Source organism: Hemitrygon akajei, chromosome 17 (assembly GCF_048418815.1).
Source record: "Hemitrygon akajei chromosome 17, sHemAka1.3, whole genome shotgun sequence".
Classification (NCBI taxonomy): domain Eukaryota; kingdom Metazoa; phylum Chordata; class Chondrichthyes; order Myliobatiformes; family Dasyatidae; genus Hemitrygon; species Hemitrygon akajei.
Window position 1 is genome coordinate 69303140 of NC_133140.1, and position 144179 is coordinate 69447318.

Below are 144179 nucleotides of genomic sequence, written 5' to 3' on the forward strand. Positions count from 1 at the left end.
CTAATACCCTCTCACAATATAGTATTCAGTGACTATATAATCTTCAGCATGATTTTTTACTCTGAGAAAATAGTTAAATGTAAAAATGATGGTTTTGAAGTTCTAGGGTAGATACTGAAAATCGAAGCACCTAAGTCAATCGGAAGTCTGGAAATCAATGTGCCTGAACTCTACTGGGGAAGGTGGAAGCCCATTGTCTGCACTGCAGGCTGGAGACCTGTCCCGGAATTGGGAGACTCAGTGAGTGACTGAGTGTATGGCTGGGTCAGATCAGAATCGGATTTGATATCACCGGCATACATTGTGAAATTTGTTGTTATGCAGCAGCAGTACAATGCAATACATAATAAAAAACTGTAAACTGCAGTGTGTGTGTGTGTGTGTGTGTGTGTGTGTGTGTGTGTGTGTGTGTGTGTGTGTGTGTGTGTGTGTGTGTGTGTGTGTGTGTGTGTGTGTGCGTGCGTGTGTGTGTGTGTGTGGTTTTATTTGTTTAAAGTTAAACTAAATAAATAGCGCAAAAAGCGAAAAAAAAGTAGAGTGGTAGTGTTCATGGGTTCAGTGTCCATTCAGAAATCTGATGGCAGAGGGGAAGAAGCTGTTCCTGAATTGTGTGTGCCTTCAGGCTCATGTACCTCCTCCCTGATGCTAGCAATGAGAAGAGGGCATGTTCTGGGTGATGGGGGTCCTTAATGATGGATACCACCTTTTTGAGGCATTGCTCCTTGAAGATGTCCTAGATGCTGTGGAGGTGGTGCCCTATGCCTGATGGAGCTGACTGAATCCTGAACAATACCCTTCCACCCTGTACTAGACAGTGATGCAGCCAGCTAAAATTCCCTCCATGGTACATCTGTAGAAATTTGTGATGTACCAAATCTCCTCAAATTTCGAATGAAGTATAGCTGCTGCCATGCCTTCTTTGTAACTGCACTGTTATGCTGGGCCCAGGATAGATCTTCAGAGCTGTGATACCCAGAGGCTTGAAATTGCTCAGTTTTTCCAATTCTGATCCCTCTATGAGGACCGGTGTGTGCTGTCTCGAATTACCCTTTCTGAAGTCCACAATCAATTCTTTGCTCTTTCTGATAAAGTTGTTGCTGTGACACCACTCAACCAGCTGATCTATCTTGCTCCTGTATCCCTTCTCATCACCATCTGAAATTCTGCCAACAATCGTCGTGTCATCCGCAAACTTATAGATGGCATGAGAGCTGTGCCTAGCCACGTAGTCCTGGCTGTAGTGAGAGTAGTGCAGTGACTAAGCATACAGCATTGAGGTAGGCCAGTGTTAACTATCAGTTATTTCTGATCCACTCAGACCATGGTCTGCTGATGAGGAAGTTGAGTATCCACTTACAGAAGGAGGTGCCAAGGCCCAGGTTTTGGAGTTTTTTAATTAGAACTCTAGGGCTAATGAGATCACAACTGCTGTAGAGCTATTGTGGTGATAGACAGGTTGCAGTGGGCCCAGATCCTTGTTAGGCAGGACTTGCTTCTCGCCATGACCAACCTCTCAAAGCACTTCATCACCATAGATGTGAGTGCTACTGGACAATAGTCATTAAAGAAGCTCACCCTTCTCTTCTTGGGCACTGATATGACAGTTGCCATTTTGAAGCAGGTGGAGACTTCTGTCTGGAGCAATGAGAAACTGAAAATGTCTTTGAACACACCCACCAGCTGGTTGCCACAAGTTTTCAGTGTCCCACCAGGTACACAATAGAGGCCTGTCATCTCGGGATGGTTAATCCTCTTGAAATGCAGACTGATGTCAGCCTCTGCGACAGAGATCACAGCATCTCTAGATGGTGCAGGGATGCTTATAGCTGTAGTTGCATTCTTCCTATCAAAGTGTGCATAAAAGGTATTGAGCTCATCTGGGAGTGAAGCATTTCTGCCATTCATGGTGTTAGTTTTCGCTTTGTATGCCTGCAAACCCTGCCAGAGTTGACATGCATCCTATTCTGCCTCTGACCTCAATTGGAATTGTTCTTTTTCTCTTGGGATAGCCCTCCATAAGTCATACCTGGCCTTCTTGTATAATCCTGGATGACCAGACTTGAAGGCCACAGATCTAACTCGCAAAACTACAAATCTCGTCGCTATGAAGCAGATGAGGAAATGGGCTTGTTTTACTGTTGTTGTTCAGTTGCTTGTTATGTTCTGCATTGCTCTGCCAAGCATTGTGGGCATGCAATGTTGGTGCTGGTATGTGTGGTGACACTTGCAGGCTGCCCCCAGCAGTTCATTAATTGTTAACACAAATTACACATTTCACTGTGCGTTTCGATGTACATGTGATAAATTAATCTGAACTATTTTCATCTGGTTCAAGTATACAATTTGCATGCTTGATTGGACAGTTCCCATGAAGACAACTCCCATCATAGCATTTCCATTTTGCCAACTTAAAAGAAACGGGAAAAAGCAAATTTGTCAAAATTTGGTTTCCATCCAAGGAAAGTGAAAGATCCAACTTGTTACGACAATTGCTCATTTTAAATTTGAGCTTGTTAGCTTCTTGTTAACCAAAGCTGTTAAGGGATATGGGACAAAGGCGTGTGTACGGAGCAAGGTCACAGGTCAACTATGATCACATTGATTGGCTGAATGGGTTCAAAGGTTAAAAGGCCTCCTCCTAACTTCAGTGTGGTTCACTTTTGGCCTTATTCCTGTTTATTCAATTACTTCAACAGTTCAGGGGACAGAAATTAGCTGAGATAATTAAAAACTCATTTAACCACACAGTGATAATTTCAAAGATAAAATTGCCTGGATTTGTAAAATCAGCAAATGCAAATAACTGGCAAACAACATGAGGACCAGGAACCCTCACCCTCAATGCTTCAAAAATCTGAAGTGAGCTTTAGAGGTGTTTGTTCAGTCAGCCGACTGGAAACAAAATCCAACCTTTTGGAAAAAAAAAGTAATGTTGAGGTTTGGATAACCGACAAAGTCAACAACTTTTTTCACTGTTTTCTTTTCTTTCGTAAATATTGCATCTGGCACATAATAGTCAAAGGGAGCTGTGCCTAAACAGGCTGCTTTTTTGACCTGGAGCTGACAACTACCCAGATTATCACAGGGACCATGCCATTATATTTCCCTTTCATCCCTTGGATACTTCCAACAGAGAATAGCTTCCATAATACAAATTGCTACTGAGGTGCTTTTATTGAGCTGTAGAATATTGGATGAAAGACAACACAACAGAATGAAGCCTAGCCCCTTTCCAGCAGGGAAGTAGAGATAAGAATATTTAAAGATTAAAGATTAGCTTTATTTGTCATGTGCACATCAAAACATATAGTTAAATGCATCGTTTACGTCAGAGTGGATTTTACTTGGGGCAGCACGCGAGTGTTGCCACACTTCCGGCGCCAACTTAGCATGCCCACAATTTATTAACCCAAACCCGTATGTCCTTTTGGATTATGTGTGGTTTGGAAAATGGATTTAGACAAACTGAAATGTTTTGCAAAACCTACTGGAAAACAAAGCATTAGCGCTGTCAGTCAGAGTGGTTCACAGATACTTTATCACTGTCATATCTTCAACTGGATTGAAAGGCAGTTTGAGTACATGTGAGAGCACTTGACTCTCTGAGAGTGAAAAGGGGTATTGAGAGGTGGTATTGGAAGGCTGCTAAATGCAAAAGAGTTTGTGGAGAACAGAGGAAGTGAGAAGGAAAATTAAGCTTCAGCATTATCATCGTCAGTATGCTGAATCACTCTTTTAGTCACGCAACACCAGAGATTCTGCAGATTTTGAAATCCAGCGCAATGCACAAAATGCTGGAGGAAACATAGAAACATAGAAAACCTACAGCACAATACAGGCCCTTTGGCCCACAATGCTGTGCTGAACATGTACTTACTTCAGAAATTACCTCGGGTTACCCATAGCCCTCTACTTTTTTAAGTTCCATGTACCAGGAGTACATGGAACTCCCAAAAGACCCTATTGTATCCGGTTCCACCACTGTCACCGGCAGCCCATTCCACACAGTCACCACCCTCTGCACAAAAAACCTGCCCCTGACATCTCCTCTGTACCTACTTCCAAGCACCTTAAAATTGTGCCCTCTCATGTTAGCCATTTCAGCCGTGGGAAAAAGCTTCTGACTATCCACACGATCAAAGCCTCTGATCATTGATATATTTCTTAGTGTAACTTACGTTATGTTTTATGCATGGTACTGCACTGCTGCCACAAAGCAACAAACTTAATGCTACATGTCAGAGATAATTAACCTGATTCCAATTCTGTACCCCATCTCTGCACCACTGGCTGTTCAACTTCAAGGAACAGCAAGCCTATCTAATTTCAATTTTACTTAACACAGTGCAAGTTTTAATAAATTTGGGTGGAATCAGACTTATCATGGCAAATAAAATTGAAATCAGAAACACTTACCATCTATTCATTGCCAGCATTGATTTAGTGGTAACAGTCTTGGTATAGCATTCCAGTTAAGATACATGAGGGTGCAATCTGAGGTGGCACTTCAGTACAATCTGAGGGCTGAAATGTTCCACACTTTCAGGAGCCCATTCTGCCAACGTCAGCTCTCTGAGCTATTCCCTCAATTCCATACCTCTATTTATATTCACTTCACTATGCCCGCTAACTCCTAGCACTTGCACACACTGACAATTTACAATGCTGCCAACGGGCATGCCCTTGGCATATCATGGGGTGGGGTGGAGGGGGGGAGCAGAGAACTAGAGCACCCAAGGGAAACCCGAGTGGTGTCAGGGAGAATATGCAAACTCCACCCAAACAACCAAACACCCACAGTCAGAATTCATCCCTATCAAGTCAGCAGGACAGGTAGCATCTATGGGAAGGAATAACGATTTGATGTTTCAGGCCAAAATCCTTTGAAATGGTGACGCTTTGTTGCTTTCCAATGATGTTGGCAGACTGCTTTCTTCCAGCAGTTTGTGTGTGCTGTCTAGTCACGTAACGCCAGCTCCAGTACTGATGAGTATTTTCTCGCTCCACCAATGTGGAGGACAAAGATTAAATTATGCATTTTTCCTGATTAGATTATGGGAGGAAAATGGAGCATCCACACAGTCATAGGAAGAATGTACAAAAATCTAACAGGCAGAAGCAGGAATCAAACCCTAATCTTACAGCTGCTGCACTAAAATGTTGTGCTAAATACCGTGCCATAAAGGTTTGACTTACCACTGAGTCACCTTATGGATATCTGTATGTACCCAGGCCCGAGCACAGGTGACGAGGAGTTCCTAGAGTCCAGGTAACATTCCAAAATTATGGAGAATGAAGCTCACATTCAGAGAGTTTGCAATTACTTCAGCCATAAAGAGAATTCGGGAAGAATTCAATGGGTCAAACAGAACCTGTGGAGAGAAAAGGTGTGAGTCAAGAGGTTGACATTTCTATTCACGATACTGCATCAGGACTGAAGGAGAACTGGAACTGGGTTCCAGGAGGAGGGTGGAAGGAGATAGGAAAGGTGAATAAAGGGCAAAGGAACCAAGGTGGACAGAAGAATGTGTGTGGGAGAAGAACATCAAGAGTGTTGATTACCAGAAATTGGATGTTATGGTGGGATTCGAACTCACATCACAGGATCAGTGATCAATACCATTCTGTTGAAAGTGATACCATAAGACCATAAGATATAGGAGCTGAATTAGGCCTTTTGGTCCATCAAATCTACTTTGTCATTTCATCATGGCTCTTCCAATTTTTCTGTCAGCTCCAATCTCCTGCCTTCTCCCCATATCCGTTCATGCCCTGACCAATCAAGAATCTGTCAACCTCTGGCTTAAATATACATAAAGACTTAGCCTCCACAACTGCCTATGACAAAGAATTCCACAGATACGTGTAAAATATGAGGTGTTGTTCACCCAATTTTCATTTGACTTCTCCCTAACAATGAAGAAAGCTGAAGTTATGTAATTTGTGGACAAAATTTCAAGCAAGTGACCTTTTATTAGAACTAATCAGCGGTGAAGAACAAGTAATGAATGATGGGACAGTAAAGGTGATGCGATAGAACTGGAATGTTTAAAGATAGTGATCAAGGTACTATCTGACCTGGTGAGTATTTCTATCAGCTTGTTTTCATATTTTCTCTTCCTACTGCTGTTGGTGTTGGGACAATGTTTACTATCAGCTAAATATATGCTTTCATTTATGTAGAGGCTTGATGAATCAGAATCAGATTTATTATCACTGGTACATCGTGAAATATGTTGTTTGATGACAGCAGCATAATGAAAGACATAAAAATTACTATAGGTAATAAAAAGCAAATATATTAATAGTGCAAAAAGAGAAATAGCGAGGTTATATTCATTGATCATTCAGAAATCTGAAGGCAGAGGGGAAGGAGCTCTTCATAAAACATTGCTTGTGGGTCTTTGAGCTCTTGTATCTCCCCTTTAATGGTAGTAATGAGAAGAGGGCATGCCCCAGCTGTTTATAGTCCTTGTTGAAGAATGCCACCTTCTTGAGGTGTCCTCATTCACAGGGAGGTTTATGTCATAATGGAGTTACAACTGTCTGCAGCCACTTTCAGTCTTGTGTGTTGGAACCTCCATACTAGGCAGCAATGCAACCAGTCAGAATTCTCTCCACAGTACATTTATAAAAACCTCTAGAGGCTTTACTAAAATACCAATTCTCCTCAAGCTCTTTATGAATTATAGTCGCTGCCATGCCCATTTTGTGTTAAACGATAAACGTTCTGTTTCCCTCCAAGTACAAAGTTTGTGAGTGGATACATGGGTACCTTCTTCGGTGAATCAGTCTACCTTCTCATGTACCATTCCACTTTATTCCACGTTAAACCTCATTGCAAATTCACACATGCGTTGCAAGAACCACAAGACGTCCAAACTGACTTGAAGTTTGTTTTGTTAGTTTATTGGATGTGGCCATTGCCTGGAATTATAACTTTTCTTTTATTCCTAAATGGCTGTGAAATGAAGAAGCAGTTGAGAAGCAACAGCGATTGTGAATCTGAAATCATAATTTGTTTGAAGGAAGGACCATAGTGGGGTTTTAAATTGCCTTCTAATAGTTTTTTTACTTACTGTGACTAAAACTACCTTTTAATTTCATTATTTTGCTGTTCAATTTAATTCTCCTTATGTTATGGTGGGATTTGAACTCCGACCTAAGTCAGATTAGTGCAAGTAGGCACTTGGCTGGCATAGATGATTTGGGCTGAAGGACCTGTTTCCATGCTCCACGGCCCAGTGATTTACGAGAACATGAAATTTGTGCAAGAAATGTGTTCACACCAGACTCAAGCTTCTGGAGTGGTACTCTTCAACCCAAACAAATCATCATATACTATTTTGGAAAAGAATAGACAGAAATATTGAAAGAAAAGTGCATCCAAATTTGTTGGCCTGCATCATTTAAAACATTTAAAAAAGATCTTTCAGACTTTGAAGGATGATTTAAACTCTTATTTTCATTTAAAGCAAATTATTACCTGATAGCTGACATCTGCTAACTGCAATTTTTGTGGTGTGTACAGTTATTATATTAAGACATTTCTCCAAAGTATATTTATAATTATACAGTGGCCATGATTCTCTGTATCTGCAGGAATGCTATTAGTAGCATTTCTGAAAAATCCTCCTAGTCCTTTAGCAGAAAGTGTGAACTAACATCAGTACACTTTCCTAGGCCGTGTATAAGTGCAAGGCTCAGATCACACTCAACCATTTCCACTGGACTGGCTGTGCTATCCACCTGCCTGAAACTGGTTTTCTGTACACGCATGAAACTCTGTAAAGGGAATAGGTTTCCAGGTGGACAGAGAAAACATTCTAACTTTTTCAATGATCATTCACAAGCTCTGAACATCTCAAGGTCTATGATGGGAAAATATGCTGTTCATAAACAAAAGAATACAACATCTTTTACTACACACGTGCCATGTTAAATACCTTCTTTTGCATATCTCACAAAGTCTGCAGAAGCCACTTTAAACACATGTCAACTGAGAACCAAAAAGGAACCAAATTATTTTTGATCCAATAGGATTTCTTTAAAAGAAGACACTGCCTGACCGTTTGCAGCTGTATGTAGGGAGCTTCACAATTACTGACACCCTTCATCCAATAAAATTACAAATTTCCAATTGGTTACCTTCAGGCAAGTCAAAACATCAGTGAGGAACAAATATCAGCATTATTTTTAAAAAGACAGCTTAGAATGCTTAAAACTGAATAACTTGTGTGCAGGATGGACACTGTCATCCAGTTTTTTTGATTTTTCCCAGAGGCTTGGATTTACACTGCTGAATGAATGCTGAATGTAAGTCTGGCTTCACTATTTCAGTGGGAGAGTTTGGCTCATTTTCCCTTTTGTCAAAGTTACAGATACTGAAATAACGTTTGGAGGTAATATTTGTTCGTGTGCAACTCTCCTGTTGATTACCTCCGAGTTTGCATTATAAGGGAAGTAGCCTCAGTCCTGTGGCAGTGCCATAAACTTCGATAGACGCCCAGCTCTGGTTCACTGCCTGGCTCTGGGCCTTTTCATCTCGAACTGCTTACAAGATATCCACCATGTCGTCTTCAGCGCTCTTCTCTCCTTTTTGAACCTTATCCCCCATGAACACTCGCTGCCCTCCACTCTTTCTGCTCCAATCCCAACTTTATCATCAGACAAAGATTTGCTGTTGTAGTGTAGCAGGCTGGCCTCTACCTTGCTGAGGCCAGGTAGACATCATCACTGACCTAATCAAATCTGGAGAACTCCCATCCACTGCCAACAAACCCATAGTTCCCTTACCCCATGCTGCTCTCTTCTACCTCCCCAAGATCCACAAACCTGACTGTCTGGATAGGCCGGCTCCTGCCTCACTAAACTCGAGTCCTCATGCCTCGACTCCTTTCTTTTCTCCATTGGATCAGTCCCTTCCCTGGCCCTGACTACCTCATTTTCATCATGGATGTCTGGTTCCAATTTCATCTCCCATTAAGAAGGTCTTAAAGATCTCCACTTCTTTCTCAATAGAAGAAGCAACCTGTTTCCCTCCACCTCCATCCTCTTCTATCTGGCAGAACTGATCCTCACCCTCAACAATTTTTCTTTTTGCTCTTCCCACTTTCTTTAGACTCTAAGGGTAGCCCATGGACCTCAGTTATATCCATCTCTTTTCTATTCTCTTGCCCATTTCTAATACCTTTCTCCTCTTTCTTGATCTCTCTGTGTCCATCTCTGGAAACAAACTGTCTACCAGCATCTTTTATAAACCTACCGATTCCCATGGTTATTTTGACTACACTTGTTCCCACCTGGTCTCCTTTACAAATGCTATTCCTTTTCTCAGTTCCTTTGTCTCTGCCATTTCTCTTCCCAGGATGTGGCTTTCCTTTCCAAGACATCGCAGATGTTCTCCTTCTTCAAAGAATTGGGCATCACTTCCTCCACCATTGATGCCGCCCTCACCTGCATCTCCTCCATTTCCCAAACATACACGCTGTCTTCATCTTCCCACCACCTTAATAGTGATAGAGTTCTTGACCTTACCTACCACCCCATGAACCTTTGCATCCAACACATCATCCTCCACAACTTCTGCCATCTCCAAAGGGATCTCTCTGCTTTCCACAGGGATCACACACTCTGTGATTCCCTTGTCCATTTGCCCCTCCCCACTAATCTCCCTCCCTGCATTTATCCCTGCAAATGGCCAAATTGGTATACCCGCCCCCTTCAAATGCCCTTCCCTTGGACAACATTGGTGGCGTGGAGAGGGGAGACTTGCAGCTTGGGCAACTGCCGGTCTTCCATAAAATAAACCTTGCCTAGGCTTGCGCCCTGAAAACTTTCCAAGGTGTAAATCCATGGTCTATCAAGACTAATGGAGGCCTACACTACTACTACATACCTGCCCATTCACCTCCTCCCTCACCTCCATTAAGGGCCCCAAACAGTCCCTCCTGGTGAGGCAACACTTCACCTACAAATCTGCTGGGGTTGTTCATTGTGTCCCATACTCCCGATGTGGCCTCATCTACATTGGTGAGATCCTACGTAAATTGGGGAGCTGCTTCATCGAGCACCCCTGCTCCATCCACCAGAAGTGGAACTTCCCAGTGGCCAAACATTTTAATGCCATTCCTATTCCCACTCTGAATGTGTGTCCATGGCCTCCTCTTGTGCCATTGTCAGGGTGGAGGAGCCACACCCTATATTCCGTCTGAATAGCTTCCAACCTGATGGTAAGAATATCGATTTCTTCTTCTGACAAAAATATTTTCCCTCCCCCTCTCCTGTTCTTCTGTTGCCCACTCTAGCCTCTTACCTCTTCTTATCTGCCTATCACTTTTCTCTGTGTCCCCTCCTTATTCCCTTTCTCCTATGGTCCACTCTCCTCTCTTATCAGAATTGTTCTTCCCTTGTCCTTTATCTTTCCTACCTACCCAGCTTCACCTTTCGTATACGAGCTATCCTCTTCCCTTCTTCACCTTTTTATTCTGGCATCTTTCCCCTTCCTTTCCGGTCCTGAAGAATGGTCCCATCCTGAAATGTCAGCTGTTTATTCCTTTCCATAGATGCTGCTTGACCTGCTGAGGTCCTCCATCATTTCATGTGTTGCTTTGGATTTCAAGCATCTTCAGACTTTCTCGCATTTAAGCATTGATCGTGCTGTGATGATATCCTGACAGCTACAGATATTCCAGTTTCAGTGGAGTTGGGTACTGACCAAGATCTTCCATGGTTAGACCAGCAGGCTGAGTTCAGTGGGAACCTGCACCAGTTCTCATAGAGGGATGAGAAGTGGAGAGAGTAAGCAGCTTTAAGTTCCTGGGTGTCAATATGTCTGAGGGCTTAACCTGAATCCAACATTTCAATGCAGCTATAACAAAAGGCATGACAGCGGTTATATTTCATTTGGAGTTTGAGGAAATTTGGTATGTCACCAAAAACACTCGTGAATTTCTACAGATGTACCATGGAGAGCATTCTAACTGGCTGCATCACCGTTTGATATGGGTGGGGGAGCTATGCACACAAGCTGCAGAGAGCTGTAAAATTTGTCAGCTCCATCATGGGTATTTTCCTCAATAGTGTGCAGGACATCTTCAAGGAGCAGTGCCTCAGAAAGGCAGCATCCATCATTCAGGACCCCCACGACCCAGGACATGCCCTCTTTTCACTGCTACCATCAGGGAGCCTGAAGGCACACACTCAATGATTCAGGAACAGCTTCTTCTCCTCTGTCATTTGATTTCTGAATGGATATTGAGCCCATGAACACTACCTCACTACTTCTTTATTTCTTTTTTTGCACTACTTATTTAATTTAACTATTTGATATACAGTATATTTTTACTGTAATTCACAGTAAATATATATCTCTCACTACTACTATATATCACATTGCACTGCTTCCTCAAAGTTAACAAATTTCATAACACATGCTGGTGATATTAAACCTGATTCTGATTCTGATTGAGCGTTACTGAGAACAGAGAATTTTGCACAGCAGCGGTTCTTAAAATGCTGTGAAAGTGATTTGATGGGGCTTGCCTCTCCTGGTTGATGATGAGAAAAAGGAGGTGCTGCTGAAAATCTACATCAGTTGTGACTGCGGAATGTCATACAATATTGTAGGTGCAATTCTGAAAATAGATTGTGTTGGGGAAAGTCACACTGGCATGCTTCCCACTGGAGCAGTTTTCATATGCAATGCTGCCTGGCCTGCTGCGTTCCACCAGCATTTTGTGTGTGATGCATGAATTTCCAGCACCTGCAGATTTCCTCGTGTTTGCAGTTTTCATATGTATTGGGAGGAAGTGTCCTACTAATTTATTCTGGTATCAGACACATGAAGGAGTAGGGTGTGGATAAGGAAAACATTTAATTTCCTCAGTAGGTCTGCCATTATAAATTTGTCAGAATATACATATCACATACACCTTCTATTCATCCCTTTACATGACTCAGGCATGATAAGTATTCTGATTAACTTGCAACTATTCAAAGAGACTAAATTTAGCTATGTAGCCCCCTTCCATCTCTAACCTGATCATCTTACTTCCGGAAGGAATAACTAAGGCAGATCATGCTAAGATTCATGGTATGATCACTCCTGATCCCTTCAGGGACATGAGCTCCTATTGACCATAGCATTCTTGCAATGCTGAAGTTAAAGTTGGCTGGAGGTTTCTCACTGTATCTTTGCTTAGTCATTTTTCATGACTATCTCAGTTCTCAGAAATATAACTGAATTTCTTGACCTATGTTCCTTTTCTTTTAATACTATCACACAAAATCTCTGTTTTTTAATGTCCAGTAAGAAAAATAAAATGAATACTTGGTTATTGTATTCCTAGCCAATGACAACAGGAACATTGGTGGGATGGAAGCCTTGTGGTTTATCAGGGTTGTACGCAGAGGTCCATGCCCAGAGTTCAGTAATAATCCCAGGATTTTGTGGGACGCTGAAATATGCACGATTTGCAGAGTTTCTTTTTCCTGCTGGTGGAGTTCCTGGTGAAAAATAAGGCAGGAGCTTGCCGAAGAGCAACACATTTGCAAAGAGTTTAATACAGATGTGCAGTATAACACTATAAGACAAAGGAGCAGATTTAGACCATTCTGCCCATCCTCTACTCTACCTTTCCATCATGGCTGATTTATCATCCCTGTCAACCCTGTTCTCCTATCTTCTCCCTGTAATTTCAGACACTCTTATTAATCAACAGCTTCTGCTTTAGATATACCCAATGACTTGGCCTCCACAGCCGTCCGTGGCAATAAGTTCCACAGATTCACTGCCCTCTGTCTAAAGAAATTACTCCTCATCTCTGTTCTAAATGAACGTCCCTCTATTCTGAGGCTGTGCCCTCTGGTCCTAGAATCACCCACTATAGGAAACATTCTCTCAACATCCACTCTATCTTGACCTTTCAGTGTTCGATAGGTTTAAGTTAGATCCCTCTTCATTATTCTAAACTCCTGTGATTGCAGGCCCAGGACCATCAAATGCTCTTTGCATGTTAATCCTTTCATTCCTGGAATCACTCTTATAAATCTCCTCTGGACCTTCCCCAACACCAGCACACCTTTTCTTAGAAAAGGGCCCAAAACTGCTCACATACTCCAACTGCTTTAACCCTGGGAAGGAGCTGATTTATGTGCAACCTCGACAGACCTCCTCAAGACTACCTGTAGAGATTGGTTTGCTCATTCACTTTCCCAGGTGTTCTTGGGTCTGGAGACATGGCTATGCCTGCAGAGTGATGTATTTTTAAATTTGTCTTGAATATTCCCTCTGAATCTCCACTCCTGACCTCTAAAGTATGCAAGAAAAGGATATTCCCAAAGGAATTCCCATATTCTGATTCTAATTACATAACAAAATATTTTGCTACCAAATATCTGTCCAAAATAATGGAAGACTCAAAAAGCTGCCGAAAAAAATAACAAACACTGTGAATTGTGCCCCTCAGATGATCATAGTTAAGTGAACTTTGGGAAATAATTATTGGACAAATACAGCTGCTCCCACTTTAAGGATTAATTTCCTATCTCATGAAATTCAATACCATCCAGGAAAGAGCATTTTGCTTGATTAGAACCCTAGCTACTGAACTAAGTCTACACTCTTTCTGCACAGTGTGCAGTCTGCAAAATATGAGCTTTCACTCAAAAGGCTTCCTTCCTCTGCAACCTGTTCTGCTGAGAAGGAGAAGCTGTGCTATCAGACAGATGCCATCAACCTAGGTTTCCCTTCTTGCTGCAAAGCAACTTGATCTGACCATCAGCTCCCACCACGAGGAATCTTACATTTGAATGAGAAAGCCCACTTGTCCTCTAAGATTCAGGAGGAAACAATAAAAACAAGATACTCAATTATTTGCACATCTCTGGAACAAACAAAATAAATTCTTCCCATCTCCCATGAATTTTCTGATATTTGTTGAAAGTGAATTGAGTGCACGACGTATTTGGCAGAAAATAAGTGACCTATGCTGGCTATTTTTTTAAATGATAGAATGAAGATGTTGATCATGTGAGACTAGACCCACTAGTCTGAAATGTCACCTGTAATCTGTGCACGTTCATACTTGCCATGGATGAAGGACCAATCTAACTGGTCTTTCATGTGCTGCAAATTATTGGCTCTGCAAAGACCTTTCTTTAAAAGTATACATGACATTTGTGATTTTAAGTGCGTCTGACATACAAACGCATTCACAAATTAAAGTTGAACAGTTTAAAAAAGTAAATCATTCTTATTTTTTAATTTTTCCCAATAATCTTAGTCATCAAGATGTATTTAAAGCACATTAAACTAAAGCAAGCAAAAAACAGGTTTCTTTTGCCAGTTAATTCATAGTTTTCCAGTCTTAATCATTCCCAATGAACTCAATGTTGTCTCATCTCTCGGCAGACCTGGCCTGAACTCTGAGGTTAAAGTTGATTATGGCTTCTTTTACACATCCTTTCCATTAATTTTATTCAGAATGCTTGTAAGATTAGAATATGTTGTCTTAACTAGACAGACTTTGTGAAAGTTATGATGATTTGACTTCTTGAACCAGTGCAATCTGTCTGGGGAAAGCACATTTAGGTGATGGTGGGCAGGGAGCTCCAGGATCTGAACCTAGCAACAATGAAGGAATTGAAATATTTCCAGTAAGGATAGTTAGGACTTGAGGAGAAACCTGTAAATAGTCATTATCATCATTACATGTTGTATTGTATGATGTAGGTGATCATGGTCTCATGACTATAATTGTTCTTGGCAAATATTTCTACATAGGTAGGCAATTGTCTTGTTCTGGGCCGTGTCTTAGAAGATGGGTGATCCCAGTCATTATCAATACTCATTAGAGATTGTTGGCCTGACATCTATCATCACATAACTAGGACCTGTAACGTACACCAGTTGCTCATACAATCCACCATCTGCTTCAGGTAACCCTGATCGGAGGGGTTAGCAGGTACTACACTTTGTCCAAGGGTGAGCTGCAGGCTAATGGATGGAAGGAGCGTCTTACATTTCCTTTGGTAGAGAAATATCTTTATCCCACCACCCAAATGCCTGTTGCTCTTCTTATGACAGAAAGCACAGATTGAGGAAATACTTTTCGAGTAGCTGAGATGTATGATTGCAGCTAGTAAGCACTCCAGCTATTGGTGGATGTATGAAATATTTTGGATGGTGGGTGAAGTGTAAATCAAATTGTCTGCTTGTTGGTCTTGAGCTTATTGTGAGTTGTTGGAGCCACGCACAACTTGCATCATTTTAGTAGTTTATTATCGTCACATGCAGTCTATCAGCATACCTTGAAAAGTTATTAGTTAACTATCTGCCTCCTCTTGTTTTGCCTATCTATAATCTCTTCGGCAGGTTTGCCAATGGGCACCTTAATTTTGGGTTCGCATGCTGATGTTCTGATATGTCCTTTGGCACTTCTCATTGGACCACCACAGCTTGTCATCTCATAACCCGTACTCCACATCCTGCACCCCTCATGAACACATAGATGCCCAGGGGAGAACACAGCTGCAAAAACCGGAAGCCAATGGACTACATTTTAACTTGCCAGTTCCCATAGCAACAACAATGAGAATTTTGAGCAGAAATAAAACTTAAGCTGGTGACTTCCAAGTTAATTTAGGCATTTTCACAATTCCGTGTATCGAACAATTAACTCAAAATTACCCACAGCTGAAGACTTTTAGAGATAATTATTTTAGAAAGAGTACTGTGAAGGCAATAAAAGATTGCAAAAGCATGATACTGTAAACAGTCATAGAATTGGAGAACACCGATGGAACAAGGTAAACTAATTAGAAGATAAGAATTGTTCTATTTGAATTAGAATTAGTTTAGTTCGAAGTACAGTACTGTGCAAAAGTCTTATAGCTAGTGTGCCTAAGACTTTTGCACAATACCGCATTTGTCAATGTGGAGTGTGTGCTGTTTGTAAATCTAGGAGGAGCAAAGGATGTTAGTGAGGGTGGAGCGCCGTAGGAAAGGTGTGGGACAGGTAGCAGAGAAGGAGTGCCGAGGCAGGGTGTGGTGTGGTATAGACACACCCAGCCCTGAGACACCAGGGAAGGTCATTTGATTCCAAACCCGTACGGCTTATTGATCAGAACAGAAAGTCTCTCTGGTGTTTTCTGCTTCCTCCCCTCTCCCTTCCCTTTTTGTTCCCAACCATGAGTTTTGAACAGAACCATATATATTTTTCAATTGTTTTCATTCATTGATGTCCTGTGTATTAGAAACCTTTCACTCTTATTTGAGAGAATACAATTGTTCTCTGATAATTTTTCTAGATATTATTTTTCAACATTTTGTTTTTTATTGATTTGTATTTGCATAATATTAGTAGTATGGAGCAGAAAATTTTCAAATGGCAGGTATCATCAAAATCTTCTATTACAATCACAAGTTGAAATAATAAAACTTGTATATCTTAACAAGTTTTTTCGGCTTCAGTTAGGTTTTCTCATATGGCAGTAACATTACATAAGGAAGAAAAACATTGCAAGATACATGAGGGGTATAGATAGGGTAAATACAACTAGGCTTTTTGCAGTGATGTTGTGTGAGACTAGAATTGGAGGTCATGGGTTAAGGGTGAAAGGTGAAATGTTTAACAGGAGCATGAGGGGGAGCTGCTTTACTCAGAGGGCGGAAAGAATGTGGAATGAACTGCCAGCAGGAGTGGTCGATGTGGGTCCGATTTCAAAATTTAAGAGAAGCTTGGATTGGTACATGGATGGGAGGGAAAATGTGAGCTGCGGTTCAGGCGCAGGTCGATGAGACTGGACAGAATAATAGTTCAGCATAGGTAGATGGGCTGAAGGGCCTGTTTTTGTGCTATAGTGTTCTATGACCATGACAACAGGAAAATTTTGTGCCTCTTTTTAAATTCACTGATGTGTAAACATTAAACATTCTGATTACGCTTAATAAGAATTATATTCTTATTGATCTCTATGAGCTGAAACTGACAGACGTTTACCAATGACAGAAATTGACTCTGCCACCTATAAAACAAAGTTATAGCAATGAAGGGATGGGATTTTTTAAATGCTCATCTCCACTAAACTTCACTTGATCAAGCCTTCAAATTGTATATATTTTTGATCCGAGCAAGGGAATGTGTGACAGGAAGGATTTGTGCTGAAGTTCAGATTTGAATGAGTGAAAGCTAATCTCTTAAACATTAGACTAAATTTGCCCAGCCCAGACTACATTCTAAACTGTGTAAATGTGATGATAGGTGTTGTGACAGATAATAGCTGAAGAATTCTGTGAAACCAATTGAACCAAAAAGGAATTCAAATCCAAACTTAGTTAAACCTTCCAAGCATGTGGTTTTCTGCACATTGCAAATTAAATGGCTCTGAATCAAGCAAAAGTTTGCTTACAATTGACTCAAATGCTTTCCCTCTGAAATGATAAACATCAGAAAAAATTGTCAGGCTTTAAACATATAGTCATATATACATGCAAATTAGGACTAGAAATAGACCACTTGGCTACTTGAGCCTACTCTACCCCTTAATAAGATCATTTCTGATAATGTTGTAAATTCCACTCTGTACTATCATAAAAACATTTCACTCAATTGCTTAACTAATATTTATCTTCCTTTCATTTAAAAATATTCAAAGAATGCTTCATCTAGTTTGTGGAAAAGATTTCAAAAGATCTGTAACGTTCTGAAAGAAGGAGAAGTTCGTCTCATCTTGAGCTTAAATGGTCTACCCAATACTTTCAAACATTGACTCCTTGTTTAAAAACTCCCCCTCAAGAGGGAACATCCTCCATACTAGAACAGAAATAAATTTTCCACAGCTTCCACCATCTTCAATGGGATCCCACCACCAAACCTACCCCCAATTCTCTGCCTTGTGCAGGGATTACTCTCTCCATGATTCCCTTGTCCATTCATTTCTCCCCACTGGATCTCTCTCCTCCACTTATTCCTGCAAGTGGAAAAAAGGTTACACCTGTCTTTTCATCTCTGCCCTCATCTCCATTCAGACATTCAGGGCCTCAGTCTTTCCTTGTGAGGAAACACTTCTCCTGCAAGTCTGTCAGTGTCACCTACTGTATTCAGTGATCCCACTCAAGCACCTTCACTCCATTTGCAACAAGCAGGATTTCTTTAATTCCAATCCGTATTCTCATTCTAGCATGCCACTGCTGTCACGATGAGACCATGGAGGAGCAACACCTCATATTCAGTATGGGCAGCCTCTATTCTTATAGCATAAACATCAATTTCTTTAACCTCCAGTAATTAATCTCCCTCCTATTCTCTCTTTCTCCATTCCCCATTCTGGCTCCCCTCATCTCTTCTCCTCATCTGTTGATGTCCTCCCTCTGGTGCCCTTCCTCCTTCCCTATCTCTCATGATCCACTCTCCTCTCCTATCAGATTCCTTCTTCTTCAGCCCTTTAACTTTCCACCTATCACCTCCCCAGCATCTCAATTCATTACCCCTCCCCCACCCATCTACCATCCCCCTTACCTGGCTTCACTTACCATTTTCAAGCTAGTACTCCTTTTCTACCCCAAACTTCCTATTTTGGCTTCTTCCCCATTCTTTTCCAGTCCTGATGAAGGGTCTCAGCCTGAAACGTCGACTCTTTATTCCTTTCCATAGATGCTGCCTGATTTGCTGAGTTCCTCCAGCATTTTGTGTATGTGTTATTCTCCATACTACAATTGCCCTATTCGCTCTACAACCACACACAGGATCAAAGTAAGTGCAGAGAATTGAAAAATTAATCAGCTCCATTGTCAGCACTAGTCTCCGTAGTATTCAAGACATCTTCAAGGAACAGTGCTGCAAAAAGTCAACTTCCATCATTAAGGACTCCCACCACACAGGACATGCAACACACACAAAATGCTGGTGGAACACAGCAGGTCAGGCAGCATCTATAAGGAGAAGCACTGTCAACGTTTCGGGCTGAGACCCTTCGTCAGGACTAACACAGGACATGCCTGTTTTCATTGCTACCATCAAGCAGGAGGTACATAAGCCTGAAGGCACACACTCAATTATTCAGGAACAGCTTTTTCCCCTCTGCTGTCTGACTTCCAAATGGGCATTGAACCCACAAAAACTACCTCACCACTTTTTAAATTCTGATTTTGCACTATTTATGGCTTTTTTTGACACTGATCAACAGAAAGACACTTTTGTGTCACAGGGAAAACAGATCTAAATTAATTACAAATATAAAACACAAAATAATTGATTGCGTATGTATTCACCCCCTTTGTGTCAGTATTTAGTAGATACACCTTTGGCAGCAATTACAGCCGTGAGTCTGTGCGGATAGGTCTCTATCATCTTTTCATATCTGGACACTATAATTTTTCCCCTTTCTTCTTTACAAAACTGCTCAAGCTCTGTCAGATTGCATAGAGATCATGAGTGAACAGCTCTTTTCAAGTCCAGCCGCAAATTCTCAACAGGATTGAGGTCTGGACTCTGACTTGGCCACTTCAGGACATTAACTTTGTTGTTGTTAAGCCATTCCTGTGTAGCTTTGGCTTTATGCTTGGTATCATTTTCTCACTGGAAAACAAATCTTCACAGTTCTCTTGCCGTCTGCATCAGGATTCCCCTGTAGTTTGCGGCATTCATTTTACCCTCTATCTTCACAATCCTTCCAGACCTGTTGCAATGAAATATCCCCAATGCCCGATGCCATCACCACCATACTCCATGGTAGAGATGGTGTGTTTTTGATGATATGCAGCATTTGGCTTACACCAAGCATAACATTTAGTCTGATGGCCAGCAAACTCAATTTTGGTTCATCAGACCATAGAACGTTCTTCCAGCTCACTTCAGCTGGCAAACTACCCGAGATTTCCTGTGAGTGCTTTTTTTTTTAACAGTAGCTTTCTCTTTGCCACTCTCCCATTAAATTGTGATTCTAGAAGCACCCGGGCAACAGTTGTATGTGCAGTCTCTCCCATCTCAATCACTGAAGTTTGTAACTCCTCCAAAGTTGTCATAGGTCTCTTGGTGGCCTCCCTCACTATTCCCCTTCTTGCACGGTCACTCAGTTTTTGAGGACGGCCTGTTCTAGGCAGATTTACAGCTGTGCCATATTCTTTCAACTTCTTGATGAATGACTTAACTGTACTCTAAGAGATATTCAGGAACTTGGACATCTTCCTGTATCCATCTCCTGACTTGTGATTTCCCCTCCCCCTATTGATGACCCCTTTTCCCATCTTCAACCCTCCTATCCTGGACACCCCCACCGGACCTTCTACCTGCACTCGATCTTTCCATCTCCAGCTGTCGCCCAGACATCAACCGTTTCAACTTCACCACTCCTCTCTCCTGTTCCAACCTCACTCCCTCTGAACGCATTGCCCTCCACTCTCTCCGCACTGATCCTAACCTCACCATCAACCTGCAGGCAAAGGTGGTGCCGTGGTAGTCTGGCAGACGGACCTCTACCACACTGAGGCCAAACGGCAGCTCTCTAACATCTCCTCTTACTTACCCCTCGAACAGGACCCCACCAAAAAACATCAAACCATTGTCCATCACTGCCCTTATCAACTCCGGAGACCTTCCATCCTCAGCCAAAAAACTTGTAATCCCCACACCCCACACCTCTCGGTTTTACCTCCTCCCCAAAATCCACAAGCCTGACTGGCCCGGTAGACCCATAGTTTCGGCCTGCTCCTGCCCCACCGAACTTGTATCTGCCTACCTGGACTCCATTTTGTCACCCGTAGTTCAGTCCCTCCCCACCTATATCTGGGATACATCCCATGCCCTCCACCTCTTCAATAACTTTCAGTTCCCTGGTCCCAACCGTTTCATTTTCACTATGGATGTCCAATTTCCCATTCCCCATCAAGAAGGCCTCAAAGCCCTCTGCTTCTTTCTCACCAGTTCCCCACTACCATCACACTCCTCCGGTTGGCGGAACTAGTACTCACACTTAATAATTTCTCTTTTGGCTGTTCCCACTTTCTTTAGACCAAGGGTGTAGCTATGGGCACTTGCATGGGCCCCAGCTATGCCTGCCTCTTCGTGGGTTATGTGGAACAGTCTATGCTCCAAATCTATACTGGTACTGCTCCCCAACTTTTCCTTTGCTACATTGACGACTACATTGGTGCTGCTTCCTGAACAAATGCTGAGCTCGTCAATTTCATTGACTTTGCCTCTAACTTTGAACCAGCCCTCAAATTTTATTACCAAAGATTATTACTTAAAGTAAAAAATCATGGGATTGGGGATAATATTCTGGCATGGGTGGAGGATTGGCTTTCTAACAGAAAACAGAGAGTTGGGATAAATGGTTTATTCTCAGACTGGCAGTTGGTGACTAGTGGTGTTCCGCAGGTCCGCAGGACCCCAATTCTTCTATATCCAAATCTATATTAATGATTTGGAGAAAGGGACTAAGTGCAACGTATCGAAGTTTGCTGATGACACAAAGATGGGAGGGAGTGTAATGAGTGCGGAGGACATTGAAACCCTGCAGGGGGACATAGATAGGCTAAGTGATTGGGCAGACATTTGGCAGATGAAATATAATACTGACAAGTGTGAGGTCTTGCACTTTGGCAGGAAAAATAATAGAGCAAGTTATTATCTAAATGGAGAGAAACTGGAAAGTGCTTCTGTGTAAAGGGATCTGGGGGTCCTGGTGCAGGAAACACAAAAAGTTGGTATGCAAGTGCAGCAGGTGGTCAAGAAGGCCAATGGAATGCTGGCTTTTATTGCTAGGGGGATGGAGTATAAGAACAGGGAGGTCTTACTGCAGTTGTACCGGGTATTGGTGAGACCACACCTGGAGTACTGCGTGCAGTTCTGGTGTCCATATTTAAGAAAGGACATACTGGCTCTCGAGGCAGTGCAGAGAAGGTTCACTAGGTTAATTCCGGGGATTGGTGGGTTGATGTATGATGAGAGTTTGAGTAGATTGGGACTCTACTCATTGGAGTTCCGAAAAATGAGAGGCCATCTTATTGTAACATATAAGATTGTGAAGGGGCTTGATCAGGTGGATGCGGGGAGAATGTTCCCAATGATGGGTGAAACTAGAACTAGGGGGCATAATCTTAAAATAAGGGGATGCCATTCCAGGACTGAGATGCGGAGAGATTTCTTCACTCAGAGGGTAGTGGGGCTGTGGAATTTACTGCCCCAGAGAGCTGTGGAAGCTACTCCACTCAATAAATTCAAAACGGAGATAGACATTTTCCGGATAAAAATGGCATTAGGGAATACGGTGAGCGAGCAGGTAAGTGGACATGAGGCTAGGTTTAGATCAGCCATGTGATCTCCTGGACCAGTTTTCGATAGCCTGGATGGGTCGGAGAGGAATTTTCCAGATTTTTTCTCCTCAATTGGCAAATCGGTTTTTTTTCCCCGGGTGATCACATGGGTTTGGGCGGGATGAATAATAAAATAAAATGGGTGGCATGGTGCCCTGTTGGTTGGCACTGTTGCCTTGTGAGATTCGGTGAAAACTAGAGAAGATTGGATCAGCCATGATCTTGTTGAATGGCGGAGCAGGCTTAAGGGGCCGATTGGCCTACTCCTGCTCCTATCTCTTATGTTCTTATGTTATTATGTAAATTCACTTGGTCCATCCCGGACACTTCTCTCCCCTTTCTCGATCTCTCGGTCTCCATCTCTGGAGTCAGACTGTCCACTGATATCTTCTATAAACCCATTGACTCTCATAACTACCTCAACTATACCTCTTCCCACCCTGCCAAATGCAAAAATGCTATTCCCTATTCCCATTTCCTCCGTCTCCACCGCATCTGTTCCCAGGATGAGGCTTTCTGTTCCAGGACATCTCAAATGTCTTCTTTCTGTAAGGATTGTGGTTTCCCTTCTGCCATCATCAATGATGCCCTCACCCACATCTCCTCCATTTCCCGCACTTCAGCCCTCACCCCGTCCTCCTGTCACCACAGCAGGGACCGTGTCCCCCTTGTCCTCACCTATCACCCCACCAGCCTCCGGATCCAGCATATTATCCTCCCCAACTTCCGCCACCTTCAACAGGACTCCACCACTAAGGACATCTTTCCCTCTCTACCCCTCTCAGCTTTTCGCAGGGATCATTCCCTCCGCGACTGCCTGGTCCACACGTCCCTCCCCACAGATCTCCCACCTGGCACTTATCCCTGCAAGTGTAAGTGCTACACCTGTCCCTACACCTCCTCTCTTACCACCATTCAGGACCCCAAACAGTCCTTCCAGGTAAGGCAACACTTCCCTTGTGAGTCTGTTGGGGTAATCTATTGCATCCGGTGCTCCCGGTGCGGCCTCCTCTACATCGGCGAGACCCAACGCAGATTGGGGGACCGCTTCATCAAGCACCTCCGCTCCGTTCGCCACAACAGACAAAATCTCCCGGTTGCCACCCACTTCAACTCTGCTTCACATTCCCATTCGGAAATGTCCATACATGGCCTCCTCTACTGCCATGATGAGGCCAAACTCAGGTTGGAGGAGCAACACCTCATATACCGTCTGGGTAGTCTCCAGCCCCTTGGCATGAACATCGAATTCTCCAACTTCCGGTAATTCCCTCCCTCTCCCTTCACCCATCCCAGTTTCACTCTGCCTCCTCCTCCAGCTGCCTATCACCTCTCTCATGATTCTGCCTTCTTCTACTACACAGTGCTTTTCCCTTACATTCCTTCTTCACCTTTCCGGCCTATCCCCTCCCCCACCCCTTGATCTTTCCTCTGATTGGTTTTTCACCTGGCACCTACCAGCCTTCTCCTTCCCACCCTCCCCCCACCTTCTTTATAGAGCCCCTGCTCCCTCCCCCTTCAGTCCTGACGAAGGGTCTCGGCCCGAAATGTTGACTGCTCGTTTCCACGGATGCTGCCCGACCTGCTGAGTTCCTCCAGCGTGTTTGTACGTGTTGTTGTGATTTTCAATAACCTTTTCATGGAATTGCTTGGAGTGTTCTTTTGTGTTCATGGGGTAGTTTTTGCCAGGATACTGACTCATCAGCATTTGGACCTCCAAAGTCAGATGTATTTTTATGACAACCAATTGAACCACCTTGACTGCACACAGGTCTCCAAAAACAGATCTCCATTTAACTAATGATGTGACTTCTAAAACCAATTGGCTGCACCAGAGATGATTTGGTCTGTCATATTGAAGTGGGGTGAATACTTATACAATCAATTATTTTGTGCTTTATATTTGTAATTAATTTAGATCACTTCATAGTGGTTCATTTTCACTTTGACATGAAAGAGCTTTTTTCTGTTGATCAGTGTAAGAAAAGCCAAAATAGTAAAAACAAAGCCTAACAGCCACTGTGATTCAATGTTGTAAATGTTCAAATTTACAGTATGTAATTTATATATTACATACTGTAATTCAGTTTTTTTTTCTCTGTTATCTTGTATTGCACCGCACTGCTGTTGCAAATTTAAATTTCCTGACATATGCCGATGTTATTAAACGTGATTCTGATTCTGATATAATGTGTTTCGTTCAGAACGCCTCTCAGGCTTCTAAAACCCAGTGGTTGCAATCCGAAGCTGTCCAACCTTGTCTGAGTAAAAAAAAACACCCATTCCAAGCGTCAGTTCAGTATAATCTTCATTCAGTTGTGCCCAATGCTTTAAGTCCTTCATTAAGTAAGGACGTAGTCTGTACACCAGATAAGCCATATATAAATGAGCCTTACCTCTTTATCTTTTATTCAGTTCCTTAGCATGTTGTATGGCACTTTCACCCTCTTGAGCATTATAGCTTGTACGTACTTTGGATCGTGCACCTAGAATCTTTTAATACAATTAAGCAGGACACTGCAATAAAGCATCCCCAGCTGTGCTGAGAATAATGCACATCTGCAAAGCAGGTCAACACCAAGCTGGGGCTCAGTAATTCATTTCTTCGAACAAGAGCGCAGCATTTTTTTCGCTCCCTCTGCCTAATCAAAACAAACTGCAGCCACCCTTTTGAGGCACTTTAAAAATGCTTGAGGCTTTTATTTCCATCAAAGCACAGAGCCAGCTCCAGTGATCATATCGGAGCAGGTAATGAAACAGTTGAACAGTAACAAAGGGAACTTTCATTCTGACCTGGGAAATTTTGCCAGCTGTATCAGACATTCATATTGAAGATACTAATCTATGGCAGAGAGCTGTCAGAGAGCTGAAACCACACACTGTTCATTGTTGCAGGCAAATCCAGGGGAAGTGTGTGCATTTTTTTACTGTATAGGACAGATGGGTTGTTAAGTCTAGCTTCAGTTTGATTTCCTTTGCATTATATTGTTTACATTCCATAAATGAAGAAGTCTTAGATTTCCAACATTAAGGGCAAGACAAGAATCATTTTCATTTCTTCGCAGCATGTGAAATATTTTTTATATTATCCTCAAACCCTTCCCCCTCCTCTAGTGCTATCTTCTGTTCTTTCCTGGAGGCATTGCCTCATGAAGTTCCACCACATGCCCACTGCCCTTCAGAATCTATCTCGCAAAGGTGATGCTTCAGCTATGGGTCAGGTAGGGGATGATGACAGGTATTTGGCCAAAGAAGGTGGTGCAGACGAGCCGGATGCTATCCTTGTCAGAAGTACATCTCTTCCCATTTCTCAGCAATGGAAAGTGAAAAGAATTGCCTAGCAATGTAAAATTGAAGCTACCTCAGCCAAATACAAGAAAGTCAGTGGAGGTGACAGGAAACAGACTAGTCTGAATGTTTGAGTTTCCAATAGTGTAGCATACTTCAATCACAAGCTTGAAGTTCAGGTATGCGTGCCTTAAATGAAGATCAACACTGGGGAATACTCTTTTAGTGAATACACCCAGTGGCAACATTATCAAGTACCTCCTGTACTTAATAAGGTGGCCACTGAGTGTATGTTCATGATCTTCTGCTGCTGTAGCCCGTCCACTTCAAGGTTTGACATGTTGTGCATTCAGAGCTGCTCCTGCGCACCACTGTTGTAATGTGATGTTATTTGTTATTTTACTGTTGCCTTCCCGTCAGATGAAACCATTCTGGCCATTCACCTCTCATTAATAAGGTTTTATTCACCTACAGAACTGCTGCTTATTCGATTGTTTTTGTTTTTAGCACCCTTCGTTGTGAAACCTAAAACACTTGTGCATGAAAATCCTAGGAGATCAGCAGGTTCTGAGATACTCAAACCACCCTATCTGGCACCAACAATCTTTCCATGATCAAAGTCACTTAGAACACATACCTTCCCCATTCTGATGTTTGCTCTGAACAACAACTAAACTCCTGACCACCTCTGCATGCTTTTAGCATTGACCTGCTGCCAAAATTGGCTGATTAGACATATGCATTAACAAACAGGTGTATAGGTATACCTAATAAAGTGGCCACTGAGTTATTTTATATACTGTAAATTCAATGCAATAAACTAAGTAATCATAATCAATCAAAATGTGCTGGTGTCAGCAATGCTGTTGATCCCAGCCAAACCACATGTTGCTTCAAGTACTTGTGCTGCAAGTTCTGATAAATAACTTGAGTGCATTTCCTTCATGTTTACAAATACACAGTCAAACTAGAATCAAAGCTATTGACACAGTGAGAAATGATTTGGTGGCACATGAAAAATTAACACATTCATGCTGAAGATAGAAAAAACACTCATCAGTTATTCAGTTGCATTCCTGTCCTATCATTGAATTAACCAAGGTCTTCAAATAGTAGAAGGCATACATTAATCAGAATCAGATTTATTATAGAACATAGAACATAGAATAGCACAGCACAGTACAGACCCTTCGGCCCACAATGATGCGCCGACACTTAAACCCTGCCTCCCATATATCCCCCCACCTTAAATTCCTCCATATACCTGTCTGGTAGTCTCTTAAATTACACATTACAGTGGTGTATCTGCCTCCACCACTGACTCAGGCAGTGCATTCCACACACTAACCACTCTCTGAGTAAAAAACCTTCCTCTAATATCCCCCTTGAACTTCCCACCCCTTACCTTAAAGCCATGTCCTCTTGTATTGAGCAGTGGTGCCCTGGGGAAGAGGCGCTGACTGTCCACTCTATCTATTCCTCTTAATATCTTGTACACCTCTATCATGTCTCCTCTCATCCTCCTTCTCTCCAGAGAGTAAAGACCTGGCTCCCTTAATCTCTGATCTTAATGCATTCTCTCTAAACCAGGCAGCATCCTGGTAAATCTCCTCTGTACCCTTTCCAATGCTTCCAAATCCTTACTATAGTGAGGCGACCAAACTGGACACAGTACTCCAAGTGTGGCCTAACTAGAGTTTTATAGAGCTGCATCATTACCTCGCGACTCTTAAACTCTTTCCCTCGACTTATGAAAGCTAACACCCCATAAGCTTTCTTAACTACCCTATCTACCTGTGAGGCAACTTTCAGGGATCTGTGGACATATAGCCCCAGATCCCTCTGCTCTTCCACACTCCCAAGTATCCTGCCATTTTGACTGGCATGTGTTGTGAAATTTGTTACCTTAGCAGTAGCAGTTTAATGCGATACTGTACATAATATAGAAGAAAAATAGCAAAAATAAGTAAGCAAATCAATTACAGTATATGTACATTTGCGGGAACTTGGCTATAACCGGTGCACCAATCGTGGGTTAGAGAGCTACAACAGAGGAGGCGGCACCCAGGTCTGGGAGCAAAGTTTAAAAGGGAGAGCTTCGCGGGAACTCGGCTCTCACTGGCGCACCGGTCGTGTGTTAGAGAGCTGGGAAGGTTCTGGCATAAAAGGGAGACGCTGCCTAGTGGAGCGGTCATCAGAGGAGCGGTCTGAGTCAGAGTGGTAAGGCTTTGACTCATTTGGGCTTCGGTGCAGTAAGAGGGTATGTGGACTTGGTTTTTCCTTTCATTTTTTGAGGAATAGAGAGCATGTCTGTAGGGTTAGTACTTTGCTCTGGGTGTCAGATGTGGGAATCCCGGGAATCTTCCAGTCTCCCAGATGGCCAGGTGCACCGAGATGCCACTCCTGAGAGACCGTATTAGGGATCTGGAGCTGCGGCTTGATGACCTACAGCTTATTAGGGAAAGTGAACAGGAGGTGGAGAGGAGCTACAGGGAGTTAGTCACCCCGAGGTAGCAGGAGTTAGACAAGTGGGTGACGGTTAGGGAAGGGAAGGGAAGAGCTCAGATAGTAGAGAGCATCCTGTAGCCACCCCCCCTCAATAACTGTTATCTCATTTTGGATGCTGTTGAGGGGGATGACCTGACAGAGGAGGACTACAGCGATCGGATCTCTGGCAATGAGCCTGGTTCTGTGGTGCAGAAGGGAAAGGTAAAGATTAGGAATGCAGTAGCCATAGGGGATTCCATAGTGAGGGGAACAGACAGGAGGTTCTGTCAGCCTGACAGAGATACCCGCATGGTGAGTTGCCTCCCAGGTGCCAGGGTACGGGATGTCTTGGATCGGGTGCACAGTATTCTGAAGGGAGAGGGTGAACAGCCAGAAGTCTTGGTACACGCTGGCACCCATGGAATAGGTAGAAAAAAGGAAGGGTCCTGAAGAGAGAAGTTGAAAGGCAGGACCTCCAGGGTCGTAATCTCAGGATTGCTGCCTGTGCCATGTGCTAACGAGCACAAGAATAGCATGATCAGGCATGATAATGCTTGGCTGAGTGACTGATGTAGGGGGCAGGGCTTCAGATTCCTGGATCACTGGGGCCTCTTCTGGGGGAGGTACGACCTGTACAAAAAGGATGGGTCACAACTGAACCCAAAGGGGTCCAATATCCTAGCAGGGAGGTTTAATAGAGCTGCTGGCAGGGTTTAAACTAATTTGGCAGGAGGATGGGAACTGGAGTGATAGGGCTGAGGAAGAGGACAACAGAAATAAATCAAAGATAGCGTGCAACATAAATGATAGAAAGGACAGGCAGGAGATGAGGCATAACCACAGCCAGCGGGATGAGTTACAGGGCAATAGAGGTGTGGTGCATTTAAAACAGAAAACAACAAATACTGGACTGAAAGTGTTATATTTGAATGAACACAGCATAAGGAATAAAATGGACGATCTTGAAATTCAGCTACAGATTGGCAAATATGATGTTGTGGCCATCTCTGAAACTTGGCTAAAGGATGGCTGCCATTGGGAGCTGAACATCCAAGGATATACGGTATAGTGGAAGGATAGGTTAGTAGGCAGAGGGGTTGGTGTGGCCCTGTGTATAAGAAATAATGTTAAGTCATTAGAAAGGGATGACATAGGACTGGAAGGTGTAGAGTCTCCATGGGTTGAGTTAAGAAATAGCGAGGGTAAGAGGACCCTAATGGCAGTTGTATACAGGCCTCCAAACAGCAGCTGAGATGTGGATTACAAATTACAGCAGGAGATAGAAAAGGCGTGTCAGAAGGACAATGTCATGATAACCGTTGGAGATTTTAACATGAAACTGGATTGGGAAAACCAGGCCAGTACTGGACCTCAAGAGAGAGAATTTGTAGAATGTCTAAGGAATGGCTTTTTAGAACAGCTTGTTGTTGAGCCCACTAGAGAATCAGCAGTACTGGATTGGGGGTTGTGCAATGATTCAGAGATGATAAGACAGCTTAAGGTTAAGGAACCCTTTGGGAACAGTGAGCACAATATGATTGAGTTCACTTTGAAATTTGAGAAGGAGAAGCTATAATCCAACGTGTCAGTATGTTATTGGAATAAAGGAAATTACAATAGCATGAGAGGGGAACTGGTCAAAGTTGACTGGAAAGGGACACTAGCAGGAAGGACAGCAGAGCAGCAATGGCTGGAATTTCTGCGAAAAATAAGGGAAGTGCAAGAAGATATATTCCAAATAAGAAGAAATTTTTGAATGAAAGATGGACACTACTGTGGCTGACCAGTGATGTCAGAGCCGAAGTAAAAGAAAGAGAGAGGCTATAGAAGGAAGCCAAAGCTAGTGGGAAGATAAACGATCGGGAAGCTTTTAAAAACTTGCAGAAGGAAACTAAGAAGGTCATTAGGAAAAAAAGATGAATTATGAAAGGAAGCAGACAACTAATATCAAAGAAGATACTAAAAGCTTTTTTAAGTATATAAAGGGTAAAAGAGAGTCAAGGGTAGATATAGGACCAATAGAAAATAACGCTAGAGATATTATAATGAGAGATGCAGAGATGGCAGAGGAACTGAATGCGTATTTTGCATTAGTCTTCACAATGGAAGACATCTGCAGTATACCAGACATTCAAGAGTGTCAGGGAAGTGAAGCATCTGCAGTGAAAATTATGACGGAGAAGGTGCTTAGGAAGCTTAATGGTCTGAGGGTAGATAAATCTCCCGGACCTGATGAAATGCACCCTCGGGTTCTGAAGGAAGTAGCTGGAGAGATTGCGGAAGCATTAACAATGACCTTTCAGGAATTGATAGATTCGGGCATCGTACTAGATGACTGGAAAATTGCAAATGTTACTCTGATATTTAAGAAGGGTGGGAGACAGCAGAAAGGAAACTATAGACCTGTTAGCCTGACAACAGTGGTTGGGAAGTTGTTGGAATCAATTGTTAGAAATGAGATTATGGAGCACCCGGATGCACATGACAAGATAGGCCAAAGCCAGTATGGTTTCCTGAAAGGAAAATCCTGCCTGACAAACCTACTGCAATTTTTGAGGAAATTACAAGCAGGATAGACAAAGGAGATGTAGTAGATGTGGTGTACTTGGATTTTCAGAAGGCCTTTGATAAGGTAGCGCACATGAGACTGTGAAACAAGTTAAGAGCCCATGGAATTATAGGGAAGATACTAGCACGTGTTGAGCATTGGCTGATCAGCAGAAAACAGAGAGTGGGAATAAAGGAATCCTATTCTGGCTGGCTGCTGGTCACCAGTGGAATTCTACAGGGGATGGTGTTGGGACCGCTGCTTTCTACGATGTATGTCAATGATTTAGACTCTAGGATTAATGGACTTGTGGCTAAATTTGCCGATGATACAAAGATAGGTGGAGGTGCGGGTAGTGCTGAGGAAACAGAGAGCCTGCAGAGAAGCTTTAAAAGTTTAGGGGAATGGACAAAGAAATGACAAATGAAATACAACTTTGGAAAGTGTATGGCCATGCACTTTGGTTGAAGCAATAAATGGACAGACTATTATTTAGATGGGGAGAGAATTCAAAATGCAGAGATGCAAAAGGTATAAAGGTTAATCTTCAGGTTGAGTCAGTGATGAAGAAGGTAAATGCAATGTTGGCACTCATTTCTAGAGGTATGGAATACAAGAACAGGCCTGTGATGTTGAGGCTCTGTAAGGCACTCCCGAGACCACACTTGGAGTATTGTGTGCAGTTTTGGGCTCCTTATTTTATAAAGGATATACTGACGATGGAGAGGTTTCAGAGAAGAATCATGAGAATGATTCCAGGAATGAAAGGGTTATTGTATGAGGAATGTCTGGCAGCTCTTGCGCTGTATTCTCTGGAGTTCAGAAGAATGAGGAGGGATCTCCTAGAAACATTACAAATTTTAAAAGGCCTGAACAGATAAGACATGTCAAAGTTTTTCCCATGGTTGGGAAATCCAGGACAAGCAGGCACAAATTCAAGATCGAAGGACGTCCATTTAGAACAGAGATGCAGAGAAATTTCTTTATTCAGAGGGTGGTAAATCTGTAGAATTTGTTGCCATGATTGGCTGTGGATGCCAAGTCACTGGGTGCATTTAAAGCAGAGATAGATAGGTTCTTGATTAGCCAGGGCATCAAAGGGTATGCGGAGAAAGCAGGGGAGTGGGGATGGCTGGAAGAATTGGATCAGCCCATGATTGAATGGCTGAGCAGACTCGATGGGCTGAATGGCCTACTTCTGCTCCTATATCTTATGGTCTTATGGTCATATTGAAACGATTAAAATTGTGCAAGAACAGAAATAATATATATTTAAAAAGTGAGGTAGTGTTCACAAGTTTGATGTTCATTTAGGAATCGGATGGCAGAGCAGAAGAAGCTGTTCCTGAATTGTTGAGTGTGTGCCTTTAAGCTTTTGTACCTCCTACCTGACGGTAACAATGAGAAAAGGGCATGCCCTGGGTGCTGGGGGTCTTTAATAATGGACACTGCCTTTCTGAGACACGGCTCCCTGAAGATGTCCTGGGTAGTTTGTAGGCTAGTGCCCAAGATAGAGCCAACTAAGTTGACAATCCTCTGAAGCTTCTTTTGGTCCTGTGCAGTAACAACCCCTCCTTGCCCCCCACCCTCTGCCCCAAGACCAGACAGTGATGCAGCCATCAGAATGCTCTCCACGGTACATCTATAGAAGCTTTTGAGTGTTTTTGTTGACACATCAAATGCCTTCAAACTCCTAATGAAGTAAGTATGGGAAAAATTTTAAAGGGATGTGTGGGGATTTCTTTTTACAGAGTGAAGATAAGGTGCCTGGAGGAGACTGCTGAGGTAGGTTGATGGATGCAGAATCAACAGTGGTGCTCAACAATCTTTTAATGTAGATGGGCACATGAATATGCAGGGGATGGAGGGAAATTTTGTTTGCTTCGGCATCATGTTCAACACAGACATCATGTACTGAGGCTCTTGTTCTTGTGCTGCACTCTTCTGTGTTCTGTCTCTATTTCATTTGCATTGACTGTGTGCACTTCACAATCCACATCTTTTATTCGAGTTGACTATCAATCTGATAATTCACTCATGGCATGTGTGATGTACTGATGTACCATTATATCACACACGGAAAGCAATGTTCATTGTCCAACTTGCTTTGACTGAGAATGCTAGAACATCAAGAGTACTGTAATAAAATAAGGTTATTACATACTTCAAATATTATATAATAATAATGATAATATAACTGACATTAAACCAATTTAGAAGCATTTAATATATTAGTGGATTTTCAATATCTTGGGTATAACTATGGGGAAAATAATGTGATGCTATGACAGAACAGTGTGACGAATAAACTCCTCTCGGGCTTCCACCCAGGTACAGATTTCGATTTTAACTGTTGTTTCAATGACAAACTTCACCATCTTCATCAGAGATGAACCCTTGGCACGTCTACTCCAGTGGTATATATTCCCCTGTCATCTGTCCCCAACCAATCAGGTTTCCACTGACCAACCTTGTTTCTAACTGAATTCCGGTTCTTACTTAGAGCGGGACCTTCGTTTTTGTTAAAGTTCTTATTCTCCAGTCTTATTTCAAAGGCTTCCTTCTCTAGGCGGTCCCAAAAGCCTTTGGCGCGGCACGGTAGAGCTGTGTGCTTCCAGTGTGTGTGTGGGGGGGGGGGGGTGAATGCTTTTTTACGGAGGGGCAGGGGATGCATCTGAAGGAAATTGTTGAATAATGTTAGGGTGGGAGAAATACCATTGAAAAAAAGTGAGGTGGCTGTTCATTGATGAGACCTCAGAAATGCAGTGCATGAAGTGGTTCCTTGTTGTGATGAGAGATGAAAAGAGAACAGGTCAACAAATTCCTTTGACCAGTTCCCTGCACAGCTACAGAGATCACAGTTCCATTTAAATTGATTGGGTCTGTTGCAGAAATACTTCGGAACTTCATGAGTAATTTCCTTTGCGATGCTCTGCTCATGAGTTATACAAGGGATGTTGTTGTTTTGTTTCTGTTCAACGTTGAGAAGGAGGCAAAATCAGGACAAGTGAGATTTGCAATCAGAAATGGCCAGTGCAATTTCTGTTTAATCAGTGGTAAACTAAGAGCTTCCCTTTCTGTGTAGTTTTGAAAGCAGCTGGAGATTGGACACTCAAAGCATTTATTTATGCTAAGTGACAGCTTTATAACCATATGCATCTTTGAAATATGAGCGCCTCAAGTGTATACAGCAGCTCTGTACCATGAACAGCCTTCAGAGTAGCGAAAGCCGTTTGTGGATTTTATTTTATTTCAATAATTATTAATAAGAAAAAAAGTCTGGATGATTTTCCATCCTTACTCCAAGTGTGTTTGATTTCTCATCATCTAGCTCAGAACTTGTGTGGGCAGAAGGTTGTCTGACTGGCAGAAGACAAAGAGTGGGAATAAAGGGTGTGTTTTCTGGTTGGCTACCAGTGACTGCCATTGCGTCTGCATTTTCACATTATATGGTAATGATCTAGATGATAGAAATGATGGTTTTGTGGCCAGGTTTGCAGATGATACAAAGATAGGTGGAGGAGCAGGCAGTGTTGACGAAGTAGTGAGGCTGCAGAAGAACACGGACATATTGGGGAAATGGGCAACAAAATGGCTGATGGAATACAGTGCAGGGAAGTTGATGCACCATCAATAACTCACTCTGAGATGTAAGAAGCGAGATATCGGCTTTTATTGACTGGAAGAATGAACAACACTACATCCTGGAGAATGAGGCTGGGCATCAGGCCTCAATCGCTTTTATACAGGGGTCTGTGGGAGGAGCCACAGGAGCAGCCCAGACAGGTATATGTAGTTCACCACAGAAGTGCATGGTCACTTTGCTTGAAAGAATCCTAGTGCATAAAACCCTAGGGAGTCCTAGTACATGATTCCCTAAAGGTTGACTTGCTGGTTGAGTCAGTAGTAAGGAAGGCAAGTACAATGTATGCATTGATTTCAAGAGGACTGGAACACAAAAGCAAATATGTGATTTTCAGTCTTAGTAAAGCATTGGTCAGACCATATTTGGAGTATTGTGAGCAGTTTTGGGTCCTGTATTTAACAAAGATTGTGCTGACATTGGAGAAGGTCCAGAGGAGGTTTATGAGAATGATCTCAGGAATAAATGGGTTGATGCATGAGTAGTGTTTCATGGCTTTGGGCCTGTAGCTGAGAATTTAGAAGAATAAGGAGGTATGTCATTGAAACCTACCAGGTATTGAAAGGTCGAGATAGAGTGAGGATAGAGATTATGTTTTCAATAGTGAAAATGTCTAGGACTCGAGGGAACATCCTCAGAATAGAAGAATGTCCCTTTGGAACAGAGATGTGGAGGAATGTCTTCAGCCATAGGGTGGTGAATCTGTGATATTCATTGCCACAGATGATTGTGAAGGCCAACTCATTGGTTATATTTAAAGTTGAGATTGATAGGTTCTTGAATAGTAAGAGGTTAAAGGCTATGGGGGGAAGGCAGGAGAATAGGGCTGAGAAGTAAATAAATCAGCCGTGATCGAATGGTGGAGCAGTCTCGATGGGCTAAATGGCCCAAAACTGTTTCTATGTCCTTTGATCATATGGTCCAACACTATTTGGCTTCTGAACATAGTATGGTTTAGCAATTCATTGGCTAAGTTTCTCATATATTTGCCATGTTATTTTCATATATAAATATTTTGCAAGATCTTGTTTCTTAGAACCAAGGGCTTCTAAGCAGATTAGTGTTTTTTATGTGCTACCCTTTGCAGAGATAACTCATGTTCTGGATACTACATTGCATGTGAAAGCTTTGGTAAGACCATTTATTGCAGCAATATTACATTAGGGGCTCCCTACACAGCTGAATGTAGGAGAAAAATAAGCCTCTCATTATATTGTAGGGAGAAATATTACCTGTATAACTTGACGGGTCAGCAAAAAACACAAAGTTCAGCTTTAGAAATGATAGATTACATAGATCAGAAACATTAGCACATTGAACACTAAATTTGCAAACGCCTGTATTTGAAAATAAAGAACTGTTATGATGTGTGACAGCGAACATTCATTTCCTTCTCAATGTGTTTTACCAGAGGCAGTCTGGTTCTGAGAACTGGCCGATTACAAGTGAAGTGGAGATGAGCGAGTGTGGTCCCTGTGGTGTAAATGGATTAGCGACAAGTTATGACATAGTCTATCATTGACAAAGTACAGCTCCAGTTGTCCTCACTCTGCTGAACCAAGTGTCCTTTGGCAAAGTAAAAGCAGTGCTGGAAACCTGAAAAGGGAAAATTCTGGAGAGACTCAGCAGGAATCAATACATGGGGAAATCAATGTATAAGTCTCGAGGAAGCATACATCCTTGCTTTAGAAAAGAGGAGGATCACATTGAAAGGTGGCCCAAAAACATGACAAAAAAGAGATCCCAGGGGTGCTGACTGCTCCTCAATCAGTACGTGAAGGGAAAAGTAGTCAGTGCTGCTGGGATCCCTTTTTGGTCATGTTTCTAGGCTATATTTGAATGAAACCCTCCTCTTTCCTAATGCAAGATTTTATGCTGCCTCTGCACCCATATACCTTATCTTCATATTTCCTGTATACCACCTCCAGAAAATTGCCCCGTCACTGGGATTTCATACTCTGACATTATTAAATTCAGGTCTTTTTGTTAACCTTGCAACTCTCCATATCTTCGTTTGTCTCTGTCTTTCTTTCCCCATCTCCACAGCAAATCTGCTTGTCTTCCGATTGTAATTGTAACACGCTGGGAGAGGATTCGCTGCTAACGTAATGGTCTTTCTGTAGAAACAGTGTTTGGGTTACAGGAGAGATAATGGCTGTTTTGGAATGTGGGCTGGGTCTTTTGTCTGGTGGGAGATGAAGAGAGAAGAGGCTGAAGAGAACCAGTCGTAGGATACGACCCTGTGGGCGACCATGATTCGATGGAGCCAGGTGCTGAGATTGACTGAGGATCGGTGAATGTGAATTTTGGAAGAGTTGAACTCCAACTTGTGCACATTTGACTGCTTAAATACAACAGGCTCTTTTTGTTTCTTTCTTTCTTTTCTTTACTAACCCGTTAGTTAAGATCCACAAGTATAATTCCTTTAATTGTACGCAATGTGCTGTCTGTTGTTTCTTGGCACTGAGTTGTAACAGGGTAGCATCTGCAATAAACCATTGTTTGGGATGGGAAACCCATCTCAATCTCACAGGTTTGGTGGGACCGGAGTGTGTATTGCTGAGATTTACGCAGCCAAACAAAACAGCGAGGTTTCATTGTAAACTGACAGTTAATTTGCACTCCCCAGATGCTGACTGGCTTGATGACTATTTCCAGTATGGTCAGTCAATTGGATTCCTTCTGGCATGGTTCTGCGCTGTGCACTACATGCACTTTGAATTATCTTTTGTTAATTTATTTGTGGTAATGTGTTGCTTTATGTGCTGTGTGAGATATATGTTTTGTGGGTGCACCGTGGTCTGGAGGAATGCCGTTCAGAAGGTGTGTTCTGGAGGGGTGTGTCAGGAATGGACAGGAGGAGGAGTATAGGAAACTGATACAGGACTTTGTGATATGGTGCAACTCAAACTACCTGCGTCTCAATATCACCAAGACCAAGGAGATGGTGGTGGACTTTAGGAGATCTAGGCCTCATATGGAGCCAGTGATCATTAATGGAGAATGTGTGGAGCAGGTTAAGACCTACAAGTATCTGGGAGTACAGTTAGATGAGAAGCTAGACTGGACTGCCAACACAGATGCCTTGTGCAGGAAGGCACAGAGTCGACTGTACTTCCTTAGAAGGTTGGCGTCATTCAATGTCTGTAGTGAGATGCTGAAGACGTTCTATAGGTCAGTTGTGGAGAGCGCCCTCTTCTTTGTGGTGGCGTGTTGGGGAGGAAGCATTAAGAAGAGGGACGCCTCACGTCTTAATAAGCTGGTAAGGAAGGCGGGCTCTGTCGTGGGCAAAGTACTGGAGAGTTTAACATCGGTAGCTGAGCGAAGGGCGCTGAGTAGGCTACGGTCAATTATGGAAAACTCTGAACATCCTCTACATAGCACCATCCAGAGACAGAGAAGCAGTTTCAGCGACAGGTTACTATTGATGCAATGCTCCTCAGACAGGATGAAGAGGTCAATACTCCCCAATGCATTAGGCTTTACAATTCAACCGCCAGGACTTAAGAACTTTTTAAAAGCTATTATTAATGCTTTTTGAGATAGTGATTTAGATGCATATCATATTTTTTACTGAGTTAAGTATTGTATGTAATTAGTTTTGCTACAACAAGTGTATGGGACATTGGAAAAAAAAGTTGAATTTCCCCATGGGGATGAATAAAGTATCTATCTATCTATCTATCTATCTATCTATCTATCTATCTATCTATCATTTGGTTATACATACATACAATAGGGTGAAAATTAACTTGAACTTAAATGGTTAAAATGGGACGAAGTTATGAGAGGTCAGGGATACAGAAAGATCAGTGAATGAGGAGGAAATCAGAAGCTGAAGGAGTAGTGGTATTGAATTTAGGGACAAGGAGAGTGGAAAGGCACGGATTAGGGTGTGGAGAAGGGATGATCGGGAGTAGCGGAGATCTGGTGATCACAGAGCTGGCGGGAACAGCTGGAGGTCAGAGGGTGGGGAGCGTCAGATCAAGATGAATGTGAGGGCCAGTGATCATAGCAGGGGGGAGTCTGAGAATGTCAAGTTAACTAATAACAGAGGTTTTGAAGATGATGGGGCATGTGTATAGGGAGCTTGTTTAGCCAAGGGAATACCTTCCTGCTGCTGCCAATCCACAGTGCTGTGAAGGCTCACATCTTGTACATATCACCCTACTCACCTCCTTTCATTTAGCAGCACAACCAGTTCCTAGGAAATCTATCCTCTGGCATTCAACAGTAAGAACCTTGTTACATGGAGATAAGAACTGACCAGATATTAGGAGTAACTCTGGGTAACTGGGGCTGAGAGACAGCAGCTCTACAAAAGTTAGTTAAATCAATTAACAAACTAACTAACTAGAGTTAATCAGCTTCAGTTAAACCAAAGCTGGGTGTCTGGTTTTAAGTGTAAAATGTTTTCTCCTCCTACATATTCACGGTCCATTCTTGGTTTGGGATCAAAACTCACTGCATTAATGGGTGAGAGATATTCATGAAATTATTCTATTTAATTTGGAACCATGATCATTTTAAAGTAGTAAAGTAGGATTATGTTTCACTTAATTGATTTTCCTTTAATTTATATTTTTAAATTCTGATGCATATGCATTAAGTCTGCCCACTCTGGTTAAGGCAAAATGAGGATTGAACTTATAACAAGATATAACTGAAGAGAACATTGCAAAGCTGGGCTGCTTGCCTTTTCTACCATTGAACATTTCTTTTACCACCAATTCTCCCTCTACTGATGCACTTTATTCGATTCACTAATAAGCAACCCAGTGACTTTCTCTGCAAGCTTCACTCTGCAACAATGAACGATCCTGGACAACAGAACGGGACAACAAATGTATACTTTTCACTATATCTGTTCCACTCTATTGCAGGTGATGGATGAGCATTAAACTCTCCATATTACTCACAGCTCAGCTTCAAGTCCTCTTTAAACTTCATGAGTCTCATTGGAGCTAATAAACCTTGTAGAAGAGTCACTAATTTACCCAAAGATTGATTACTTTAAACACAAGATATTTTGCAGATTGATTAACTTAAACACAGGAGATTCTGCAGATGCTGAAAATCTTGAGCAACACATACAAAATGCTGTAGGAATTCAGCAAGTCAGGTAGCATCCATGGAGGGGAATAAACAGTTAATGTTTCATCAGGACCTTGCATCTTGATGAAGTGGCTGGATCTGAAACACCGATTGGTTACGTTAGCCTAGTTACAGTTAACAGCTTCAAATATCCAAGAGGGATTGATGCATGGTCAGCCTTGCATGCGGGATCCATTAAGGACTAAAAAAAAGGTGGAATTTATCAGGCAACTTTTGTAGCAGCAAATCATAAGCTCAAGAGGTTCTGCAGTTGCAGGAAATCCCGAGCAACATGCCACAAAATACTGAAGGAACTCAGCAAAGCAGGCAGGATCTATAGAGGGGAGTAAGCAGATGAGGTTTCAGGCTAGGTCATCTGGAAGGAGAAGCGACAGAAAAAGCAGTCGATTGAACACAATGCAGAGAGAGGGATGTGCCATATTCCTGTTCTGTCTTCTGTACTCTTCCTTTGCAGTCCCGATGAAGAGCCTCAGCCCAAAACATTGACTGTTTACTCCCTCAATAGATGCTGCCTACCTTGCTGAGTTCTTTTAGCAGATGTGTGATGCTGAAATTTTGTGGCAGAGCAGGATTAATGCTAGATAAATGTGAATCTTTTTTTTAGCATTTGGAACACAGTTATTGGAGAGGAAACATACTATAAGTCTATGGAGACAGAGCAAGGGACTACAATTAATTGGAAAATTTTATCAAAGGCAGTTTTCTGATTATTCTGTGATTTGACAGTTAGGTCTGGTCTGGCTGCTGTAGAACTCAAGCATGGGATTTCTCCAGCAGGAGAGCTGAAGTCAAGCTGTCTGTCAGAATGCAAATCCTCTATTGCTAATCATTGCTAAACACAATGCTTATCGTTGCTCTTTTCACAGGTTGAAAGCCTTTTCATGTTAAAACTCAAAAAGTGCTCCATTATCTCTCTTGTATCTTTGGAAACCAAGTTACAAAGGCAGGCCGTGAGCCATTGTGAGCAAGTGTGCCTCAACCACACAGTAAATGCTCTTATAGTTGTCGTTAATGATAAGGGAGTTCTCTCAATTACTTTTGAATAGGACACATAATCTTCCTCCTCAGTTCATTAGGTGAAGAGGTGCAGATGCCTCTCTGTGTTTGCTATAGCTCCTAAGTGCATTTAGAGGAGGAGGTTGCTTTCCACAGCAGCAAAAGGCATGGAACAATATGTGAAAGGCCTGGGGAGATTCTGAATGAAGGATGTGCAGGCCACCGGTGGCGACCTCTCTGGAATGCTGTCTTTGCGTCAGAAATCACAGTGTTAGTCACTGCTGTTGTTTTCATTGCTTGGTGAGTTTTGACACCAATCAGCTGGGTGCTGGGACCAAATTGGCGATAATCGGGCTGCTGAAGCATCCCCTTTAATGTGAGAGGAAGCTTCAGCCAACAGACACGCAGCTCTCTCCTGTGCACCTTATGAGCTGCCATTTCATTGACCAGCTCCCATTCTGTCTGGCATCTGGATATGGAGAAGTGGAACTGGAATCGATTTTAGATGCACATTCGGTGCTAAACTACTTTTGCAGCTGTCTGAAAGCAGTCGGATTTGTTTCTACACTGTTTCTCACATTAACACATTGGAATGAGTGCTGCAGTACTTGAGCACTTAGCTTCCATTTACATGGGATCTATAAAGTAATAAGACATTCCAAAGCCTGTACAATTCACAGGAGCATTAACACATAAAATCTGGCACTGAGCCGGTTCTGAGGGTACAAAAGCATGATCCACGATCGAGGTATGAAGGCTGAAAGGCAGAGGTGTGAAGAGGGAACACCAGAGCAATAAGCTGTCAGACAAAGCTGCACATTTCCTAAGCAATCATGTGATGTGTGTCACTTTGGGAATTACCTTGCGGAAACTCTTAAATCAGCAGTTGGCAACTGGAGGTGCTACTTCAATTGTTTATCTGACCAGGGGTGTTTATTAGGGCACGGTCCACATCTCTGATAGTTCATCAGGTCCACTGATGGTGGAGATCCTGATCTTGAGAAGAATGCTAAAAAGGTCTGCATGGGAGATCTGATTCATCTTCTTCCTAGGTTACTTTCAAGGACAGTTCCATCTCAATTCCTCGATTTTTATTGCTAATTTATTTATTATTATTATTTATTTTTGTTGTTGTCTTTTGCACACTCCCAACTACTGTGGTCTTTCATTGATTGTATTATGGTTATTATTCTATTATGTATTTACTGAGTATGCTTGTAAGAAAATGAATCTCAGCGTTGTATATGGTGACATATATGTTCTTAAATTTACTTTGAACTTTGAATCTTGAGCTCAAAGATTCCATGGTCAGCTGCCAACAGCAACCCAGGCAAGGGCAAGCCCTTCATACTTGTTCAGAGATTTTTCTCCTGGTTAAGGCCTGCTTCTCTAGTTGAGCCCCATGCATTTCTTCAGCACATGTCACTGTACTTCCTTGACCTCAATGGTGGAGCGTTGATGAACTCTGGCTTTGATGAGCGAGATGATGACACATCACGACAGCACTGAAGGTGGAGGAAGGCTGCAGTAATGAATGATCCACAGTCTTCTTGCATTCCATGCCACTGGATCCAAACCCTGATCTGCCAAGGACCGAGTGGTGGCTGCCTGTGCATCAGCCTCACCAACTTAAACAAAGTCATACACTGCAAACATGAGGAAATCTGCAGATGCTGGAAATTCAAGCAACACACACAAAATGCTGGTGGAACACAGCAGGCCAGGCAGCATCTATAAGGAGAAGCACTGTCGACGTTTCGGGCGGAGACCCTTCGTCAGGCTGTAGAGTCTCGGCCCGAAACATCGACAGTGCTTCTCCTTATAGATGCTGCCTGGCCTGCTGTGGTCCACCAGCATTTTGTGAAAGTCATACACTGGCTTTCTCCATCAAGGGAATCCACCCTAACATCATGGATTAAGTCTCGTGGTGATCAGTAAGTGGCAAAGGGGACAGGATTGTGAGGTCTGACAGTCCTTAATACGTAGATCCTAGATCAGCTGCTATGGTCAACTGAAGAACTACCAAGAGACAACCTCTAAGGAAAAGGGATCCCAAATTGAGGTCCATGGACCCCTTGCTGAATGGCATTGGACCAGGGCATAGAAAAGGTTGGGAACCCCTGCCTTAGGAGAACAATCATACTTGACTGGAGCGACTGCATTACTTACACCACTGTATTTCAATGTAGAGCAGTAACATCAATTGTGCATCATTTGCCACTTTTTTTCACGGCCATACATGCAAAAGGCAGCAATTTAAATGCAGAATCAGAATCAGGTTTAATATCACCGGCATATGTTGTGAAATTAGTTAACTTTGCAGCAGCACTCCAATGCAATATATAATAGTAGAGAAAAAAAGTGAATTATAGTATGAATATATATGTCAGTAATATCAATAGATAATATAAGTAAGTAGCTAAAAAAATTTTCACATTGTTTCATACAAATTTATGATGCCAATCTTGTCATATGATCAGTTTTGCACCTTAATCAGATGAGTAACCCATTAAAAATATGCTCCATGTGACTAAATTTCATCTTCAGTGTTTTGGCCATCCCAGTTTTTAACTTTCAACTTGCACTAATGTCATTTTGTTTCTTTTGCTGAGTAATTTTGATAATTTATATTAATTAAAATTAATGTTAATGTATGCTTGTCATATTTGTAATGAACTCTGCAACTGCTGCTAGAAGCTAATTTTCATGGTGAAAGATCCTGTGAATATATGCCCATGACATAAAAACTAGAACTTGAATTTTGCTATCTACGAGAAATGCTTGGTTTGTCTGCTAACAAACACTCATGTCCCTTGACAAGCAGAGTAGGCAACCACTCATGCAAATATCTCCTTGTGACCCCGGTAGGTTCCCATTTCCCATCTCCAAGCTGAAAACTCAGCAACAACATCGGAAAATGCAGTGACAATTTCCACCTGTGCTCTGACTCCCAGCTCCGTCTAGTCACCCTCGCTCTTGACCACTGTCCAATTGCTTGTCCAATATCCGGTATGAGATCAGTAGTAGTTGAAAGAAATGTAGTCTGAAGTAGAATAGAGGATTTTTAGATTGGATCAAGATGACAGCGGGAAAGAAGCTGTTGCTGAACCTTGAGGTTCTGGTCTTCAGAAGTCTGAAGAGGAAATGGCCCAGATGGTGGGGATTTCTAGTGATGAATTTTGTCTTCCTGGAACATCATCTCTTGGCCCTAAAATTACCTTTCATTTCAAGCAGATTCCACTGAATTCGTTGTAGTGACCTGGCAGCAGAATTAAAAGCCATTAAAATTTACAGGATCTGTTTCTGGAAAACCAAAGTACAGTGGAATGGGAAAGAGGCAGAACCTGGTCTGAATCTATACTAACCTAACGAATGCTGATGTTCAGGTATAATTTTACTTAGAAAAATTATCAAGCATTCTAAGTGACCACTTTAACCAGGAGTCATACCTTGTTCGGAGGTTAACAAAGGGGCTTAATATGCATTACACTTCATCCCCAAGGTACTGGGTTGTTTGCACCTGAACTTGCTCAAGTTTTCAAGGATGTAAAACGGATTAGTAAAATACCTTTGTAAGTTGGTATGGAGTTGGGTGTTATGCTTTATCAGATCCGAAAACTTCCAAATATCTGTGACTTGTCACTGGCCTCCTCTCCCCTACAGATTCGCTGCTCTCTGTATTTCCTGGGATTTACCGAAGTGACACTGCAATTGAGGCAAACAATTTCAAAATCATCCGCTTTGGGAGGACAGGTTGGATCCAAAGGTAAAACAAGGCTTGACAAGAAATTATGGCAGTAAGATCTAAATCTGGTTTGGGATTTCCTCATTGTATGAACATGGGCCAGAATTGTTTTCCAGGCCATGAGCTTAACGTAGCTTGTTTAAGTTCATGAATGCACAGCAAGTTCATTAGAATGTAATTGCATATTTTTAAATGATAGACTGTAGAATAAAGATTTGCTGTACTTTGACGTAATCTCACAAAAATGAGATAGCACACGAACCTGGCTTATGTTTATCTGATTATTTTGCCTGCATTGGTCCAGTTTTGCATACTTCCTGGAAATTGCTTAAAGGATAAACTGACATTTACTTTCTCCGGAAATGTTTGTGTTATAATAGTTTAATGGTCATGGTATTTTTTAGTAACTTCCCAAGTTGGCAAAGCAAGTTTCAAAAACAGAATCATGAATTAACCTTCTTCTTCTAATTCCACGTTTGCTGTTCAGCACAGGAGCTGTAATAAAATACAAACCACACAAAAAAAAATCAGATAAATGATATGATATTTAAGCATACAGTTTATTTATTTATTGAGATACAGTGCAGAACAGGCCCTTCCAGAACTTCAAGTCATGCCACCCAGCAACCCCTGATTTAACCCTAGCTTAATCACGGGACAATTTACAATAACCAACTAACCTACCAAATTGTACATATTTGGACTGTGGGAGGAAACTGGAGCTCCCTGAAGAAACCCACATGGTTATAGGGAGAATGGACAAACTCCTTATAGGCAACGGCAGGAAATGTATTCAGATTGCCTGTACTGTAAAGTGCTGTGCGAACTACTACAATACCATGTCCCACCCATGTACATACCATTATTGATATGCATGTCATTTAGGCATTGATGAATTTGGCATTATGTAACTTATGATGTACATGACATAAATTATTTAAAATAATTCATATCATATCGGACACCAACTAGTTGCAAGAAGGGTGGTTTAATAAGAACATATTTACTCATGTGTTGTCTTACTGCATAGTTTCAGAAAAGCAGGTATGATATATTGTCTCGGAGGTACCAAACTACAATTTCCTGTGCTGACACAGAATTTTATTTCTTGATCATCAGTTCCTGCTGTTTTTCTTGGCTTGAAGAATATGTTGTAATGTAATGGGGGGTACGTTAACTCTTGTGAAATCCTGTTTTTCAGTCGAGTGTTCACTGTATTTCATCTGTCTCCATTCCAGGGGTTTATGCCATAATCCAGTATAAAAAGTGGACTTTGTATGTCTAATGCCAATTTTCTAACAAGAACTGTTTAATTTAAATGAGATCTTAATACATGCATTGTAAGCTTTATGAAATTGAATGTAGCTCCACTGATCCTCCTCCATATCAAAACATATTGCTCCAAAAATAACCAACCTGAGGATAATTTACATATTACACAACAGAAAGAGGCTATTCAGCCCATCTGCTCTGTGCTAGCTCCCAGGAGAACAATCCCTTCAGTGTCGTATGTCCTCTGCACTTCTGTTTATTCATTCATCTTACATTCTGATACACACCAGCAACTCTTTTCAGATTCTTTTCCCATTTACCTACGGTGATAAGAAATTTTTACACTATAACAGGCAACTGAGCTGCATTTTTCTTCCTACATTAATCAGTTTAGCTGGGCAGCTTATCGTCTTACTCACAAACATGGAAATCGAAAGCAACCCACACAAAATAGTGGAGGAAATCCTGTGTGCAAAACGTGGATTGGTTATTCATTTCCATAGATGCTGCCTGACCTGCTGAGTTCCTCCAGCATTTTATGTGTATTTTTGTTGTACTGTTTTGGATCCATACCTTTCCTCACTAGTTCTGATTAGTTGGGTTACGATGCACTGGGGTTAACTTCTGGAGGAACAGATTTCTAAACCAGAGACAGTGGTTTTGATATAAATTCTCGTCACCTCTCTGATGGTGGGTTTGAGAGGACTGAGGTTGTGGAGTGCATTTTCTATCCTATTGCATTCATATCCATTATTGTTAAGGTGTTATGTCATGTGGGGCACTTTCTTCACAAGCTGAAATCAGGCACTCGCGTATAACTGATTTCAATTCAGCAGTGGCAACAGTTTCGGCATGACTTGGGAAACTTAATATAAGCCATTGTATTTTAGTGGAAAGGCAATTTTGAATACTTCATCAGAGACAAGAGGAGCTGGAGTACTGCTCTCCACCAGACTCCTGTAGGGAGCATTTGACATCTGCCACTTGCCTTTTGCACTCTTTTCTACCTTGCGTCCTGTTCTCTCAATCTCACAATGGTTCTCATGCCCATTGACCTCGTAGTTGTCCAAGGCTAAGTTTGCCCGGAGGCACCTCCTGTGAAAGGTCTTCCCACAACACATCTGGTCAGCCAGGTGGGAAACAAAAGCAAAAGGAGTATTAGTGAGGTTAAATTCCACAGGTCCTCCACGTCTCCATCATATTACAATAGAACCTTGCGCCCCTTCCTTCTAGATGTAAGTAACAGAATTAGCTTTGACACTTAATTAAACCAGACTTTCACAGTGATACATTTATACTTTCTAGATTACTCAAGGAATAAAATAAAAAAATATAATTTTGAACTGAGAAGATGCAAGCATCAGGTGAGCAGCCTGGGCTCCTTATTAAAGGGAAGATCAAAAGGTGACCAAGTGCTTCAGGGTAAATGATTTAAGAGGGTGAATGTGGGGAAGAAGTTTCCCTGTGCTGAATTCCTAATATATTCAAGAATGGAAGCCGGAGTGACTGTGATGGGAATGCAGCAGAAATAACTACAATGAGCGATCAAAGAAACTGCACCTGTGTATTTCAGAGTATGGTCGATGTGTAAATGAGAGAGAAATTCCTCAATGGTATAGTGGCTGCTATCACTGCCTGTCATGTGGGAGATTGGGATTCAACTCCCCAGATAGTTGTTTAGGGTGGCATGGTAATGTACCAGAAAGCCTAACATTTTACAACAACAATGACCTGGGTTCAATTCCCACTGCTGTCTAAAAGGAGTTTGCATGTTCTCTCCATGACTGTGTAGGATTCCGACATTCCAAAGACATATGGGTTAGTAGGATAGCTTGTCACGTGGGTGTGACTGGGTGGCGTGAGCTCGTTGGGCCGGAAGGGCTCCGCTGGTATCTCTAAGGCATGCAAAGTCATCTCTGGTAAACTGGGTGGATGCGATCCACTGGCCAGGAAGGTGATACTGCTACGCTCCGTGGAGAACAAAGGGCAGAACAAGGCACAGAACATATCGTGCTCATCCACTGCAACCAAGGAAGACCCCAGTTTGTGATGTTTGTTCACACCATTGGGCCTGGACTTCTGAGGTCGAGAGAGTGGAACTGCCCCAGTGCAGTTGCTTTTCCACTTTAAGGACTCTCCCGGACAGGTTTCCTGTTATCGTCGGACAGGATGGACAACCACCGTCTCTAAGTAAATAAATAGAAAGGTGTGTTGTTAAGGTGAGGTGAAATAAGATGGCAAGAGACCTGTGTAACAGGTAAACACAGGTACGTCACTGTTGCTATCAATGGCCTCTTCTGTATAATTTTGCATTTACTTTCATAAGCCTCTAACTTGCAAAGACAGGATCTCTTTAGGAGTTCTGAATGAGCTGTGTCATTAAAGTGAAAAGAGGAATTTGCATGGGTCTTAGAACACAAGAATGTAAAACTTTGAGAGATAGTTTGTACTGCCTTCTCTCCGCTGTATTTCAAGTGGAGAAAGTCCCATGAGACCCTACTTATGTGTTGGTTTTATGAACTAAAAACGATTTGCCCTCTATCAATGTTCACATGGAATTCGGCATCAATAAAATCATTGCATATGTCACAAATATTGTCTGCGGTATCTTGCCGATGTGAAGGTTCATGCTGTGCAACCTTCAGGTCAAAGTGCCAAGGGTGACAGAATCCTGGGTATTCCTGTGACAGCAAATGCAGACTGTGATTTCTGATAGTATGTCATCTGTAAAGATTGTGTGGAGCAGTGAGAGGAGTACTCAGAAGTCAAGTATCATTGCAGTTACCTGATTTAATTATTTTTGTTTAAATGATACAATTTTAACTTGGAAGTTATTCTTGCCTCAGTGGATACGGTGCTGGCTAAATGCAAAGTGCCATGGAGCAATAAGAGTATCAGGTATCTCAGAACTATTTCCTAGACACCAACACGTTGTTTCAGCAACATAACAATAGTGGTTGTAATTCACAAGTGATTCCTTTGATATGAGCTCTCTCCCAACAGGCCCAGACTTAATAAACATGAGAAATTCTTCAGATGCTGGAAGTGCAAAGCAGCACCCACAAAATGCTGGAAGAACTCAGCAGGTCAGGCAGCATCTACGCAAATGAAAAAGCAGTTGATGTTTCAGGTCAAGAGAGAAAGGGAGGAGACACCAGAATAAACAGGTTGGGGGGGAGGAGAGAGGAAGGAGGACAGTAAAAAGTGAATAGGTAAAGTCAGGTGGGTGGGAATGGTAAAGGGCTGGAGAGGATGGAATCTGATAGGAGAACTGTGGTGGCAAGTCTGGGTGAGTACATAGTCGAAGAGTCAGAGGGCAGTAGAGATCACAGATGAAGAGCCGTGAGAGAGGACCGTTCAAGAGAAGATTTAATTCATTTTGCCTCTCCTGAAGAAGAAAATATGGGACAGTTGAGAATCTGGTCACGTGGTAATAAGCGTTCTCCAGTATGGTTGGAGAATAGGAACTTTTTCTTGCCTATAAAGTACTTTGGGAAATCCTGAAGTCTGAAAGGTAGAGTATTAATGCACGTTTCTTTTGACTGTACGAGAGACTTGTTTTACACCACCAGGTTTAAGGACAGCTACTTCCGGCACAACTCTCGTTACTAAAGTTTAGCAGCCTTATGATCACTTTGATTTACTTTGCACAAAAATGAAGTAAGTTTTTCCTTATAATTATGTTGATAATGTAGTGATATTACATTATCACTATGATGAACTAAGACTGAGACTATGGGCCTACTCTGGCTGTTCTGGGATTCGGGACTAGGGATTCATATTGGTTCAGAATACCATTGTTTGCTTTCATTGTTTGCATGATTTGTGTTTTTATTTACTCTTTCTCTGTGCATTGGGTGTTGGTATTCTTTCTTAAATTAGGTTCTTTCAGGTTTCTTGCTTTGTGGCTGCCTGTAAGGAGGCGAATCTCAAGATGGCGTAATTTATACACACCGTAAATGTACTCTGAATCGTTTGAAATAGCCTCTTCCTCAAAGTTGACCAGACAAAGGAGATAATTATTGACTTCAGGAGAACTCGCACCATTCACATCCCTCTTTCCATCAGCGGCACAGCAGTGGAAAAGCGAAGCAGTTTCAAACTCCTGGGAGTGCACATCTCACATAACCTCTCATGGCCCTTGAACACATTCCAGACAATCAGGAAAGTTCACCAATGCCTCTGCTTTGAGGAGGCTGAGGAGAGCTGGACTATGCACATCTACGCTCACGCCATTCTACAGATGCACAGTGGAGAGCATCCTAACAATCTGCATCACTGCATGGTATGGAAACTACACTGTGGTGCACAGGAAGTCAAAACTGCCCAATCCATCACTTGCAACAGCCTCCCTACCATCAGGGACATACAGTCGGCCCTCCTTATCCGTGAGTTCCGCATGCGCGAATTCAACCAACCGCGAATCGAGAAAACCCGGAAGGGCTCTTCCAGCACTTGTTGTTCGAGCATTATTCGAAGCCTGGAACGAAGCCTCCGTGTTACCCGAGGGCCAACAACATGCCTACAACCACTGCAAAATCTGTTTGATGATGCAAGGAAAAAGAAGAGACAGCTTCCTATAACAATGTTTCTAACTAAAGTATCTGCAATTCTGAAGTCTCGACATTCAACGCTTGACGATCTTCAGCCCTCAACCTCCACAGTTCCTGACTTTAGTATTATTGAGCCTTCTCCAAAGCATCCTTATTCCCTGAACAAGACAGTGCAACAACTACCGTACAGGTATTACAAGTTTTACTCATTGTTTGATCATTGTTCTCCTCACATCTCGTTCGTTCGCTGCTTTTGTTGTGAGCGAGATGAACATGTACAGTTTTTTTCTCGTCAATATTCCCTAAACATTACAGTATAACAACTATTTACATAACATTTACATTAGGTATTAGGTATTATAAGTAATCTAGAGATGATTTCAAGTATACAGGAGGATGTGGGTAGGTTATATGCAAATACTACGCCATTTTATATAAGGGACTCGAGCATCCGTGTTATTTGGTATCTGCGGGGGCTCCCGGAACCAATCCCTCGCGGATAAAGAGGGCCGGCTGTATATACATAAAGGGGTCAGAAAAGGGCCTGTAACGTCATAAGGGATCCCACCCACCCTGCTCATGGACTGTTTGTCCCACTCCTATCAGGAAGAAGACTACATAGTGTCTATACTAGAACTACCACACTAAAAACCAGTTGCTTTCTCCAAGCAGTAAGGCTGATCAATACCTCCATCCACTAAAGCACCTCTCCACAACCCCTAACACAACTACTTTATCATTTCACTTGGCCTGTACCTAACGTCATTTTATGGACTTACAATCAATCTATGTATATAAGCTATCTTAGAGAGATATATATATATATATATATACAATAGACAATAGGTGCAGAAGTAGACCATTCAGCCCTTCGAGCCTGCACCGCCATTCTGAGATCATGGCTAATCATCTACTATCAATACCCAGTTCCTGCCTTGTCCCCATATCCCTTGATTCCCCTATCCATAAGAGACCTATCTAGCTCCTTCTTGAAAGCATCCAGAGAATTGGCCTCCACTGCCTTCCGAGGCAGTGCATTCCAGACCCCCACATCTCTCTGGGAGAAGAAGTTTTTCCTTAACTCTGTCCTAAATGACCTACCCCTTATTCTCAAACCATGCCCTATGGTACTGGACTTTCCCAGCAGCTGGAACATATTTCCTGCCTCTATCTTGTCCAATCCCTTAATAATCTTATATGTTGCAGTCAGATCCCCTCTCAATCTCCTTAATTCCAGCGTGTACAAGCCCAGTCTCTCTAACCTCTCTGCGTAAGACAGTCCGGACATCCCAGGAATTAACCTCGTGAATCTACGCTGCACTTCCTCTATAGCCAGGATGTCCTTCCTTAACCCTGGAGACCAAAACTGTACACAATACTCCAGGTGTGGTCTCACCAGGGCCCTGTACAAATGCAAGAGGATTTCCTTGCTCTTGTACTCAATTCCCTTTGTAATAAAGGCCAACATTCCATTAGCCTTCTTCACTGCCTGCTGCACTTGCTCATTCACCTTCAGTGACTGATGAACAAGGACTCCTAGATCTCTTTGTATTTCTCCCTTACCCAACTCTACACCATTCAGATAATAACCTGCCTTCCTGTTTTTACTCCCAAAGTGGATAACTTCACACTTATTCACATTAAACGTCATCTGCCAAGTATCTGCCCACTCACTCAGCCTATCCAAGTCACCCTGAATTCTCCTAACATCCTTATCACATGTCACACTGCCACCCAGCTTAGTATCATCAGCAAACTTGCTGATGTTATTCTGAATGCCTTCATCTAAATCGTTGATGTAAATCGTAAACAGCTGTGGTCCCAATACCGAGCCCTGTGGCACCCCACTAGTCACCACCTGCCATTCCGAGAAACACCCATTCACCATTACCCTTTGCTTTCTATCTGCCAACCAGTTTTCTATCCATGTCAATATCTTCCCCCCAATGCCATGAGCTCTGATTTTATCCACCAATCTCCTATGTGGGACCTTATCAAATGCCTTCTGAAAATCGAGGTACACTACATCCACTGGATCTCCCTTGTCTAACTTCCTGGTTACATCCTCAAAAAACTCCAATAGATTAGTCAAGCATGATTTGCCGTTGGTAAATCCATGCTGGCTCGGCCCAATCCTATCACTGCTATCTAGATATGCCACTATTTCATCTTTAATAATGGACTCTAGCATCTTCCCCATTACTGATGTTAGGCTGACAGGACGATAGTTCTCTGTTTTCTCCCTCCCTCCTTTCTTAAAAAGTGGGATAACATTAGCCATTCTCCAATCCTCAGGAACTGATCCTGAATCTAAGGAACATTGGAAAATGATTACCAATGCATCCGCAATTTCCAGGGCCACCTCCTTTAGTACCCTAGGATGCAGACCATCTGGACCTGGGGATTTGTCAGCCTTCAGTCCCATCAGTCTACTCATCACTGTTTCCTTTCTAATGTCAGTCTGTTTCATTTTCTCTGTTACCTATGTCCTTGGCCCATCTATACATCTGGGAGATTGCTTGTGTCTTCCCTAGTGAAGACAGATCTAAAGTACTTATTAAATTCTTCTGCCATTTCTCTGTTTCCCATAAAAATTTCACCCAATTCATTCTTCAAGGGCCCAACATTGTTCTTAACTATCTTCTTTCTCTTCACATACCTAAAAAAGCTTTTGCTATCCTTCTTTATATTCCTGGCTAGCTTGCGTTCGTACCTCATTTTTTCTGCCCGTATTGCCTTTTTAGTTAAGTTCTGTTGTTCCTTAAAAATTTCCCAATCATCTGTCCTCCCACTCACCTTAGCTCTGTCATATTTCCTTTTTTTTAATGCTATGCAATCTCTGACTTCCCTTGTCAGCCACTGTGGCCCCTTTACCCCCTTTGAATCCTTCCTTCTCCAGGGGATGAACTGATTTTGCACCTTGTGCATTATTCCCAAGAATACCTGCCATTGCTGTTCCACTGTCTTTTCTGCTAGGATATCCGTCCAGTTAACTTTGGCCAGCTCCTCCCTCATGGCTCCATAGTTTCCCCTGTTCAACTGCAACACTGACACCTCCGATCTGCCCTTATCTTTCTCAAATTGCAGATAAAAACTTATCATATTATGGTCACTACCTCCTAATGGCTCCTTTACTTCAAGATCGCTTATCAAATCCTGTTCATTACACAAGAGTAAATCCAGAATAGCCTTGTCCCTGGTCGGCTCTCGTACAAGCTGTTCCAAGAATGCATCCCGTAGGCACTCTACAAACTCCCTATCATGGGGTCCAGCACCAACCTAATTCTCCCAGTTCACCTGCATGTTGAAATCCCCCATAACTACTGTGACATTACCTTTGCCACATGCCAATGTTAACTCCCTATTCAACTTGCACCCAATATCCATGCTACTGTTTGGTGGCCTGTAGACAACACCCATTAGGGTCTTTTTGCCCTTACTGTTCCTCAGTTCTATCCACACAGACTATACTTCTCCTGATCCTATGTCCCCCCTTGCAAAGGACTGAATCTCATTCCTCACCAACAGGAATCTCATTCCTCACCACCACCCCCTCTGCCCACATTTCTGTCCCTATGATAGCACGTATACCTTTGTACATTCATTTCCCAGGTCTGATCTCCCTGCAGCCATGTCTCCGTTATCCCAACAACATCATAGTTACCCATTCGCACCTGAGCTTCAAGCTCATCCACCTTATTTCTGACACTTCATGCATTCAGATATAGAATTTTTAGCCCATTTCTCCTCTCTCTGTTTAAATCGCTGCCTATTGTGCTTAACCCAGCTCCCCAAACTCCCATCGGGCTATACGCCCCTTGAATTTTGTTGTCCTTCCTAAATTTACTTATTCTTTCTGCACATTTAACTCCATGTTCCGTCAGACCATCCGTCTGTACATGTGTCCTCCTTATCACTTGTTCCGCCTCACCTTTCTCTACTACACACTTAATATTCCAGAACCGTGTAGTCCCCACCTGTCCTTTATTCTTCATCTCGCTATCCTCTCTCACATTCTGGATCTCTGCCCCCTGCAAATTTAGATTAAACCCCCCTCGAGAAGCACTAGCAAACTTCCCTGCAAGAATGTTAGTACTGCTCCAGTTCAGGTGTAAACCGTCCTGTTGGAACAGATCCCACCTTCCCTGGAACAATGCCCAATTATCTAAAAACCTGAAGCCCTCCCTCCTGCACCATCCTCTCAGCCACGTATTAATCTGTATAATCCTTCTGTTCCTTGCCTCACTCGCACGTGGCACAGGTAGCAATCCTGAGATTGTTACCCTGGAGGTCCTGCCATTCAGCTTCGCACCTAACTCCCTGAACTCACTACACAGGACCCCCTCACTCATCCTACCCACGTCGTTGGTCCCTACATGGACCACAACATCTGGGTTCTTGCCCTCCCTCTCGAGAATAACCTGCACCCGATCTGAGATGTCCCGGACCCCGGCACCAGGGAGGCAACATACCATCCGAGACTCCCGATCTTCCCTACAAAATCTCCTGTCCGCCCCCCTGACTATAGAATCCCCTATCACTACCGCTCTCTTGTCATCCCTCCTCCCCTTCCTAGTCGAGGGTCCAACCTCAGTGCCAGAGACAGGACCACTGCAGCTTGTTCCTGGTAGGTCATCCCCACCAACAGTATCCAAAACGGTATACTTATTGTTGATGGGAATGGCCACAGGGGTGCTCTGCTCTCTCTATCTGCTCCCCCTGCCTCTCCTGACTGTCACCCATTTGTCTACCTCCTGTCTTTTTAGTGTGCCTACCTCTCGATAACTCTTATCTATCTCTGCCTCTGCCTCCCGAATGATCTGTAGTACATCCAGCTCCTGCTCCAATTCCCTAACTCGGTCTGATAGGAGCTGCAGCTGGATGCACCTTTTGCAGGTGTGGTCATCAGGGACAACTGCGTTGACCCTGACCTCCCACATCCTGCATACGGAGCACACCACTGCTCTAACTGTCTCCCCCATTACCTGATCTCAGATTAGTCAGAATAAATGAAAAAAGAACCTACTGACCTTACCTTTTTACCTCAGCAAGCACATTTCCTCGCTGATTTCCTCTCACCAAAGTCCCCTTGCGCCGAAGCCTGCTGAGCCAAAGCCCAGCACTCTGCTCCTGCGCACTCCGCTGCCTGCACCAACAATATAATTATTGTGTTCTTTATCTTATTACAATGTTTTTATTTCTGCTGCATCGGAGTAACAATTATTTCAGTCTCTTTTATATGTGTGTACTTGAAATTATATTAAACAACCTTGAATCATGATAGTGCAGACAGGTAAACTGGAATCCTGATCCAGCCTCCCAGAAATAAGGATGAGAAGGCAGTCTGGGAGACGACCTCTTCTGGAAGAGAATGTAAGGGGACTTGATTAGTAAGTGTGCAGATGGCATCAAAATTGGTGGTGTGGTGAACAGTGAAGTGGGCCGTCTAAAATTACAACAGGACCTAGAACAACTTGGGAAGAGGGCTCAGTAAAGCACAAAACAGATGTAATTTGGGAAATTAAAGCATGGCAGGACTGTGCAGTAAAATCTAAGGTGCTTGGAGAGTGTTGTAGGAGAGACAGACCTAGGGAGATAAGTATGTAGTTCTCTGAAAGCAGTGATACATGAAGACAAGATGGTGAAGAACTCATATGGTATACTTCCCTATAATGGCAGATCAATTCCACCCACAGTCCCAAGGGCACTATCCATAACTGTGCCGACATAATTCATGTCACTGGTAAAACCACAGGTACCATGAATGTGGAGACTGCAAGCATGTGAAGTGTTGTGTTTGAGGTGTACATATCATAGCCAGGAGAAATTAATAGATACGTGGTTAGAATTGGTTGACATAGAATGGAGAAGTATTCAACTGGAGTACAATCATCAACAACAGAAAATGCATCAAACTGTTGGAGTACCTCAGCAGGTCAGGCTGCTTCTGTGAAGAGAAATTGACAGTCGAACTTTGGGTCAGGAATGTCAACAGTCCATTTTCCTCCCCAAAGCCAGTCTGACCCTAGGGAGGATGTGCTGTAGATCTCTATGCTCTATGGCCCACTGATTTCCCCTGGCAGTTTGCTTATTTGCTCTATATTCCAGGACTTCCAGTCTCTTGTATCTCCCTCAATTGATTTGGTAGAATGCTCCTGTGTTGCCAGAGAACTAGAGATTCAGGCCCCTCTCAAATTCTATTCTTTATTATTCAAATGATGTCCATGCTGGACAAAGTACATGCATCACAGTGAGATCTTGACAATGGAAAATTTCAAGGCAAAGGACCTCAGCATGGTCTTCATTTTACAAGTTACTTTAACATCTCTCCCAAGCATGTAATAGAGATGGTTATTGACTCTGTCAAATCAAAGGACTGATCTTGGACTTCAAGAAGTGGAATACAGGCTCTCACTGGCATTAATGTTGCTGCGGTGGAGATGGTTGAGACAAAAGGTTAGAAGACACATTTTGGGGCCCAGATTTGTTGAGAACAGGACTGCAGCCAGACAATGGAGAGAGCACTCCATCATGTCAAAATAAATGGATAATGCAGTGCTGGAACGCAGTTTTTCTTCTTTATATCAGCCCTGCCTTCCTCCTTCCACTCTCCCTCTCAGCAAATGATACATGTTCAGGAATGGCTGCACAGGGACACAGCAAATTCTGGAGCCTCATCTGAGCTTAGGCACGGTATGATAACAACAGGTGTTGTGCACCTGAACCCACACACACAAACACATCATGTTCAATAGTTCAATAATTCCATTTAATATCAGAGAAATGTATACAATATACATCCTGAAATTCCTTTTATCGCAGACATCAATGAAAACAAGAGTGCCAGAAAGAATGAGTGACTGTTAAAACATTAGAACTCCAAAGCCCCTTCTATTCCCCCCTCCCACACATAAGCAGCAGCAAAACAACAACCCTCCCCCACCCCTACCCACTTCCATAAAAGAACATCAGCACCCTCTGCCCACCAAGCATGAAATAGGAAAGTTCCCAATAAAGACCGTGGTCTACAGTACAATAAAACCAGTCATTCACCCAACAATTTGAAGTACCACAGGCTCGCTCTCTCTCTCTCCTTAATAAAGGGAAAAAGAGGTGTCCTCTTTCACAGCGAGAGGGGAGACATAACAAAACAACTTACTGGTTTATGGTGTTAAAAGTCTGTTGCGCCTCTTGATTTTCCCAGTTCTGTGTCCCGAAAATTGGCAACAATCTTTCACTCACCAATGAGAGAGAGAGAGAGCTCAACTCACCAAATACACAGTCTGCCTGCAACAGCTGACCCATTGTTCCTGATGTTCCGTTCTCTCCCGTGATGCTTCAATCAGCAGCACCGGTTTAGAATTAGCAGGTCCACAGGCCTACGAAACTTCAGAGCCTCGAAGATGTACTCATCTTCTAGGCCACATTCTTGGGATATCAAAAAGCGGCCAGCTGTGAGCCCTCAGGAGTTGGTCCCACCATCGCAAAGAACTGAAGTCTCAGTATAACTCCAGGTCAGAGTCTTCAACAGAATCCCATTCATCCTGAAAGGGAAAAGGAGAGACATCAAAGGTAGAAATTAAGCTGTTTTCGTAGGTGAACATGAAAGAGTTACAATTTATCGCCATCATGTCTCAGTCTCCGCCTACGTCTCCACGAGGTACACCCATCAGCAACTGTGGTTGATTTTTTCCTCTCTTAAACACTAGATACGGAAGCTACTTACTGCATTTTCCATGTGACTATTACATCTCTCATTCATTTATTTTAATGGGATATGAATGTGTACTCTATTTTCCCATGATGTGTACCCTATATTCAAATTCTGAAATGCCAACATTTATCGTCCAAACACATTGGCCTTCTGCTGAGATGGTAGCGAGGGAACAAATGCATTAGTGGGCCTGGAGTCACTCATAGGCCAAACAGGGTGTGGGTGGCAGTTTCCGTTGGCTGAAGGACATTAATAAAGTTGACAATAACTTAATCCAAACCAACTGACATTCAGAATGAATTAGACAATGGTTCTGTGGGAGAAGCCAGAGTTGTAGTAGATAGTTTCCTCTCTGATTGGAGGCTGTGACTCATGGTGTGCTGCAAGGATTGGTGCAGGGTCTGTTATTGTTCGTCAACCATACCAATGACCTCAATGATAATGTAGTAAACCGGATCATCAAATTTGTGGGTGACACCAGGATTGGGACAGTGAGGATCTGGGCCAGCTGGAAAAATGGTTTGAAAAACAGCAGGTGGAATTTAATGCAGACAAATGTGAGGTGCTGCTCTTTGGAACACAAACTAGGGTAGGATTTATACGGTGAGTGGTAGGGCACGGAACAGTGTGTGCTGAAACTGTCGTCACAGGTAGATAGGATTGTAAAGAAAGCTTCTGGCATATTGGCTTTCATAAATCAATGTATTGAGTACAGGAGTGGGGATATTATACTGAATTTGTTGAAGACACTGGTGATGCCTAATTTGGAGTATTGTGCGCAGCTTTGTTCACATTGCTATAGGAAAGTTGTCAATAAGTTTGAAAGAGTACAGTGAGAATTTACAAGGATATTGCCAGGACTTGAGGGCCTGAGTTATAGGGAAAAGTTGAATAGTTTAGGACTTTATTCCCCAGAATGTAGGAGAATAAGGGGAGATTTGATAGAGGTATACAAAATTATGAGTGGTATAGATAGGGTAAATATATGCAGGCTTTTTCCAGTGATATTGGGTGAGACGAGAAGCAGAGGTCATGGGTTAAGAATGAAAGGTGAAATGCTTAAGGGGAACATGAGGAGGAAATTCTTCACTCAGAGGATGGCGAGAGTGTGGACAAGCTATCGGGGAAGTGGTGGATGAGGGTTTGATTTCAGCAGTTGAGAAAAATTTGGATGGGTACATGGATGGGAGGGGTGTGGAGGTCTATAGTCCAGATGCAGGTCAATGGGACTAGGCAGATGAATATTTCAGCATGGACTAGATGGGCTGAAGGGCCTATTTCTGTGCTGTAGTGTTCCATGACTCTACGACTCTAACTGGCATTCTGCGCCACGCCATAGAATATTTATCAAAATGGCTTTCTTGGCAAAGCAGTCCTGAAGTAATATCATTCTCTTGAGATGTTAGTTGTGTTTTTCTCTCCACAGATATTTCTTAATCTGCCGAATATTTCCAGCGATTTATGTTTAAATAACCTTCAGTTGAAATGCTGCAATTGCAACAAAGCACTTCTACTTTCGACAGGCTTTAAGATGCAGAGGTTTTGAAAGCTACAGATAAACCAATAAATCAGCACATAAGTGGTGAGGCAGAAATTCAATTCCAGGAAAAGTGAGCAGTTAAACAGGGTCAAGTATGTCTTATAGTGCTTCAGGCGCATAGGCACAATGCCAGGCATGGAGAAGGCAGGTGCAATCCATATGGTTGTCCAAACCCTAAGGCTGAAGGAACCTTATGTAATCCTGAGCTAAAGCTTTTTCAGTTTGGAAGATGAGAGCTTCGCGAAAAAAAAAGCAACTTGCATTTATGTGGTACAACTCATTAACATCCGAAAATTATATGAAACCAGTGATGTGACCTTTAATTGTGGTGACTGTCGCAAAGTTCAAGTTTATTGTCATTTGACTGTACACATATACAACCAAACAAAACAACGTTCCTCTGCTATCACGGGGTGCAGACGCAAAACACATATCTTACACGGCACATAAAATGAAGTACTACTGCAAGTAAGTTAAGAAAATATAATTCAAAATACACTTGAAATGCGCAGAACAGGGAAACAGTAAATAATACAGTCAACAGTAAACAGACGAGAAGGAAGTCTATCAGACACTTCTGTGACCCTCAATGCTGGCAGAAGACCCAACGCAAAATTTCAACCAATTTAAATCTGTCAGCCCTTCTGCTTAACACTCATAACTGTACAGAAACAAGAAGATAAATTTTACACTGAAGTACTGTACATTGTTTGATAATCTGTAAATCACCATGAGGTAATTCCTGAGGAAGTGGGCCTCCATCGAGAGCTGTAAAGAGTGCTGACTGGGATTTCATGTGATCTTCTTTTGCTCATTAAAAAAAAATTACAGATGTTCTCTGTTCTCTGGGATTATTAAGTACTGTCTCCCAGTGCTTTGCAGACAGAGTTGTCTTCAGTAATTTCTGCAAACTGAAATAAACCTGCATTCTTCTAATTTTTAATTATCTCAATAGAACCTAGAACAAGAGGAGAGGGAAACATAGGAAGGGTGGAAAAAGGAAAAGAAATCTAACAAGAAAGAGGGTGAGAGAGAAAAAGGCAAATCTAGAGAGGAGAGTGAGGCAAAAGAAGAAACAGGGACATAAAGAAAAGAGAAAGAAACAGATGGAGTGAAAAAGAAGAAAAATACATATTAGGAGGTTGAAGTGAAAAGAGAAAGAAAAGACAGATGAAATGAGATAAATAGAAAAAGAAAGGGAAAATAAGGGAGAGAAAGAAATAGAGTCAGAGAGAGAGAGAGAGAGAGAGAGAGAGAGAGAGAGAGAGAGAGAGAGAGAGAGAGAGAGAGAGAGAGAGAGAGAGAGAGAGAGAGAGAGAGAGAGGGAAAAGTCCAAAACAGTACAGCACTAAATTTGTTTCAGCTTGTTTTTATTTTTGGAATTGTTAATAACTGGGATTTTGAGCAATTTTACAGACTGTGCTTTAAGTGGAGCAAAGTAAGAAAGCTTTTTCAAAGAAGTATGATTATAGACAGCAGTTCCCAGGGTTCCTGAGTGTAATCGGTGCAGCTCAGAGCCTCTGTTATTTCAAAGCAAATGTTAAGGAAAACTTTTTGGAAACATTACCTCATTCCATCAGCTCCTGCAGCACCACAGCACTGAGCAATCGTGTGTCTCCAGCAGAGGGGAGAGCAGTACAACTTTGGCTTTCTGTGCATTTTCTTTGAACGTTGCATTCAGCCAGCAGGGGATGCTGAAGTGTGATAGGAGCCAAAACTCCTGCCACTTGATTTCCCATCACGGTGTAACTATAATTCCCTTTCTTGTGTGTGTGACAGCACAAGGGCAACTAACATTTGGCGTTTTGTTCAGAAAGCTGTCAAGCTGATGCTGGGTTAACTCAATGTCAGTGGACAGGAGCAGAAACATGAAGGCAAGACTACAGAGCATCATGGCAATGAAATGTACAATAAATAACCACAGGCAACATAGGAAGAATACAAATAACTTTGAAAAGTTAATGCAATACTTAATGTTATTTCTTTATCCTGCATAACGAACCAATCACAGAATTCAAAGTAAATGGGTGGCTATCTCCCATTCTCTGTTCCGTACTGCCTGAATGTAAACAATAATGCAAGGAGAGGCATTCAGTCAAAGTTCAAAGTATATTTTATTATCAAAGTAGGTATAAATTATACAGCCTTCAGATTCGTCTGCTTACAGGCAGCCACAAAACAAGAAACCTGAAAGAACCTAGTTTTTAAAAAAAGTTTAACACCTAATGTGCAGAGAGAGAGAAAAAAAATCAAATCAAATCATGCCAACAATAAAGCTAGTATCTGCATTCAGAATGAAATTGAGGCCATAAACCCAAAGCTGGGAGTAGCCGGAATAGGCCCATGGACTCATTCTCAGTCCATCATACAGAGAGGCAAATCGCCACGAAGCCTGCAGACACCAAGCCCGCAGCAGCCAGGGCACGGCACAGCTTATGCCTCAGCGCCGAGGAGAGCGAAGTAAAACGTCACGGAGCAGAACTGTTCCACCCTCGCCTCTGGTCCCAACACCCTTCCTTTGCAGTCCACCTGGCCCGGTGTTTAAACTGTCCAAGGACCAGGACGTCCCCCACACTCGGATTTGGGCCCCGCCGCAGTGATACGCTCTAGACGCTTCCGCTCCATATTTGGCCTTTCCAAATCGGCGTGGCTCTTAGCGGATCAAACCTCGTCCTGGTTTAGGTAGACAGGCTCAGAAATGGCTCCACTTCAGCATTTATCAGTCTAAGAGTGCTATGCCAATGAGATGCCCCTTAAAATTCTAAACTAAAAGAAGGAATAGGGATCTGTACAATTTGCAGAATACTATGAGAGTCTGCACAGTACTACATGGCAGAAAATATCCTGTACTAAACCAAATGATTATTTGCCAGACTACAAATATTTTTCCCTAAATCTTTTCCTTTTTGTGCATTTATTTCCCACCTTTGGGACTTGAACGTCCACTTTAAGATCTCCCTTCCTTTTCAATGGAGCTTAAATAAAAATCACAGTGGGGGCTGGGGGTGGGGGGGGGGGGGAACATAGGCCACCCTGGCAGAGGTCAGTCAGGCAGAGCAAATTTATTATCAAATTTTACTGGGATTATGCTGCGGAATACATTTCCATTGGAAATTCTGCATCGGTGTAAAATTTATGGCAGCATTAATGCCGATTTTGTGAACTATTATCCATGGAATCAGATTAGTTTACAGCAGTCTTTAGCTGGCTGTTCTGACTAGTCATTATTGGATCTGTGCATGCACTGATGTGACAGCAACCTTATACTTTAAGCATGTTGGCAGGCTTACATTAGTAACTAAATCTACGTAAGTGATGTCTGATGAGGATGATTAATAAAATATCTGTGGTTGTATATGAGCCTCATGCTTGGAAAGATAGTTACAAGAGGCAGCAGTAAATATTAGAGTTTGGCCATAAAACCTGCAGAGCCATCGAGGGTAATTTTGTTTTCAGTTGTTTATTGTGTCACAGGCATACCCGCATTTATTGCCCATCCCTGATCGGCTCTTCACTGTGTGGCTTTTAAAGCCAGTTCAGAAGGTAGTTCCTTGTTCAGATTGTTTTAGGCCTAGGGTCAAATACATGTCAGGCCAGGTAAGAAAGATTGATCTCCTTCTCCAAAGAGCATTACTAAGTTTTTTAATGACAGTCCAGTAATTTCTTGGTTGTCTTTTCTGAAACTTTCATTAATTATCTAATGTAAAATCTAATTTGACTGCAAATCAGATCTCCAGATTCATAGTTCAGGTCTGTGAATAATGAATACTAATTTATGAATTGAGTCACAATAATTGACTGCATCATAATTTCTTGTTAGAGACTATCTGGATTAATTCCTTAACTCTGTAAGTCCAATGTGTAAAAAGAAAGAAAAGGCAGAAAAAAAAAGGAAAACAGAAGTATTTAGAATCACAATGTCCGGTGAGGGGACCCTAATGAGCAAATAGCGGTCAAGGAAATCTACATCCTGCATCCGTGTTGCGCTGTGCCCATATCTGTTACACCCCGATTAAAGTTCATCGAGTCAAGGGTCAAGCCTGGGTGAATCAGGCCTGCAGCCTGTGAAGAGTACAGTTCATGTACCAATCTGCCAACTAGTCGAAGCTGAGGATTTGTAAGGCATTGGTCAGACTACACTTGGAGTATTATGTGCAATTTTGGGCCCCTTATCTAAGAAAGAACGTGCTGGCACTGGAGAGGGTCCAGAGGAGGTTAATGACATTTAATTAATTAAAGGGTTAACGTACAAGCAGAGTTTGATGGTTCAAGGCTGCACTCGCTGGAGATCAGAAGAATGAGGGGGTGGGGGATCTTATTGAAACCTATCAAATATTGAAAGGTTGAGATAAAGTGGACGTGGAAAGGATGTTTCTTCTAATGGGGGAGTCTAGGGCCGGGGGCACAGCCTCAGAAAACAAGGATGTCCTTTTAGAACAGAGATGAAGAGAAATTTCTATAGTTGGAGGGTGGTGAATCTGTGGAATTCATTGCCACAGATGGCTGTGCAGGCCATATGATTAACGATACTTAAAGTGGATGTTGATTGTTTCTTGATCAGTAAGGGCATCAAAGATAATGGAGAGAAGGCAAGAGAATGGAGTTGAGAGAGATAATAAATCAGCCATGATGGAATAGGGAGCAGACTTAATGGGCTAAATGGCCTAATTCTGCTCCTATGCCTATGGTCTTACTCTGATTTTCAATTGGCAGGACAACAAGTGAAGAATATACAAAAGGAGATGTGTAGAAGGTGCAGTGATTTGTGCGACGGGAGGACATTACAGAATAGCAGGCCGCTAGGGTGGGATAACTGTCCAGACTATATAAGAATTGGAATACATGGTTGAGAACTTTAAAACAAAATGAAACAGGATGTTAATGTAGATCAGCGAAGGCAAGCAATAGGGGAACAGGAATTTGAAGGAATTATGACACAATGTTAACAATGAGCTGAGGAACCTAGAAGGTTTGGGTAGGGGTCAGTCAGGCGAACAGTGGGATGGCTGGATTTAGATGCAACTAGGGTTTGGATCAGAGTCAGCTGGCACAGCAGAACTGTGACAAATGATGCTGTGTGCAATATACAGGAGAAGGCAAAAGCTGATGAATTAGAAACTGAGCTCTGAGAAAGCAGTCCCCAGATAAAAGAAACTGCAGACACTGTAATCTGAAACAACAAACAGAACACTGCAAGAACTGATCTTGTGTTCAATTCTGCTCACCTCTTTATAAGGATGTGGAAGCTTTAGAGAACATGCAGGGGAGGTTTACCATAATTCGGCTTGGATTAGTAAGAATGTCTTATGAGGAGAGGGTGAGCAAGCTAGGTCTTTTTGCTTTGGAGTGAAGAAGGATGAGAGGTGATTTGATAGTCAATCTGATCATCCCACCAACCTGACAGGGGTGTACAAAATGATAAGAGGAATAGATAGAGTGGACAACCAGCACCTGCGTAAAATGACTAATATGAGAGGGCATACTTTTAGATTGAGTGGAGGAAAACAAAAGGGTATGTCAGAGGTTGGTTTGTAAGATTTTTTACAGAGAGGGTCATAAGTTCCTAAAATACACTGCCAGGGGTGGTGGCAGAAATGGTTACACTAAAGACATTTAAGAAACTCTCAGATAGGCACATGGATGAAAGAAAAATGGATGTGGAAATGAAGTGTTAGATTGATCTTGGACTAGGTTAAAAGGCTGGCACAAAGCTGATGTCCCTGTACTGTGCTGCACGGATCTATGTTGCATCTTAACACAATGGGTCCAGCAGCATCTCTTGAGGTGAGAAGTGTATGTTGGCATTTTGGGACAACTAAGATATCTGCGTTGTCAATTCAGCACAAAACTCTGCAGTGCTAAGGGATAAAATAAATGTCTGAAACTCATTAAAAAGAAAATCACCAGCTGTTTTCTCCCAGACAAATTGAAAGCACAAGAACATTTTTTTGTTGTTGTAAGAACACTTGTACTTAAAGCATTATAATATGGCCTTGCCACTTCTTAATAGCATTGTAAATGTCTACATTCAGATTTTTGCCTTAATTGATGCTTCTGAAAAGCAAGGATATGTCTACCATTGATTAACTTGTCCTGTCTACGTCCACATTTATGGTCTTGAGATACATGTCCATCTTTACTGGGGATAGAAGATATTCTTGTACAAATTACAGCAATGCTATGGTGCATATTAATAACTTTAGGCTCTAGACCTTTAATTAGGATTGAGGCAGATTTATAGCAAGATTCCAAGCCAACCTGAATGTTTTTTGAACAGGCAGCACAAAGGTATCTACTCCCAGGGAAATACTTCTGAAATCACTGTAATAATGTAAGAGGCACAGTAACTGATTTGTGCACAGAAAGCTCCCATTCACAGTTGTATGATAATAAGCAGATAATCCATTTTGTGATGGTTATTGAATGATATGATTAAATAAAGAGATTATTTTTATTTGTCACAAGTACATTGAAAATTTGAAACATGAAGAGAAATGCATCGTTTCTGTTGAGGATGTGCTGGAGGCAGCCCACTGGCGTCACCATTCTTCCAGCCCCAATATAGTATGCCCACAACTTAGTAACCATAATGCATACCTCTTTGGAATGTATGAAGAAACTAAAGCACTCAAAGGAAACCCACACGGTCATGGGGAGACCGTACAAAGAGCAACGGGAATTGAACCCTGATCTTACAGCTGATGCTGCAAAGCATTACATTAAGCACTATGCTACCAGGACACTGAGGGAAGCTTCACTTCTATGTGCTTAGAAAGTGCCAGGCGATCATTCTTGCCCACTAGGAGGATATGTGTGTGCGTGAGAGTCATATTGCGGACAAAATAAATACAATCGGTACCACACTGTCACCAAGGACACATTCACTGCACCAGATGTCAAGAGGATCAAGTCGTATACAGTTCCCACAGAAACTAATGCTGATCAGGCACAATCTTACTGGATAGTGAATAAGCATAGGAAACCACGTGATCTATTCCTGCTTCTTTCTTTTCATATACTTATTCATTATCCACCACAGCCTCATATCTAATGGACATAAGTGTTACTGAGAGCAAAAGGAATGTCTGAAAAGATAAACAATGCAGAAATTTGTCAGACTGTACTTAGCCCTAAAGAGCAGTTATGTTATTGGTCATCATTTGTACCCCATCTTCACAGTGAATCAAATATTGGCAAGGGAACACAACAGATTCTTGATCGGCAGAGGGGGTAGTGTGGCTCTGCTGGTAAAAAATGGCATCTAACCATTAGAAAGACGTGACATAGATCTGGAAGATGCTGATTCCTTGTGTGTTGAGTTCAGAAACTGCAAGGGTAAAAGGACCCTGATGGTAGTTATATACAGGCCTCCAAACAGTAGCTGGGAAGTGGACTACAGATTACAATGGGAAATAGAAAAGGCATATCAAAGGGCAATGTTATGATAGTCATGGGAGATTTTAACATGCAGATATTCTAGATCAGGAAAATCAGGTTAGTAATGGATCTCAAGAGAGTGAATTTGTTAGATGCCTATAAGATGGCTTTTTAGAGCAGTTTGTCATTGAGCCTACTAGGAGATCAGCTATACTGGTTTTGGTGTTATATAATGAACCAGAGACAATTAGGGAACTTAAGGTAAGGGAACCCTTAGGAGACAGTGATCATAATATGATTGAGTTCAACTTGAAATTTGATAGTGAGAAAGTAAAGTCTGACTTAGCCGTATTTCAGTCAAGTCAAATAAATTACGGTGGTATGAAAGAGGAGTTGGCCAAAGTCAATTGGAAGGAGATGGTGGCAGGGATGACAGAAGACAGCGATGGCTTGAGTTTCTGGGAAAAATGAGGAAGGTGCAGGAAAGACATATTCCAAAAAACAAAGAAATACTCAAACGGCAAAATAGTACAACTGTGGCTGACAGGAGAAATCAAAGCTAAAGTAAGAGCAAAAGGGAGGGCATACAACAAAACAAAAATCAGTGGGAAGATAGAGGATTGGGAAGCTTTTAAAAACCTGCAGAGAGCAACTAAAAGAATCATTAGGAGGGAACAGATGAAATATGAAAGCAAACTAGCAAACAATATCAAGGTGAATAGAAAAAGCTTTTTCAAGTGTATAAAAAACAAAAGTGAGATCAGAGTGGATCTAGGACCAATAGAAAATGAGGCTGGAGAAATAATAACAGGGGACAAGGAGATGGAAGATGAACTAAATGAGTATTTTGCATCAGTCTTCACAATGGAATACACTAGCAGTGTGCCAGATGTTGAAGGGTGTGAGGGAAGTGAAGTGAGTGCAGTTACTATTACAAGGGAGAAGGTGCTCAAAAAGCTGAAAGTCCTAATTGGACATAAGTCACCTGGACCAGATGAACTGCACCCTAGGGTTCTGAAAGAGGTAATGATAAAGATTGTGGAGGCATTAGTAATGACCGTTCAAGAATCATTGGACTCTGGCATGGTCCTGGAGGACTGGAAAATTGCAAATGTCATTCCACCCTTTAAGAAAGGAGGTTATAGACCAGTTAGCCTGACCTCAATGGTTGGGAAGATGTTGGAATCAATTGTTAATGATGAGGTTATGAAGTACTTGGAGACACAAAACAAGGTAGGACAAAGTGAGCAGGATTTTCTTAAGGAAAAATCTTGCCTAACGAACCTGTTGGAGTACTTTGAGGAGATTACATGTAGGATAGATAAAGAAGATGTCATATATTTGGATTTTCAGAAGACCTGTGACAAGGTGCCACACACGAGGCTTCTTACCAAATTAGGAGCCCATGGTATTACAGGAAAGTTACAAGCATGGTTATAACATTGGCTGATTGCTAGGAGGCAACAAGTGGGAATACGAGGATCCTTTTCTGATTGGCTGCCAGTGAGTAGTGGAGTCTGCAGAGGTTGGTGTTGGAAGCTCTTCTTTTTATGCTGTATGTCAACGATTATGAGGATGAAATAGATGGCTTTTTGCCAAGTATGCAGATGATATGAAGACAGGTGGATTGGCAGGTAGTGTTGAGGAAAAAGAAAGTCTGCAGAAGGACATAGACAGATCAGGAGAATGTGCAGGAGAATGTGCAAGAAAATGGCAAGTGAAATACAATGCTGGAAAATGCATAGTCATGCACTTTGGTAGAAGAAATAAATGTGTAGACTATTTTCTAAACAGGAATAAAATCCAAAGGTGCAAAGGGACTTGGGAATCCTTGTGCAGAACACCCTAAAGGTTAACTTGCAGATTGAGTTGGTGGTGAAGAAGGCAAATGTAATGTTGGCATTCATTTCAAGAGGTCTAGAATACAATAGGGATGTGATGCGGAGGCTTCTCTAAGTCTCACCTGGAGAATTGTAAACAGCTTTGGGCTCCTCATTTAAGAAAAGATGTGCTGGCCTTGGAGAGAGTTCAGAGGAGGTTCACAAGGATGATTCTGGAAATGAAAGGGTTATCTTACAAGGAATGCTTGATGGCTCTGGACCTGTAATCACTGGAATTTAGAGGGATGAGCGAGGGATCTCATTGAAACTTTTCAAATGTTGAAAGGCCTAGACAGAGTGGATGTGTAAAGGATGTTTCCCATGATGGGGGAGTCTAGGACAAGAGGGCACGGCCTCAGGATAGAGGGGCGTCCATTTAAAACAGAAATGCCGAGGAATTTCTTTAGCCAGGAGGTGGTGAATTTGTTACCACAGGCAGTTGTGAAGGACAGGTCATTGCTGTATTAAAGGCAGAGATTGATTGGTTCTTGATTGGCCACAGCATCAAAGGTTATGTGGAGAGGGCCAGTGAATGGGGCTGAGGAGGGGAAAATAAAAGGATCAGCCATGATTCAATGTAGAGCAGACTTGATGGGCCAAATGGCCTAATTCTGCTCCTATGTCTCATGGTCTTATACTAGTGGCAGCATCCAAAGTTGAACTTGTTCCCCAGCATCTCCAAATAAAGGGCAAGGCCCCTTTAAGCAGAGAGAAGTTAAATCCACACTGAAGCAGCATGAATTGGACTCAAGTGATTCCACTTACTTCCCTTATCTAAACAATAACACATCTGGTCTTCTGCACTCTCTGTCCATGGTACCAGCAGCAGTTTGTCTCATAAACTTCTTCTTGGGGGCCACAACATTTGTTTACTCCCAAGGTAGCAATTATCACACAGGGCATTAATTCCCCTACTGGGGCAGAATGGTGAGAATAAGTTTCAGCTTTATTGCTTCTGTGCATACCTGCCCCCCTGCTGAGGGTAAGCCAGGCAGAACCATGTGGTGTTCTGGTCTGCACTTGATAACCCCCTCACTGTGCTTCCTGCTGAGCTAGAGAGAGAGAGGTGATGCGTGAACTTAGCTGCCACCCTTTGTGAGCCTTCCCACTGGTCCCTGGCTGCTGGAGTCCAGTCAGTCTGCCTTAATGGTGCATTTGGTTTCAATCAGGTCCCATCCATTGTGAAGCATCCTGTTTGCCTGCACTTATTAACCAGCAGTCACATCTGACAAATTACGTGGCTGCTAAAATCTTTCCTTGCTAGTCCTTGATGCGTTTTATGCTTTGGTTTGAAGCAACTGGTAGTACAAGACTTAATCAGGCCCAGCATGGGGAAAGCACATAAAGTGCACACTGTTTCCTTTATCACTAAGCACAGCATTCAATAGAAGTGCAATTCCCATATGGCCTCTGCCTTTTGTTTTCCTTGCACCAGTAACATTGACATGCCTGAGAAAAATCCAAATGGAATGTTCTAACTGATTTGAATACTTCAATTTCTTGTTGTGTGTAAGGTGCGTTATTTTACTCTCAAAGATGTTAAATATTTAGCAGTCTGGTTTAGAGTTTTGAGCTCGCTTTGCGTCAGCATCAAGGATAGATTGTTTATTTGCTTTAGATTGAGATTATCGCCAGTGTTAACATAATGACAATTGGAAACTCCTGGCTTCTGTTTTCTATTGCTGGATATTGGGGTGTATTTGAACTTTCGTTATGCTGACAATCAGAACAATCTGTTCATTGGTGCATGTCAACTATCAACACATTCGTTCTTGACCCCTCTGCTGTCCCTAGATAACTCACTCTAGAGAAACCAAATCTTTTGTCTTCTTTCTCTGCCAAAAGTTCCATTTACTCAGCTTTAGATGAATTTCAAATTACATCTGAGCTATTATATTGAACATCCATTTTGTGCCAGTTGGAACAAGCTGCAATGGATGTAGACTTAGCCAGCTCTGTCATGGGCACAAGCCTTTATATCACCAGGGACATCTTCAAAAGGCAATGCCTCAGGAAGGCGACATCCATCATCAAGGACCCTCACCACCCAGGACGTGACCTCTTCTCATTACTACCATTGGGTATAGGAGCCTGAAGACATGTGCTCAACACTTCTCCCCTCCATCATCATATTTATGAACAGTCTATGAATGTATGACAACAACCTCATTATTTTTGCTCTCATTTTGCAACACTTATTGTTTTATACTCATTATAATATAGTAATTTTTCTGTATTGCACTGTACTGCTGTTGCAAAACAACTAACTTTAGAAGATATGTCAGTGATAATGAACCTGATTCTGATGCTGACTGATTACAAATTGATTGATTATGACCCATGTTTTCAAAATCTTCTAAAGTTTACCTTTACCTATCTTTGTAGTCTTTTCCAAGCTTTCAACTCACCAAGACATCTGTACTCCTGTAACTGAATGTAATCATTTAAATATTATTACCCCTGAAGTTAATCATGCAATCATTTTCAACCATTTTGAGCTTCCAAGAAGCTCAGTTTAGAAACTCCTTCAGTAAACTTATTCTCTTCTCTACTTCTCATTCTTCCATTAAAACACACTTCAAAATCTTTGAAACTGTATGATTATTATATTTATTATCTGGTCAAGTTGATCAGGAAGCATGATGAACGCATTCTTCTGAAGTGTGTTTTGGGACACTTGGAAGTACCAAAGGTGATATTACAGATTAACAAACAACCTGCTGGAAGAATTCAATGGGTCAACGGTTTGGGAGTGGAGGGAGATTGATTGTCATTGAAACCCTGCATCAGTACTGAAAGGTTAACAATTCCTTGTCCCCATGCCACAAATGTTGCTTGACCCACTGTGTTCCTCCAGCAGATGTTTGTTGCTCTGGATTCCAGCATCTGCAGTTATCTTATGTTTTTGTGATATTATATTGTTGTGGTTTGTTGTTGGTAGCGTTGTTGCAGCATTCAACCATTGGAGAATACTTTCTACCCAACCTTGTAAGGGTCAAAGAAAGAGGCCAAAGCCTGCCTGAAGTACAGACCTCTTTTAAATTGGCCGACAATTGTTGTGTTGGTAAACTGGTATAGTGACAACCCAGATATTTGTTGTGTAGTAACATTGCTTTCCATATACACAACAAAAAATGGAAAACAAACTCAATTAGACGCCCTTTAGAAGTAACATCTAAAAAATTGAAAAGTGCACTCATCATCCTTTTCTGTCCTACAGTGCAGAACCAGAGACAAATCTGTGGCAAGTGGAAGACTCTGGTTTCCTTGGCTGTGTAAGTCTAGAGGAGGCTATCTCCGGCCCCACTAAACATGTGAGACTGAGTCACGAGCCCACCCCAAAACCCTCTGTTTGTGTGGATGCAGTGTCATTTGCTACCCCGTTACAAATTAATGTCACAAAATAACAACCAGCACTCCGCATACGATTAAAGGAATTATATTTATGAATCTTAACAGAAGGATTAGTAAAGAATAACAAATAGAGAAGGGCCCATTCTAATTAAACAGTCAAATGTGCACAAGTTGGAGCTCATCTTGAACTTCTCTGTCACTCACCCGCTGGCCCCTCAGTCCACATGAAAGCACACACCACCTTCCGAATGTCGCTCACAATCCATCTTGAACAAACGGGTCTCCCACCGGATCGTATGCTACGACCGGTTCTCCCCAGCATCTGCTCTCTTCATCTCCTCTTGAACAAAAGCTCAAGATAAACCCTATTGTCCCTCACCAAGAAATACCTCCCACTAATTGGATGGCACATATTCCACACCATCCCCTATCTTCAACAATACCCCAAACAGGCTGAAAGCTGAACAAACAGCTCTGACAGAGCTGCTAAATGAAATACCCACAGCATAATAGTAAAGATGTGAACCAGGGCATTACGTGAGAAATTATGCACACATTGCTATTAAAGATATTATTTGTGAAATTAAGATAACACTAGGAAAGACATCCTGAATACCATATCCAACAATACTAAACAGATTATAGCAATGCTATGACCAAACCATTGCTTATGGGAGATTCTTGTCTACAAATTGACAACCAAATGTGCATTGGTTACACAAGAGTAGTTTTTGGATGTATGTTTTATAAGTTGCAAAACAAATACAATCCTTTCACTTAAACTGAGAATAGAAAAATTGGTGGCACTTTTTGTTGGTCCGTAGCTTTACCTTATGCTTGAGATACCAGCTTCTTACAAAAATATATGCTAATGCAAGTTTGAAAGACAATTTGAGGATAGAGTGTGGAATTTTCTTTAATCTGGCCAAAGGAAGGAAGCACTGTTTGTTCCTTAACAGAAAAATCTCAGAGCAGTGGTGTGCCTCAAGGACCAAGACATACTGTTTGTAATTTATATCAATGACTTCATGTTGTACATCTAATATAGTTTGGCAAAGCTCATAGATGATATCAAACAACAGGAAATTGAGTTTAATAGAAGTACCCCAGGCCTGTAAAAAATCTGTGAGTGCTAAATGGTTGAATGTGAGATATAATAGAGCTAGGTGTAAGATAATCTGCTATTGAAGAAAATGTACAGGATGTAGCAGGAACTTTATATATTGGTCTAGACAATGGGTTGACTGTAGCTGCTCACAAGACTGGATTAGGTCAAGTGTTGGGTCCGGATTACTCCCAGCCAGTTGCTACAGGGTGAGAAGCAGCCTCTGCCCGTCAATAAAAAGCACTGGCCCTATCACTACCTGGACTCTGATGAGGAATAATGGCTGAGGAAGGTCAGCAGTCACAAGACAGGGCTGAAATGTGCATTGATCCCAGGATAGATGATCTTGATCCCCTTATATTATCTGGGATACAGGTAATATAAAAGATAAAGAAGGGAAGAATTCTTCAATCACATTCAGGAAAAGTCTTAAGGTGGTATGTAGCAAGCACAACAATAGATTTATGGAAGGTAGGGAGTTAGTGGGCGGGTACTTGTGATAATGATTGTAATTCATTTAGATTAAGTAGTTATAGAGAAATACAAAGGTAAAATAGGAGTAAAGGTATTATCTGTTTTACTGGTCACAGGAATTATTTCATGAATGTGGATTGCAAATAGCTACTTGAAGGTATTGTATATCTGAGGAATGGGGGGGGGGGGGGGGAATTCTTCAAGGGAATCGGGTTAAATATATTTGCATAACATGGAGGCGGCCCTGCCAAGTCTAAGGGCTTCTGGAGGACGAACTGAATATTACACAAAAGGATAAATAAGGGATGTTATTGTAAAGTACTCAGTTTAATATGACAGAATGCTAGAGGAATGTAAGAATTGAAATTGTGGGGAAATTGAAAGTGAAATTAGGAAAGGAGAGAATGGCTATGTAAATACACAACCGATTTAAACCAATGACAAGCACAGGTTTTGTAGGTCCGTAAAGAGCTAGAAAATGACTAATTGAAGAGAAGGGCCTAACAGGAGCTACAAATGTAATTCATTTATGGAGTCAGTGTTCTAAGTTTTAATCGGTATTTTGCAAATTGTTTCCCCAAAAAAGGGGAAAGACACTAATGATATACTTACGAAGTATACGCTTGAAGTACTGAATTAAAGAGTTTAACATACTCGAACATGGATAAATTGCCCGACTTGAATAAAACATACCCCAGGATGCTAGAAGAAGCAAGGGGGAACATTGTGCAGGTACTCTGTTTTTCAAACATTCCTGAATACAGGACTGGTGTCAGAAGACTGAAGGGTTGAATTAATTAGAGGAAGGATAAGTAAAGAGTTGCAAGCCAACCTGATATAAAGTAATAGAGTAACAGAATAACACAGCATGGAAATTAAACCATGGCCCAATGCCTATGTTGACCAATGTACTAAGCTAGTCCCATTTGCCTGTGTTTGGCCCATATCCTTTCTAAACTTTTCCATTTTAATTTCAGATTTCCAGTATTTGAGGGTTTTGTTGGCACTTTATAACTGTTGCCTAGCTTTAAGTTTCCATTCATTCTGATGCTTGAGGGCTTTCAACTAAGGTGGCTGAAATCCTGCTGCTTATGTGAGGAGGCATCACTAATGAATGTTACTGAGATGAGATGAAGTAAAAAAAATGGCTGATAAAGTATTACTCCCACCCAGTATACTGTATATGGGAAACATTCCAAATGTAAACTAATGTGATCCTCAGCTAAAGCTGGTTTGCCAGTTGTTTCTTGTTATTTGCTGGTGGTGACTTGGCTGCAGCCAGGCCAACTGTCTTGTAAATTTTTTCAAAATAGTGTTAGATGTTTGAAGGGTAAAATGCTGATAAAGTTAAATATTCTTCTGAATCTAGTCTAAGGAAGGAAATACAGTTTGTTCATGAACAAATATTCTCAGAATAATGGAGTGCCCCAAGGACCAATTCTTATATTTGCAATTTGACCAGGAATTTTATTCCAACTTTTGACTTTTGATCACTTTTTACTTGGAAAAGTATTTCCTGTGATCTGTTCCAAATTTACCTTTCATAAGCTTGAACCTATAGTTTTTTGTTGTACTATGGCTGAACTTGAAGATCTGATATATATCATAATAATTTTTCTACTTAACCATTTACATTCTCTCAAATTTTCTGAAGTCCTATCACACTTATTTTCATAGATATTAACATAGAGGCCAATAGGCCCATTTGCTCCTACACCAATCAAAAATTGAACCACTTTGGTCATACCTAGCCATGATGAGTCTCTTGAAGTGATTTGATATGATGGTGGTTCTATCTCTGAAATCTTGTCAAATAACCAGTCCCAAAAAAACTACTGTACTTCTTTTCCTCCTTAACTTCCTTCCAGTCATTCCTCTGATTAACATCTCTGGGCCTTCTGTTTATTTATCTCCTTGTCAAGGAAAATAGTATCTTCCTAGTACCATTGTTTAGCTCTCTTTTAATTCAATACATCTCAATTTAATTTCTCCTCAGTCTCATTTGACCTTATTCTTGCAATTTTCTACTCTTGAGATGTTACTATATTTTGGAAATACCTGAGAGACAGTTGGCCTGATTGCAGACAAGTCAAACACCATTAAATTAAATAAATAACAGCAATACCTTATCTCCCGCCTAGGTAGCCTCCTTCCTGCCGGCGTGAACCTCCAACTCACTGACGTCCGTTGATACCCCTGCCCCCCACCCTTACCCCCATCCCTATCTATTATTTTAGTCTGGTTCTCTTTCTCTCTCTTTTCCCCCCCTCACTATAATCTCCCCCCAGCCCTACCTTTCTTTCTCTTTTATTTCCCATAATTCTCCACCTTCCCCTAGCCCATTTCCCTCCAGCCTATCACTTCCCAGCTCTCTACTTCATCCCTCCCCCCACTTCTTATCCCCCCCCAACCATCCCATGTTACTTCACTCCTGATGAAGGGTTTCGGCCCAAAACGTCATCACTACCTCCTCCCGTAGATGCTGTTTGGTCTGCTGAGTTCTACCAGCATTTTGTGTTTTTATTTATTTATTTCCAGCATCTGCAGATTCACTCGTGTTGCGTTTAAATTACATGAAACAACCCTTTGTTAATCTTCTCTGTACTTTACGTTATACCTGCAAAAGAGAAGCCAAACAGTGCTTTTGTGTGAAGCATGCTTCTGAATGTTTTATTTTGTAATCCACCAACATAGATCCATAATGTTAGACAAAACCTAAACAGGCCCTTTGGCCTAGCGTGTCCATACCGGTCATTAAATATTAATTTAATTTACCAACATTTGGTCTACAATTGGTCCATGACATGGTGATTTAAGTGCTCATCCAGATACTTCTTAAATGTTATGTGAGATTATATTCCTCTACCATCTTCCCATGTGGTGCATTCAAAATGGAAATGACCTCTAGATGAAAACATTTTGACTCCTCACATGCAAACTACGTCTTATTAATTTAAATACCTTGTCCTTGGGGAAAATCTTCCTACTGCCTGCCTGACCACTTCCTCTTATTACATTAATGCATTGCGTGTTTTATAGAGGCTAAGGAAGGGAGAGAAATCCTGGTTATTTTTATGTGTCATGTGAAGAAAGGCAGATTGGAATAAAGAGCAGTGTAGAGTGAAATTAAAATTACTGAATATCAGCCTTGCATCTTTGGATGAGTGCTATATTAAGTATCACCAACATTATATTCAAGCATCTGGACTTAATTTGGAAAAATTATTAAGTTCAACCTATATTAAAAATTGTACTAAATAATTTCCATTTGATATACTGTATTATATTATTCATTTATTTACGATTTTGTAGTTTTATGAGAAACTTGCTCTGTTATTTTACCATTAATATTTTAGTCCTGAATTATGTAATCATCTCTCATAATGGTAAGAAATTGCTTCCATCCTGCTTCTCCAAAAGATATTATTGACTGATTAACCAATATGTGCCTCTCTATTTAAATCAGGACTTTTTAAAGAGTATTAGCATAAAATACGAAAATACATTAGTCCTTTAAAAAGGCATTGTGATGTCAATTTAGTGTTTAACTGGGGATCCAAAGACTGCAGTGTTTAATTTAACACTGATGGTCCAATTAAAAAGAAATTACGAGACATCATCTTATTATTTTGAACATAATCATAATGGCTTATGATTGTTTCCTGTGAAACTGTTTAAAATTATTTGATGGTTTAAAGACAAAACTGATTTAGAAGTAGTTTAAGACATTGAGGGAAAGTATATCTGACACTGGAAATTTAAACTGTAAAACATAAAATGCAGGGCACACTCAACAATTCAGCCAGCGTCTGTGGAGAGTTTATCTCTCAAGTCAATGATCTCCCATCAGTACTGGGAGAAGAATAGATTCATGCTTTTCATGCAATAGATTCACACAGGAAGATATGGTGGTAGAGAAGGCAAATCGCATACCTGCCTTTATCAGTTGGGACAATGAGTATACGAACAATGAAGGCATATTAAACTTTGCTAAGACTACACTTGGAGCATTCTACCATTACAGGAAGGATGTGGCAGCTTTGGAAAGGGTACAGAAAGTATTTAGCAGGATGTTGCCTTGTTTAGAGGGAATAAGTTGTAGGGAGAGTCTGCACCAACTTGGATTGTTTTCTCAAGAACGGTAGAGGTTAAGGAGAGACCTGATGAAATTTATAAAAGTATGGGATCATAGATAGGTTAGACAGCATCTTTTCCATGGAGTAGAAATGTCAAATATTAGAGAATATGCATTTAAGGCGATGGGGGAGATGTTTCAGGGAGATTTACAGAGCAAGTTTTTTTTTTAACACAGATAGCAGTAGCAGCCTGGAACAGACTGTTAGACACAGTGGTGGAAGCAGATGCAATAATGGCAGTTAGCAGGATTTTAGAATATTCAGGGAATGAAGGGCAATGGATCATGCGTCAACAAAAGAAATTCAGATTAATTTTGGGGTCACGTTCAGCACAATGATCATGGTGTGAAGAGTTGGTTTTGATGTTCCACTGTTCTATATTCTATATGTTCTAAGTTTGATGTTGCAGGGATAAAAAGGGTCACAGCAGTACATCAGTGGAAGACTGGAATCTAGTAAAGATTGAATGACACTTGTGGTGGTGGTGGTACAGATAGGTCAAGAGGACATGTAGATAGGAAGACACACTACATGAAATAAAATTAGGAAGAGATACTACATGAAATACTATCAGAAATACTGCAAAAGGAGAAAGAAATAGAAAAAGAATCAAATGATGAAAATGTGAGGTACAAGACTAGAATGGCTGGTAACCTGAATTTGATGCGTGGCCAAAAAACAATTATATTAAGATCATGCCCTCTCCTGACCATTTTCTGTGAGCTTGCTGGCCTTGAACTCCTGCTTATTCAATGTTCTTTCCCTGTTTTCAAATTCCACCACTGTATCATGGAAGCCATGGCGTGGTGATCTATCACCGGCTTATAACACTTTGAGATAACCTCTTGATTATTACAGAGAGAGAAAAAATGTTTTAAAAATCCCTTGGTGGTTTTCCCTTGGCAAATGTTCTATAAACATGAAGGTGAAAGACATATTCAACCGGTCAGCTAATATCTGTGGAACGAGAAAGAGAGCTAACTTTTCAGGTGGATATGCTTTGAACAAAGCCAAGCTGCAGAATTCCCTTTGGAATCCCTCTCCACTTCTTAAGCTTTCTTTCTTCCTTCAGAATGCTTATTAAAATCTGCCTCATTGATGAACTTCTGGATAATTGTCTGAGCTTGGTGTATATTTTTATTTATAAATATTTCTCTGAAGCTTCTTGGTATGCATTGCAACATGAAAGGCGCTTAAAAAATGGAAATTGTTATTTTTTTGCGTGAGGTATTGCAACTCTCAGTTCAGCTAGTGGCTTAATCTAGGGGAAGACAGCCCCCGGCCCGGCCAAGCTTAAGAAATCTCATTTGGGTGGATGCTGCGCAATATGTCCCTTGTTACAAGTCAGTACCATGAAATAACAAACAGTACAGAATAAGTGATTAAGCAATTGAGCTTTATAATTCTTAATTTGACTATATGGTTGGTAAAGAAACAAAAAAAAGGAAAGGGCTCATTCTCATGAAAAAGTCTAATGCGCAACGTTGGAGCTCGCTGATAAGGCCATTTGTCTAGCATCAGCTTCCTCCAGTCGTCGCTGACCTTTGGACCCTCACTCTAAGTCCACTCCATCCGGCGGTCTACCAACTCTCTCCATTTGCGTCTCCTCTCCACATCACTCCCTTGCAAAAAAATCGCAAAACCCCTCTCCCAGATACACAACAACATCCCGCTCAATGGCTAACATGCCCCGTTATCTCTAGTCATAACCCAAACATTGCTGCTACAGAGAAGCCATTACCTTAGCAGTGGAACATTACAGAGAGGCCATTAGATCAGCAGTGAAACCTTATAGCGTGTTACAGTATGCTAACCGTATTGGGATTTAACCTCCTAGTAGTAATGTAGTAAGGTTAAGGCATAAATTTGCTTTAGGGTATCTTATCTGGTTTATGTTGGAAACTTGTTGGTATATTGAATGAACTGAACAAATTCTGAATGGAATTCCTCAAATTTTATCAATGTTACATAATGGATTAAGGGACATGCGTATTAACTAACATTCATTCTTTCTCTTTTCCATTAACACTTCTATCAAGCCCTAGCTAAAAATTGCTAAATTTGACTTTCACAGCTATATAGAAATGCTATGCCTTATATTTCATCTGGGTAGCTTCCAACCTGATGGCATGAATATTGATTTCTCCTTCGAGTAAAAAATCCCTCTCCCTCCCCTCTTCTTCTATTCCCCACTCTGGCCCCTTACCTCTTCTCACCTGCATATCACCCTTCCTGGGTCCCCTCCTCCTTCTCCGGATAAAATGCGTGTGAAGCAGCAAATATGTGTGAGGATTGGAAACGTGCTTGTCTTTCTGTTGTCTTGTTTTGCTCTTTTGGTGTTTTTGTTGCCCGTGTTGTTCTGAGCAACATTATGGGTATACTAAGTAGTAACCATAACATGTGAGGACATTTGTGGGCTGCACCCAGCATATCATCGTTTACACAAACTATAAATTTCACTGTATGTTTCAATGTACATATGATAAAGAAATAAGGTGCTCTGCAAAATTCTGAGACACATATACACATATAGCTCGGGTGCCTAAGACTGTTGAACAATACTGTAGTAATTTTATGTATTGCACTGTAATGCTAACTGTTCTTGCTCTATCCTTTGTACTACCTTGATGTACACATGTTTGGAATGATCTGCTTGTTTGGTCTGCAAGTCAAAGCTTTCCCCTCTATCTCTGTGCTTGTGATAATAATAAACCAATTACAAATTACTTGCCAGCCCAATCCAGAGGTCATTGAAAAATCAACCATATATAGATCAGGAAAGAACATTCAGTTTTCTCCTCTGAAGGAAGTGTTTGTAAGAGATGGCACAAGAGGTTCCTCTGGTTTATGGTCACTATTGCTGAGATGAGGTCCTGGAACTGGCTCCTCCACATCAGTGTAGCCTGACGTAGATTGGGGGATCACTTCATCGAGCGCCGTGAACGGTGATAGTTCCCAGAAGCCGCCCATTTCAACTGGGCCCCCCAGTCCCATTCCGACATGTCAGTCCATGCCCTCCTCTACTGCCACCATGAGGTCACTCTCAGGTTGGAAGAGCAACACCTCATATTTCTTGAGGGGACACTCCAACCAGACAGGATGGACATCAATTTCTCTAACGTTCAGTAATTTCTCCACACTCCACCCTTTTTTTTTCCATTCCATATTCTGGTTCTCCACTCACTCCTTCTCTTTTCCTCATCTCCCATCATCTCCCTCTGATAAGCCTCCTCCTTCCCTTTCTTCCATGGTCCACTGTCAACTCCTATTAGATTCCTTTTTCTTCAGCTCTCTTCCACCAATCACCATCCTGCTTCTTACTTCAACCCCCACCTCCACCTACCCACCCAGATTCAGTTTTCACCCATTGCTTGAACTTGTTCTCCTCCCTCCACCTTCTTATTTAGGCTTCTGTGCCCTTCCTTGCCTCTCCAAACAAAGAGCCTCAGCACAAAACGTCAATCGTTTATTCGACTCTATAGTTGGTGCCTGACTTGCTGAGTTCCTCCAGCACTTTGTATGTGCTGCTCACGATTTCCTGTATCTACAGAATCTCTTGTGTTTATAATACTAATTTTGGTATCATAAACACAAGCGATTCCTTAATGTTTCCTTAAGGTTTTCATAGCCAGGGTGATAGTGGGGATAAGCTCCCACAGGTTACTGGCACCTTAAAACCAGTCACTTCAGGCAGATGGGGTTCATCAGCTGTGGTTGGCAGCTCATCGAGGAGAAGGAAATCTCTGAACTCTAGTCTCCACTGCCTTGCGGTTATACCTACTCATGGGAAAGGCTCTGGATAAAATCTGGAACCGGAGTCCCTAAAACGGTCTTTCGTTGAGTTCAATGCTGACTGGGAACTCCTGTGATGCTGCAGGTGCCAAACTGTATCGGCCTCTGCCATTCCTTTGGATTCATCAGCTGTGAAGGGAAGTTGAGCTTGCTGCATGGGCAACAGCTTGCTCTCCATCTCATACTGCCCTGGCTTTTCTACTGCCTTGTGTATTACTCGAACAGCTAGGACAATCGACCCCAAACAATGGAGGATCTCATTTGTTTATAAGTTCAATTTATATAAATTCAAATCTTCCTGCTGAAGCAGCAGGATTGAACTCTTGTCACTAAAACACTGATAGAGGCCTCCAGGTCGCTGGTCCAACAACAAAATTCCTGTGCTGCTGGTACTGTTTGATGGAAATTCAAAACCAGGATGAGAATTTTAAATTGCAGTCCCTGTGGACCTGGGAAATGGTGAGATCCAACAAGCACATAGATGATATGCAAGCAGAACCATGTGTGAGACAAGACATCATAATGTTGGATGAGTTCAGGTTTATAAGCAGTGGGAGACTGGAAGTGAGCCAGAATTATATCAAAGTAGAGGAATTCACCACATTTGGAGAATCACTTGGAAATAGGTCTAAATGTATGACAATACAGGCAGGGGAATACCTGCTGTTACGGTTACATTAAAAAGACATTTGATTAGGTACTTGGATAGGAACAATTTCAGGGGATGGAGACCAAATGTGAGCACCTTGGTTTCTCATGGGCTGAAAGGCCTGTATAACTTTATGACTCTATGAATCTACTTTAAAGCTTCCTATTACCACTATAGCTGGAACATTCAGCTGCACAGTAGCACAGAAGTTAACAAAACACTGTTACAGTGCCAGTAACCGTGGTTCCCTTCCTGCCGCTGCCTGTAAAGAGTTAGTACATTCTCCTCATGACCGTGTGGATTTCCTCCAGGTGCTCTGGTTTCCTCCCACATTCCAAAGACATATGCGTTAATATATTATTTGGTCACATGGGTGTGGTTGGGCGGCGCGGGTTCGTTGGGCCGGAAAAGCCTGTTTCTGCACTGCATCTCTAAATGAAAGGAAAAGATAGCTAAGCATTTCTTCTGGTTCAATATCCCACTACTCTCCCACTCATCACTGCAATTGAAAAAGGGGAAAAAAGGGCAAATGAGAATAGATACTCAGTAGAATTTCCTGTCTGACTGCCTTGGGCAATCTTAATCAATCTAGAAGGCTACTTGGACTAAATGTTCCCCGTAAGGACACTAATCTGCATGTTACAGCATCCATGCTGTTGAGTTTCATCTAGAAGGCACAGAATGAGTTGAACCTCACCAATATGTTCCAGAAGCTCATAAGACACACAAAAAAAAATCATTTTCCTGTCTATTCTGGCTTTTACATAGATGAGACCCATGCTTCAGTTCCTTTGTGATCTGTTAAGCTAATATAATTCATGACTAGAATCCAGCTCCTTAACTATTTTGTAGATATCTATCTGGTCATCCCTACATAGTGCTCTTATTTTTACTGCCATGCTGTAGGTAATTTATTGTAGCAGTTCTGTGCTGATTTCAGCATGTTTGGGTTTGAGCTAAAAATAAAGGGTTGTGATGTTTATGCTTAGAAATGCAGTGTCATTCAATCAGTATAGTGGAACTGGGAGAAGGTTCGAGAAACTGCTGGGTGGAGAGGTTTTTTGTGATGGACACTGGTGTGGGTTGAGCTTTTTTTGCAGGAGCACTGAGAAGGCAAGAGGGAAGATGTCTGAGGATGTTGTCCCTATTGCACAAAGTGCATTGTGTAGATGAATGGCTTCAAGGAGGAAGGACCAATACTCCTGGGGGGAGAAGCCCATTTTTTGAGATGAATTTCAAGTGACATTCAGAAGGTGTGTGCTTACATGCCAAACGTGGGTCCAGCGCATCAGGTGAAGACAACCTCAGGATGAGCTCCAACTTATGTGCATATTTGGACTGGGTTAACTCTAATGGGCCCTTTCTATTTTTTTTTTTACTTTTTTTCTTTTCCTATAACTGTTCAATAAAGCTGAAATTTGTAAATATGCTTGCTTTATAATTGTATGCAGTGCACGATCTATTATTTCTTGCTAACAGGTAATTGCGAGTGGGCAGCATTTACACAGTATTTACTTATGTTGGGGTGTGGGTGGTCAAAACATCCCGATCTGTTGAGACCCAAGACATATCGACCCTAGACATAAGGAATTCGAGAAAGGTGGTTCTCTCAGCACTGAGTCCATTGGCTGAGAGGCTAAAAACCAGCTATGTTTCTGGAGATGCCCGGTAAAAAGGGGTTTCACCTAAATCTACATTGTTGAGGTTGAGAGGTGTATGGACTTAGAGCTTATCATCATAGCCAAAGTTCTTTAAGTTATATATTTTTGTACTCCTCTTGTAGTTCTTCTCTAGGCTTTCCCCAAGGTAATTTGTATTACCCAGCTTGTTGTGGGAATAAATAAGACATACAAATCATGATGTGCTCTGCTCAGGGATTATTCTGAAGTCTGCTGAATCCTTTTATTATTATAGCCCAATTGCTAGCTTTTAGATTGGGTAACATTTTGGAGTGGGAATTATGATAATCATGAAAAGCATTGTATAATTTCTATTCGCAAGCATGAGAAAATCTGCAGATGCTGGAAATTCAAGTAACACACACAAAATGCTGGTGGAACGCAGCAGGCCAGGCAGCATCTATAGGAAGAAGTACAGTCAACGTTTCGGGCCGAGACTCTTTGTCAAACAGAAGAAGGGTCTTGGCCCGAAACATCGACTGTACTTCTTCCTATAGATGCTGCCTGGCCTGGTGCGTTCCACCAGCATTTTGTGTATGTTGTTTAAATTTCTGTAGTCTGGCACCATTCGTGACAGGGCCCTACACAGGTTTAGCAACCAGTGTAGCACAAGCAACTCTCACCCAACATCTAAGAGAGTTCATGCTTATGCCATCCCTGCTTTGGATAATAAGTCTTCCACAGCGTAACTACATTTCAAGGATCCTCTGTGAATAACACCCCCTTTGAAAACCTTCCTTTTTCTTCTCCTGTGAGAAGCTCATCCTGATCTACACAGTCCTGATTAATTTTCCCAGGAACTGAACAATGCCAAGAGGAAGCTTTACAGGCTATCTTTGTCCAGATGCACTAGGAAAGGTATCTATATTTGAGCAGAGCTGAAGCTTTTGAAAATAAGGCTATCCACTAATAAGATTCCCCTTCTCTCACTCACTATCCCTCATTCTCATCTTTTCTGATTGAGAATCAAATGCCCTCTTCCTTTATAAAACTACTGAAATGGAAAAGCATCCCAAAATATGTAGAAGTGCAGCAATAGACAGAAGGGATAATCCTAGCATGTATGTAGTTTGTTGATACCTTGAAATAGCTCCCATAGGAGGTCCTTCACACCAACCGATATGTGATCATTTATGGGATGTTAAGGGGTGACAGAAGCTAGGCTATGGATCACCAATCTAACAAAGAGTGGCATTGGAAGAGTACTACAGAAATCATTGGGCACAATTTCAAATGTACTTCACTGGCTGCAAAACACATTGGCATATTGGTATGTTATTGATGGTGAAAATTCAATGCCACAAAGCACTGTCACTCTGAGCATTAACTCCCCCAAGAGTCCTGATCCACCTTACCTGCATGGTTATCATTCCTCTGATCCATTTTGTCTCCATCCTTTCAAACCCTGAAGCCCCCCATATCTGTTTCTGATCTTTGCATTTACCTGATTACCATCCTGATAAAGGCCAGATAAAGCCATTAGCTACCAGTCTGTCCTTTTCATTCACTCTCCACCATCGTGCTCCAGCATCTACCCAGATGGAAAGTTTTCATTTGCTGTGAAATACAACCATCCAGTTATACCGTGCCTTAGGACCTAATAAAACAATGGTCAGACAGCATGCTAATAATGGAATATCAGATTTTCTTGGCTTTTGTGGTGTAATTAAATCGCTCACTGGGGTATTTCAGAATGCAAAGGGTAGTTAAAAGCCCTCTGCATTCTGAAATGTGGATTGAGATATAAGCCAGAATTAATAAGGGCAGTGAATTTTCTTCCGAGAAGAACATCAGTAAAGTGATTGTATTTTCACAACGATCCACAAGATGCATGATCCCCATCACTCTGTAGACTAGACCAGCTTGTTAAGTCAAAAATTCAGATCAATATTCAAGTGATGGCTGAACTTACCACTTCGCATTCTTAGTACAAACTAATAGATATGTCTAGTAAATTAAAAACTTGCTGCAGCTTCTGACTATTTGTAGTGCCAGACACAAGGACAAATTGCAGCAGATGCTAAAACTCCAAAAATATACAATCAAAAAGTATTGAAAAATGCTCAACAGGTCAGAAAGCAGCAAATAAATAACCAGTGGTCCTGCAGAGAACTGCTGGACTGCTGCAGTGTGTTCTGAGCATCTGTTTCTGAGCTCTGGAATGTGATGGAGGTCAGGCATGCCCTCACTCCATCCCACGGATTACAAGTGTGTCCGGGGACATTCTGTTAAAGTCTGAGCAGAGATGCTGATATACTTAATATCAACTTCATTGGCACTTTAGGCACTGTCTGTTTCATTTGATTGGGAACTAGATACACTATGTGTCTGACTGTATTTTCTGTGATTTGCACCTTGCCCCCAGAGGAACACTGTTTCATTTAGCTGTATACATGTACATGGTTGAATGACAATTCAACTTGAACTCTGACATTCATAATAAAAGTACATGTCCTTTTGCTCTATTTTTAATTAATATCAATATATTAATTAACGTTACTTAAATGAATTTGTATTTATTTTAAAAATGTTAATAACTATGAAGACATACATTCAATGTTTTAGGGACAGCTTCATCCCCTCCACCCTCAGTGCTTGAGGAAGATGGTTGGTTTTACCGTTGAAATGTTGCCGGCTGTATCTGTATGTGACAATTAAGGCCAGAGGACGGTATGGATAGATTTGATAACCAGTCACAAAGCTTCCGTAGTCAGTTAACTTCTAGATGCCAAATAGAAGAGGGCACTTGCTTGCACATTTCTGCTTTAAATGGTTTGCAGGGTAATTTCTTTCTCACAGCATCAGTTGGGACAATAGTGCCAATCATTGCTGCAACAGTTCTCGGGGATTACAGTGACAGTGCAATTAAATTTGTACAGAATACGGGGTGCAATATGCTTTTCTGTGCCTGATTGTCTGCCTTCCAAAAAATAATGTTCATCTACCTCTCACAGGCTTAAATATTGTTCCAAGCAGATGTATTTACAGAACAATAGCTCAATGATAGATGAACGTTAAATTCCTGTCCTGTTTTGAAGCAAGTTCCCAGAGAAGGCTTTCTGAGAGTTTTTAAACAGGGTTTTATCTTCCCAAAACATCAGTGCTTTAAGCTGGTAATAATTTATCAAGTAAAAATTCTTTGAATAAAACAGCCAACCAAATTGGCCTCAAGTGAACCTCTTCTGTTCTTAATTTTGTTACATTGTGAGTGTAAGTGTGTTTAGAATGTTAAGTAGGAGTAGATAAGGCAAGACTGCCCTCTTTTATTCTGCCTGATGGTACTTGTGTCAATACAGTTCCTTTCTCTGGCCACGTCCAGTAACAGGACTGTATTCACAAAAGGATCAACTTTATTCTTAATACATATATTAGCAATTTGCCGTGGTGTGTTGGCATAACATGCAACAAAAAGAACAACAGTCACCAATTATAAAGAATAAAGAAATGTATAAAAATAAAGTTTGAAGTTGAAGTACAGACATGGAATAAAATGTGCATAAATACATAAATACCAGCATGTATTTGCAATGTAATTAGTGTTATAAAAAGTGGATTAAAAGTGATTTTTTCAGTGCAGTGCAGTGACTGAGGAAATAGTAGAGGGGTTGGGGATGGAGGAGATGACATCAACTGCAGAAAATATGTGGATCACGCACATTACCCTTAGGTTTTAAGTAGTCTTGCATTGAACAGAAAGGACTGAGAATCATATTTTGTTTTTTATACATATTGCAATATTTACTTATTCCTGGTGTGACTTCAGTGAAAACCCTAACCCTATTAGCCAAACAATACATTAATGACACTCCCCTGACAGCAAGTGGACATAACCTTTGCACCCCCTTATCTTGTTGATCCTAGGTCATGATCTGAGAATTTGTGTAATAGAGCGGGAATGTTGGATTATTGAGGAGTTAGATTTTCAACTCAATATGAAAAATGAGTAAGTTCTGAAATAGATTGCCTGTTTGCCATCCCTGTTGAATGGCTTTGGATAATTGTAATTCTATCTTTTGGATAGTTATAAAATAACTCAAGGCATTATGTTCAGAAGAACATGGAGTTCTCCCAAGGTCCTGACCAATAATTTTCATTCAAACAACAGCACCAAAATTAAATTTGACTCTCATTCACCCTTCTGTCTTTATGGGACTTCTCTGTGTGCAAATTATCTTCCCTGTTTTCTAACAGAATATAGATCGAATTTCTACTGTAACCTATTGTGTTTGAAGCATTTTGGGATATTCTGATAAGATGCTATTTAAAAGCAAGTTTAACTGTAACAGTGTGCTTTTCCAATTCTCCTACCAGTCAGTTTGTATAAATTAAAATGCCAATTTAGTGCAGTGTGTTTCCTGAACAAATATTCCACCATGGAGCCAAAAGCAGCATTTATCTACAAAGAATACAAATTTCTTGTTCACGTCAACTTAACTGGTTTTCGAATGCCATGCAAAAGCAAAACTCTGAGGCCCAGGCTGTTCTCTCAGCTGGCCACATTATTTCAGAGATGATTGGATGAATTATCCCCAATGTTCTGTTGAATAACTATCCTTCATTCAGTGTTAAAACAATTTAAATGCTTATTATTAAAAGATAGAACATAGAAGTGTACAGTACAGGTCACTTGGCCCATGATGTTGTACTAATCTCTAATCCTATACCATAACAAATCTAACCCTTCCCTCCTACATAGCCCATAATCCTCAATTTTTCTTTCATCCATGACTATCTAAGAGCCATTTAAATGTCTCTAATGAATCAGCCTCTACGACCTCCTCTGGCAGTACATTTCAGGTACTTGTCACTCACTGTGTAAAAAAAAAACTAACTCTGGCATCTCCCCAAAACTTTCCTCCACTCACCTTAAAAGGATGTCCTCTGGTTTTAGCCATTGCCACCCTGGAGAAGAAAGGTGCTGGCTATTTCCTCTATCCATGCCTCTTATGCATGTCTATCAAGTCACCTCCCATTCTCCTTCACTCCAAAGAGAACAGGTCATTGTACTTACACGTCTAATGTATTTCAATATTTGAAAGAAATTTTACGAATATCTTATTTCCAAATGAAATTTATAAATGATTTAACGTGAGTCAAAGCATGCTAACAATCTTTTAGGGGTGACATTACTTTGTCATGGCATTCTGTGCGATAATCACCTTAGCATAAATATCTTTTTAACATCAGTTTTTTATGACACCATATACGTGCACTACACATGTCCAGCAAGGCAGAAGTTAATTGCAACTCACTAATTGTTCACTAAGAGAAATACACTGTGCAAGGTGTGAAATGAAGCATCAATTACTGTGACCTCAATACCTTGCACAAATCATCTTCCACCATCTGTCTTCAATACTCAAGATAATGGAAACTGCATCAGTGCATCCTGAGCATTTAATAGCTCTGGGCCAGTACTTGCTGGTGTTCAGAAGAATGAGGGTGAATTTCACTGAAACCTTTTGAATATAGAATGGCCCAGATAGAGTGGACATGGTTCCTAAGGTGGGGGAGTCGAAGACTAGAGGACGCAATCTCAGATTAGAAGGTCGTCCATTTATAACAGAGATAAGGAGGAATTTCTTTAGCCTGTTGTTGGTGAATCTGTGGAATTCATTTGCAGAGATGGCTGTGCAGGCCAAGCTATTGGATATATTCAAAGTGGAGGTAGATAGTTTCTTAATTAGTAAAGGCTTCAAAAGTTACAGGGAGAAGACAGGAGAATTGGGTTGAGAAGGATAATAAATCAGCCTTGATAGAATGGCAGAGCAGACTCGATGGGCTGAATGGCCTAATTCTACTTCTATGTCTGGTGTTCTTATGGTCCTTTTTCTCCTTATTACATTCTCATACAAACTCATTCTGAGCTGCATTCTGGAATACTGCTCATCACCAAGCCTAATCTCACAAGGATGTAGGGCACCCATGGTAGTCAATTGGACCAATCATCTGGAGGTGCACAGACATACAGAACATGGTGTATTCCTTCCCTCACTATGCCATGACTGCCAGAAAGACAGCTCTTAATGTGCTGACTCACTTAGCAGGAATGGTGTTGCCCTATAATCTCTGTGTACCTTACCCTCTGGGAACTATGAAGCTGCCATTCCAACTCACAATACAATACTACTGTATTACTTTTAAAATAGGGTTAGCCAGACCAGAGCAATTTTGTGCTCATAGTTGGATGCCTTGGCATAGATTAGAAAATTTATCTCCCCATATTTTAGTAGGATTTTCGTCTCTCAAGCATTATGTTTTTCAAATGTTATTTGTGCCAAAACAACATGAATAGTAACAAATCAGAATCAGAATCAGGTTTAATATTACTGGCATCTGTCGTGAAATTTGTTGTCTTTTCCGTAGCAGTACTATGCAATACGTACTTGCTAATAATAGATAAAGTGTGAATTATGGTAAGTATGTATATTAAATATCATAATAAATACGTTGTGAAAAAATAGAAAAAGTAGTAGAGAGGTAGTTTATGGACTCAATGTCCATTCAGAAATCTGATGGCAGAGGGGAAGAAGGTGTTCCTGAATCATTAAGTCTGTGCCTTCTAGCTTCTGTACCTTCACACTCCTTCCTGATGGTAGCAATGAGAACAAGGCATGACCTGGGTGATGGGGGACCCTAATGATGAATGTCACTTTTCTGAGGCTTAGGGTCTGTCAAAGCTCCCCTATAGTGAGATTTCCAATCTCACTTGAGTGAAAGCTGATACATTTTTATTTAATTATGACATTTTTTCTGAACCCATGCTACTTAAAGGGCCAATACTCAAACTACACTGACCTCACTGAGATCTCTGACCTCTTACAATCTCTAGCACACCTCACAGTTTAATTACTTTTATGCCATTAAAGATTATTCCTAACCCTTAAGGAGAGAAGACCATCAATTTTTCCTTCATCCGCAGGAGTAATCAGTGTGTGTTTGGACATTTGCATGTGTTTCTCTAAAGTGCAATAGTTTGGATGCCATGTCCATGTGCTTACTGAGATTTACCAGGCAACTTGCTGCTAGAAGCATTGAGCTCTAGAACTGAAGAATCTCCATGGTCTCCATTTACAAAGGATATGGTCCTTGTAAGTGCTGTTCTTCACCTGTCAGTCCAAGTCCCTATGAATCTCTGGAAGCACGATTCTACCCTTTCCTTATCATTACAACATGAATTTGTTTATTGATAATATTCCCTTACCGATGAGTGTTATGTATACTGGTTCTCAGTCTTTAAGAGCTGACATTAAAAAGTCATCTACTGTGCCAAATGCAATAAATTAAAAGTAGTTTCATATTAAAAAAACCACAATTTTCAAAATGACAGTCAGTTTCAGCACGGCATTACACAACAAAATGCGTCAATACCACTTTCTGCAACTTTCACACACTGCAGTAAGGTGGAATACAGTGCTGTCTTACTGCCAAAAAATGTTGTGTTGCAATGTATATCTCATCTGTTGTCATATTCAGTTTTCCCACCACTGATATGAGATTCTCCACTTCATTCTGTTCTTTTAAAGTCATTGATATCATAAACATCAAACTCAAGCACAAGCCCACCCTATCCATGACAACCATCAAGTACACATTTCTGGGCGCTTGATAGAACATGCCAATATTTTCTGTTTTTATTTCATATTTCCAACATCTGTAGTATTTTTCTTCTATAGTATATTGCTTCTTCTGCAATTTGCCCTTGCTACTCTGCCAGTGGTATTATGGCATCTAAGAGCAAAAGATGGATGTCCTGGTGTCATGAATTGTGGAGGTCACTCTTGTACTGTAGTAATACAAAAAATTGTGTAATATCTCTGGATAAATAAATGGGGCAGCATCTACCGACAGCTAGTCACTAATTTCTCCAGTGCATTCAATGTTATCTTAAATGTTCCTTCCAGTAGCCACTGGGTGTAATGTCTGGAAGGAATTCTTTGTGGCAAGGGGCAGCATAGTAAGAGGCCCTACTGTGCAATAACATCACATTGGGATAATGAAGGACAAGGGAAAGAAAGGCCAAATTAAGAACTGGCCACCAAATGAAGAAAATTTATGACAATTGTCTGAGTTACATTCAGTCAGACTGCCTGAGAGTCTATGAAGTAAACACTTACTTTCTAAAGCACTCACTGACATGAGAAAGCAATTAATACATTTTTATAGATTGCATAATGGTTAATTTTTTTTTAAAGATAAAACAGGTTTTAACATTTTTAAACCAAAATATTTCCAAACATTTTAATCCGTTATAAATATTTTGAAGGTAATTCTAAATTAAAAATCCATTAAAGAATTTGAGTATGTCATTACAAAAGACTTATAAATGTGTACATTATACAATATGAATAACTTTTTACATTTAAAAAGATGCCAGTGGTATTTGCAAGAATACTCTTCAAATCAAGTTGAATGACTTGCTGCAATCGATTATATTAAAATTACAGTATCTTAACTCCACTTTGGTGGCTACTAGTTCACAGTTTAAAAGTAGCACAATGGATGTCTAAGTGAAGATATGGCAAGTTTTTCCTCCAGCTGACCTGGATTACATTAGGTTTAGAATGGGAGACTTAGAAATAAAGGGAAATGCCGTAAGTGCCAAAAGTGTAATAGTATTCCATTTCACTATTGAAACCTATGAAAGGTGTAACAGGCAGATGAAGTTGTTTAAATTTAGTAAACATTGGAAAGACATCAAAACTCTCCCACAATTCCCATCACCACCTTCACTCCTGTACTTTCACAATCCCCTCTCAACAAATATTTAAAAAATTTGGTCTCACTGTTTGCTAGAAAACTCAGCAAAGCAACAACTTCTGCAATGGCATGTTTGAAAAATTGTGTGTGTTTATTATTGAACTGAATTTTTGCAATAATTCCATTCAAAGTGTTTATTGAAGTGCATTAGTTTCATGTGGTCCATATCTCCATAATCCTACACAGATGGGACATTTTATTGACTGCACAGAACAGGAAAGCGTAGTGCGGCAAAATGAAATGGAGCTCTGTGGCAAAATAGGGTGTCTCTAACGTTACTGTGGAAATAACAGCTGGAGTGAAAAGAATTACAAGCGTCAATTCTTCAGCTTGTGGGCTGAAAATGGCACAAAAATAGTTCAAAGTTTCACCACCAATTAACACTAATTCACTATGCCTATCTTCTTCTGCATATGTTACTCCAGAATTAAGTAAATCATTACCTCTGAAGTATTGTTTTCTATGCATCGAATTTTAGCTGTGATTTTTGCCAGGATAATAGAAGCCAGAAATTTTTTGAAGTTAATCCTTAAAGTAACAACATGCATTTCAAATTCTGTCGGCTTCCTTATTTAAAACTAAAGCTCAGAAATTCAAAATCTTGAAATGGAACAATAAATTTAATTGGAAATTTAACATTGCATCCTCATTCATTTTTGCTCTATTAACTATTGCAGTCACTAGTCTTAATGGGAAATGTTAATGGGCCACATTCTGCTCTTTAAAGCAAATAGAAGAACTAACCTATAACCCAGCTCCATCTTGTCCTGACCCCCAATTGAATCTCCTGGGGGTTAGCATTATTTGGTATTCCATTAGGATTCTTACCATGGGGCAAGAGCTTCCCAGGATCTGCCTTCATATGTTTGTTGTGCTCCAATAGGACCAGAGGACACAGCCTCAGAATAGAGGAGTGTCCTTTTGGAATGGAGATGAGGAGGAATTTCTTTAGCCAGAGAGTGGTGAATCTGTGGAGTTCATTGCCACAGGTGGCTGTGGAGGCCAAGACTTTACATATATTTAAGGCTGTGGTTGATAGATTCTTGATTAGTCAGGTCTTGAAGGGATATGAAGAGAAAGAAGGAGATTGGGGCTGACAGGAAAAATGGATCAACGATGAAATGGAGGAGCAGACTCAATGGGCCAAATGGCCTAATCTGCTCCTATATCTTATCGTCCTATAGCCTTATGGGATCTAACTACTTACTTAAGAGTTAACAACAGACTTCCTAGAGAGTGAGCAACAATTATTACAACCATTCCACAGGATACACAGTAACAATGTGGTCGTGATATTTAGTCAAGGACTTGTATATAGTGATGTGCAGTGACAATCAGTGGATGAAAACTGTCAGGTCCAGGTAAAAACAGAGGGGGAACAATGCATCTTACTTCCAAGTTCTGTCTGACTTTCCTCTAATCAGAATTAGAATCAGGTTTATTATCACCAGTATGTGACGTGAAATTTGTTAACTTAGCAGCAGCAGTTCAATGCAATACATAATCTAGCAGAGAGAAGAAAAATAATAATACTGTAAATAAAATAAAAATAACAATAATAAATAAGCAAGTAAATCAATTACATATATTAAATAGATATTTTTAAAAATGTGCAGAAACAGAAATACTGTATATTAAAGAAATGTGAGGTAGTGTCCAAAGATTCAATGTCCATTTAGGAATCGGATGGCGGAGGGGAAGAAGCTGTTCCTGAATTGCTGAGTGGAATCCACCTGATTCCAGGCAGAGATGCATCTCAGTCAGAGTCTTGCTGTCTCTGACTGAGATCACTTGTGAAATTGCTTCTGTGAATGCAGAAAATATCATTGATGACTTGTTAATGTACTTGAACAGGAAGGAGAGAGAAAAAAGCAAAGCAACGCATTAATGAATCTTTATCATCTTTCACATTCAGAGTATCCTGCCCAATGGGTAAATCAGCTAATAAATAAATCATCTCTATCTAAACCTGCTGTAATCAATCAACGGTAGGTTTATAAAATTCTTTGAATTTTGCTTAGAATATTGCATTTAAAGACTTTGGCTGCCCAGATGGCAGAAAGACAGCATTCTAACGAGTGCCTGTGGCTTTTGGTTGACTGAATAAATACTCTGCTTTCCGATACACAATCATTTAGATCTGTGGGTATTGTCCTTGCTTTATTGGAGTCAGTTCAGTGGAAAATAGAAGATGCTTTTGAAACATACCTCATCTATCACCCCAGATGTGGTAAAACTGAGAGCAAGCATTTGATGGAGAATAGAAAGGGGCAGATTTCCAGAAGAGTAGCACAGCTGCTAAAACTCCATGCTGAACATCTTTGTGAAAATGGTCCTTTAACATCTGCTGGACGATGCTGAGGATGTTCTACGAGTCTGTGGTGGCCAGTGCTATCAAGTTTGCTGTTGTGTGCCGGGGCAACAGGCTGAGGGGAGCAGACACCAACAGAATCAACAAACACATTTGTAAGGCCAGTGATGTTGTGGGGATGGAACTGGACTCTCTGACGGTGGTGTCTGAAAAGAGGATGCTGTCCAAGTTGCATGCCATCTTGGACAATGTCTTCCATCCACTCCATAATGTACTGGTTAGGCACAGGAGTACATTCAGCTAGGGATTCATTCCACCGAGATGCAACACTGAGCGTCATAGGAAGTCATTCCTGCCTGTGACCATCAGACTTTACAACTCCTCCCTCAGAGTGTCAGACACCCTGAGCCAATAGGCTGGTCTTGGACTTATTTCCACTTGGCATAATTTACTTATTATTATTTAATTATTTATGGTTTTATATTGCTATATTTCTACACTATTCTTGGTTGGTGTGACTGTAACGAAACCCAATTTCCCTGGGGATCAATAAAGTATGTCTGTCTGTCAAAAATGAGCAAAGATATAATGTCAAAACTCATAGTTATGTTCTTCTCCTTTAATAGTTAGAAGCAATTTGAGGAAGTGAATGTGCCAGATGGACTCCCCTCATTCCCCAGTCTTTCTGTCAGCATTAATAAGCATTGCACAAGTGCAGATTTAGTACCATTGAAGGTGTTCTGCTGGGACTTCACCCAACATTGTGATCCACATCACAGCCTTCAGCATGTAACTTCTCCAACGGTGCTGTAGTAAACCTCTACACGTGTATGTTTCCATTTTTGCTTCACCCTAAGCAAAGCTGCATGACTAAAGGGGAAGTGTGGACAGTTGCAAGGACATCGCTGGTCTAGCCCTGGCACTGATTTTAACATTTATGATGAAAAACATTGAAGTGTACCACATATAGGGCACACACCAGTCCTCATAGAGAGATCAGAAGTGGCAAGAGTGAGCAATTTCAAGTTCCTGAGTGTCAATATCTCTGAGGATCTATCCTGAATTCAAAATTTTGATGCACCTACAAAGATAGTGGCAAGATTTCATTTATGAGTTTGAGAAGATTTGGTATGTCTGCAAAGACACTCACAAATATCTACAGAGGTACTGTGGCGAACACTCTGACTGGCTGCATCAGCGTCTGGTATGCAGGGGAGGGGACTACTGTACAGGATTGAAATAAAGCTGCAGTGGGTTGTGAACTTCGTCAGCTCCATTGTGGTCACTAGCCTCTGTAGTATCCAGGACATCTTCAAGGAGAAAAGCCTCAAAAAGGAGGCATCCATCATTATTGACCCCCATCACCCAGGTCGTGCCTTGTTCACATTGCTGCCATCAGGAAGGAGGTACAGAAGCCTGAAGGCAAACACTCAGCAATTCAGGAACAGCTTCTTTCCCACTGCCATCTGATTTCTGAATAGACATTGAGCCCATGAACACTACCTCACTACTTTTTAATTTCTATTTTCACACTATTTATTTAATTTAACTGTTTATATATATATAATCTATATATATTTAACCATATATATTTACTGTAATTCACATTTTTTAATTATTATGCATTCAGTCGTACTGCTGCAGCAAAGGCAACAAATTTCATGGCATACGCTGCTGATATTAAACCTGATTCTAATATAATGAGGAATCTTGAATTGTATCATTCTATATTTTCACAATCCTCTAACAAGTACTTTAGTTCATTGTTTGTACACAATATCTATGGTGATATTCAAATTCGGGACAAATGTACTTTATTACTATTCACTTTCATGATAAGGGTGTTTCCTGCAAGGAAAGAAGGAATTTCTTGCATTGCCGATTGAATGGTGGAATTCCTTCTTCTTCCTAAACATTGTGGACATGGTGGGAAGGTGACTCCTTCCATAGGGAGCTTCGGACTAATGACTGAGTATTGATGAAGGAATGGGCATCAAGACGGTGTGAGACTTCATGGGAAAATTGATGATGTCAATGTTGCCAAGCAACTGTTGTGTTTCTAGACATGTTAGTGCAACCTACAGTCATTTTTCTGGCACCCAGAAGAAAACAATAAATTGTCCTTTCTGAAAGCGATCTTGTTAAGTCAACAACTTTACCGCACTTTCCATTAAATATGTAGCTTAAGCTAAACAAGAAGTAGTTTTTTTAATATAATAAACTATACCCAGAATGTTGGCTGGAGGTAGAAGAGAAGGAATTAACATTTGCACCTATTGTTCAAACAATACATTTACACTGTAAAAACCTAATAAACACACATTAAGAAAGTTGTATAGGAGCCTTGTTAACTATCTCACTGAACAACTGAACGTGCCTTTTGTAAATTTTCTCTTGCCCCATGATGGTTAGGTCAGTCATTTATTGCAATGCTCCTTAAAAATAAAATTTGGCCTGAATTTGAAATTAAAGTGTAGAACTCTTTGATGCTGGCAGTAGAATGAATTTAAATGTTAAATACCATGTGGTGGGTTTTAATGGGCCTTACCTAGCCACATAAATTAAACTCTAGGAGGTCCAGGAGACTGAGAAACAAAACAAATCATGAATAGCAATAATGGAAATATCAATGTTCTCCTTTGCCCTAGTTACATCAAGAAACCGTCTTTTTAGAATTCTGTGTAATGGGTGGAAGAAATATATACTCAGTAACCACTTCATTAGATACCTTCTGCACCTAATGAATTGGCCACCGAGTGTATGCCCATGATCTTCCGCTGCTGTAGCCCTTTCATCTCAAGGTTTGACATGTTGTTCATTCAGAGATGCTCTTCTACACACTGTTGTTGTAACTGTTGTCTTTGAGGTACTGTTGCATTTCTGTCAGCTTTAAAAAGTCTGGCCATTCTCCTCCGACCTCTCTCATTATCAAGGCATTTCTGCCCACAGACCTGCCGCTCACTGGATGTTTTTATTTGCTTTTTGCCCCATTCTCTGTAAGCTCTGGACTGTTGTGTGTGAAATCCCAGGAGATCAGCAGTTTCTGAGAAACTCAAACCACCAACAATCATTCTACGGTCAAAGTCACTTAGGCCCCGCTTTTTCCTCATTCTGCGTTTGGTCTGAACAACAACTGAACCTCCTGACTACAAGTGCATGCTCTTATGCATTGAGTTGCTGCCACATGATTGGCTGCTTCGATAATTGTGTTGATGAGCAGGTGTAGAGGTGTACCTAATAAAGTGGCCACTGAGTGTATATCGTCCCAAGCTTGGATAGTGACAATCAGTTCAACGCCTTTTCAAATCATTGTCAGAATCCAAAGTTGACTTTAATCCAATAGAAAATGCTTCTGCAGGAGATCATCTGTCCTGCTAGAGAGTTAAGCAAATCTGCAAGTGAGCCCGAAGGCACTTAAACTGTCATGGGTGTTTTCTACTTTTTGACCTTGATGACTGCAATCTTGCAAATTCTACTGCTTTTCCAACTGAGAATAATTTCCAGGCACTTACCAGAGCACGGTGGGCTTTTTGACTCCTCACTTCTGCTGATAGATTTTTTGTTTTATGTCAAAACAACCTGTCAAGTTAAATATTGCCAGAGTCAGTGACAGAAAGCATGAGGCAACTGAAGTGTTGCAAGATAAAAAAGAAGGCACGACAAACACTCAGAAACAATGCTTATTTTCCGGAGTTTGTTTCAGGAATCCTGTCGGTGCTGCTCCAGGTTCTTTCTGGGAGTGTGGTCTTGCTTAATTTGGCACAATTGTGGAACAGATGGTAAATCACAGCAACACTGCCAATTAGCTATTGCGAAACATGCAAACCATGACCCAGTTTTTGAAGGTACTCAGTTTTTGAATCGAATCATAGAGTCATAGAACACCACAGCACAGAACCAGCCCTTCAGCCTGTCTAGTTCATGCTGAACTGTGATTGAATACCTGCAGAGACCTCACTGATGAATATGCTTTCAAATAAAGCCTGGATCATTTCATTTTTATCTATAACAGGTTATGAGCAATATCTACTAATTCATATTGTTCTGATGATTATATAAGAAAACATAATTTAAAGTGTATTTTCATTTTCAGTTATGTTGTGTCTGCGCACAACTACCATATAACCATATAACAATTACAGCACAGAAACAGGCCATCTCGGCCCTTCTAGTCCGTGCCGAACGCTTACTCTCACCTACCTGCACTCAGCCCATAACCCTCCATTCCTTTCCTGTCCATATACCTATCCAATTTTACTTGAAATTTAACTACATAAAGTTAACTACAATTTAACTACATTAAATAAAATCACGCTTGCAAGAGATGGCTTTTACTGGTGTATTCACATGGCAATGAGAGAGAGAGAGAGAGAGAGAGAGAGAGAGAACAATGTACATGTGCAGACAACAGATCAATACATAGTGCTGGGGAGGTGTCATTGCTCTAAAAGAAATAGATCGATACATATCAAGTTACACTATTCTTTATAGATAATTTTAATCACTATATAGCTTGATGCAAGATGGCACTCACTCTGTGAGTTTTTAAAAAAAAATTCTTAATCAAGTTAAATGTATTTTAATGTTTTAAAGTATGTTTTAAACAGATATTGTTTACCTTCATAGATTGATAGCTTATTCAGGTACACCAAGATCTTCTGAATTTATTTTCTGTGTATGGGCTGAAGCAGCAAGTGATCATGGTAGAATGAAATGTGATGGAGTGAATTATAGACATACAGGTTTGGGTATCTGTTAAGCACTTGATGTCCAGCATTGTTTCATGGAGAAGTGTTCATAGTTTAATTAAAGAAGAGTGTGGGAGAGCATTCTTAGTCCTCATTTAATTAAAACTTGATACATGTATTTTCAAGCATCCTGTCAACTTTTAATTGCTCCTACGTTATCAAATCCCTGAGACCAGTCACAAAAAGATTTAGCATTTTGTTTTCAGTAGTCCGACATTAGCCTGGTGTGCCCAAACGTCCCCCTGGGCAAGAGATTTTGATAAATTTAGTGCACTTCCCTATAAGTCCTTTCATTTATTATGTCATTCAGGCTACTCAAGGCAATATCTATAGCAACTTAGAAAGGACACATTGGAAGCACTGAGGTCCTGGTGGCTCTTATCAAGATGGATAGGGAAAGGATGTTCCCTCATGCTGGAGAAGTAGGAGTCAGTGTTTAAAAATAATGGTTTACCCATTGAAGATAGTGATGAAGTGAAATTTCTGCTGTCAGTGAGGTGCAAATCATTGAAGCCCAGTTTTTCAAAGGTTGGTGGAAGCTGACTCTTTAAAACTACTAAATAAGTAGTAGTAGTAGATACTTAATAAACAAACAGGAGAAACAGGGTGAAAAAGATACCACAAGTAGACATGAATATAGAGATGAGATTAAAGTTAGATCAACTATGATTTTGTAGAATATTGGAATAGGAGTAAGGGGATAAATAACCTACTCTTGTCTAACAGATATGTAATCAAAATGATACAATCAGATGCAATCTTTCTATTTCACCCATGTAACATTAGGGACCACCATGAGTGCTTAAGCAATTATTGCTGATTTGGCAATATTCAAGAAATGGATGTTTTCCGGAGTGTGCTATGAAATTCGATAGGTTAAAGGGTATCATGAGCCATAGGACATTAGGGTGGAAGTCAGGATCCTTGACAGATAGAGGAGCATAAGAAATGCAGAAGGTCTCAGGTAACCCCAGGGTTATGGAGAACATGTACAGTTTGCATACTCTATTTGGGAATAAAGGAGATACTGCTGTTGTCCTGAAGCACTGAGGATATGATGGGCTCTGGAAGAACCAAGGATCATTGACACGTGATCCAGAAGTAAGTGACAAGTGACTTTGAGAGAGAGAGTCAGTGTTCAAATGATTATAAAGGAGAATCTTAAGATTTGACCATTTGGTGTGAAATATCAAATACCTTTTCCCATGCTCCACTCTCATCTCCTATCAGATTCCTTCTTCTTTAGCCCTTTACTTCTTCCACCCATCACCTCCCAGCTTTTCATTTCATCACACCCCCCAAACAACCCACCTTTCCCCTCACCTGGTTTCACCTATCACCTGCCAGTTTGCACTCATTCCCCTCCTTCCACCTACTTCTCCCTTCCTTTCCAGTTAGAGTCTCAGCCTGAAACACCATCTGTTTATTCCTTTGGTTGCAGATACCACCTGACCTGCTGAGTTCCTCCAGTATTTTGTGTTACGAACCCCGTAACTGGGTCACTTACCAGCAAAGATAGAAAGGTCCTTTGAAGTCTGATGGTACTATTTTTAACAGTATTTATTAGTAAAAATACACAAAAATAATATCAATGCAAACATGCAGATAATATACGTCGTCAATACTAAATCTAAAAGTGCGGGTATAATAATAATCAATAAGAAATACGCTCTATCGTTGTCTAGGGGATAATGTATTGTCCGATGGAAATATAAAAGTCACTTAGTTCATGCAGGCTGCAGCCTTTGTTGGAGAGAGAGAGATTTTGAGAAACTTGCCAGCTTTCCTTTTATGATTTCGATCCGTCAGAGTCTCGTTGGGGTGGCCGTTCACTTGTGGCCTCTCCTTTAGCTAAGCCATTCTTCCGTGATGAGCACGCTACCCTGGCAAGGGAGGATGCACACTGGCCCTCACCAGCGTTCACTATAAAACGCTGTCACTGGCTTTCTAGCGTTTCTCCTGGTGCATCTAAAGGGGTTGTTCCCCAGATCCTCTTTCATCCTTACTCACGGAGTCTCAGATGTCAATCAGGTTGGAATGATGCAATCCCTCAACCAGCCCACTCTGGTCGTCCCTTGAGGGCTTCAATGAATAGTACAGTACTCAATACACAATTCTGTCTCAAAGAAACAATGGCCGTTATCAGTGGCTTTGTTTCGCTGAGGCCAGGACACATTCCAAAACCTTCTGGATTCTCTCTCATTTCCTGGGTCCCAGACCCGAATTAATAGCGATCTTGTGATTCTCAAAAAGGAGGGGGCGACTTTGTACCCTTCGGCCCCTCAGAGTTGTGGCACATTCGTAACACCCCCTTCCTTCAAAGATTTTTACCATCAGTAAAAATGAATTAATACAGTCTTACAGGATTTTAGAATCTAACACAATACAAAAGAGTTTTTTTTCTACAGAGTAATACAGTTATAAATTCAATTCAGCATCTAAACAGTTAACGATTACATTGTCACTTTCTTTAATATCTTAACATCTCATACCTTAATAAATTCTTGTAGCATCAGACTCCAATTTAATAACCACCTATTTTTTTTTCTTTTCCTTCAGCAAACAAAAACTAAAGAGTTGTGATCTTAGCTTACATGTATATTACAAAAGTTCATGCAAATACTAATCTTTGTTTTACTTTCAAACTTAACAGTCAATCTTCCATGGGGGTTGTCTTTATTATTCACATGCTTTGTCGAAATCCCTTAAAACCGGATCCTGTTATTTAAAATGGCATCCCGTCAACCCTCGCCCCTTTTCCAGTTAACTCCCACGTGGTTAACTTGTATACTAGTGTGGAATAGGCCTTTGCATGCTCCTTTCATAGGAGTTATTTTATCAACAATGTGTTCCGAACTTAGACCATTTTCCGAATTTCCACACAATTCTTTAATTTTAAGCAAGTTGCTAGTCTTCTCTTCAGGACCCTTCATGCTATTAGTTTTCAGTTTAAACTCTTGGTCCAAACAGCATTTCCAATTCTGCCTCTTCACAGCACTCTCTTGAATAACAATAGCGTGTGGGGCACCTTTACTTTCCAACTCAACCTGTAATTGATTCGCAGGCACCGCGTTACCAAGCCATTGTCTCTGTAGCCTGATTGCTGCTTCTGACATCAATCCAGACTTTAAATTTTCTTCATTCAAGTTAGGAACTACACTTTTCCCTTTTCCTTCAATAATAATATTCACCTCACCACCTTTTGTCTCCTCACTAACTTTTAACACACCTTCGAACACAAACAACTGGGAATTCTCACTACCCACTATTACCAAGGTTAACCCTTTCTTCACTGATCCAAGTCCATTTGACCCACAAGGACTGCATTCCTTTTCAACTGAATCAAATACCTCAGACTTCTCCTGAATTTCATTACTAGGTTCAGTACCACGTGTATCCACATCTTGAACACACTCAAATGGGACATCTGCCTCTTCCAGGCTTTCAATACCCGTACCCTTTTCAAATTCTAAATTCCCCTGATCCTCCCAGTTACTCTCTGGGCAACTCCCTTCTGGAGTAAACTCAACCCCGCGGGCTGAAACAACCTCATCTGCCAACCCAGCAGACGTCTTCAAGGTAGTGGCATCCTTTTCATCTAGGACTGCCCTCATTTAATTATCGGGAAGACCTTTAGAATTTTCAACTTCTTCCAACAGTTCTGCCAAACCAGACAGATCATCCATGTCCAACCCTGGACCTTTTAACAGCCTTATCTGTTTCTCATCTTTACTTTGTGCCTCTATAAATTTCCTCCTGGCTAAGGGCAGGACTACCTCCTCTCCCTTACTCTCGTTCACTTTCCTATTCTCCATTTTACCACCCTCTAACCCCTCTTGGTACAGGGTCAGTAAAAACGTCGTGGCCAAATCGATACTGGCCGGATTTAAACCGGTCTCTTTCTCAGCTGTCTTTCTCAACATGCTGCGAGTGATCACACATGCGGGATAGATCTTGGAATCTAGGGGCGGGTCCTCAACACTCACAGGCTGGCTCGGCAGCTCCATGGCCGACCAAACGTCACCACCAGCTAAATCGTTACCCAGAAGGACGTCTACATCAGTTCTCGGGAATTCTGATCGCACCCCTATTTCAACTGGTCCAGATACCAGCTCACAATTTATAATGATCCTATGCAAGGGCACCGCTTCTGTCCCTTTTCCTAGGCCTCTCAAAGCTACCTCTCCAGTCTTGCGACCAAAACTTAGTATCTTACTACTAATCAATGACAGTTCAGCTCCCGTGTCTCTCCAGATCCGCACTGGAACTGGTGTGTCTCCCTCTTTCACAGACACGGTTCCCTCGGAAATACATTTCTCAGACCTTTATCGTATTCTGTCTACCTGGGGCTCTCTCGTCGATTTACTGATCACCACAATACACCCTGTAGGGACTGCTGCTTGCCATTTTCCTGTCTCCTTCCTCAGAGCAAGGCACTTAGATGCAATATGACCCACCTTTCCACAGTTAAAACAGGTCAAGCCAGGACCTCTCCTGCTGTCTTGCCTTTCCTCCTCCTTAATTTTACCCCAAGCTCCCGGCGGGATCTCTGCCTCAGCCGATGGGCTTTCTCTACCATTCCCACGGTCTCTCTGGTAACTTTTATTCGAGGAAAACTTTGTCTTGTGGGTTAGGGCATATTCATCTGCGAACCTAGCAAATTCAGAGATGGACTTATTCGGCTTCTCATTCAAATACATCTGGATATCATCCGAAACACAACCTTTAAATTCCTCAATCAGAATTAACTCCCTGAGACACCAAAAATCTTCTTCTACTATTTCTGCTGCACACCAACGATCCAAGAGCACACCCTTCTCATAGGCAAACTCGGTATATGTCTGATTCCACCCTTTCTTTAAATTTCTGAACTTTTGTCTATAGGCTTCAGGTACCAATTCATAGGTCCGAAGAATGGCCTCCTTTACTTTCTCATAATTCTCAGACTCCTCCTCCATGGACAACGCCGCATATGCCCGTTGTGCCTTCCATTTTAACACACTTTGTAACAACGCCACCCACTGCTCTTTGGGCCACTTCTGACTCACTGCCACCTTTTCAAAATGCAAGAAATAACTATCAACATCCATCTCCTCGAACAGAGGTACTAACCTAAACTCCCGACTAACATTAAACCGCTCCTCTCGGTCTGACCCTTGAGCTCTTCGCTCTTGCCTTAACTTCTCCATGTCCAAGTCATGTTGCCTCTGTTTCTCCTTCTCCTCATACTCCCGCTCCTTCTCGGCTCTCTCCTTCTCTTTTTTGGCCCTTTCTTTCTCTTTTTCAGCTGCTTCCAGCTGTTTTAACTGAATTTCATGCTCCCTTTGTTTCTCAGCTCTTTCCTGCTCCCTCTTCACCTCTAACTCCTTTAGCTGAAGCGCATGCTCCCTTTGCTTTTCGGCTCTTTCCTTCTCCCTTTTTCCTTTTCAGCTGCTTCCAGCTGTTTCAACTTAATTTCATGTTCCAACCTTAATTTCTTCAACTCTAACTGAGCCGTCCCACTAGCTGGTGCCTTTTCAGGGATATTTTCCAATACCTCAGCCGAAAACACATTCTTCACAATATAGTACTGAGTTATGGCCCTCCGCACCAACCGCTTTTTCATTGACAACCTCACCTCTGCGAGGTTTAGTCCTTTCGCAATATTTATCAAGTCCGACTTTGTGGCCGCCTCTAGCGCCTCCAGAGTCGGGTTTTCTATAAATTCATCCACGTCCATCTTTGCCGGTTTCCCGTCTGGTTACCCGCGCAACCAGACCTACGTTTGGACTTAAAAGCCCGATTCACTGGCCCTCCAATTTGGTATCAAATCTCGAGACGAGACCCCCACTTTGTTACGAACTCCGTAACTGGATCACTTACCAGCAAAGATAGAGAGGTCCTTTGAAGTCTGATGGTACTATTTTTAACAGTATTTATTAGTAAAAATGCACAAAAATAATATCAATGCAAACATGCAGATAATATACGTCGTCAATACTAAATCTAAAAGTGCGGGTATAATAATAATCAATAAGAAATACGCTCTATCGTTGTCTAGGGGACAATGTATTGTCCGATGGAAATATAAAAGTCATTCAGTTCATGCAGGCTGCAGCCTTTGGTTGGAGAGAGAGAGAGATTTTTGAGAAACTTGCCGGCTTTCCTTTTATGATTTCGATCCGTCAGAAGTCCGGTTGGTGTGGCCGTTCACTTGTGGCCTCTCCTTTAGCTAAGCCGTTCTTCCGTGATGAGCCCGCTACCCTGGCAAGGGAGGACGCACACGGGCCCTCACCGGCGTTCGCTATAAAACGCTGTCACAGGCTTTCCAGCGTTTCTCCTGGTGCGTCTAAAGGGGTTGTTCCCCAGACCCCTCTTTTATCCTTACTCTCGGGGTCTCAGGTTTCAATCAGGTTGGGATGATGCAATCCCTCAACCAGCCCACTCTGGTCGTCCCTTGAGGGCTTCAATGAATAGTACAGTACTCAATACACAATTCCGTCTCCAAGAGACAATGGCTGTTATCAGTGGCTTTGTTTCGCTGAGGCCAGGACACATTCCAAAACCTTGTGGATTCTCTCTCATTTCCTGGGTCCCAGACCTGAATTAATAGCGATCTTGCGATTCTCAAAAAGGAGGGGGCGACTTTGTACCCTTCGGCCCCTCAGCGTTGTGGCACATTCGTAACATTTGTGTGTGTTGCTTTGGATTTCCAGTAACTATAGAATCTCTTGTGTGCATGGTAAATAAAGGATTGCTCTGAGGAATACAGACATTTAGATCAGAATTTTAGTCCAAAAGGACTGAGTTTAAATGGAAGGTTAGGTCTTGGGGTACTAAGAGCATACAGGACTGTTGCACCACTGGTAACACTAAAGTAATTCCCAGGTCCTTTCTGTGACTCCAGGCCATCTTCACACTTTGTTTAAAGTGCACTGTGAAGATTCACAGTGAAACCGTCTGGACAGTTGTGATGTATGAGTGTGTTTATAGCACCAGGACTCTAAGCAAGGACAGGAATATACAACTAGGTGGAGTTTCTCTCTTTTCAAAATTAATTTCCTCTGCAAAGAAGAATATTTTCAGAATTGATTTTTAATGACATTAGTTCAGCAAAACATGCCTTTCAAAATTTCAGTCATGGATCAACCTCTTGATTCATCTCCTTTTTTCATTTGACTCAATCCCTCAACCGTCTTTCTCAGTTCTTCTCCCATTAATTTTCTCCACCTGTTCCTATGATTGTTTTCAGTACTCCAGCAGGTCATCGTCAATTTTCTGATAGGATGTGATTACATGTTTTGAATTTGTGAGAAATTCCTATAATTTAATTAGGAGAAAGATTCCCAAACTGCCCTGACTAGGATCAGTAAGTGTCATCAACTCTTTTGGGTAAAGACATCGAATCAACATTGACTTTAGAAAGACTAAGCTTTGAAACAAGCAACTTAATGCACAAAAGCATGCTGACGTGGTTGCAACGCTCGGTTGTTGTTCAGACCTGACATCAGAATGGGGAAGACATGTGAATGAAATGACTTTACCCATGAAATTACTGTTAGTGCCAGGCAGGGTGGTTTGAGTATCTCAGAAACTGCTGGTCTCCTGGGATTTGCACACACAACAGTCTCTAGGCTTTGTAGAGAATATTGTGAAAAACATAAAATATCCAGTGAGCTGCAGTTCTGTGGGTGAAAACACCAGTGATGCACCATCAATAACTCTCGGAGACGTGAGAACAAGCAGCAATTGACCACCACACTACATCCTGGAGACTGAGGCCGGGGCTGTGTACTGCCTTTATACCAGGGTCCGTAGGAGGAGCCACAGGAGCAGTCAGCGGGGGGGGGGGGGGGGGGGGGGGGGGCCTGTCCAGACAGGTATATGTAGTTCACCACAACCAGGTTAATGAGAGACGTCAGAGGATGATAGCCAGACTTGTTGAAGCTGACAGGAAGAGAACCGTAACTCAAATAGCTGCACCTTAAAACAGTGGTGTGCAGAAGAGCATCTTTGAACAAACAACATGTTGGTACAGGAGGTACCGAATAAAGAGGCAACTAAGGCAAGTGCATATTGAATCTTTAAATGTCATTTATAAAGAGTACCTTATATATCATGGTGAAAGACAGGAAAAGCAAGATATCTGTGTAACTTTAGATGATCATCAGTGTGTATACACCCAATGCATACAATCTATCTCAAAAGCTGGTTGAGTAAATGACAAGTTCAAGTTCAAGCTAAGGTTTAAGTTTATTGTCATCTGACTGTATGCATATAAAACCAACAGAAACAATGTTCCTGAGGACTACGGTGCACCAACAATACATATATCACACACAGCACATAAACAAAAGAGTACCACAAATACGTTAATAAAATAAAATATATAAAATAACAGCGTACAAACCCGCAGATACAAAATTCATAAAAATAAGTATTTTTCTGCATGGTCTCTGTGCTTACAGTGGTGCTAGAAAGTTTGAACCCTGTAGAATTTTCACAATTTCTGCATAAACATGACCTAAATGTGATCAGATCTTCACATAAGTCCTAAAACTAGATAAAGAAAACCCAATTAAATAAAGAACACCAAAATATTATACTAGTTCATTTATTTATTGAAAAAAGATCCAATATTACATGTATTTGTTGGAAAAGGAATGTAAACCTCTGGGATATGCCTTCTACAGAAAAAAATTGTTGCACGTCTCAAATTTTCAAAAGACTATCTGAATGTTCTACATTGCTTCTGTGACAATGTTCTGTGGACAAATGAGACAAAAGTTGAACACTTGGGCAGAAATGCACATTGCTGTGTCTGGAGGTAAAAGGACACTGCACACCAACACCAAAACCTCATCCTAAATGTGAAGTATGGAGGAATGAGCATCATGATTTGGAGCTGCTTTGCTGCCTCAGGACCTAGACTGTTTGCAGTCATTGAGGGAACAATGAATTTAAAATTGTATCAAGACATTTTACAGGAGATCGTCAGGGTAGCCGTCCATCACCTGAAACTGAATGGAAGTTGGATGCTGCAACAAGACAATGATCTGAAAGACAAAAGTAAATCAATAACAGAATGGCTTAAAAAGAAGAAAATTTGTGTTTTGGAATGATTGAGTCAAAGTCCTGACCTTAATCCTATAGAAATGTTGTGGTAGTTTATGCAAGGAAGCCCACCAACATCCAGACTTTAAACAGTTTTGTAAGGAGGAATGGTCCAAACTTCCTCCAAGCCAATGAGCAGAACTGATCAACAGTTACTGGAAACATTTGGTTGAAGTTACTGCTGTACAAGGGGGTCATTCCAGTTACTGAAAGCAAAGGTTCACATACTTTTTCCAACAAATACACGTAACATTGGATCATTTTTCTCAATAAATAAATGAATGAGTATAGTGTTTTCTGTGTTATTTATTTAATTGGGTTCTCTTTATCTAGTTTTAGGACTTAAGTGAAGATCTGATCACATGCTAGGTCATATTTATGCAGAAATAGAGAAAATTCTACAGGGTTCACAAACTTTCTAGCACCATTGTATATTGAAGATGCCTCATTAATAAATGACTTCATGTAGTGTCATTGGCAGAGATAATTGTCATGACATTGAACTAAAATTAGTAGCAAGGGGTCTAAAAGACAATCTTTGTTTAAAGGGAAGAAATCTTTTCCTTTGCCTTTATAATCCTCTTTAAGGTGTAGCTGAAAATCTGTGTTTGTACAGAATATGCAGCTGTTTCTCATTATAATTGCCTTTGCAAAGGGGTGTGGAATTATTTATACTGACGTGAGTGAGAGTAGAAAGGCTCCTGTCTCTCGTATGCCAACTTGAAGCTGGCTGTGATTCAAACTGCCTCAAATCAGATTGGTGTAAACAGACACAGAGTCTGATTTTCAATTCCCATTACTCTCTGGCTGTGGAAACCCTCCAAGTCTTCAGATGATTGTAGCCAGGTCCATGACCAAGCTTACTGCAGACCTGTGTTATCACATTCCATTCAGATGAACCCTTTGCACATCTCATTAAAGGAGTACTTCTGCATAAGAAAACACAAAATCTCACCACATCACAAAATAGGCAAATTGCCAAAATAAAAATGGAACCAGTTGGCTTAATTTCACCCAGCACCCTCAGGTAAAGAAGGACGGCTATGCGTTTTTTTGGAGGTGACTCATCTCAGCCTCAGGTTGTCACTGCATAAGTTCCTCATGGCACTGTCCTTGGTCCAACTATTTTCAACGTGTCATAGTTAGGGTGTATTCTGGAATTCTGATATATAGTGAATACTAATTTTAACGGTGGCCTAACTTCAGACCTGAACGTGGATTGTAGAATGAATTTAAAATGCAGCTCTGAACGATGGCCTTCCATTTGGCCACAGAAGCCTGCATTTGCATGAATGAAGCCCAGAGTCAGTGGGAATTAACATTTTGGGTATCAGTTTTGGGCAGCATATCTCAGAAAGGATGTGTAGTCATTGGAGAGAGGTTCACGAGGATGATTCCGGGAATAAAGGGGTTAACATATGAGGAGCATTTGGCTGCTTTGGGGCTGTACTTGCTGGAATTTAGAAGAAGGTGTGGGAGGGGTGGGGGAGGTCTGGGATCTTATTGAAACCTACTGAATGTTGAAAGGTCTAAATAATTGTTCTTGACCTTCTCAAAACAATTACGACTGGGCAATAAATAGTGACTATCCGAAGTAAGTCATCATCCAAAATCACCGGGGTAAAAAAATTTCCTTACTGACACACTTTGGCTGCTAATACAGAAAAGCCCAAATTTAAAAATTCACAACTTTGTTTACAAATTGCTCTTTGACTTCAGCCTTCTCTATCCCTGAAAACTTCTCAAACCAGAATAATTTGCTCTCTTTGAGCTTTTCTAATCTTTTCCAATCCAAACTTCATAATTTTCTGTATCCCAAGTTGCCATACTTTCAATAGCCTTGGAGTTCCTTTCCAAAATCTCTGTGGCTTTTCTGCCTATTTGACAGGATTAACGGCAGGATTTTCAGCAGGGTGGTGGAACAGAAGGAACTTGAGATCCATGTCCATAGATCCCCCTAAGTTGCCGCACGAGCTGATAGGGCGGTTAAGAAGCCATGTGTTGTTGAAGAAGCCATAGGGTGATTAAGAAGCCTCCATTAGTCAGAGGATTGAGCTCACGAGCAGTGAGGTAATATTGCAGCTCTGAAAAACTCTGGTTACACCATACTTGGAGTATTATGTTCCTCCCTGCCCTCTATTGTGGACCTGTACTCTTCCAGGTTGAAGAAGAGGGCGGGGTACATCATAAAGGACTCCCCCCATCCTGCGCACGGACTGTTTGATCTGCTTCCGTCTGGTAGGTGCTTCAGATCCCTCCAGACTAAGACTAATAGGCACTGGAGAAGTTTTTTCCCTACTGCGGTCACTTTGCTGAACAGTTAACTGCCGGTTAACTGTCGGCTAACTATTACTTGGATTGCACTACCTGTATGTATAATCTATATTTTCACTTATATTTATCATTATTATTGTTATGAGCAGAGAGACAACATCTGCCGGAAGTAAATTCCTTGTATGTGCATAGGTACTTGGCGATTAAAGTCTGATTCTGATTCTGGTCACCACATTCTAGAAAGGGTGTGATAGCTTTAGAGAGGTGCTGAGGAAATTTAACAGGATGCTGCCTGGATTAGAGAGCACATCTCGTGAGGAAAGGTAGAGTGAGAGAGTGCTTTTCTGTTTGGAACATAGGAGGATGAAAAGTGACTTGATAGAGGTGGGTAAGGTGATAATTGGAATAGATATAGTGGACAGGCAGAAACTTTTTCCCAGGATGTCAGAGGTATGTGCTTTACACAGAGAGTGCTGGGTGCAAAGAATGAGTTGCCAGGAGTGGTGGTAGAGGTAGAAACATTACTAACGTTTGAGAGACCCTCAGCTAGGCACATAGCTGAAAGTAAAATGGAGGGATATGTGGGAGGGAAGGGTTAAATTGATCTTGGAGTAGATTAGAAGTTCAGCTCAATATTGTGGGCCAAAGGGCCTGTACTGTGCTGTAATGTTCTGTGTTCTGGTTCAAGATTGTATAATGTCATTACTGTACACAAGTGAAAGGAGAATGAAATAATTGGTACTCTAGATTGGATGCAGAATATAAAAACAAAAAAAGATAAACAATTCAAAAATAATAAAAAAACACACAATAAATATAAATACATAAGATAGTTACATACATAGGTTGATTGTATATTGTTACGTTCCCCGTAACTGGGTGACTTACCAGCAAAGATAGAGAGGTCCGCTGAAGTCTGATGGTACTATTTTCAAACGTTTTTATTTATAAAGGGGCACAAACGTATGGTTAATACAAAACATTCAGATCATATACGTCGTCAATACTCAATCTAAAGCACAGGTATAGTAATAATCAATCAGAAATAAGCTCTATCGTTGTCTAGGGGATAATACTGAGTCCACTGGAAATATAAAAGTCACTCAGAAATCTGCAGGCTTTTCCGATTGGGAACCGCTGGCATTTCACGTGTTGGAGAGAGAGATTGGTGAGAGAAAAGGGAACACTTGCCTGTTGTCTTTGCGAAGCAAATCCCTGTTGTTAGTTAAAAACGGTTTTTCCTTTGGTTTCAGCCACAGACTCCCGATCCGGAATCTAACGCACGTGGCTTCCTTCAAAATGGCTTCCTGCTCCGATGGGAAGCGCTATCATGTCTTCTTAGTGTGTCTCCTTGGTGCGTCTGAGGGGCCGCCTCAGCAGTCTACCTTTTATTGGGACTTGCAGGGTTGTAGCTGTCAATCAGGGTGGGGTGAGGCAATCTCTCCTCATCTCCCAGCCCACGTTGCCCTGAGGGTTTGCACGTAACCCAGTCCCCATTCCACAAAGGTGTCTCCAAGAGACAATGGCCATGTCCGTGGCTTTTGTCTGGCTGAGAGGCCAGACCACATTCCAAACCTTAAGGCTTCTCTCTTATTTTCCTGAGTCCAATTCAGCACGTCGCTCTCTCTCTCTTGCGATTCTCACAAAGGAGGGGGCTGGGGTCATAACAATATCAATATAGTGATGAAAGGCTGTACATAAGGTGATGATGGCAAATAATAAAGTAGTGGTGGAGCTAATAGGTGGAAGTGTTGATCAGCTTGGGGAGAGTAACTGTTTCCATAAGACCTATAAGATGAGACCATAAGATATAGGAGCAGAATGAGGCCATTTGGCCCATTGAGTCTGCTCTGCCATTCAATCATGGGCTGATCCAATTCTTCCAGTCATCCCCACTCCCCTTCCTTCTCCCCATACCGTTTGATGCCCTGGCTAATCATGAACCTATCTATCTCTGCCTTAAATGCACCCATTGACTTGGCCTCCACAGCCACTTGTGGCAACAAATTGCACAGATTTACCACCCTCTGAATAAAGTAATTTCTCTGCATTGCTGTTCTAACTGGACATCCTTCAATCCTGAAGATGTGTCCTCTTGTCCTAGACTCCCCTACCATGGGAAATAACTTTGCCATATCAAATCTGTTCAGGCCTTTTAACATTCAGAATGTTTCTATGAGATCACCCCCCCCCCCCCCTTCTCCTGAATTCCAAGAACTGCCAGATGTTCCTCATAGGGTAACTCTTTCATCCCTGGAATCGTTCTCATGAATCTTCTTTGAACCCTCTCCAATGTCAACATATTCTTTCTAAAATAAGGAGCCCAAAACTGCACGCAATACTCCAAGTGTGGTCTCACAAGTGCCTTACAGAGCCTCAACATCGCATCGCTGCTCTTATATTCTATATCTCTAAAAATGAATGCCAACATTGCGTTTGTCTTTTTCACCACCGACTCAACCTGGAGGTTATTCTTCAGGGTATCCTGCACAAGGACTCCGAAGTCCCTTTGTATCTCTACATTTTGAATTCTCTCCCCATTTATATAATAGTCTGCCTGTTTATTTCTTCCACCAAAGTGCATGACTTTCCAACATTGTACTTCATTTGCCACTTCTTTGCCCATTCGCCTAAACTATCTAAGTCTCTCTGCAGGCTCTCTGTTTCCTCAACACTACCCGCACCTCCACCTATCTTTGTATCATCGGCAAATTTAGCCACAAGTCCATTAATCCTAAAGTCCAAATCATTGAAATACATCGTAAAAAGCAGCGGTCCCAACACCGACCCCTGTAGAATTCCAATGGTAACCAACAGCCAGCCAGAATAGGATTCCTTTATTCCCTCTGTTTTCTGCTGATCACCCGTGCTAGTACTTTTACTTCCCTGTAACTCCATGGGCTCTTATCTTGCTAAGCAGCCTCTTGTGCGTCATCTTGTCAAAGACCATCTGAAAATCCAAGTACACCACATCTACTGCATCTCCTTTGTCTACCCTGCTTACAATTTCCTCAAAAAATTACAGTAAATTTGTCAGGCAGGATTTTCTTTTCAGGAAACCATGCTGGCTTTGGGCTATCTTGTTATGTGCCTCCAGGTACTCCGTAATCTCATCCCTAACAATCAATTCCAACAACTTCCCAAGCACTGGTGTCAGGATAACAGGTCTATAGTTTTCTTTCTGCTGCCTCCCACCCTTCTTAAATAGCGGAGTAACATTTGCAATATTCCAGTCATCTGGTATAATGCCAGAATCTATCAGTTCTTGAAAGATCTTTGTTAATGTCTCCTCAATCTCTCCGGCTACTTTCTTCAGAACCTGAGGGTGCATTCCATCAAGGTCCAGGAGATTTATCCACCCTCAGACCATTAAGCTCCCTGAGCACCTTTTCAGTTGTAATTTTCACTGCACATACTTCACCTCCCCGACAATCTTAAATGTTCAGTATACCTCAGATGTCTTCCACTGTGAAGACTGATGCAGTTTCTGAGATGGTGGTCCTGGCATGGATGCTACATAGCCTCCTCCCTGATGGGAGTGAGACAACAGTCCATGAGCAGGATGGGTAGGATCCTTGATGATGTTGCTGGCCCTTTTCCAGCACTATTTCTGTACATGTGTCCTTGGTAGAGGATAGTCTGGTGCTACTGACGCATTGGGCAGTTTTGACCACCCATTGTAGAGCCTTCCTGGCTGCCACAGTGCAGATTCTATACAAAGCAGTGATGCCGCTGGTTACGATGGCCTGTGTTGTGGGTTGGCACGATAACTTGAGTATGGATGTACGAAGTCCAGCTCTCTTCAGCCACCTCAGAAAGTAACATCATTGGTGAGCTTTCCTGACTGTATAGAATGTGTTCTGGGATCTATGAAGTACTCTTGATATTTAATGGAAAGAACTCTATACGTGTAGAGATGAAGGTAGAATTTAGAAAAGCAATCTGGATTACCCGATGTCTAGGAATTCAAGCCCATTTGTAGAGTAGGACAAGTATACTATGCTTCACCTCCAAAATTTTATTCCATGGAACAAAATTCCCTAAGCATGTGGGGTCATTTCTGCATAGAGTGTTTACCACTCCTGGTGGATATCCGGTGTCTTGGCACATGTTATTTGGAATATTTATTTATAGTAACTGTTAATGTGATAATGAAGAGGTCAAATTTATCATGGTGCTATGTTGTTAAAACAAGCAAATACAATTTTAAAATTCATACGTCTAATGGCTAAAGTGCAGCTACAGCAGACGGTGTGCAGTATTCTGTAAAATTGATTTATTCTATATGACATGTTGTTGAAACAGATATATGTAGTTTAAAGTACAAATATTAATCTTCCAGTCTTAAAGCATATAGAAGAAAATCTAACTTTTTCTAACTGAACAAATAATTAGAGTACTTCCCAGATTTGTAGTTAGCACTTTGTCAGCAACTTTGTTAGATGATGTCCAGTGGTGTCTGTGTCAGCCGATTCACAAAGTCAGAAACCTTCAAAAATGATAGAAATGATACAAATTTTGATTTAGGAGCAGGAGGAGGCTAGCTGCCTCTTGACTCTATTCATGACGTAAGATTAATAGTGATCTGATTGTAACCTTGTCTTCACATTTCTACCTTTCATCTCCTTGTCCAACAAGAATTGTCCAATTAGGATGGCATGGTAGTGTAGTAGTTAGTGCAACGCTTCACAGTACCATCAACTCAGGTTCAAGTCCTGCCATTGTCTATAAGGAGCTTCTATGTTCTCCCCGTGACCATGTGGGTTTCCTCCAGGTGTTCTGGCTTTCTCTCACAGTCCAAAGGTTGGTAGGTTAGTTGGTCATTGTAAATTGTCCTGTGATTAGGCTAGATTTAAATTCGGAGATTGCTGGGTAGTACGGCTTGAAAGGTCAGAAGAGCCTATTCTGCACTGTAACTCAATAATTTTTTTAAAATTACCAATTTCAGACTCTGCTTCCATCAGTCTTTCAGAAAGAGTATTCTGAGAGAAAATATTTTTGATTCATCTCTATTTTAAATGGGACATCATCTTTTTTGAAAATGATACGCGGCTCCAGATTCTATACGAAGCCATAAGATCATAAAACAAGACATTAAGCTATTAAGAACAGAATTAAGCTATTCAGTCCATCAAGTCTGCTCTGCAATTCTATCAGGGCTGATTTATTATCCCTCTGAACCGTATTTTCCTGCCTTCTCCCCATAACCTTTGATGCAATTAATAATCAAGAAACTATCAAACTCTGCTTTGAATAGATCTAACGTCTGGGCCTCAACAGCCATCTAATGCAATGAATTCCATCCTTTGGCTAAAGAAGTTTCTCTTCAACTCTATACTAAAGTGACATACTTCTATTCTGAGGCTATGCCATCTGGTCCTATACTCTCCCACTATTGGAAAAATCTTCTCCACATCCTCTCTATCTAGGCCTTGCAATATTCGGTAGGTTTCAATGCAAACTCACTTCATTCTTTTAAACCCCAGTGAGTAGATGTCCAGAGACATCAAACACTCCTCATACATTAACCCTTTCATTCCATATACTTTCTCTGGACCTCTTTTGAAAAAGAACCATGTTCTTCACATCTCCCCTGGAAAGACTATTCAGGATCTTTTATATCCCAATCCAGTTCCCTCGTCTCAGAAATTACAAGCCCTAAATAAACCATTCTTTCCTCTTGTAATTATCTCCCAATTGCAGGTACTGGTCTTCAAAAGTTCAACTTTCAACGTAAAATTTACTATCAGAGTACATACATGTCACCACATATAACGTTGAGATTTTTTTCCCCCTGCGGGCATATTCAGCAAATCTATAGAAGAGTAACTGTATACAGGATGTAGGATGTAGGAAAGAGCATGTAGAGCATAGAAGAAAATAAACTATGCAAATGCAACTATAAATAAATTGCAATAACTAACTAAAGCATGAAATAACAAGATAAAGAGTCCTTAAAGTGAGTTCAGTGGTTATGGGAACATCTCATTAGATGAGTGTAGTTATCCTCTTTTGTTCAGGAGCCTCATGGTTGACGGGTAGTAACCATTCCTGAACGCGGTGGTGAAAATCCTGAGGCACTTATACGTTTTGCCTGATGGCAGCAGTAAGAAAAGAGCATGGCCTGGGTGGTGAGGATCTTTGATGATGGATGCTGCTTTCCTACAACAGTGTTTCATGTAGATGTGCTCAATGGTTGGGAGGGCTTTATCTGTGATCTACTGGGCTGAATCCATTACAATTTGTAGGATTTTCCATTCAAAGGCATTGGTTTTCCTATACCAGGCTGTAATGTAGCCAGTCAATACACTTTCCACCAGACATCTCTAGAAGTTTGTCAAGGTTCTTGATGACATGTTGAATCTCTGCAGACTCCAAAAGAAGTAGAGGCACTGTTGTGCTTTCTTTGCAATTAAATTTATATGGTGTGTCCAGGACAGGTCTTCTGAGATAATGACGCACAGGAAGTTAAAGTTAGTGACCCTCTCCACCTCTGATCCTCCAACAAGGACTGGGTCATGGACCTCTAGTTTCCCTCTCCTGAAGTCTATAATCAGTTCCTTGGTCTTGCTGACATTGAGTGAGAAGTTGTTGTTATGACACCACTCAGTCAGATTTTCAATCACCCTCCTGTATGCTGATTCATCTCCACCTTTGCTACGGTCCACAACAGTGCTGCCAAAAGCAAACTTGAATGTGGTGTTGGAGCTACTATTTAACCACACAGTCATAGATGTAAATGAGTAGAGCTGAAGTCCAAGCACACAACCCTGTGGTGCACCTGTGCTGAAGGAGATTATGGAGATGTTTTTTCCAATCCAAATTGACAGAGGTCTGCAAGTGAGGATATTCATGATCCAGTTGTACGAGGGTGTATTGAGGCCCAGGTCTTAGAGTTTACTGATTAGTTTTGAGGGGATGATGGTATTAAATGCTGAGCTGTAATTGATAAAGAGCATCCTGATGTAAACTCCTTTGCTGTCTAGATGTTCTAGAGTTGTATGGAGAGCCAATGAGATGGCATCTGCTGTAGACCTGTTGCTCCGGTAGGCATATTGGAGCAGATTCATGCCACTCCGGCAGGAGCTGATATGTTTCAACACCAGCCTTTCACAAAACTTCATCAGTGTGGGCATAAGTGCGATTGGACGATGGTCATTGAGGCAGGTTACTGCGCTCTTCTTCGGCACCGGTATGACTGAAGCAGGTGGGTAGCACACACTGCTGAAGCGAGAGGTTGAAGGTATCCATGAACACACCAGCCAGTTGGTCAGCACAGATCTTCAGTACTCGGCCGGGTACTCTGGCCGGACCGGATGATTTTCTTGGATTCACTCTCTTGAAAGCAGCCTGCACTTGATTTTTAGATACTGAGACCAAAGGATCAAGGGGAGAAGTGGAAGTGCACACTGTATGGTTCCTCTATGGTTTGCTGGTCCAATGTATTAACAACCTTCCTTAAGAAAGAGGGCCTTCACTGTATGTAGCACTGTAGGTGTGGCCTCACCAATGTCTTTTTACATTCAATCCTCTTGTATTAAATGATAATCTTCTGTTATATTTACCAATTACTTTTTGTACTGCATATGAGTCCTTTGGGAATCATGCTCTAGGACATTCAGATCTCTCTGCATGGTGGAACTCTCCAATCTTTAGCCATTTAGATAATACACTTCATTTAATTACTTTTTTCCTGCCAAAATATAAACATCATACTCTCCTACATTATAATCCATGCCAAAGCTTACCCACTTACTTCACTTGCAAAAGTCCAATTTCAGCTTGCACAATGTTTTCTGTTAGAAAGCCAGTGTTTCATCCACATCAGTACGTTACCTGATACACCATGAACTTTTGTTTTCATTTAAAGTGGCACCTTATCAAATGTCTTCTGGAAATACATCATCTGAGTCTCCTTTTTCCACAGCTCATTGTACTTGCTCAAAGAACATTAACAGTTTGATCATTTCCCTTTCACAAAGTATGTTGACTCCACCTGACCATCCTGAGTTGTCCAACTGTTGTATCTCTAGTACTAAATATTATTTAGTTATTTATTTATTGAGATACAGTATGGAGTTGGTCTTTCTGGCCCCTCCAAGCCTTGCCTCCCAGCAATCCCCAAATTTAATCCTATCCTAGTCACAGGGCAATTTACAATGACCAACATGAGGAAATCTGCAGATGCTGGAAATTCAAGCAACACACACAAAATGCTGGTGGAACGCAGCAGGTCAGGAGGCATCTATAGGGAGAAGCGCAGTGTATGTTTTGGGCTGAGACCCTTCGCTGTCGACGTTTCGGCCAAGACCCTTCGTCCTCGAGGGGTCTCGGCTCGAAACGTCAACAGCGCTTCTCCCTATAGAGGCTGCTTGACCTGCTGCGTTCCACCAGCATTTTGTGTGTGATACAATGGCCAAGTAACCTACCAACTGGAGCACCCAGAGGAAATCCACGCTGACACAGAGTAAACACATAAACTCCTTACAGGCAGCAGCAGGAATTGAACTCAGGTTACCTGTATTGTAAAACGTTGTGCTAACCACTGACCGTGTTGCCCCAGAGTCATAGAGTCATAGAAGCAATGAAAAGCATAGATTTGACCAACAATCCATGCCAACTGTGATGCCTATCTATGCAAATCTTGTTTGCCTGCATTAAGTTGATAAATTGGTTTATTATTGTCACTTCTACCAAGGTAGAGTTACAAACCTTGTTTTGCATGCCATCCACACAGATCATTTCAATACAACTGTGCACTGAGGTAGTACAAGGTAAAATAATAACAGAATGCAAAATAAGGTGTTACAATTACTGAAAAATGCAATGCACACAGTAGGGTGCAAGGCCATAACGAGGTAGATTAGGCCCCTATCCAGTTATTCCTTTCCTGTCCAAATACTTGTGCAAATGCCTTTTAAAATGATAATTGTATCAGTTTCTACCAGCTCCTCTGTCAGCTTGTTCCAAACGCCCACCACCCTGTTTGCAAAAAGCTTTCGCCTCAGATATCCTTTAAATTTCTTCCCTCTTGCCCCCTAGTTTTAGACTTCCTCACTGTAGGGAAAAGACTCTATCTTGCCTGTGCTCCTCATAATCTTATTACCTTCTGCAAAGTTACGGCTTGGTCACATGCATTTCAGTGAATAAATCCTTCCCACCCAATCTCATAAATAAAGCCCTCCTTTCTGAGCAACATTCTGGCAAATCTCGTCTGCACTCTTTCCAATGCTCCTTAATCCTTTTTGATGCTGAGATACATCATTGGATGTGCTGGGACACATTATCAGTGATGTAACCTTGGGTCCTCGGGTCATACCTCCTGATCGTAGTCTTTTGGAGGCTCACATAATATGGTGAATCATACTGTTCACAATATTACAGGTATGGCCTGGTCCTAGAAAATCCTACCTTGGCACCTCACCGTGGCGTAGGAGTGACACTGGCTGAACATCAGCGAAGTACGGTGGACATTCGTTCTCTGGCAGATCTAACCTAACCGTGAAGGTGATGTTCCATCGGTATACTACTAGACTAGATCTAGTAGTAGGATTGTGGCTGGCTAAGTCAAGGAGGTAAGCATGCCTTTGCTACTTTGTAGGTTATGCCTCTTCAGGCAAAGGCTGCACCCAACGAGGACGCCGGCAGCAGGGCGTCTGATGGTGTCTGTGGCAGATGAATCTAAAAGGGTCAATGGTACAGCCACTTTGGTGGCATGCAGTGGCACCAGTGCTGGTCAACGGATGGCATCACTAGACTAGTTAGTTGTCACTGCGGGGCAGCTTCCTTATCCGCTAAATCTGTTACACTCCTGTGTACCACTTAGCATCAGATTTGGAAGCGCAGAGAGACTGTATGGTGGGGGCACGGCACAGTCTGTCTTATTACTGTGCAAGGCATGTTGGAGTAGAGTTTCTGGGAATGGTGTGAAAAGCCCTGTGGTGATGGAGGTCATGTGATGGCAGTAGGCTTCGTGCCTGCAGAGACTAAAATCTCAGCACTATCAACATCGAAATCGATGAACAGCCAAAGAAGAGAAGAAGTTTGGCCTGATCAATGAATTGTGGAGCCACAACAATTAGTTTTAAGGACAGTGTTAAGCTAATTGACACGTAATTTCCTACCTTGATTTCACCAAGAAACACAGCATAGGAATAGGCCCTTCGACCCATTGAGTCTATTCCAACCATCAACCACCAATTTTACACTAGTCCTATGTTCCTGCTGATTGATCCTCCTCTGAATTAATAAACTCCTACCAGATACTGTCATTCAAAAGGTATCCCTGAGATCCAGTAATGCTGAAGATGTCATAAGGCAAGCTGGGTAACCAATCGCATTTGTATGTTTTCTTAGGCATCAAACCAGGAAGCAAAAACACAATTTTTTGGTTAAATTTTATAGAGCACAAGATTAAATGCAGAGTGGACCCAATTTAAGGTAAAGCCAGGAATATTATAAATAAATATTGAAAAGTTAGAAAATAATTAATTACTTTGAAAAGCCCGGGAGATTAAAATAATTACTTGATGGAATGATGATCAGAATCAGGTTTAATATCATTGGCATAATTTCTGAAATTTGATGGTTTGTGGCAGCAGCAAATCGATGTAGTAGGCAAGACAGCGGCTATACTATATTAGGAGTTTGAAGCGATTTGGCATGTCAACAAATACACTCAAAAATTCTACAGTTGCACTGTGGCGAGCATTCTGACAGTCTGCATCACTGTCTGGTATGGAGGGGCTACTGCACAGGACCGAAAGAAGCTGCAAAATGTAAATCTAGTCAGCTCTATCTTGGGTACCAGCCTACAAATTATCCAAGACATCTTTAGGAAACGGTGTCTTAGAAAGGCAGCGTCCATTATTAAGGACCTCCAGCACCCAGGGCATGCACTTTTCTCACTGTTACCATTGGGTAGGAGATACAAAAGCCTGAAGGCACACACTCAGTGATTCAGGAACAGCTTCTTCCCCTCTGCCATCCGATTCCTGAATGGACATTGAAGCTTTGGACACTCCCTCACTTTTTTCAATATACAGTATTTCTGTTTTTGCAGATTTTTTAATAATCTATTCAATATATGTAATTGATTTACTTGTTTATTTATTGTTTTATTTTATTTTTTTTCTCTCTTTCTGCTGTATTTTATATTGCATTGAACTGGTGCTGCTAAGTTAACAAATTTCACGTCACATGCCAGTGATAATAAACCTGATTCTGATTCTGCTCAATTGAAAAATAGAGTATATAAAGAGGGAGGAGCTTGTGGAAGACCAGACGAGTGGAAAGTTTTTAAGATCCTGCAGCAGAAGATTAAAAAGCTCATGAGAAGGCTTTTTCTTCTCAGTTTGTGTGAGACTGAAACTTAAGATCATAGTTTTAGGGTGAAAGGTGAAATATGTAAGGGGAATTTGAGGGGAATCTTCTGCACTCTGAGAGAGGTGCTAATGTGGAGCAAGCTGCCAGCAGGAGTGGTAGATGTGGGTTTAATCATAATATTTAAGAGAAATTTGACTATGTATATGGATGAGAGGCACATGAGGGGGCATGCTCTGGGTGCAGGAAGATAAGGCTAGTAGAAGATCAGCCCAGCGTTAATTAGATGGGCCAAAGTGTATGCTGAAGTACTCTATGACTCTAAGAAAGAAGATGAATTTACAGTGAAAACTTACATGTAGCATAAAAACAAATTGTAAAAGTTTATATGGATATACAAAAAGGAATAGAGCAGCCAAAGTAAATGTAGGGCCTCTTGAGAAAGAGGCTGCTGAATTAATAACAGCACACAAAACAATGACAGACCAGTTGAATATAGATTTTTTGCTTCAGTCTTCACTGTGGAAGACCTTGCTAACATCCCCAGGGTATCAGATGGGGTAATTTCAAATAACATGGTATAACTTACAAAAACCTTATAAGGGATAAATTACTAGAGAAACTTAGGGAGCTAAAGGCAGGTCCTCATGGACTGCATGCTAGGATTTTAATGGAAATGGCTGCAGAGAAGAGGATCCATTGGTTAATTTTTTTTTTAAATCACTGAAATCTCAAAGTCTGGAGAATAGCCAATAAAACTGCTTTGTTCAAAAAAGGAGAAAGGCAGGAGGCAGGGAAATACAGGCCAGTTAGCTTAATAGCTATTACTGGCAAAATGCTAGAGTCAATAATCAAAGAGTAAGCACCTAATTATTTAGGAAAGCTGAATACAACAAGAATTATTTAATGTGGTTTTAAGAAAGGTAAATCATGTTTGACAAATTTGCTTGAAATTTTTGAGTAAGTAATGTGTTAGCTGATAGAGGGGGGTGCCTGTAGATGTAGCATATCTAGATTTCCAGAAGGGATCCAACTAGGTGCTATTGGATTGGGGTGTAGAATTGTTATTTATCTTGTCATATAACTTTCCTATGTTTGCACATATTTTTATAAATGATTTATATAGAGTACATGTGATTGCTCAGTGAATTTTCTAGTAGTCACGATACGGTTACCTCTGTGTATTTAAAAAAAAACTTCGTAAGTTTTCTGGAGCAGGTGTTACATTACTTAAATCAGGCTGTTTATTGGCTAATTGTTATCAATGGAATTTGTTATCTCTAATCTGACTGAGAAGACTATGGCTGCTTTTTAGTTTTCTTTGTTCTCAAAGACACTTCTTTTTCTTATAGTTCTTTGCTACTTCTTTGCTCTTTTAACATTTGGTACTATGGGAGTAAGCCACAAGGTTTATGCCTGATTCGTGATTTCTAAGGAACCCTTGGATTGCATAAGCACCAGGATCCAACAGCGCCAGAGAAAAGGCTGCTGCATAAATTAAAAGCCTGTGATATTGGAGGAAGAGTGCCATAATGGACTTGAAATTGGCCATTTCATAGAAGATAGAGAGTTTGACTAAATTGATTAGACTAGGAGGAGGTACGTAGTGGAGTACCACAGGGATCAGATTTTGGCCCATAATTGTTCACCATTTACGACCACAAAGGATGACCAATACATTAGGTTTCCAACTTTGCCATTGATATAAAAATAGGTTGAAAGACATGTTGTGGTATGGGTCCTGTGATTTGCAATAAGTTATAGACTTTTCATTTGTTTATCACATGTACTGTACATGTGATAATGGGGAGAGAATTCAAAGTTCTGAGATGCAATGGGACTTGGGAGTCCTCGTGCAGGATACCCTTAAGGTTAACCTCCAGGTTGAGTCAGTGGTGAAGAAGGCGAATGCAATGTTGGCATTCATTTCTAGAGGTATAGAGTATAGGAGCGGGGATGTGATGTTGAGGCTCTATAAGGCACTGGTAAGACCTCACTTGGAGTACTGTGTGCAGTTTTGGGCTCCTTATTTAAGAAAGGATGTGCTGACGTTGGAGAAGGTTCAGAGAAGATTCACTAGAATGATTCCGGGAATGAGAGGGTTAACATATGAGGAACGTTTGACCGCTTGTACCCCTTGGAGTTTAGAAGAATGATGGGGGACTTCATAGAAACATTTCGAATGTTGAAAGGCATGGACAGAGTGGATGTGGCAAAGTAGTTTCCCATAGTGGGGGAGTCTAGTATGAGAGAGCATGACTTCAGGATTGAAGGGCGCCCATTCAGAACCGAGATGCGAATAAATTTTTTTAGCCAGAGGGTGGTGAATCTGTGGAACTTGTTGCCACGGGCAGCAGTGGAGGCCAAGTCATTGGGTGTATTTAAGGCAGAGATTGATAGGTATCTGAGTAGCCAGGGCATCAAAAGTTATGATGAGAAGGCGGGGGAGTGGGGCTAAATGGCAGAATGGATCAGCTCATGATAAAAATAGTGGAGCAGACTCGATGGGCCGAATGGCCAACTTCTGCTCCTTTGTCTTATGGTCTTATATCAAAACATACAGTAAATGCACAACAACAAACACAACCTAAAGATGTGCTGGGGGCAGCCCACAAGTGTTGCCAAACATTCTGGCGTCAACATAGCATTCATTCTCATTCTCTCTCTCTCTCTCTCTCTCTCTCTCTCTCTCTCTCTCTCTCTCTCTCTCTCTCTCTCTCTCTCTCTCTCCCTCTCTCCCTCTCTCCCTCTCTCCCTCTCTCCCTCTCTCCCTCTCTCTCTCTCTCTCTCTCTCTCTCTCTCTCTCTCTCTCTCTCTCTCTCTCTCTCTATCTCCTGTATCTCCTGTATCTCCAGGCCTCCAGCAGACTTGCAGACCCAAGGATTTACCCATTAGGCCTCAATTTCCAATTGGCCTTCAGTCTTTGATCTTTGATAGTCTGCGTGAGTGGGCAAAAGAATGGTAAATGGAGTTTAATATGGGGGAAGTGTGTGGTCATGGACTTCAGTAAGAGAAATCAAAAGGCAGAATGAAAGGGGGGCTGAAAATGAGTGAGGTCCAGATGGATCCAAAAAGCTAAGCAGAATTAAACAAGCTGTTAAGAAGGCTGTGGTGAACTAGATATACCTGTCTGACTGCTCCTGTGGCTCCTCCCAAGACCCTGCTGACTGCCCCTGTGGCTCCTCCCACAGACCCCTGTATAAAGGCGACTGTGGCCTGCTGCTCTCCCTCATTTTTCCCAGGATGTAGTGTTGTTCTTCAGTCAATAAAATTGTGGACCAGTACAAACTGACGGCTACATTTCCCTATCTAGATAACATCACCATCTGTGGTCGCGACTGGTCGGATCATGACGCCAACCTCCAACGCTTTTTCCAAGTAGCCGATATCTCACTTCCTAAGTCTCAGCGTGAGTTATTGATGGTGCATCAAAGGCAAACAGCATTTTGGCCTTGATTCCGATGGAAATACTATTTAAAATAGATTTTGTTGTAATTATATAGGGCCTTGGTGGGGCTTCAGCTGGAATACTGCAATAAGCTTTGGATCTCTTACTGAAAAAATAGATAGAATAACAATGAAGGCATTACAAAGGAAATTCAGTAGTCTAAATCCTGGGGTAACAGTGTTGTCCTACCAAGAAAGACTAAATAGTTTGGGCTGTATTTCTTCAAGTTTAGAAGCATGGAGGATGAGCTTATTCAAACAAATAAGATCTGAATTGGGCTTGATGGGATAGATATGGCTTGTTTCAAAAGTGGGAGCATCTTGAACAGGGAGGTATAACTACATAATAAGGGGTAGTCATTTTAAAGTGAAGCTTGTAGACATTTCTTCTTCCAGAGTGTGGTGAACCTCTGGAATTTTGTGCTTCAGTGGCTGGCAGAAACTGGATCATGAGAACTATTTAAGGAGGAAGCTGATAGATGTTTGATAGATTGATGAACAGAAGGTTATGGAGAAATGGCACAGAAAAGGAGCTGAGGCCATTATAGATTATCCACAATCAGATTAAATTTTTGAGCAGGTTTGAATGTCTGTTGCCTCCTCCTGCTCCTATTGCCTTCTGTTTTTGTGTTTCCAGTAAGAATAATTTGAAAATACCTTATGTTCTCATCAGATTGTTGATATCTGGAGATTACTTCGAAGGCACTGAAAATCTCCTCTCTCTGTGGAAGAGCAGAGAATTACTGACAACAAATCAGGAATTTTGCTTTTCAGTCACAAATCAGAGCAAGGTTATGGGGATAAGGCAAGAGAATGGAATTGAGAGGGGAAAATAAATCAGCCATGATCAAACGGCAGAGCAAACTTGTTGGGCTGAATGGACTAATTCTTATGGTCTTATGGACAATCTGAAGATCAAGCAGAATGTGAAGAAAGAGAAACTGTGTGAACATTTCAGATCAGTAGCGCTACATTAATACTATAAATTAATAAAATCAGATAAGCACTGAAATTCTGGGAATTATTTTATTGAGTTCAGTAGTGTCTATAACAGATGATGTTGGCATAACACACTGGAAGAATCAATCTGTAAGCAAAGTTGGGACTTCATGAGCTTCCTGAATTATGTACACTGCTGTAAATGAATTAGCTGCAGAAAGCAAATGAATCAGAGATTCATAGTCATAATGCTGCAAAACGCCACTAATTAATGTGCTTATGATTGGACGCAATTCAATCCTGCACTATTCCAGCTAGGCACAGAATCCAAGTAAAGCAAAATAGTGTAAAGTTAAACATTTAGTATTTTGAAGCCTACGGAAATGCTATACAGCATACTTTGTTCTCTCACTTAAATGGTTGAACACCCTTATTGGTCTCCTCTCCAATAAAATTAAGCGCAATTAAAATGTGCTTGCAAAGGTCATGGTTCATTACTCCAGTTGCTAAGCAACCAAAGCTTTCAATATATTACACTTTTTTTTGCATTTCAGGAGTTCATTTTTGTAACTGGTAAAATTTCTAGGTCAATGGCAAAAATTTACTCGGGTCAGTTAAAGCGTATCAGACTGCAGAACCCTGACGCCAAACCAGACTGGAGTTATGCCATCAGTTAAAACCAAATAAGTGATTGGCCTGAATTACCTTATAAAGATACGAAGATCAATCTCATTGGCTGCAAGTGTAAACTGAGCCCTTGTAGTTATGGCCCTGTTTAAAGCTGTTGCCAGTGACTAAAAAGCTTGAAGTGTGTATGCGATTTGTAATTGTGGTGTAAGTCTCTCCAGGCTGGCCACCCATGTTTGACCTGGGCACGGTGTTCTCATGAAGCAAACAACAATAAACATCGATCTGCCAGCTTTTGACATCTGAAGATGGTTTCTGTTGTTCTGAGCTTCTGCATCTTTAACATTAAATTATTTTGGCTTCATATCTATGTAGGTATACTCCCATTAACTGAAATTTATAATGTTGGATCAGTGCTGTATGAACTGGTCTACTTTCTTCCGCAAACCTTTGTTATAATTATCTCAATGATTCAGTCAGAGCACGAAAAGGCAGGTTCATTTCTGCTGGTAGGCTCCCATAATGTATTTTTCTGTTCAATGTTACAGAATGCTGTAATTTTTGCAGGGGAATTGATGTAAATTTTAGGAATAGAATGAAAGGTACAATGAATTAAGTGGTCTCTGTGTTGTAATTACCTAGTTAGGTAGTTAAAGTCAAAGGGTAATATATCATAGAAATAGGCTCATCAGCTCAAAATCCATGCTGACAAAAATACCCTTCTGAGCTAGTCCCCTTTTCCTGTGTTTGGCCTGTATCCCACTTAACCTTTCATATCCATTTGCAGTACTGAGCAAAAGTCTTAGGCACAAATATATATAGCTAGGGTGCCAAAGTCTTTTGCACACTACTGTAGTAATTTTATGTATTACACTGTACTGCTGCAACAAAAAGAAACAAATTTCTTGACATATGTGAGTGATGATAAACCTGCTTCCGATATGGGTCTCTGTTGTGGACTGAGAGTGAGAAAGGGCCAGGGAGAGGGGAATAATGGCTGGGAAATGAGGAAGGGACAGGGGAGGGAGCAGGAAATACCACAGAGACATTCTGTATTGATCAATAAACCAACTGTTTGGAATCAAATGACCTTGCCTGGTGACTAAGGCTGGGTGTGTCTGCACTGTTCCACCTCCTGCCCCTGGCACTCCTTCTCTGCAACCTATCCCACACCCCTACCATGGTGCCCCACCCTCACCGTTCCCAACATCCTTTATTCCCACCATATTTACAAACTTGCTCTCCGCTGTCTTTTAATTATTATTGCATTGCCTCAACTATTTCCTCTTGCATCTCTTTCCATTTATGTACTGTCCTTTGTGTGAAGAAATTGCCCTCAGGTCCCTTTAAAATCTTTCCCCTCTCACCTTAAACCTATAGTTTTTTTTAAATTTAGGCATAGTCTCTTGTTTCTACTTTGTGAGGAGCCTTCACTAAGCACTTGTTGTTTGTAATTCTCAGACCTTATTAATTTTGTATCTCAAATCCTACTATGTCCCAAATGCAAGACATTTGATGAAATCAAAGACATTAGCAGTGGATTAATCAATGAGAATTTAGGGACAGTCCTCGAATGCTTCCTTAAAGGTGAGATTTCACTTTATGTGTGGTGATTGTTTTCTGACTGGATCTCATCACAAATGCAATATTTTTACCTAGACTTTATGTTTATATTTAATAGAAATTATTAGTCATCCATGAGAGATTTGTCTCTAATAGGTTAAGTTTTTTTTCCTCTCTGCACCTTGTGGCACTTTGGGTGGCAAACTTGCCATTTCTTTAGCATTTGTTTGATTTTAGCAAAGTCTAGTAGCAAGCTTTACGCTCAACCCAGCAAGGATGGAAAGCATGCAAGGAGCCGGCTGGATTCAAACCTGAAACCACTCACCTTGAAGTCCAGAGTGGATGTCATGATACCACTGGCTGGCTCTAATAGGCGAAGGCAATGAAACGATTTCAGCACTGCAAACCTCAATAGGAGTCATTTCCACCTACACTTTATTGGGCAGTTGTAACCTCTATCACTTGAAAAATAAAATGGCATTGCAGGTCACCAATTTTTACCCAGCTGATTTCAATTATTTATTTTATTAATTTATTTATTTGGAGATACAGCACGGACTAAGCTCTTTTGGCCCAACAAGCCACACTACTCAGCAACCCAGCTATTTAACCCCAGTCCAATCGCAGAACCATTTACAATGACCAATTCTGACTGAACCAGCTTCCAGCTGGTGAGTCAAGCTGATCTGCATGTAATACTCATGATTGCGACACTATTACAGCTCGAGGTGCCAGAGTTCAGAGTACAATTCCAACACTGTCTGTAAGGAGTTTGTATGTCCTCCCTGTGAATGTGTGGGTCTCCTCCAGGCGCTCTGGTTTCCTCCCACATTCTAAAGTTGTAAGTTGTTCTGTGATTGGACTGGGGTTAAATAGGTGGGTTGCTGGGTGGTGTGCCTTGTTGGGCTGGAAAGGCCTACCTAATTTCTCTAACTAAATAGATAGATAGATAGATAAATTAAAATAGCTGGGCAAAAATTGGACAGATGATCTGTAATGCCAGTTTGTTCGAGTAATAGAGGTTAAAACTAAATTCTGAGGATTGTTCATGATTTATTGATCCTGTCTCAAGTGAGTTATTTGTTTTACATAAGAACATAAGAAATCGGAGCAGGAGCAGGCCATCTGGCCCGTCTCTTAAGTGGATGGCAACTGAAATTAGAACATAAACCCAGAGCATATATTGCATCTTGATGTTGGTGTTGATTTTGAGGGTGGACACAAGAGTGGAGCTTCAAATTCAACAGGCTTCACCAGGGGTCAGTTTATCACAGCCAAATGTGTTTTCCCCAACCCATAAAAACCAGCATACCATATCTTGCCAGTAATGAAAAGCACATGAAATCCTCAAAACAAATCCTAAACTAATTTGTTATACAAGCAACAACTCCATTAAATCCTCAGGTGGCATTTTTAAACAGGCACGTGTACACACACACACACACACACACACACACACACACACACACACACACACACACACACACACACACACACACACACACACACACACACACACACACACACACACACACACACACACACTTGTGCATATATATTTATACTTAACTGTAATGAACAAAATTTAACTACTTAATGATGACTATAAAAATTAGTAAACTATGTCATGAAAAATTGACCAGGAACTCAAGTTGAAAGCAGGGTCCTATGTATTCAGTAGAACTCAGTTTTCTCATTTTAACATAGTTAGTGCATAGAACAGACTAATAGATCTTCCACTGCTCATCTCAGAGCAGCACTCTAGTGAAGACCACCACCAGGCCAAAGCAATGGGACAAGAAGGAACTTGATACCACTGTTTATTTGCTATTTCTGTTTTTACTTCAAGTGATAATCATTAACATCAGGCCAACTGTACGAGACAATGCATATTGGCATGGTAGAATTTTTGATGGTGATGCCTGTAAGACATTTGTTCTATCAGGAGTGGATTCATAATTATTACCTTATGCAATGTAAATTCGAAAACAATTTTACAAAACTTGAACATTTGGATATGATTCGTTGAAAATTAGAGACATTTTACTGGAACATTCCACATTTCCTACTGTATTAAATATTAATCCAATCAATTGCCAAATGAAATTTGTACCTAAATGTGCACCTGAAGATTTTGCCGTGGACAGAGCCAGATGTGGTTGTGAAAGAAGGAGGGCTGATCACGGCACTAGCAACCCATCCCATAAAAACTTTGAGCTACAGAAACTCCACAGACCTCATCCCTGGAAGATGTATGAAATCATGCAGTGAAAGCAGGAGCCACAGGGCAGATCAATCATTGGTCCAGGATAGAGGATTCAGGTCAGCTGCTATTGTCAGCCTATGCCCCTGATGGGCTTAACCATGCACCTAAAGAAATTATTCCACACATTTATCATTTTATTTACTACTTCACCAAGGCTAAAAGTATTCTAAAGCAAAAGGCAATCTGCTGGGGGACTGTCAAAATTTTGGGTGGACCCCTCATCATTGTCCTGATGCAGGGCCTCAGCCCAAATTGTTGAGTATCTTTTTCCTCCCATAGGTGATAATCAAATGGCTGACTTCCCACAGCAGAATATGCAAACTTCTGGCTTATCAGATAAAGTACTCTGTTTCATAATTTTATGTTCATGGTATTTCCTACTTGCTGTCTTCCAAGCCTCTTTGAACCACACTTTGTTCAAGATCCACTTTAACTCATTAGCCCACTCCCAATCCAACGTCTCTGTGTTTTATCACCTATACAATCCAGATTAAGATCAACATACACTTGAGGTACAGAACCTTATCCTCAAACTGAGCACATACGGCCTTCAGAATTCAAAAAATGAGTTCAACGTTTTTAAATAAACAGCCATTTCAGACTTTGATCTTACATTTCTACATTTTCTCTCTCCTTTAGTACTTTTATTCCTCAACCAATCATAAACTTTCCTTCTGGTTCTCTTTCCTCACTCCCCCTTTTTCTACTTTTTAAAACTTGCTTGATTTTTACATTTCCTAGTCCTGATCAAAGATCATTAGTCTGAAATCTTATCTGCTTCTGTCTACACAGAGTCTGCTTTCCTTGATAAGTATTCCCCTCATTTTGTTTTCCTTTTTATTTCAGATTTTGAATGGGGCCTTATTGTTTGGGACCGATGTGCTGATTTAAATTTAATATTTTTGTCCTAAAGCCATTGTATTCATTACATTCTCTCCCTAACTTTCCCTCTGCCTAATTGTAGAATTCCCCCATGGCCACCCAGCCACCCCATCTAATCTCTTCACTGCAACATTGCTGGAAAATTTGCATGTTGGAACGTCTCCACTCACGTCACTAACAGTTTTGAGCTCCTATTGTCTCTCTATCTTCAAAAGCCCTTATCAAATTCTGATTTGTTCACAAGCCCTGGATTATTATTCTACTTCCCTTTATGAATTTAACCGCTCAGAGTAATTTCTTCTTTACGTTAAATCAGCTATATAAATGTAAATTGTTGCTTGTGTGGCCTTACATATGTGTCCCACAATACCTGGCCGTCAGTGCTTCAGACTGGCAATCTTATTATACTCTCCCAACTGTGCCAGATTGATAAGAAGAGGAGACTTCACATCTCTTTCCAAACTTTTCTACAGACAGCTGACTTTCAGATTTTATTCATCCATATTTCTGGAATGCATTAAGAGTAGAGTCATAACCAGATGGTAATGATCTATGAAAAAGGCATGTTTATTAAAGAATTTTAAAATGCATCAATAACTTTAATGACAAAATGAGAGATTATTTTACTTTTAATCAATTTTGAAATGGCCTAAACTCACTTTGCTTAGAACTTTTGCCAGCTATTAGAGCAGAGATTTGCACTCCCCTTGTACAAAGTATAAGCATATTAATTGAACACATTTTTAACTGTTCCATGCAGGACTGCTGGATGGTAAAACAATTTTACTTTCTCTTCTAGAGACATAAGAGAATGCTGATGCTGGAATCTGGAGCACAATAACAAAATGCAGGAGGAATTCATCTTCATCTGAGTGAGGACCTAGGCCCAAAATGTCAATTGTCCATTTTGATCTATAGGTGCTGCCTGACCCAGTGGGTTCCTCTTGCAGTTGGTTCTTTTCATTTTTGGATGTGTGCTTCATATTGATCTCCAGTTCCACAGATATTATCTGTTCCTTCTAATGAAAGGACATTGGATTAAAGAATTTTGTTTCATTCTCCATAAATGCCACATGACCTGCTGAGAATTTCCACTACTTTATAGCTTTTTATTTCAGCTGTACCTTTATGAGCAAATCTAAACAAAGAATGCGGACAGAATACATCCATGTAGAAGGTGTTGAAGCATAGTCCAACAGAATTGTGTGCATTTACACAGCCATAATGACAATGAATAGTGATAAAAATAATTGAAGATACTGGAAATGTGAAATAAAAACTGAGAAATACTGTTGATAATTATAATCATCCACAATTATAATGATTGTTGACAATTATAGTTGTAATAATTATCTGCTAACAATGACTAAAGTGGGACTATAGTTGGAAAGGTTCAACAGGTCAGACAGCATCTCTGGAAAGAGAAACATTGTCAGTCTCTGTGCGAAGAATACTCTTCATTCTTTGAATCGAAACATTAACTCTGTGGGCTCTGCTTGACCTGCTGATTGTTTCCAATATTCTCCATCTTTATATGAAGAACAGGAAGTCAAAGTTAATTTATTTACAGCTTAGGTGGTGATATGCAAAGATCTTTGCCGAGCTGTTGTAATCTTCAACATTACTGGCGTGATCACAGAATTATGAGCTCTTTAAAGAAGCTCAATATGAATTCAGAAATACCCAGTAGGTCAGGCAGCACCTCAAAGTTCAAAGTAAATTTATTATCAAAGTACATATATACACCATATACATCCCCGAGATTCATTTTCCTGTGGGCATTCTCAATAAATCCATTAGAATAATAACTGTAACAGAATCAATGAAAGACTGCTTCAGCTTGGTGGTCTACCAATGTGGAAAAGACAACAAACTGTGCAAATCCAAAAAAAAAGAAATAATAGTAATTAATACATTAGCAATAAATATTAAGAGCACGTAATGAAAAGTCCTTGAAAGTGAGTCCATAGGTTATGGGAACATTTCAGTGACAGGGCAAGTGAAGTTGAATGAAGTTATTCCCTTTGGTTTAAGGGCCTGATGGTTGAGGGGTAATAACTATTCCTTGACTTGGTGGTGTGAGTCCTGAGGCTCCTGTACTTTCTTCCTGATGGTGGCAGTGAGAAGACAGCATGTCCTGGGTGGCTGGCATCCCTGATGTTAGATGCTAGTTTCTTGCGACAACGTTTTGTGTATATGTGCTCAATGGTGGGGAGAGCTTTTTTGTGATGAGCTGGGCTGTATCAGCTACTTTTAGTAGGATTTTTCATTCAATGGTATTGGTGTTTCCATACTAGACTGTGATGCAGCCAGTCAATATACACTACACATCTATAAGAGTTTCTTTGGCTGGGGAGAAACAAAGAAATTTAACATTTCAGTTCTGTGACTATTTATCAGAGCACAGACAATCCCTCAAATAGAAACATAGAAAACCTACAGCACAATACAGGCCCTTCGGCCCACAAAGTTGTGCCGAACATGTCCCTACTTTAGAAATTACTAGGCTTACCTATAGCCCTCTATTTTACTAAGCTCCATGTACCCATCTAAAAGCCTCTTAAAAGACCCTATCGTATCCAATAAACCATTCATCTGAAACATTAACTTCTCTCTCCACAGGTGATGCCTTACCAGCCGGGTATTTCCTGAACTCCTGTTTTCTTTTATCAGATTTTCAGCACCTGCAGTATTTTATTTTGGGCACAACAGTGTTTTTTGTGGATTGGATTTTAGCTCACAAAGAAATCTATAGTTTTTTGTGTATGTTACGTTTGCAAGTTTGTCCTGACAGCATATGAATTATAGGGATATGTTATTCCCAAATTTTGATAATGGCAATGCACTTAATCAGAGAAGGCAGAAGTACCAGATTTTCCCTGACTTTTTAATCCTTTGATTTTATTAAAGTTCAGTCACTCTGCTTGTTTTAAGAGGTTATTCCTCCACCTGAACTGCAATGGTTGTTACAGTTTGAGTACGTATGGGGACAATAAATTTAAATATTTATGCAGGCAAGTACTTTGAACTCTCACTCACATCCTTTATAGGTCAGTGTTGGTTAAAATGTATCACAAAGCTTTTAACACGTGCCTGGAAACTGGACCCATCTGAGAACATTTATCAGGCATAACTTACACATAAAAGCAGTTTTCTGCACATTAGATTGAGCTCGAGATCATTTTGTGATCACTTGGCACCCATCAGGAAATTGGTGCAGGCACCTTAACGTGTGATACTCAGAATGCAGCTGACATTTGCATAACTCGTGTCTTCCAAAGACAAAAGGCAATGGAAATATTGGAGGGAAGCTCTGAGCTTCACATTTCTTTAAAAATAGGACTGCATTGTGTAGCCTTGGGGGAGCAAAGCATCAATTGAAGTGTTTACAGTGTCACATCAACATCTTGCACACAGCAGCTTCCAGCCACAGTGTTCTATTGTCAGTGTTATGGAGAGTTAATCATGGTGTCCTTACATTAATCAAAGACTTGTACAAAGTATTTTAACCAGCCTGCATCCCCAAGAGGCTTAAGGCCACTATCAGCATCATCAGGTCAGTCCTTTGTGAAGAGGGGTCCACTAAAAACCGTAGTGTCCCCTTTCTCTGGTGTTACCCTCACCACCATGGTAGCTTCTTCTGTCCTGACCATTAATGCTCAAATGCGCCTGTAGTCGGGAAAATGCTTGAAACTATCATGAAGAAAGAAATAGAGCGACATCTGGATGAAGAGGTCCCATTAGGCAGACACAGCATGGATTAATGAAAAGCAGGTCCTGTTCAATGAACTTACTGGAGTTCATTAAGGATATAATCAGCATAGTGGACTAACAGAGTGGAATGGGTGGAAGTTTGTTCGTCTGTTCTGAATGAAGCAAGTATAAGCTCTGCATGAAGTCACAGAGCCATAGAACACTACAGCACATAAACATGCCCTTCAGCCCATCTAGTCTGTTCAAAACCATTAATCTACCTAGTTCCATCGATCTACACCCTGATCATAGCCCTCCAAACCCCTTTCATCCATGTACCTATCCAGATTTCTCTTAAATGTTAAAACTGATGCCACACCACTTGTGCTGTCTGCTCACTCCACACTGTCACTGCCCTCCAAGTGAAGAAGGTGCCCCCATTCTGCCCTTAAGCATTTCACCTTTTATCCTTAACACATGACATTTAGTTGTAAACTCAGCCAACCTCAGTGAAAAAAGTCTACTTGCATTTACCCTATCCATGTCTCTCATAATTTTGTACATCTCTATCAAATCTCCTCTTAATCTTATACACTGTAGGGAATAAAGTCCTAAACTATTCAACCTTTCCTTATATTTCAAGACCTCAAGTCCTGGCAACATTCTTGTAAATTCTCTCTGCGCTCTTCCAATCTTATTTACATCTTTCCTGTTAGTAGGTGACCAAAACTGCACACAATACTCCAAACTGGGCCTTACCAATGTCTTATACAATTTTAACATAAGATCTCATATCCTGTACTCAATACATTGATTTATGAAGGCCAATGTACCAAAAGCTTTCTTTACAGTCCTGTCTACTTGTGACACCACTTTCATGGAATTATGCATCTATATTCCCAGATCTCTCTGTTCTACCACACTCCTCAATGCCCTATCATTCACCGTGTAAGACATACTCTGGTTGGTACTCCCAAAGTTACTTCACACTTGTCTGCATTAAATTCCATCTTCCATTTTTCAGCCCATTTTTCCTGCCGCTCCCCTCAATTTGCTGATTCAGTTTACCATATTGTCATACAGATCATTGGCGTAGATGACAAATAAATCCTTGCAGCACACCATAGTCACAGGTCTCCAGTCAGAGAGGCAACCTTCTACAACCGCTCTCTGGCTTCTTCTGTGAAGCCAATGTCTAATCCAATTTACTACCTCATCTTGAATGCCATGCGATTCTATGACAATAATATGAAATCCACCAATGGATATATTTCATTAATTTTATCCAACTGAGCCATAAATCAAGCAGCTGCCTCACCAGCTCCAGAGAACTGGGTTCAAGCCTGCCCTCCGTTCCTGTCTATGTAGAACTTGTAAGATTTTACAATGATTATTGGGAGCTCTGGTTTCCTCTTACACACAGGTTGGTACATTAATTGGCTACTGTAAATTGCTCCTTCCCCACAGATATGTGGTAGGGTCAATGAAAATGTTGGGGGGATTAAAATGAGAAAAATGTGGAAATTGTGTTAATGAGTGGCTAATGGTCAGCACTGCCTCGATGGGCTGAAGGGCCAGATTTCCTACAGTATAGCACCACAACACTCTGCTTCTAAATTCAAATTCTTTATATATTCTTCTATGGATTTGAAGTAATCTTGCCTTTCTGCGTTTATGTCCTGCATATGAATCTCTGAAAGCTGGCAAGTAAGCCAACTATACAGGCAATTGGTTCATTGGTCCTCATCTACACAGGCTGTTTTCGCAGGAAAGCAGGATTCATCATCGGGTACTCCCACCACCCATGACATGCTCTCTTCTCATTGCTACCATCAGGACAAAGAAAAAGTAGCTGCACAACTCAGATCACCAGATTGAGGAGCAGTTACTGCCCCTCAATCATCAGGCTGCTGAACCAGAGGTGATAACTTCACTCAACTTCACTTGCCCCATCACTGAACTGTTCCCACAACCTATGGACTCACTTTCAAGAGCTCTTCATCTCATGCTCTTGATATTTATTGCTTATTTATTGTTAATATTTTTTCCTTATTCTTGTATTTGCACAGTTTGTTGTCATTTGCACACTGGTTATCTGCACTGTTGGTGAGGCCTTTCATTGAATTTATTGTGGTTATTGGATTTATTGAGCACAGGTGTCCCCCCCTCCCTTTACAAAGGTAGAGCGTTCCTACGAAACCCTTCTAAAGTGGAAATGGCGTAAAGCGAAGAACCATTAACTTATATGGGAAATATTTTTGTAAAAGTGAATATCCTCTTTGTAATGCGAAAACAGGTTACTAATGTAAGTCTTTAGCGAAGTGGTGTAAAGCGAACATTTGTATAGTGAGGGCACCTGTATACCTGCAAGGAAATGAAACTCAGGGTTATATATGGTAACAAATATGTACTTTGATAATAAGTTTACTTTGAACTTTACAGCAATATGTTTAGAGTACAAGAGTAAAGACATCTTGTTCCATTGGTTTAATACCCTTATGAGACCCATCTCTAGTGCAATACTTACAATATTTCCCAACCGAAGGAAGGATATGTTGTGATAGAGGTTGTCATAGAGGAAAGAATAATAAGGGCTAGTATCTAGTAAATAGGAAGGTGGGTTGTTGTAATGTAGTAACAGAGAACCACAGACAGACTTGGAGACATGGAATACAACAGTGATGACACCCAAATTTCAGGAACTTCACTAATTATGCTATAGCATCCACCCATTGTTACTTGCTGTTAGATCTGTGGATAATCATGTTATTCTGCAATCAGGGCCTAGTCTGTTACTTAATTAAGTCTTCCTGCACCACCATTCAGTTGTCAAGATATAGTTTGACTGGTAATCTCATCAACTGAGAATGTAAAAACTGTACCCAATTCATGCTCAGGTAGATCAGCTTTGGCTGTTCTCATGGTACACAACAAATTTTAATAAATCACCTGCGATTTGAAACCACCAATTTCGTGTGACCTTTTAGTTTTTTTCCTCCAGAGGGCTCACCAACTCAATTCCTAGGATGAAGATATTGAGCGAAAATTTAAAAACCTGAGGTGCAAAGAGACTTGGGAGTTCTCATACAGGATACCCTAAAGGTTAATTTTCAGGTTCAGTCAGTGGTGTGGAAGGCAAATGTGATGTTAGCATTCATTTCAAGAGGACCAGAACATAAAAGCACGGATGTAATGTTGAGGCCTCGCTTGGAGTACTGTGAGCAGTTTTGGTCCCCTAATCTAAGAAACGATCTGCTGACATTGGAGATGATTCACAGGAGGTTCACGCAAATGTTTCCTGGTCTGAAAGGCTTATCACATGAAATGCATTTGATGGCTCGGTGTCTATACTCACTGGATTCGAGAAACCTATCAGATGTTGAAAGGCCTTCATAGAGTGGTTGTGGAGAGGATGGTTCCTATGGTGGGAGAGTCTAGGACCAGAGTACACAGCCTCAGAATATAGGGACGCGCATTTAGAATGGAGATGAAGAGGAATTTCTTTAGACAGAGAGAGGTAAATCTGTGGAATTTGTTGCTGCAGGCAGCTACGGAGGTCAAGTCATTGGGTATATTTAAGGCAGAGGTCGATAGTTTCTTGATTAATAAGGGCATGAAATGATGTGGAAAACAACAGCAGACTGGGGCAGAGAGGGAAATGGATCTGCCATGATGAAATGGTGGAGCAGGCTGTATGACCCAATTCTGCTCCTATATTGAATATTCTAAGGCTTATCAAGATATGAGGAAAAGCGAAGCAAACTGAAATTTTATTCCTTAGAAATGAGAAAAATATGAATATATACAGTATCCAGACATACAAATTTGGAGAAAGAGTAAGACAACCAGGCTTACTCACAACCAAGAGAAAATCTGCAGATGCTGGAAATCTGAGCAACACATACAAAATGCTGGAGGAACTCAGCAGGCCAGGCAGCATCTATGGAAAAGAGTGCAGTCAATGTTTCAGGCTGAGACCCTTCAGCAGGACTGGAGAAAAAAAGGTGAGAAGTAGATTTCAAAGGTGGGGAGACATGTAGGAGAAACACAAGGGTATAGCTGAAACCAGGAATGGGGAAAAGTGAAGTAAAGAGCTGGGAAGTAGATTGGTAAAACAGATATAGGGCTGGAGAAGGGGGAAACTAATAGGAGAGGACAAAAGACGATGGAAGAAAGAAACAGGGGAAAGACACCAGAGAGAAGAAATCGGCAGGCAAGGAGATAAGGTGAAAGAGGTGAAAGGGACAGGGGAATGGTGTAGCAGGCGGGGCAACTTATTGTAACCTTAACTCCAGATTTCTGTCGGCTAATAGTAACCTTCAGCAAGTAATTGTCTGCACCATGCCTTTATTCTATTTAATGGCTTTCCTTCAAATGTTCTCTGAGGAAATAATCCAAAGACTTGAGTTCTTCTATGAACTAATAATTTACTTTATTTGTGTGAATGGCATCCTCCTGCTTCTGTTTCTGATGCTCTAGTATGTAACAGGATTGATTTTCCTCTGCAAAGTGAACTCGTATAGCAATATTTCATATACATGACACACTTTTATAATGAGACCACTGGGCAGAGAGTATGTATGTGCTTTTAATGACCCACTTAGGCCACAAACAGGGAAAAAAAATTCAGGAGGAAGCTGTGAGTATACTTCAGCTATAAATCAGTGGCCTGTGTGTCTGACACAATATGACTGTAGAATATTTTCCGATGGACCTAATGTCTTCAGTTATGCAGTTTCACAGGTGCTCGCCTCTGACGGGCATGATTTCTGCTTATTCATCGTAGAATTTATCTCGGGAATGACAAGATTAACATGTGAGGAGCTCTGGGTCTGTACTCCCTGGAGTTTAGCAGAATGAGAGAGGATCTCACAGAAACCAGTGAATATTGAAAGTCCTATATAGCCTGGTTGTGGAGAGGATGTTTCTGATAGTGGGGGAATCTAGGCTCAGAGTGCAGAGCCTCAGAAGAAAGGGACATCCGTTTAGAACAGAATGATCAGGAATTTCTTCAGCCAGAGGGAATTCATTGCCACAGACAACTATGGAGGCTAAGTTATTGGCAATGTTTAAAGTGGAGATCAATAGCTTCTTGATTAGGAAGGGTGTCAAAGGTTATGGGGAGAAGGCAGGAGAATGGCGTTGAGAGGGATGTTAAATCAGCCATGATGGAATGGTGGAGCAGACAATAGGGCCAAATGGCCTAAGTCTGCTCCTATGTCTTATAGACTAATTACATAAAAACTGTTGTGTCTGTCTTGTCATTTCAAGTGAGAGGTGAACTGGATCATGCCCACTACATGAATTGATGGTTCCCGTGGCAGGATATTGCTCTTTGAGTTTGCATTTCCCTCACTGTTAGAAATCATTCTTTTAAAAATGTGCGTATGTATGTTGAACATTTGCGATTCAATTTAATATATGCACAGTTTCCTACACATTGCACAAGGTAGAAAGTCTCCCCCTAGAATTCTGGTTTAAAAAAAGCAAGAGGGGTTAGAGGATTTAGTGGAGAATGACTACTGGAAGTCAGAGAAATCAATGTTCATGCCATCAGGATGGAGGCTTCCCAGACATACGTATATGAGGTATTGCTCCTCCACCCTGTGTTTAGCCTCCTGCTTGGTGGAATTGCCCCCCCCCCACCATCTAGTTTTTCTGGCTTCTGTCCCCTTTCTTCCTAGTCCTGATGGTGGGGTTGGGCCTGAAGTGTGGACTGCTTATTTCCCTCCATAGATGCTGCCTGACCTGCTGAGTTTCTTCAGCTTTACGTGTGTGTTGTTCCAGAATAACCTTGCCTGGATCCCTGCCCAGTTTCACCTTAGCACATGAAGAGATAAGCGATGGCGTAACCCACAAGTTGCTGGAGAAATTCAGCGCATGGAGGGAAATGGATCATCAACATTCAGGATGGGACCCTTTACCTGGACTAATATAGGGTTTTGAGTTAAAATGCTGAATGTAAATTCCTCTCCACTGATGTTGCCTGACCCACTCAGTTCCTCCAGAATCTTGTTTGTTGCTCATTTTTGCGTGTTTGTTTGCAAGTCAGAATGCCAAGACCATTTGATTAGAACTTTTAATATTTTTGTCTGTTTAAATCAGAAAAAAATGAAAACAACTATAAGTATATTAAAAATAATGAATAAATAGTTTTCATAATTCAAATGGCTTTCAAACTTACTGATTCGTAATGATGATCCACCTCAGTTGTATTAGATCTGTTACTTTTAATCTGTGAGAATCCTGATGTTTACACACACAGCCTTGGGGTTCAAAGGTTCACATGCCGGTTTGGATGCTCCACAGTCAATGAAGTAGCACACGTCCTGAATCCAGTGCATTCTTGGCAGGGTCCAGTCAAGCACAAACACAAGTAGCATAGAAAGACAGCCAGTTACAGCCGTCTATTTTCTAAGTGTATTTTTATGCGAAGATTTCAATGTTGCCTAAATACCACAAGTCATGCAAATACACAATAAAGAAATAATGAGGGCCAAAGGTCAATTTGTTGCCTAATGTGTTTCAATGAGGCATAAAAATTAAGGATGCATAGGGAATCGAACTGAACCAAAGCCTCAGCATCATCTTCCCCCACCACTCCACTCCCCCATCATTCCATAATTATTCCCAGGCGGTGCCTCACAATCTCCAGGAAGCTTTTTGTACTTAACAGGTCGATTCCCAGAATGTGTTTCCTACTGAATGCTGTCTATCCCTGCAGATCACTGAAAACTCCAAAGCATTTTTTTTATAGAGGCTTCCCGGTGCAATAAAATATGAATGGGATTCATAAACATTTTTGTTGGCCTAAAGATTGCAGAAGAAAGGCATAATTATGAATTTGACAATGTTCTTTACTTCATTTTTGTTTAAATTAATTCCTGAAGGTGGCGACTATTGCTTATGTTCTGCAAGTGGCCACTGACCTGCACCCCCCACTCCCCCTACCCCCCTCCCCCTCCTCACCATTAGACCAGTAATGTCAGGAGAGTGGCAGGATTCACAGATAAACCAACCAAATAAATCAGTCAAAACTCACTCATCGACACTCACCAGCAGGACTCGCAGAATAACAGGAAACTTCCCTGTGCGTCCAACCCCACCACAGCCATCCATGCAATTATGTTATTGCCATAATTGAGTGAGGAACTTTGTTGTTGTAGGTGCAAGCATGCTATGTGCACCTAGTGTGCTATACGACTCTTTGATGCACTGTGTCCTTCATACGAACCACATATTGTATTTTTCAGAAGCTCATAGCTGCAGTTTGAAAATAAACATGATGTAAACCACAAAGTTGAGCCTTAAAGTGTAATTAAGAAATCGAGCTCTGGGAACAAGACTAATGCCTAATTTGAAGAATAACAAGCTTACATTAAATCCTCACAATTGCAAACTCTCTGAGATCAGATAACGAAGGCCAGCAGGGTGGATGTATTTCTCTTTACTAATTCTGTTCCTTGTATAACCACCCAAAGGCTGCAACTCCCAGAATGGGCCGCAGTCAATGGATGTTTTACTTTGGCGAGATATTCAAGTATGCAGTGGTGACTGCTGTTGAACTATTATACCAGAGGAGTAGATTGTATCCAAGTCAAGCCATGCCTTGTTTTCACCAGGCGTTGACACACTAGCTCCTTCAATCTTTATAAAACAGAAACAACGGCTGATTTTCCCTTCTCTTATCACAGGGTACAAAGACTGGTGAAATCAACTAATTATATTCAAAATACACTCTTTATTAGGTACAAATGCTTATTAATGCAAATATTTAATTGACCAATCATGTAGCAGCAAGCCAATGCTTTAAAGCAATTGTGTTTAGACCAAACAACAGAATTTGGAAGAAATCTGGTCTAAGTAATGGGAATAATTGGGGCCAGCTGGGGTGGTTTGAGTATCTTAGAAACTGCTGATCCACTAGGTTTTTCACACACAGCAGTCTCTAGATTTTACAAGAAAATGGTGCAAAAAATATCTGAAAACACATCTAGTGAGTGGCAGTTCCGTGGATGAAACTACCTTGTTAATGAGAGAGGTGAGAAGAGAACGGCCAGACTGGTTCAAGCTGACAGAAAGGTGACAGTCATTCAAGTAAGCACGTGTTATACTAGTGATGTGCGGAAGAGCGTCTCTGAACGTACAACATGTCAAACCTTGAAGTGAATGGACTACAGCAGCAGAAGGCTATGAATATAAACTCAGCAGCCACTTTATTAGGTACAGGAGGTAACTAATAATGTGACCACTGAGTGTATATGTATTTAATAAGTTAGGCTCAGAGACGGGAGGTGTGACAGGTCTTTGAGAGATAGCTAATGTGTAGGACTGCTCTACGCTGGAGGAATGTAGCGCATGGCAAAAAGCAGAAGAAACAGGATGCTCATGCTTTAGCAGCTTCTGTGATCCATTATATTCCTGGTACAACAAAAATTTATAGGGAAGATATAAACAAGTTTTTAGAATGGCCAGATTAATGTCCAGTGAATTTTGCTCTAATGAAATGTGATATTGCTCTTTTTGATAGGAGGGCTAAGGACCGATTTCCCGGATGGTGAAAAATGGCAAAGTGCAAAAATGAGGCAA

General features: G+C 41.2%; 1 long non-coding RNA gene across 1 annotated transcript; it reads right to left on the reverse strand.

Annotated features, from left to right (window-relative positions):
- Window positions 1–46406: 46406 nt before the first annotated feature.
- LOC140741001 (uncharacterized) lies at window positions 46407–98303 on the reverse strand. The gene is made up of 3 exons (XR_012101980.1): window positions 98249–98303; window positions 57237–57509; window positions 46407–46533 (listed from the first exon to the last, which is right to left on the reverse strand). It is a non-coding gene; the product is annotated as an uncharacterized lncRNA (long non-coding RNA).
- Window positions 98304–144179: the final 45876 nt, after the last annotated feature.